The sequence below is a fragment of the Hemitrygon akajei genome, chromosome 25, assembly GCF_048418815.1.
Source record: "Hemitrygon akajei chromosome 25, sHemAka1.3, whole genome shotgun sequence".
Taxonomy (NCBI): Eukaryota; Metazoa; Chordata; class Chondrichthyes; order Myliobatiformes; family Dasyatidae; genus Hemitrygon; species Hemitrygon akajei.
The window spans coordinates 7,567,717-7,699,642 of NC_133148.1; the positions used below are offsets into that span (position 1 = coordinate 7,567,717).

Consider the following 131,926-nt stretch of genomic DNA (forward strand, 5'->3'; position numbering starts at 1 on the left):
GAAAGACCTGAAGGTACATAAGTCCCCTGGACCAGATGAACTGCACCCTAGTGTTCTGAAAGAGGTAACAATAGAGATTGTGGTGGCATTAGAAATGAACTTTCAGAAATCATTGGACTCTGGCATGGTGCCAGAGGACTGGAAAATTGCAAATGTCACTCCACTCTCTAAGAAAGGAGGAAGGCAGCAGAAAGGAAACTATAGACCAGTTAGCCTAAACTCAGTGGTTGGGAAGATGTTAGAGTCAATTGTTAAAGATGAAATGATGCAGTGCTTGGTGACACAGGACAAGATAGTACAAAGTCAGCATGGTTTCCTTCAGAGAAAATCCTGCCTGATGAACCTGCTGGAATTCTTTGAGGAGATTACAAGTAGGATAGATAAAGGCGATGCAGTGGATGTTGTATATTTGGACTTTCAGAAGGGTTTTGACAAGGAGCCACACATGAGGCTGCTTACCAAGTTAAGAGCCCATGGTATTACAGGAAAGTTACTAACATGGTTAGAGCATTGGCTGATTGGTAGGAGGCAGCAAGTGGGAATAAAAGAATCCTTTTCTCGTTGGCTGCCATTGACTTCTGCAGGGGTCGGTGTTGGGACCACTTCTTTCTATGATGTATATCAATGATTTAGATGATGGAATAGATGGTTTTGTTGCCAAGTTTGCCGATGATACAAAGATTGGTGGAGAGGCAGGTAGTGTTGAGGAAACAGGTAGGATGCAGAAGGATTTAGACAGATTAGGAGAATGGGCAAGAAAGCGGCAAATGAAATACAATGTTGGAAAATGCATGATTATGCATTTTAGTAGTAGAAATAAATGTGCAGACTATCTTGTAAACAGGGAGAAAATCCAGGAATCTGAGATGCAGAGAGACTTGGGAGTCCTTGTGCAAAACTCCCTGAAGGTTAGCTTGCAGGTTGAATCGGTGGTGAGGAAGGCAAATGCAATGTTAGCATTCATTTCAAGAGGTCTAGAATACAAGAGCAAGGATGTGATGCTGGGGCTTTATAAGGCACTGGTGAGGCTTCACCTTGAGTATTGTGAAGTTTTTACTCGGAGGTAAAGATGTGTTTCAAAACAGATGCAGAGACATTTCTTTAGCCAAAGGGTGGTGAATTTGTGGAAGCTGTTACCACATGCAGCTGTGGAGGCCAGGTCATTGGGTGTATTTAAGGCAGAGGTTGATAGATTTTCAGAATCGTAACTCTCTGTCTCAGTCCCTAAACTCTACCCTGTTTAAAGACCTTTAACTGTACCCCATTCCCAGACTCTTAACTCTATCCTGTTCTCAGACTCTAAACTCTACCACATTATGAGACCTTTAGTTCTACTGTGTTCTCAGACTCTTAACTCTCCCTGTCTCAGACTCTTAACTCTCCCTGTCTCAGACTCTTAACTCTCCCTGTCTCAGACTCTTAACTCTCCCTTTGCCCCTTCTCATGTAGAATTAGTTCCGCCAGGTTTGGTAACTACGCTACACTGAAAGTTAGGATCTGGGCTTGGTTATCAGATATTATTCAAAATGCATGCCATTGGGAACATTTGATAGGTAGTGGGAACTTATCCCCACCATCTCCATTGGCTATGATATCGTTGAGAGCTTGTCCCTTAATATAACCATATATAACCATATAACAATTACAGCACGGAAAGAGGCCATCTTGGCCCTTCTAGTCCGTGCCGAATGCTTACTCTCACCTAGTCACACTGGCCCGCACTCAGCCCATAACCTTCCATTCCTTTCCTGTTCATATACTTATCCAATTTTACTTTAAATGACAATACCGAACCTGCCTCTACCACTTCTACTGGAAGCTCGTTCCACACAGCTACCACTCTCTGAGTAAAGAAATTCCTCCTCGTGTTACCCTTAAACTTTTGCCCCCAACTCTCAACTCATGTCCTCTTGTTTGAATCTCCCCTACTCTCAATGGAAAAAGCCTATCCACGTCAACTCTATCTATCCCTCTCATAATTTTAAATACCTCTATCAAGTCCCCCCTCAACCTGCTACACTCCAAAGAATAAAGACCTAACTTGTTCAACCTTTCCTTGTAACTTAGGTGCTGAAACCCAGGTAACGTTCTGGTAAATCTTCTCTGTACTCTCTCTATTTTGTTGACATCTTTCTTATAATTCGGTGACCAGAACTGTACACAATACTCCAAATTCGGCCTTACCAATGCCTTGTACAACTTTAACATTACATCCCAACTCCTATTCTCAATGCTCTGATTTATAAAGGCCAATATACCAAAAGCTTTCTTCACCACCCTGTCCACATGAGATTTCACATGTTGGAGATTGTTTCCTTGTGTTGCTTTAGAGTTGTATTTCATTGCTGCCCCTCTGTTGACAGGCAGACATTGTGCTGGACTGCACCAGTACTGAGGTCCATTGGTGTGTGAGGGGCTACAGCAAGTGCAGTGACTGTTGTTACCCTGCATCTTCTCCGATGATCATTACCTTGTTCTGGCAAGTTCCTGAGATCCCAAGGGTGATGCTGTCTGGGCTTTTGCCATCTGGTGCTTAGCTACTGGTAGGACCACCTTTGTCGGTAAGGTCAATGGGGAGGTTCCAGACAAACAGCGATCCAACCAAGACCTCAACGGTGGAGTTGGCAGAAGATGATAACACATCACAGTGTTTCTGCAAAGAAAAGACAGCAGACTTCAGACTGCACTTCAATCCTTGTACCAGGCTATTGTTTTGAGCTTGTCACTGCAAGGAATTTCATTGCATCCTGAGGTGGTGTCTTCAGAAGGACTGAGCTTATTGTGGATATCAAGCTCACACTTTATCAGGTGCACCTGTACACCTGCTCATTAATGTAAATATCTAAATAGCCAATCATGTTGAAGCAACTAAGTGAATACAAGCATGCAGACATGGTCAAGAGGTTCATTTGTTGTTCAGATCAAACATCAGAATGGAGAAGAAATGTGATCAGAGTGACTTTGACTGTGGAACGATTGTTGGTGCCAGATGGGGTGGTTTGAGTATCTCAGAAACTGCTGATCTCCTGGGATTTTCACACACAACAGTCTCTAGAGTTTATGGAGAATGCTGGGAAAAACAGAAAACAGCAGTTCTGTAGGAAGAAAAGTTCAGGGGAGAATGGCCAGACTGGTTCAAGCTGACAGGAAGGAGACAGTAGCTCAAACAACCATGCATTACAGCAGTGGTGTGCAGAAGAGCATCTCTGAACAGACAACACATCGAACCTCGAAGTTCATGAGCAGAAGACCACAAACATGGTCTTAGACACAGGAGGTCACTGAATGTACGGCCTTGATGGCAGATAGGTTGGTGCCAGTGATCTGCATCTGAAGAGGTTTTGTACAAATACCTTTTTTGTTTTTCACTAGTGGTGCTGTGATGGACCCCAGTGTTAGTAATCGTCCATCAGATGCTCAGCAAGCACTTTCTGAAGGGATTCACATGCCAGGGAGAAATCAGTGATTCTTCAACCAGATGACAGAAAGCAAGGGTGGGTCTTGCCAAGAGGATGTTAACTGCTGCAACCTCCAGTCCTCCCAAGATGGTGCGTACAATGATACCCATTCACTGGGCAAAAATAAAACTGGAAGGAGCTGTAAGTTGTGGGCATTAGTGAAGGCAGCACAGTGTATCCATTCAAAAAGGCACTCCACACCTCAGAGAGTACAGGTACAGTGAGCAATCACCCACACATTCTTCTGCCCCCTTCTTCCCAAATTACTTCTGTTATTTCCTCAGCTTTTGTTTGGGATCACGCAGAGTGACTTGGGGCTGAGGATAGTGAGGCTATCTCTTTGCTTAGGGGTCCGGTTCCGATTCTGACCTCTGGTGCCGTGTGTGTCTGTGGGTGTGAAGGCTTCCAGGTTCTCCCAGGGTGGCGGTGGGGAATGCCCAGTTTCCTCCCTCTTCCCAAGAATGTGCGGATCGGCAGCTTAATTGCCCTTGATGTAGGTGTCTGTGGGAGTTAATTGTTAATGGGATCATATTATAGAGTAGGCCACCAAGAAGTAAGTGGGAAGTGGGATTGCTCTGAGAGCTGGTGAAGAGCTGATGGGCTGAAGGTCCTCATGCTTGTTTATTAGGGAACATGAAACACAGAGGAAGAACAAGAGCATGCTGGAAATTCTCAGCAGGTTAGACAGCTCCTTTCATTTGCTGATGGAAGAAGGCATACAGGATCGAGATAGATCAGCTTGTTGAGTGGTGCTGCAACAAAAGCCTTGCACTCAGCACCAGTCAGACTGAGGACCAGGAAGGGGAAAGTCGGGAGAGCACAACCGGTCCTCATTGAGGGATCAGAGTGAAAGGATGAGCAGATTCAATATTCCAGACACAACACACTGATGCACACGCTTCATGAGGAGTTTTAGGAGACTTGGTATGTCACCGAAGATTCTGGAAACTTTCTACAAATGTAACGTGGAGAGCACTCCAACTGGTGGCATCACCGTCTGATATGGGGGGGCCACTGCACAGGATTGGAAAAAGTTGTAAACTCCATGATGGGCTGAATTAAATCTATCCCTTCTGCCTGCACAGGGCCCTTATTCCTCCATTCCCTTTATATTGACATGTCTATTTAACAGCCTCTACAGCCAGTGGTATAACTCCTTCCACCACCATTTCCAGCCATCCATTAATACTTTAAAAAAATATGTCCTGCATATATCCTTTAAACTCTCCCCTCTCACCTTAAATACATGTCCTTTCATTGTGACAAATCTGACCTGGGAAAATATTCTGACTGTTTACGCAATGTCATAATTTATTAAAATTATCTCATAATTTTATAAACTTCTATTAAGCCTTCTTTCAATGTATTCTAAATGGACATCTCTCTATTCTGAGCCCATGCCCTCTGGTCCTAGACTCCCCTACTACAGGAAACATCCTCTCCACATCCATTCTATCCAGACCCAATATTCAATAGGGTTCAATGAGATCCTCCCTCATTCTCCTAAACTCCAGTGTGTACAGGCGTAGAGCTATCAAATGTTAACCCTTCCATTCCAAGAATCATACTCGTAAGCCTCCTCTGGACCTTCTGCAATGCCAGCACATCTTTTCCGAGATGAGGATCCCAAAACTGCTCCTTATCTCAATCCAGGAAACATCCACCAACTCATTCCACCGAGATGCAACACTGAGCATCATAGGAAGTCATTCCTACCTGTGGCCATCAAACTTTACAACACCTCCCTCGGAGGGTCAGACACCCTGAGCCAATGGGCTGGTCCTGGACTTATTTCCACTTGTCATAATTTACTTATTATTATTAAATTATTTATGGTTTTATATTGCTATATCTCTACACTATTCTTGGTTGGTACGACTGTAACGAAACCCAATTTCCCTCAGGATCAATTAAGTATGTCTGTCTGTTTGTCTGTCTGTCTGTGTCTGTGTCTGTATCCTGATGACCTTCCTCTGCATCCTTTCTAAAGCCTCTTTATCCTTCCTGTAATGGGACAACCAGAATCTTTACAAAATTCTCCAAGTGCTGCCTATAAAGGAGGTGGGAGGATGTTCCAGTAGATCATCTCCAGAATATGAACGGATGTCAAACCAGAACAAGGGCTGGTTAATGAGCGTATCCTGTCGAAGGCAGAAACACGGTGAGGTATGATAAGGAGTCGGTGACTCCGGGGTGTCAGTGGGACTCTGATGAGGTGGCCAATTTAATGGAATTATTCACATGTTGGGTCTGATGTCATGGGTTTAGGTGGGTGATTCTGAAGTGACACATTGTTTAGTGAGAATTTCAGTGATGTGACTCATTCCTAATAGGCAAAATGCCAGTATAACTCAGCTAATAATACCCTGCGTCCTGACACTGAACATAAAACAGGCTCACACAAGAGCTTCCATGTTTAAAGAAGCAACTTCTAACTCCTCCATCACCTACACAAGAAACTCTGCAGACGCCGGAAGCTCAGAGCAACACACACAAAATGCTGGAGGCATACAAGGAGGCCAAAGCTAATGGCAGGATAGAGGATTGGGAAGCTTTTATAAAAACTTGCAGAAGGAAACTAAGAAGGTCATTAGGAAGGAAAAGATGTATTATGAAAGGAAGCTGGCAACTAATATCAAAGAAGACACTAAAAGCTTTTTTAGGTATATAAAGGGTAAAAGAGTGTCACAAGGTGGGGGCAAGGGTGCTGGGAGAGAACCCACAAGCAGGACACAAACACGTCTTCCTTAGGTTCAATAAAATAGTGTTTATTACTCGCTACACAGAGAACCGGGAAGTCAAGGAGGATAAAGAGGAACATGAAACTCAGACTAGGAGACTAGGACCTTGGATCGCCGCAGCCAGAAATGTGGACACTCAAACACAGGACAGGAACATCGAGCCAGGACTCCGCCTTCAGATCAGGCACCGAGCCAGGACTCTTCGAGGGGTAGACACGGACAATGGGCATGAACATCGAGCCAGGACTCCGCCTTCAACTCAGGCACCGAGCCGGGACTCTTCGAGGGGTAGACACAGACAATGGGCATGAACATCGAGCCAGGACTCCGCCTTCAACTCAGGCACCGAGCCAGGACTCTTCGAGGGGTAGACACGGACAATGGGCATGAACATCCAGCCAGGACTCCGCCTTCAACTCAGGCACCGAGCCGGGACTCTTCGAGGGGTAGACACGGACAATGGGCATGAACGTCGAGCCAGGACTCCGCCTTCAACTCACCCCTGGCAGATTGACCTTGCCCGGACCCACTCTGGCGAAGGAAGGTGAATTGTTGGTACTCCGATGCGGGCTGGATCACTCTCGGCTTGTGGTAGTGATGACGACTTGCTAAGGCTTCTTAACGGCTAAAGCCAGGGGCTTATAAGCTGCTGGTTCGGGTCGAGAGTAGATCACCTTAATGGTCAAGCTCAAGGGACACGTGAAACGGAATTAGAAGGGAATTAAATGACAAAGAGAGTTGAGGGTAGATTTAGGATCAATAGAAAATTATGCTGGAGTTATTGTAATGAGAGACACAAAGATGGCAGAGGAACTGAATGCGTATTTTGCATCAGTTTTCACAGTGGAAGACATCTACAGTATACCAGACATTCAAGAGTGTCAGGGAAGTGAAGTATGTGCAGTGAAGATTACGACTGAGGAGGTGCTCAGGAAGCTTACTGGTCTGAGGGTGGATAAATCTCCCGGACCCGATGGAATGCACCCTTGGGTTCTGAAGGAAGTAGCTGGAGAGATTGCGGAGACATTAACAATGATCTTTCAAGAATCAATAGATTCTAGCTTTGTACCAGATGACTGGAAAGTTGCAAATGTTACTCCGCTATTTAAGAAGGGCGGGAGGCAGCAGAAAGCCTGACATCAGTGGTTGAAAAGTTGTTGGAATCGATTGTTAGGGATGAGATTACAGAGTACCTGGAGGCACGTGTCAAGATTGGTCAAAGAAAGGAAAATCCTGCCTGACTAACCAACTGCAATTTTTAGAGGAAATTACAAGCAGGATAGACAAAGGAGATGCAGTGGATGTGGTGTACTTGGATTTTCAGAAGGCTTTCGACAAGGTGCCACACATGAGGCTGCTTAGCAAGATAAGAGCCCATGGAATTACAGGGGAGTTACTAGTGTGGGTGGAGCATTGTCTGACTGGCAGAAAGCAGAGAGTGGGAACAAAGGGTTCCTATTCCGGCTGGCTGCCTGTTACCAGTGGAGTTCCACAGGGGTAGGTGTTGGGATCGCTGCTTTTTACGATGTATGTCAATGACTTGGACCATGGGATTAATGGATTTGTGGCTAGGTTTGCTGATGATACAAAGATAGGCAGCGGAGCAGGCAGTGTTGAGGAAACAGAGAGCCTGCAGGGAGACTTAGATAGTTTAGGAGAATGGGCAAAGAAGTGGCAAGTGAAATATAATGTTGTAAAGTGTATGGTCATGCACTTTGGTGGAAGAAATAAATGGGCAGACTATTATTTAGATGGGGAGAGAATTCAAAATACAGAGATGCAAAGGGACTTGGAAGTCCTTGTGCAGGATCCCCTAAAGGTTAGCCTCCAGATTGAGTCGGTGCTGAAGAAGACAAATGCAATATTGGCATTCATTTCTAGAGGTATAGACTATGAGAGCAGGGATGTGATGTTGAGGCTCTGTAAAACACTCATGAGACCACACGGAGTATTGTGTGCAGTTTTGGGCTCCTTATTTTAGAAAGGATGTACTGATATTGGAGATGGTTTAGAGAAGATTCACGAGAATGATTCTAGGAATGAAAGGGTTACCATATGAGGAATGTCTGGCAGCTCTTGGGCTGTATTCCCTGAAGTTCAGGAGAATGAGGGGGGGGGGGGTCATTCCAAATGTTAAAAGGCCTGAACAGATTAGATATGGCAAAGTTATTTCCCATGGTAGAGGAGTCTAGGACAAGAGGGCACAAATTCAGGATTGAAGGACATCCACTTAGAACAGAAATGCAGAGAAATTATTTTTGTCAGAGGGTGATAAATCTGTGGAATTTGTTGCCACGTATGGCTGTGGAGACGAAGTCATTGGGTGTATTTAAGGCAGAGATAGATAGGTTCTCGATTAGCCAGGGCATCAAAGGGTGTGGGGAGAAGGCAGGGGATTGGGGATGACTGGAAGAATTGGATCAGCCCATGATTGAATGGCAGAGCAGTCTCGATGGGCCGAATGGCCTACTTCTGCTCCTATATCTTACGGTCTTATGGTCTAGTTAATTCAGCAGGTCAGGCAGCATCTCTGAAAATATATGAACAGTTGATGTTTTGGGCCAAGATCCTTCATCAGGACTGGAAAGGAAGTGGCGGGAGGAGGGGGTGGAGTGGGGGGGGGGGGGGGGGGGGAGAACAGTAGCCAGAATAAAAGATGGTTGTTGTATTTAAAAAGGATTTTTATTCCATTTGTGTGGGAGATGGAGTTTGTATCTGTCAGAATCTGTGATCTACAGCTGCGCTGAAACTACAGTTCTTCACGGCCGTGGGTTCTTGCTCTCAGAACTTGACGAGTGACCTGGCATCTTAGATATCGCCAAGTGTGGCCTGGAAGATGTACACTGTTGGTGTGTGGCCCTGTGGACAACCCAATTCCTTGACAGTGTCACCAACTGACGTGTTGCAGGAGATTGAAACATTGCGACAGCAGAGTATGTTGCTATTGAGAGAAGGCCATGACACTAGAGCGATCTCTCTCTCTCCCTCACCAGTGGGACGTCGAAGTGTTGGAATGGGCAGTAGTTTTTGATGGACTCTCATAGTTGGTGGTTGGTGGGAGTTAATGCTTTTGCTGCTGTTTGTGCATGGGAGTGGGGAGGGAGATCTTTGGGGTTTTAGTGTTTTCTGTCATTCATTCTTCTGGGTTTTTCTTCTGATTTTGTCTAGCACAGTTTTGTAGCGGGTAGAGCCATTACTTCACTACTCCAGTGGCCCAGACCCGATCCTGACCTTAGGTAATGTCCGTGGAGTTTGCACTCTGGCCAGATCCCAAAGACTTCTGGGTTGTTGGGTTAATTGTTCACTGTAAGTAAGTAAATTGTATTATCAAAGTATGCAGTTTTAACTGCAGCCATTCAGTGAACTGGAGCATAGGGAAAAGAGGAGACTTCACACAGGTCCGCGACTGAAGATTAAAAAAGCAGCATTTCGCAGCAATTTTTGGAGCTTGAACTGCAGCCAATCAGTGAACAGGATTCATTAACAAGAGCAGATAAAAATAAGACAGGGGCAAGTGGAGTGACCTTTGTTGGAATGGGCCAGTGTTAGAGTGGGGAGGCTTTGGCTTTGGCTCATCAGGCTTGGGTGAGTAAGTATCTGGTAAGTTTCTTTTTCTTCTTTTTTATTCTTCATTTCTCATCTGTTAGGGCAAAGTTAGAGAAGTGAGAATGACTCCAGGGGCTGTGTTACGTTCTTTGCATAACCTCCAGCCTCCCGGATAACCACATCTGCACCAGGTGCACCGAGCCGCAGCTCCTCAGAGAATGTGCTAAGGAACTGGAGTGCAGATCAGCGACCTTCAGCCCATACAGGAGGCTGAGGAAATGATAGATGGGAGCTACAGGGAGGCTGCAGAAGGCCGGTAACTGGGTGACTGTCAGGAGAAGGAGGGGAAATGCACGGCCAGTACAGAGTCCCCCTCAATAATAAATATACCATTTTGGATACTGTGGTGGGAGTGGGGGGGAATGACCTACCTGGGGAGAGCCACAGCGACCAATCGCTGGCACTGGGTCCGTGGCTCAAAAGGGAAGAGAGGTGAAGAGGACTGCAGTAGTGATAGAGTCAGAAGAACAGAGGTGAGATTCTGTGGGCGTGATAGAGACACTTGGGTGGTACTTTGCTTCCCAGGTGCCAGGATCAGGGACGTTTTGGATCGGGTCCATGACACTCTAAAGGAGGGGGGTGAGCAGCCAGAAGTCTGACGTGGGGAGGAAAGGCAAGGAGGTCCTGAGGAGAGATTTTAGGGAGTAAGGTAGAAGTCTGAGAAGAAGGGTCTCCAAGGTAGGGGATCAGCTATTCTGGATTGGGTGCTGAGCAATGAACCAGAATTGATTAGAAAACTTAAGGTAAAGGAACACTGAGGTGATAATGATCTCAATATGACAGAATTCACCCTGCAGTATGAGAGGTAGAAGATGAAGTCAGGTGTATCAGTATTACAGTGGAGCAGAGGGAAATATAGAGGCATGAGAGAGGAACTGGCCAAAGTCGATTGGAAGGGGACACTAGCAGGGATAACAGCAATGTCTGGAGTTTCTGGGAGCAGTTTGGAAGCTGCAGGACAGGTACATCTCAAAGAAGTATTCTAAAGGCAGGATGATGAAGAAGGCTGACAAGAGAAGTCAAAGCCAAAGAGAGGGCATATAACGGAGCAAAAATTAGTGAGAAGTTAAAGGACTGGGAAGCTTTTAAAAGCCAACAGAAGACAAACAAAAAAATCATTAAGAAGGTAAAGATGGAATATGAAAGTAAGCTAGCTAATAATATTAAAGAAGAATACAAAAGTTTTTCAGATGCATTAAGTGTGAAAGAGAGGCAAAAGTGGATATCGGACCGCTGAAAAATGTTGCTAGAGAGGTAGTAATAGGGGAAATAGAAATGGTAGATAAAATGAATAAGTATTTTTCATCAGTCTTCACTGTGGAAGACACTAGCAGTGTGCCAGAAGTTCAAGAATGTCATGGGGTAGAAGTGAGTGAAATAGCCATTACTAGGGAGCAAGAGCTTGGGAAACTGAAAAGTCTGAGTGTAGATAAATCACCTAGACAGGACAGGATAAATCACCAGGGTTCTGAAAGATGTAGTTGAAGAGATTGTGGATACACTAGTTATGACCTTTCAAGAATCAATAGATTCTCTCATGGTTCCAGAGTTCTGGAAAATTGCAAATGTCACTCCACAATTCAAGAAAGGATAGAAGCAGAAGAAAGGAAATTATAGGGCAGTTAGTCTGACCTCGGTGGTTGGGAAGATGTTGGAATTGATTGCTAAGGATGTGGCTTAGGGGTACCAGGAGGCACATGATAAAATAGGCCAAAGTCAGCATGGTTTCCTTAAGGGAAAATCTTGCATGACAAATCTGTTGGAATTCTTTGACAAAATGCCAAGTGGGATAGTTATTTTTTTCAAAGGAGAATCAGTTCATGTGTGTACTTGAAGTTCAGAAGGCCTTCAATGAAGTGTCAAACATGAGGGTACTTAACAAGTTAAGAGTATTACAGAAAAGATGGAGCATTGGCTAATTGGTAGGAGGCAAAGAGTGGGAATAAAGAGAGCCTTTTCTGGTTGACTGCCAGTGTCTAGTATGAGTCTGTGTTGGGACCACTTCTTTTTACACTACACGTCAATGATTTTGATGATGGAACTGATGGATTTGTGGCCAAGTTTGTGGATGATACAAAGATGGGTGCAGGTAGTGTCGATGAAGCAGGGAGGATGCAGAAGGACTTAGACTAAGGAAATAGACAAAGAAGTGGCAGATGGAATTCAGTGTTGGGGAATGTATGGGTGTGCACTTCTGTAGAACAAATAGAAGTGTAGACTATTTTCCACCTTGAGAGAAAATTCAAAAATCCAAGTGCAAAGGGACTTGGGAGTCCTTGTGCAGGATTCCCTACAGATTAATTTGCAGGTTGAGTCTGTGGTGAGGCAAATTCAATATTAGCATTCAGCACTAGACGACTAGAATATAAAAGCAAGGATGTAGCTGCAGCTCCTGGAAGACCACGTTAGGGATCTGGAGTGGCAGCTGGATGACCTTTGGCTTGTGCAGGAGAGTGAGGAGATCATCGATCAGAGTTACAGGGAAGTAGTCACCCCTAAGTTGCAGGAGGGAGTAGCTGGGTGAATAGGCAGTTAGCACACAACTCCCCTGAGACTAGTCTCCTCAGTAATAAGATTGCCATTTTGGATACTGCTGTGGGGAATGACTTCCCAGGGGACTGCTGCAGAGACCAGGTTACTGGCACTGAACATAGGTCCATGGTGCAGAGGGAAAAGAGGGACAAGAGGGGAGAATTAGTGATAGGGGACCCAATAGTCAGAAGAACAGGCAGGAGGTTCTGTGGACGTGAACGAGACACCTGGGTGGTATGTTGCCTCCCAGGTGCCAGGGTAAGGGACATCCACAGCATTTTGAAGGGGGAGGGAGAGCAGCCAGATTGGTAAATATTAGTACCAATGACATAGGAAGGAAAAGCAAAAAGGTGCTGAAGAGAGAATTTTGAGAGCTAGGCAGAAAGCTAAGAAGCAAGACCTCAAGGTAGGAATTTCTGAATTGCTACCTCTGCCACATGTCATTGAGGGTAGAAACAAGATGATTTGGCAGATAAATGCATGGCTGAGAAGCTGGTATGTGGCAGGGCTTCAGGTTCTTGGATCATTGACCTGTATAAAAGGGATGGGTTGCAGCTGAACCCGAGGGGAACTAATATTTTCATGGGCAGGTTTGTTAGAGTTGTTGGGGAGGGTTTAAAATAATTTGACAGGGAGGTAGGAACTGGAGTGGAGGGACTCAGGATAGCACAGGTGGTATAGAAGCAAAGATAGTGTGCAGTCAGACTGTCAGGATAGGCAGGCAGGCAAAATTGCAGCCAGCAGGGTGAGAAGCTGTGCATTAGGGATGCAGAATCAAAAAGGGTAGCAAATACAGTACTCAGTGTTATATCTCAATGCAAGGAGTATAAGGAGTAGGTGGATGATCATATTGCACTATTATAGATTGTCAGGTATGATATTATGGCCATCACTGAATTGTGGTTGTGGTTGGGAACTTAATGTCCAAAATTACACATTGTATTGGAGGGATAGGAAGGCAGGCAGAGGGGGTTCTGCTGGTAAAGAATGACATCAAATTAGTAGAAAGATGTGACATAGGATTGGAAGATGTTCAATCCTTGTAGGTTAAGAAACTGCAAGGGTAAAAGGACCCTGATGGCAGTTAAAGGGCTCCCAACACTAGCCCACAGATTACAACAGGAAATAGAAAAGGCGTGTCAAAAGGGCAATGTTATGATAGTCATGGGATATTTTAACATGCAGATTGATTGGGAAAATTAGGTTGGGAATGCATCTCAGAAGAGTGAGTTTGTGAATGCCTACGAGATGGCTTTTTAGAGCACTTTGTCATTAAGCCTACTTGGGAATCAGCTATATTGGATTGGGTGTTATGTAATGAACTGGAGGCAATTAGGGAGTTTAAGGTAAAAGAACACTTAGAAGGCAGTGATCAAACTATGATTGAGATCAACTTGAAATTTGATAGGGAGAATGAAAAGTCTGACATAGCAGTATTTCAGTGGAGTAAGGGAAATTACAGTGGTATGAGACAGGAGTTGGCTAAAGTAAATTGGAAGGAGCTGGCAGGGATGACAGCAGAGCAGCAATGGCATAAGTTTCTGGGAAAAAGTGAGGAAGGTGCAGGATAGATGTATTCCAAATATGAAGAAATACTCCGTTGGCAAAATAGTACAATCATGGCTGACAAGGGATGTCAAAGATAATGTAAAAGCAAAAGAAAGGGCATACAACAAAGCAAAAATTAGCGGGAAGATAGAGGATTGGGAAGCTTTTAAAAGCCTACAGAGAGCAACTAAAAGAATCATTATAAGGGAAAGGATGAAATATAAAAGCAAGCTAGCAAATAATATCAGGTTGGATAGAAAAAGTTTTTTCCAAATATATAAAAAATTAAAAGAGAAATGAGAGTGGATATAGGACCTCTAGAAAATGAGACCGAAGAAATAATAACAGGAGACAAGGAGATGGGAGATGAACTAAATGAGTATTTTGCATCAGTCTTCACTGTGGAAGACACTAGCAGTGTGTCAGGTGTTGAAGAGTGTGAGGGAAGAGAAGTGAGTGCAGCTACTATTACAAGGGAGAAGGTGCTCAAAAAGCTGAAAGACCTAAAGGTACATGTCACCTGGACGAGATGAACTGCATCCTAGAATTCTGAAAGAGGTAGCAGAGAAGATTGTTGAAGCATTAGTAATGATCTTTCAAAAATTATTGGACTCTGGCATGGTGCCAGAGGTCTGGAAAATTGTAAATGTCACTCCACTATTCAGGCAAGGTGAGAGACAGAAGAAAGGAAATTATAGACTAGTTAGCCTGACCTCAGTCATTGGGAAGATGTTGGAGTCAATTGTTAAGAATGAGGTTATGGAATACTTGGTAACACAGGACAAGATAGGGCAAAGTCAACATGTTTTCTTTAAGGGAAAATCTTGCCTGATGAACCTGTTGGAATTCTTTGAGGAGATGACAAGTAGGATAGATAAAAGGGATACAGTGGATGTTGTATATTTGGACATTCAAAAGGCCTTTGACAAGAACACACACACACACACACACACACACACACACACACACACACACACACACACACACACACACACACACACACACACACACACACACACACACACACACACACACACACACACACACACACACACACACACACACACACACACACACACACACACACCTGCTTACCAAGTTAAGAGCCCATGGTATTACAAGAAAGGTACTGGCATGGTTACAGCATTGGCTGATTGGCAGGAGGCAGCGAGTGGGAATAAAGGGATCCTTGTCCGGTTGGCTGCCAGTGACTAGTGGCATTCTGCAGGGGTCGGTGTTGGGACCACTTCTTTTTATGCTGCATGTCAATGATTTAGATGATGGAATAGATGGCTTTGTTGCCAAGTTTGCAAATGATATGAAGGTTAGTGAAGGTGCAGACAGTGTTGAGGAAACAGGTAGACTGCAGAAAGACTGAGACAGTTTAGGAGAATGGGCAAGAAAGTGGCAAATGAAATACAATATTGGAAAATGCATGGTCATGCACTTTGTGGTAGAAATAAATGTGCAGACTGCTTTCTAAACAGGGAGAAAATCTAAAAATCTGAGTTGCAAAGGACTTGAGAGTCCTTGTGCAGAACATCCTAAAGTTTAACTTAGAGTTTGAGTTGGTGGTGAGGAAGGCAAATGCCATGTTATCATTCATTTGAAGAGATCTAGAAAAGAAGAGCAGGGATGTATTGCTGAGGCTTTATAAGGCACTGGTGAGGCCTCACGAGTGTTGTGAACAGTTTTGGGATCCTCATCTAAGAAAAGATGTGCTGGCGTTGGAGAGGGTTCAAAGGAGGTTTAGAAGGATGATTCTGGGAATGAAAGGGTTATCATACAAGGAATGTTTGATGGCTCTGGGTCTGTACTCGCTGGAATTTAGAAGGATGAAGGGGGATCTCATTGAAACCTTTCAAAAGCCCTAGACAGAGTAGATGTGGAAAGGATGGGGTGTCTAAGGTAAAGAGGGCACTGCCTCAGGATAGAAAGGTGTCCATTTAAAACAGAGGTGCAGCGAAATTTCTTTAGCCAGAGGGTGGTGAATTTGTGGAATTTGTTACTGCAGGCAGCTGTGGAGGCCGCGGTCATTGGGGAATTTAATGCAGTGATTGATTGATTCTTTATTGGACACAGTCAAAGGTTACGGGAAGAAGGCCAGGGAGTTGGGGCTGAGGAGGGTAAGAGGGATCTGGCATGATTGAATGGCAGAGCAGATTCGATAGGCTAAATGGCCTAATTCTGTGCCTATGTTTTATGATCTTATGGTCTTATGTAATGTTAAGGCTTTTTAAGGCACTGGCATGGCCTCACGGAGTATTGTGAGCAGTTTAGAAAGAATGTGATGACTTTGGATAGGGTTTAGAGAAGGTCAGTGAGAATGATTCTGGGAATGAAAGAGTTACCATATGAGGACCAATAGATGGTCTAAGCCTATACTCACTGGAATTCAGAAGACTGAGGGGGGTCTCATTGAAATCTATTGAATGTGGAGAGGATATTTCCTGTAGTGGGTGAGTCTAGGACCAGAGATCACAGATAGAGCGGGTGTGGAGAGGATGTTTCCTATGGCGGGGGAGTCTAGAACCAGAGGGCACAGATGGAGTGGATGTTGATAGGGTGTTTCCCACAGTGGGGGAGTCACCTGACTGACCTGTTCACCTTATTGACTCTGGCCCAGAGCTGCAACTAAAATACGGCCTTTGCCCTCAGCCTTGTAAGTTTTATTCTTTTCGGCTCTGACTGGTTCAAATCGGTCAAACCAGGTGACCCAGATGCTGATCCTAATAAGATTACAGGTTGCTCCTCCTGCATGCCTGTCACTTTTCATAATAAATAGAATGGTCTCAGGTTTAGCAGGTCATTAGCAGAAAACTCCTTGTGTCCACATTCTATTGTTCTGCTTAATTTATCCCAGAGCAAGAAATCAGTTCAAACAGTTCTCAAAATGGTGGCTGCAAGGACAGTCTCACAAAATGGCCTTCTCCATTCCTGTTCACTGATTGTTTTTTTTTCTGGCCAACAAAATAAATAATATTGAGAGCATGAGTTGTAGAGTCCTTAAAAGTTGGTGCATAGCTGATGGAATAAGTTCAGTACTGTAGGCCATTCAACCCATCATGTCTGCTCCTAAATGCCATTAAATCCTGGATGATGCTTCACCTCTGCACTACTTCCTGCATTAACTCTGCATCCTTAATGTCTAAGCACATTTCTATCAAATATGCAGAGCACCAACCTTCCACAGCCCTCTCAGGCAGTGAATTCCAAAGATTCATGAACCTTATCCTATCTCTTGATACCACAGTTGATATAGTACTTCCATCACTGACTGTCCACTATTTGTTGAGAATGGCAGCCTCTCTGCCCATACTGAAGTCTGCTATATTGTCACCATCACACCAGCGAGTCGAGCGGCTGCCTCACACCACCAGAGACCCAGGCTCAATCCCGACCTTGGCTACTGTCTGTGGAGTTTGCACACTGTCTCCATGACAACGTGGATTTCTCCCAGTTCTTCCCACATCCCCGAGAAGTGGGTTAACTTGCCGTGTAAATTGTCTCCCAGTGTAGGTGAGTGATGAAATTGGGGGCAGTTGATGGAGATGTGGGAGAATAAAATGAGATAGAGCATTTGGAGTGTCGAGGGACACCTCTGGTGAAAGAGCTTGTCGTGTCTATTCCAGGACAGCTCACTCACCTTTGAACCTCACTGGAACCCACCACTCATCTGCTGCTCCAAGCAACTATTAGTATGTGACAGCGGCCACACCCACCGCGGTACACTGCTTTGATAGGCAGGCTAATATCCCAGTGGGATAGAAACATACCTACCCTAGCATGTGAAGTCATAGAAACATTACAAATGTTAAAAGGCCTGAACAGATTAGATACGCAAAGTTATTTCCCATAGTAGGGGATTCTAGGGCAAGAGGGCACAACTTCAGTACTGAAGGACGTCCTTTTAGAACTGAGATGTGGAGAAATTACTTTAGTCAGAGGGTGGTAAATCTGTGTAATTTGTTGCCATGAGCTGATGTGGAGGGCAAGTCATTGGGTATATATAAGGCAGAGATAGATAGGTTCTTGATTAGCCAGGGCATCAAAGGGTATGGGGAGAAAGCAGGGGAGTGGGGATGACTGGAAGAATTAGATCAGCTCGTGATTGAATGGTGGAGCAGATTCGATAGGCCGAATGGCCTACTTCTACTCCTATATCCTATGGTCTTGTCAGTTTCAGCAGACTGGGTGGATGAGATCTAACAGCCAGGAAGGCTCCATGGGGAGTGAAAGGCACGGTGAAGCACTGGAGAGACCATAATTATCCACTGAAGACCCCAGTTTGTGACGACTACTCGTAGCATTGGACCCGGACTGCCGAGGTCGAGAGAGTGGGACTGCCCCAGTGCAACAGCTTTTCCCCTTTAAAAACTGCCCCACACAGGTCTCCTGTCATCATTGAAGATGGCAGACTACCACTACCACTGTATAGGATTGACATCATTGGGTGGCTGATGGCCAGCATGGATTGAATGGGTTAAAGGGCCTGTTTCTGTGCCATATAACTCAGTGACTTCAACACTGCTTAGTGTAGTTATATGGCAAAATAAAAAGCAGTGACCAGCTGGCCACATTGGCTCGATCCCAGCTGAACGAATGGGACCACTGCCCCTACTCACCAACAACGTGCTGGCCAACTTGGCTGGCGATCCTGCGGAACCCCACAGGAGCACAATGTGGGTGAAAGACAGCCTAGTACTGTGTGCAAAGCTCCTCTGAGGAACAGCTTCAAGAAAATTGATATTGTTGGAGTCTTAAACGTCTCTGGAAAATTGACCTTGTGAAAAGAACTTCCAAACTAGACTGGAACTGTACAGGACAGAGAGAGCTTCATTGTGTATCGCCTGCGCTGCACCTGCCTGGGATTATTTCTTTGGACAATATAACCTACGGTTGCCTCTCAGCTATTACTCCTCTGCTCAGGTCTGTCTGAGTAGCCACCAACCTGATGGCACGAGTAATGATTTCTCCTTCTATTAAAAAAATACTTTTCTCTCCTTTTCCCCTTTACTTCTGTCCCCTACTCTAGCCTCTTACCTCTTCCCTCCTGCCTATCACCTCCTCCTTCCTTTTCTTCTAATGTCCACTCTCCTCTCCTATCAGACTCCTTTACCTCCCCCCCCACCTGACTTCACCTTCTAACTATCTTCCTTCCCCTCCCCACATTTTTTATTCCAGCTTCTTTGCTCTTCCTTTCCAGTCCTGAAGAAGGGCCTCAGTCCAAAACAATGACTGTTTACTCATTTCCGTTGATGCTGCCTGACCTGCTGAGTTCCTCCAGCATTTTCAGTGTGTTGCTTTGGAGTTTCTTGAAGTGGATGGGCCACAACAGCAGAAGACCATGAACATACACTCAGTGGCCACTTTATTGGGTAGAGGAGATATCTAATGCCATGAATACTGAGTGTATACTTAAGAAAGTGAAGTTTGAGACAAAAGAGACATCGGGGATAGCAGAGAGAGGGTAAACATATGGTTTTGAGACTAAATATCAATACATTCTCAAAGGGCCATATGACCAACTCCTGCTGCTAGATTCCCACAACCAGCAAATTGTTTCATTTCCACTTTAGCTACAAAAACTACTTAGCACTAGAAAACGCAGCATGAGTTGAGCCAAGAACTGATCCCGGTGCTCCCAGAAAACAGCAGCATGACTATTTTTCAAAGTTCTGAGTAAATTTATTAGGGAAGTACATATGTGTCACCATATAGAGCTCTGAGATTCATTCTCCTGCAGGCATTCACAGTAAATACAAACACCATAGGATCAATGAAAAACTACACAGACGTACAAACAACCAATGCGGAAAAGACAACAAACTGTGCAAATGCAAAAGAAAAAATAATAATAAATAAATAAGCAATAAATATTGAGAACATGAGAACATGGTTCAAGAGCCTGATGGTTTAGGGGTAATAGCCATTCCTGAACCTGGTGGTGTGGGTCCTGAAGCTCCTGTACCTTCTTCCTGATGGTTGCAGCGAGAAGAGACCATGGCTTGGGTGGTGGGGAGTTTTTTTGGAATGGTGCAGGAAGAAGTGAAGTGGTCTGCTGAGGTAGGCTGTACTGAGTACCAGAGGCACATATCACAGATTCCTCAGTTCAAATCAAACTGAGTTATTTTTAAACCTGGAACTTGAAGGTGGTCAGACTCAGGATAACAAACTTTTCTGGTTAAATAAGCAGAAGTTATGAATGAGTGAAAGGAATGATTGTAGGAAGCATGTAGAGCAATCGCATTATCCTTAACCCTCCCAACGGCTGTTGTTTATCTTAAGGCATTTTCGCTACCTGAGGTTGCAGAACAGACCAGTCACATTTCACTTTGACCTACAGTATTTAATTAGAATTTCTTCCCACTTCCTACCCACAACACTTTCCAAGAGCAGCCTTTGATTAGCCCCGTTGTGGTGGACAGACAGACAGAGGCACCTGGGGGTCAAGTTGGTACTGAGGTGATCGAGGCAGCGAAGGACCACTGGGAAAGTTGCTGAGGTGTTTCGATGGAGGTCTCTCAAGCCTAGGAGGTCAACAAGGATGCAGAGACCTCTGCCTCACGAGGCTTCAAGGCTTCGTCATTGATGGGACCAGAGATAGTAAAGCAGCCATGGGATTGAGCAGTCAGTGCATTGAAATCTCATCTGTTCTCACTAGATTAAATGACACTATATAAATTCAAGATGTATAAATATTAATCTCTGAATATTAACAGCTGGAGAACCATCTCTGAGTATTACTATCAGCTGGTGATCCCATCTCTGAATATTAACATGAGCTGGTGATTCCATCTCTGAATATTATTATCAGCTGGTGATTCCATCTCTGAATATTGTCATCAGTTTGTGATCCATCTCTGGATATTATCATTAACTAATGATCCCATCTCTGAGTATTACTATCAGCTGGTGATCCCATCTCTGAATATTATTATCAGCTGATGATCCCATCTCAATATTAACATCAGCTGGTGATCCCATCTCTGAATATTAACATGAGCTGGTGATTCCATCTCTGAATATTATTATCAGCTGATGATCCCATCTTAATATTATTATCAGCTGGTGATCTTCTCTCTGAATATTAACATGAGCTGGTGATCCCATCTCTGAATATTGTCATCAGTTTGTGATCCATCTCTGGATATTATCATTAACTAATGATCCCATCTCTGAATATTATCATCAGCTGGAGAACCGTCTCTGAATATTATCCATCAGCTGGATATCCGATCTCAATAATATCATCAGCTGGTGATGCCATCTGTGAATATTATCATTAACAAGTGATTCCATCTCTGAATGTTATCATCAGCTGGTGATCCTATCTCTGAAAATTATCATCAGCTTGTTATCCCATCTCTGAATATTATCATCAGCTGGAGATCTCGTCTCTGAATTTTATCATCAGCTGTTGATCCTACCTCTGAATATTATTATCAGCTAGTGTCCCCATCTCTGAATATTTTCCATAGCTGGTGATCCCATCTTTGAATATTATCATCAGCTGGAGGCTAGATCTGTGGCATTCAAGTCTGGCAACCCAGGCCTGTACCAGAAAACAAGGTATGATTTGCGAAGGGCTATTTCAAGGGTGAAGAGACAATTTTGTACGAGGTTGGAGGCGATACCATATATAACCATATAACCATATAACAATAACAGCACAGAAACAGGCCATCTTGGCCCTTCTAGTCCGTGATGAATGCTTACTCTCACCTAGTCCCACTGACCTGCACTCAGCTCATAACCCTCCATTCCTTTCCTGTCCATATACCTATCCAATTTTGCTTTAAATGACAATATTGAACCTGCCTCTACCACTTCTACTGGAAGCTCATTCCACACAGCTACCACTCTCTGAGTAAAGAAATTCCCCCTCGTGTTACCCCTAAACTTTTGCCCCCTAACTCTCAACTCATGTCCTCTTGTTTGAATCTCCCCTACTCTCAATGGAAAAAGCCTATCAATGTCAACTCTATCTATCCCCCTCATAACTTTAAATACCTCTATCAAGTCCCCCCTCAACCCTCTACACTCCAAAGAATAAAGACCTAACTTGTTCAGCCTTTCCCTGTAACCTAGGTGCTGAAACCCAGGTAACATTCTAGTAAATCTCCTCTGTACTCTCTCTATTTTGTTGACATCTTGCCAACTTTCCTAGTAACCTTTTCAAAAAATTCAATAAGATACCAGATGCACGGAAACTCTGGCAGGGACTGCAAGACATTACTTCCTACAAACTGAAACCCAATAGTACGAATGGCAGCGATGCTTCACTACCAGATGAATTCAACGCCTTCTATGCCCGCTTTGAAAGGGAGAATATAACTACAGCTGTGAAGATCCCTGCTGCACCTGATGACTCTGTGATCTCTGTCTCAGAGGCTGAAGTTAGACTGTCTTTGAAGAGAGTGAACCCTCGTAAGGCAGAAGGTCTCAATCTGGTACGGCTCGGCAATCCTGTGCCAACCAACTAGTGGGAATATTCAAGGACATTTTCAACCTCTCACTGCTATGGGTGGAAGTTCCCACTTGCTTCAGAAAGGGAACAATTATACCAGTACCAAAGAAAAATAATGTGGACTGCCTTAATGACTATTGCCCTGTAGCACTCACATCGACAGTGATGAAATGCTTTGAGAGGTTGGTCATGACTAGACTGAACTCCAGCCTCAGCAAGGACCTGGACCCATTGTAATTTGTCACAATAGGTCAACCACAGATGCAATCTCAATGGCTCTCCACACGGCTTTAGACCACCTGGACAACACAAACACCTACATCAGGATGTTGTTCATTGACTATAGCTCAGCATTTAATACCATCATTTCCACAATCCTGATTGAGAAGTTGCAGAACCTGGGCCTCTGTACCTCTCTCTGCAATTGGATCCTTGACTTCCTAATAGGAAGACCACAATCTGTGTAGATTGGTGATAACATATCCTCCTCGCTGATGATCAACACTGGCGCACCTCAGGGGTGTGTGCTTAGCCCACTGCTCTACTCTCTGTATACACATGACTATGTGGCTAGGCACAACTCAAATACCACCTATAAATTTGCTGATGATACAACCATTGTTGGTAGAATCTCAGGTGGTGACGAGAGGGCGTACAGGAGTGAGATATGCCAACTAGTGGAGTGGTGTCGCAGCAACAACCTGGCACTCAACATCAGTAAGATGAAAGAGCTGATTGTGGACTTCAGGAAGGGTAAGACAAAGGAACACATACCAATCCTCATAGAGGGATCAGAAATGGAGAGAGTGAGCAGCTTCAAGTTCGTGGGGGTCAAGATCTCTGAGGATCTAACCTGGTCCCAACATATTGATGTAGTTATAAAGAAGGCAAGACAGTGGCTATATTTTATTAGGAGTTTGAAGAGATTTGGCATATCAGCAAATACACTCAAAAACTTCTATAGTTGTACCGTGGAGAGCATTCTGACAGGCTGCATCATTGTCTGGTATGGAGGGGCTACTGCACAGGACCAAAAGAAACTGCAGAAGGTTGTAAATCTAGTCAGCTCCATCTTGGGCACTAGCCTACAAAGTACCCAGGACCCGGTGTCTCAGAAAGACAGCATCCATTATTAAGGACCTCCAGCACCCAGGGCATACCCTTTTCTCACTGTTACCATCAGGTAGTAGATACAGAAGCCTGAAGGCACACACTCAGCGATTCAGGAACAGCTTCTTCCCCTCTGCCATCCGATTCCTAATGGACATCAAAGCTTTGGACACTACCTTACATTTTTTAATATACAGTATTTCTGTTTTTGCACATTTTAAAAAAATCTATTCAATATATGTAATTTATTTACTTGTTTATTTTTTTTCTCTCTCTGCTAGATTATGTATTGCATTGAACTGCTGCTGCTAAGTTAACAAATTTCACATCACATGCCGGTGATAATAAACCTGATTCTGATTCTGATTCTGAATATTATCATCATCTGGAGATCCCATCTCTGAATAGTATTATCAGCTGGTAATCCCATCTCTGAATAGTATTATCAGCTGGTGATCCCATCTCTGAATATTATTATCATCATCATCTGGAGATCCCATCTCTGAATAGTATTATCAGCTGGTAATCCCATCTCTGAATATTATCATCATCTGGATATCCCATCTCTGAATAGTATTATCAGCTGGTAATCCCATCTCTGAATATTATTATCATCATCATCTGGAGATCCCATCTCTGAATATTATTATCAGCTGGTAATCCCATCTCTGAATAGTATTATCAGCTGGTAATCCCATCTCTGAATATTATCATCAGCTGGTGATCCCATCTCTGAATATTATTATCATCTGGTGATCCCATCTCTGAATAGTATTATCAGCTGGTAATCCCATCTCTGAATATTATCATCATCATCATCTGGAGATCCCATCTCTGAATAGTATCATCAGCTGGTGATCCCATCTCTGAATATTATTATCAGCTGGTGATCCCATCTCTGAATATTATTATCAGCTGGTAATCCCATCTCTGAATAGTATCATCAGCTGGTGATCCCATCTCTGAATATTATTATCAGCTGGTAATCCCATCTCTGAATAGTATTATCAGCTGGTGATCCCATCTCTGAATATTATTATCAGCTGGTAATCCCATCTCTGAATAGTATCACCAGCTGGTGATCCCATCTCTGAATATTATTATCAGCTGGTGATCCCATCTCTGAATATTATTATCAGCTGGTAATCCCATCTCTGAATAGTATTATCAGCTGGTGATCCCATCTCTGAATAGTATTATCAGCTGGTGATCCCATCTCTGAATATTATCATCATCATCATCTGGAGATCCCATCTCTGAATATTATTATCAGCTGGTGATCCCATCTCTGAATAGTATTATCAGCTGGTGATCCCATCTCTGAATATTATTATCAGCTGGTAATCCCATCTCTGAATAGTATTATCAGCTGGTGATCCCATCTCTGAATATTATCATCAGCTGGTGATCCCATCTCTGAATATTATTATCATCATCATCTGGAGCTCCCATCTCTGAATATTATTATCAGCTGGTAATCCCATCTTTGAATAGTATTATCAGCTGGTAATCCCATCTCTGAATAGTATTATCAGCTGGTGATCCCATCTCTGAATATTATCATCATCTGGATATCCCATCTCTGAATAGTATTATCAGCTGGTAATCCCATCTCTGAATAGTATTATCAGCTGGTGATCCCATCACTGAATAGTATTATCAGCTGGTAATCCCATCTCTGAATAGTATTATCAGCTGGTGATCCCATCTCTGAATATTATCATCAGCTGGTGATCCCATCTCTGAATATTATTATCAGCTGGTAATCCCATCTCTGAATAGTATTATCAGCTGGTAATCCCATCTCTGAATATTATCATCAGCTGGTGATCCCATCTCTGAATATTATTATCATCTGGTGATCCCATCTCTGAATAGTATTATCAGCTGGTAATCCCATCTCTGAATATTATCATCAGCTGGTGATCCCATCTCTGAATATTATTATCATCTGGTGATCCCATCTCTGAATAGTATTATCAGCTGGTAATCCCATCTCTGAATATTATCATCATCATCATCTGGAGATCCCATCTCTGAATAGTATCATCAGCTGGTGATCCCATCTCTGAATATTATCATCATCATCATCAGCTGGTGATCCCATCTCTGAATATTATCATCATCATCATCATCTGGAGATCCCATCTCTGAATAGTATCATCAGCTGGTGATCCCATCTCTGAATATTATTATCAGCTGGTGATCCCATCTCTGAATATTATTATCAGCTGGTAATCCCATCTCTGAATAGTATCATCAGCTGGTGATCCCATCTCTGAATATTATTATCAGCTGGTGATCCCATCTCTGAATATTATTATCAGCTGGTAATCCCATCTCTGAATAGTATTATCAGCTGGTGATCCCATCTCTGAATATTATTATCAGCTGGTAATCCCATCTCTGAATAGTATCATCAGCTGGTGATCCCATCTCTGAATATTATCATCATCATCATCTGGAGATCCCATCTCTGAATATTATTATCAGCTGGTGATCCCATCTCTGAATAGTATTATCAGCTGGTGATCCCATCTCTGAATATTATTATCAGCTGGTAATCCCATCTCTGAATAGTATTATCAGCTGGTGATCCCATCTCTGAATATTATCATCAGCTGGTGATCCCATCTCTGAATATTATTATCATCATCATCTGGAGCTCCCATCTCTGAATATTATTATCAGCTGGTAATCCCATCTTTGAATAGTATTATCAGCTGGTAATCCCATCTCTGAATAGTATTATCAGCTGGTGATCCCATCTCTGAATATTATCATCATCTGGATATCCCATCTCTGAATAGTATTATCAGCTGGTAATCCCATCTCTGAATAGTATTATCAGCTGGTGATCCCATCTCTGAATAGTATTATCAGCTGGTAATCCCATCTCTGAATAGTATTATCAGCTGGTGATCCCATCTCTGAATATTATCATCAGCTGGTGATCCCATCTCTGAATATTATTATCAGCTGGTAATCCCATCTCTGAATAGTATTATCAGCTGGTAATCCCATCTCTGAATATTATCATCAACTGGTGATCCCATCTCTGAATATTATTATCATCTGGTGATCCCATCTCTGAATAGTATTATCAGCTGGTAATCCCATCTCTGAATATTATCATCAGCTGGTGATCCCATCTCTGAATATTATTATCATCTGGTGATCCCATCTCTGAATAGTATTATCAGCTGGTAATCCCATCTCTGAATATTATCATCATCATCATCTGGAGATCCCATCTCTGAATAGTATCATCAGCTGGTGATCCCATCTCTGAATATTATCATCATCATCATCAGCTGGTGATCCCATCTCTGAATATTATCATCATCATCATCATCTGGAGATCCCATCTCTGAATAGTATCATCAGCTGGTGATCCCATCTCTGAATATTATTATCAGCTGGTGATCCCATCTCTGAATATTATTATCAGCTGGTAATCCCATCTCTGAATAGTATCATCAGCTGGTGATCCCATCTCTGAATATTATTATCAGCTGGTGATCCCATCTCTGAATATTATTATCAGCTGGTAATCCCATCTCTGAATAGTATTATCAGCTGGTGATCCCATCTCTGAATATTATTATCAGCTGGTAATCCCATCTCTGAATAGTATCATCAGCTGGTGATCCCATCTCTGAATATTATTATCAGCTGGTGATCCCATCTCTGAATATTATTATCAGCTGGTAATCCCATCTCTGAATAGTATTATCAGCTGGTGATCCCATCTCTGAATAGTATTATCAGCTGGTGATCCCATCTCTGAATATTATCATCATCATCATCTGGAGATCCCATCTCTGAATATTATTATCAGCTGGTGATCCCATCTCTGAATAGTATTATCAGCTGGTGATCCCATCTCTGAATATTATTATCAGCTGGTAATCCCATCTCTGAATAGTATTATCAGCTGGTGATCCCATCTCTGAATATTATCATCAGCTGGTGATCCCATCTCTGAATATTATTATCATCATCATCTGGAGCTCCCATCTCTGAATATTATTATCAGCTGGTAATCCCATCTTTGAATAGTATTATCAGCTGGTAATCCCATCTCTGAATATTATTATCAGCTGGTAATCCCATCTCTGAATAGTATTATCAGCTGGTGATCCCATCTCGGAATATTATCATCATCATCATCTGGAGATCCCATCTCTGAATAGTATTATCATCATCATCTGGAGATCCCATCTCTGAATAGTATCATCAGCTGGTGATCCCATCTCTGAATATTATCATCATCATCATCTGGAGATCCCATCTCTGAATAGTATTATCATCATCATCTGGAGATCCCATCTCTGAATAGTATCATCAGCTGGTGATCCCATCTCTGAATATTATCATCATCATCATCTGGAGATCCCATCTCTGAATAGTATTATCATCATCATCTGGAGATCCCATCTCTGAATAGTATCATCAGCTGGTGATCCCATCTCTTAATATTATCATCATCATCATCTGGAGATCCCATCTCTGAATAGTATCATCAGCTGGTGATCCCATCTCTGAATATTATTATCAGCTGGTGATCCCATCTCTGAATAGTATCATCAGCTGGTTATCCCATCTCTGAATATTATTATCAGCTGGTAATCCCATCTCTGAATATTATCATTATCATCAGCTGGTGATCCCATCTCTGAATATTATTATCAGCTGGTAATCCCATCTCTGAATATTATCATTATCATCAGCTGGTGATCCCATCTCTGAATATTATTATCAGCTGGTAATCCCATCTCTGAATATTATTATCAGCTGGTAATCCCATCTCTGAATAGTATTATCAGCTGGTGATCCCATCTCTGAATAGTATCATCAGCTGGTAATCCCATCTCTGAATATTATTATCAGCTGGTAATCCCATCTCTGAATAGTATTATCAGCTGGTGATCCCATCTCTGAATAGTATCATCAGCTGGTAATCCCATCTCTGAATATTATTATCAGCTGGTAATCCCATCTCTGAATATTATCATTATCATCAGCTGGTGATCCCATCTCTGAATATTATTATCAGCTGGTAATCCCATCTCTGAATATTATCATCATCATCATCTGGTGATCCCATCTCTGAATATTATCATTATTATCAGCTGGTAATCCCATCTCTGAATATTATTATCAGCTGGTAATCCCATCTCTGAATAGTATTATCAGCTGGTGATCCCATCTCTGAATAGTATCATCAGCTGGTGATCCCATCTCTGAATAGTATTATCAGCTGGTGATCCCATCTCTGAATAGTATCATCAGCTGGTAATCCCATCTCTGAATATTATTATCAGCTGGTAATCCCATCTCTGAATAGTATTATCAGCTGGTGATCCCATCTCTGAATAGTATCATCAGCTGGTAATCCCATCTCTGAATATTATTATCAGCTGGTAATCCCATCTCTGAATAGTATTATCAGCTGGTGATCCCATCTCTGAATAGTATCATCAGCTGGTGATCCCATCTCTGAATAGTATCATCAGCTGGTAATCCCATCTCTGAATAGTATTATCAGCTGGTAATCCCATCTCTGAATATTATCATCAGCTGGTGATTGTCACAAGGTGGGGGCAAAGGTGCTTGGAGAGGACCCACAAGCAGGACACAAACACGTCTTCCTTAGGTTTTCACGTCTTTCTTAAAATAGCGTTTATTACTCGCTACACAGAAAATCGGGAAATCAAGGAGGACAAAGAGGAACACGAACCTTGGACCTGGAGACTGGGAACTGGGATCACAGCAGCCATGACTTGGACAGCGGGAACATGGACAGCCATGGCCATGACTGGGACCCTGGGGACTGGGACCGCTGTGGACCTTGGACTAGGAGACTAGGATGTTGATTCACCACAGCCAGAAACGTGGACACCAAAACAGAGGACAAGGAACCTTGAGCCAGGACTCCTCCTTCAGATCAGGCACCGAGCCGGGACTCTTCGAGGGGTAGACACGGACAATGGGCATAAACGTCGAGCCAGGACTCCGCCTTCAACTCACCCCTGGCAGATTGACCTTGCCCGGACCCACTCTGGCGACGGAAGGTGAATTGCTGGTACTCCGATGCGGGCTGGATCACTCTGGCGACGGAAGGTGAATTGCTGGTACTCCGATGCAGGCTGGATCACTCTGGCTTGTCGTAGCGATGGTGACTTGCTAAGGCTTCTTAACACTCTCTTAACGGCTAAAGCCAGGGGCTTATAAGCTGCCGGTTCGTGTCGAGAGTAGATCACCTTAATTGCCAAGCTCAAGGGACACGTGAAATGGAATTAGAAGGGAACAAAGAGTCAATGGTCCGGATCATAACGCAGCCTAACTAAATTTAAAGGGGAACCGATCCGGACCATGACAGTGATCCCATTGCTGAATATTGTCCACCAGCTTTTTCCCATCTTTGAATACTATCATCATCTGTTGATCCCATCTCTGAATATTATCATCAGCTGGTGATCCCATCTCTGAATATTATCATCTGAATATTGTCCATTTCACTGGGATGCACTCTGGGTGGTCTAACTTACATGCATATTAAATATTGAGGTCCTGGGCTTCTCTGAAATATCTGACAACCTACAAATATCTAACAAATTCCAAGAAATCTGTTGACATCACTGAAGATCAAAGTAAATTATTACCAAAATAAATATGTGTCACCATAACCTGTATAACCCTGAGGTTATATTTTTGTGGGCATGAAAGACCGCACCTGACAGGACGGCAGACAATTGATGTGCAAAAGACAACGAGCTGCAAATACAAAAGGTAAGAAGAAATAATAAGAATTAAAATATCAGCAATAAATATCGAGACCATGAGATAGAGAGTTCTTGAAAGTGAGTCAATAGCTTCTGAGAACTTCAGTAATGGGCAAGTAAAATTACCCTCTCTGGTTCAAGAGCTTGATGATTGAGGGATAATGTCTGTTTGTGGGCTTGGTGGTGTGGGTCCAAAGGCTCCCAAGGCTCCCATACCTTCTTCTTGATGACATCAATGGAAAGAAATCAGGGCTTGGGGGGGCAGGGTTCCTTGATGATGGATGCTGCTTTGCTGTGACAGCGCTCCATGTAAATGTTCTCAATGATGTGAAGAAATTTACCCATGATACACCAGATGGCTCAAATAACCATGCAATCTCTGAAAGGGAATCAGCCTTGGCTCAAAGGCCACACACTCATGAGTTCAAACTCCACTCCAGATACCTATGCGTATTATCTAGGCTGATGGTCCTAGTACAATATAGAGAAACAGCTCGATAGTTGGAATTGATAGCTGACTAAGATGAATCAAGGCCTTGTTTACTCCCTCATGGATTAATAAAAATACTATTATGGCATTATTCAAAGAACAAGGAGACTGACCCAGTCATCCTGGACAATAGTTGTTGTCATGCCTAACAATGACAGGAAACGTGTGGGAGAGTTTTTAAAGTGGAAAAGCCATTGCACTGGGGCAGTTCCACTCTCGGCCTCAGGTGTCCAGGTCCAGTGGTCTGAACATGCATCACTACCGGGGTCTTCCTTGGTTGCAGTGGGTGTCCCTGATTTCTTCTGTGCCTCGTTATGCCCTTCGCACCCCACAGACCATTGCAAAACGGCCTTGCTGGCCATTGGATCTCACTGTAAATCTCATCCATCCAGTCCGCCGAAACTGGCTTCACATGCTACACCAAGCATGTCACTATCTCACTGGGATATGAGGCCCACTGGCTACCCTCACCTGCTTTAGCCCCTCTATCGAGTACTATTGTTCTGGATAATATTTAATAATTAGCTGATCATTCAGTTATGTTCGTGAGACTTTACTGTATGTAGAAACCATAGAACCATACAACATTACAGCACAGAAACAGGCCTTTTGGCCCTTCTTAGCTGGGCCAAACTATTTTTCTGCCTAGTCCCACTGAGCTGCACCTGGGCCATATCCCTCCAAACCCTCTCATCCATGTACCTGTCCAAGTTTTTCTTAAATATCAAAAGTGAACCCACATTCACCACTTCATCTGGCAGCTCATTCCACACTCCCACCACTCTCTGTGTGAAGAAGCCCCCCTAATGTTCCCTTTAAACTTTTCCCCCTTCACCCTTAACCCATGTCCTCTAGTTTTTTTTCTCCCCTAGCCTCAGTGGAAAAAGCCTGCTTGCATTCACTCTATCTGTACCCATCATAATTTTATATACCTCTATCAAGTCTCCCCTCATTCTTCTACGCTCCAGGGAATAAAGTCCTAACCTATTCAACCTTTCTCTGTAACTCAGTTTCTCAAGTCCTGGAACATCCTTGTAAACTTTCTCTGCACTCTTTCAACCTTATTAATATCCTTCCTGTAATTCAGAGACCAAAACTGCACACAATACTCCAAATTCAGTCTCACCAATGCCTTATACAACCTCACCATAACATTCCAACTCTTATACTCAGTACTTTGATTTATAAAGGCCAATGTACCAAAAGCTCTCTTTACTACCCTATCTACCTATGACACCACTATTAGGGAATTTGGTATCTGTATTCCTAGATCCCTCTGTTCTACTGCACTCCTCAGTGTCCTACCATTTACCTTGTATGTTCTACCTTGGTTTTTCCTTCCAAAGTGCAATACCTCACACTTGTCTGTATTAAACTCCATCTGCCATTTTTCAGCCCATTTTCCCAGCTGGTCCAGATCCCTCTGCAAGCTTTGAAAACCTTCCTCACTGTCCACTACACCTCCAATCTTTGTATCATCAGCAAATTTGCTGATCCAATTTGCCACATTATCATCCAGATCATTGATATAGATGACAAATAACAATGGACCCAGCGCTGATCCCTGTGGCACACCACTAGTCACAGGTCTCCACTCAGAGAAGCAATCCTCCACTACCACTCTCTGACTTCTCCCAATGAGCCAATGTCTAATCCAATTTACTACCTCACCATGTATACCTAGCGACTGAATCTTCCTAACTAACCTCCCATGCAGGACCTTGTCAAAGACCTTACTGAAGTCCATGTATACAACATCCACTGCCTTACCTTCATCCACTTTCCTTGTAACCTCCTCGAAAAACTCTAATGTTAAACATGACCTACCACGCACAAAGCCATGTTGACTCTCCCTAATAAGTCCCTGTCTATCTAAATACTTGTAGATCCTATCTCTTAGTACTCATTCCAATAATTTACCTACTACCGACGTCAAATTTACCAGCCTATAATTTCCCAGATTACTTTCAGAGCCTTTTTTAAACAACGGAACAACATGAGCTATCCTCCAATCCTCCAGCACCTCACCTGTAGATACCGACATTTTAAATATATCTCCCAGGGCCCCTGCAATTTCAACACTAGTCTACTTCAAGGTCCGAGGGAATACCCTGTCAGGTCCTGGATATTTATCTACTCTGATTTGCCTCAAGATAGCAAGCACCTCCTCCTCTTCAAAATGCTTAGGTTCTGTGACCTCACTACCTGTTTGCCTTATTTCCGTTGACTCCATGCCAGTTTCCTTAGTAAATACAGATGCAAAAAACCCATTTAATATCTCTCCCATTTCTTTTGGTTCCATACATAGCTGACCACTCTGATCTTCAAGAGGACCAATTTTATCCCTTACTATCCTTTTGTTCTTAATATACCTGTAGAAGCTCTTTGGATTATCCTTTACCCTGACTACCAAAGCAACCTCATGTCTTCTCTTAGCCCTCCTGATTTCTTTCTTAAGTATTTTTTTGCACTTTTTATACTCCTCAAGTACCTTATTTGCTCTGTTGCCTATACATGTCATACATCTCTCTCTCTTCTGCTTTATCAGAGTTCCAATATCCCTCGAGAACCAAGGTTCCTTATTCTTATTCACTTTGCCTTTAATCCTGACAGGAACATACAAACTCTGCACTCTCAAAATTTCTCCTTTGAAGGCCTCCCACTTACCAACGACATCCTTGCCAGAGAACAACCTGTCCCAATCCACGCTGTACAGATCCTTACTCATTTCTTCAAATTTGGCCTTTTTCCAGTTTAGGACCTCAACCCGAGGACCAGATCTATCTTTATCCATGATCAAGTTGAAACTAATGGTGTTATGGTTGTAAATGGTTACAAGCTGAGGTCCCACAAACATAATTGAGATAGGAGTGGGGCTTTCACTTCTGCAATTGAACTTTCCCCAATTCCCTATGACCACACTTCAGAATTGTCCCATTAGCTAGGAGAACTTTTGGAATTGTTTTATTGTTTTATTATTGTCACATGTAGTGCAGAATAAAGTGTAACAGCTGCAGTGAAAGTGCAGTGTGGGTAAGCAATAAAGTGCAAGACCTTAACGATGTAGGAACAACACTTTTTATTCCGTCTGGGTAGCCTCCATTCTGATGGCATGAAGATATATTTCTCCTTCCTGTGAAAGGAATTCCCTCCCCTCTTCTTTCCCCACTCTGGCCTCAGCTGCCTACCACATCACCTCCCCTGGCTCCCCTCCGGCTTCCTTTGGTCCAATCTCCTCTCCTATCTGATTTCTTCCTCTCTTACCCCACTGGCTTCACATGTTACCTTCTGGCATCCTCCTTCTCCTCCACCCACCCTTTTTCTTTCCAGTCCTGATGAGGAATCTCAGCCCAAAACATTGACTGTGTATTCATTTCCATAGATGCTGCCTGACCTGTTGAGCATTTTGTGTGAGTTTCTTTGGATTTCCAACATTCACAGAATTTCTATGTTTCAGTGTCCATCTTATCCACCCTAAAGATTTATATAAATGATCATTTTCCACCAAACCAGAACCTGCTGGTATTTGGACCTGTCTTTGGACAGATTAATCTACTTCCCATGTTTCCTGAGCTTTATTTCCAAGATGTTTCCAAAGGAGTTTTCAATGAACAACCAGAGACCAATTTGATCACTGAATCCAAAGTGCACACTATCATCCAGGGAGCTTTGTTTGCTATTGTTGCTCATCCTCCAGATCTGGTTAGTAAACTGTCATCTGAGTCAAGAGGTTGTGGGTTCAAGTCACACTAGAAAGTTGAACCCATTTCTCAAGAGGGAGTGAGACAGCTGACCTGTCAAAGGTGATCCCACCCCCACTCTCCGTTCAAAGCTCAACATTCCCTCGAATTCTTTTGAAAAAGAGCAACGTTTTTTTTAAATTCTCACTATCTGAAAAGACTATCTTTAGTGAAGTTTGTTTATTTTTCATTTAATTGATTGAGATATAGTACAGAATAGGCCCTTCTGGCCTTTTGAACCATGTAGTCCAGCAGCCCCCGATTTAACCCTAACTTAATCACAGGACAATTTACAATAATTAATTAACCTACTAACTTTGGGCTATGGGAGGAAACTGGAACACCTGGAGAAAACCCACTCATTCCACAGGGAGGACCTACAAGATGGTTACAGATCACGTCAGAAATGAACTCCAAACTCTGATGCCCCCACCCTCCCAAGAGGGCAGAAACCACCCCACCCCAAGACGGCCGAAAGGCCCTCAATCAATTGGACTACATCTTCAAACAGTGAAATACCTCCTCATTATGAGACAGGCTGCATCTTGCACTTGAGTGCCTACTATGAGACTTGAGTGTAAAGACTTCTGTCATCAGAGGTGGCAAGTGGCACTCCCCATTATGGATGGACACACACACACACACACACACACACACACACACACACACACACACACACACACACACACACACACACACACACACACACACACACACACACACACACACACACACACACACACCCTCAAATATCCAGTCTTGCAACTCCAGTGCTGAGCTGAGCTACCAGTAGCATATGCATATTTCCAGATCAGACATTCAACTGAAGCCCCTACAGATGGCCATAGAAGATTCCGCAGTCACGATTACAAAAACAACTTTTTTGCAGTCATTATTGCACTGCTGGTATGGGATTGTGCTGTGCATAAATTTCTCCCATGGTCCACTGTCCTCTCCTATCAGACTCCTTCTTCTCCAGCCCTTTAAGTCTTCCACCTATCAACTCCCAGTTCCTCACTTCATTCCCTGTCCCCCACTCACCCACCTTCCACCTCACCCGGTCTCACCTATCACCTGCCAACTTGTCCTCCTACCCCTCCCCCCAGCTCCTAATACTGGCTTCTGCCCCCTTCCTTTCCAATCCTAATGAAGAGACTCGGCCTGAAACATTCCCCTCCATATATGCTGCCTGACCTGCTGAGTTCCTCCAGAATTTTGTATGTGTCTCTGGATCCTCAGCACCTGCAGAATCTCTTATGTTTTTTGGTTACTCCTTTCAGAGGGTGGTGAGCTCTGGAGGCCAGGTTGTTGGGTGTATGTAAGACAGAGATTGATAGGTTCTTGATTGGCCACAGCATCAAGAGTTAAAGGCAGAAGGCCGGGGAGTGGGACTGAGGAAGGAAAAAAGGATCAGCTGTCGATGAGACTCGATGGGCCAAATGGCCTAATTCTGCTCCCATGTCTTATGGCCTTAGGGTCATACATTACAAAGGCAATTGGGTAGCAGTTAGCACAATGCTTTACAATGCCAACTGTAAGATGGGCCTTCAATTCCCGTTGCTGTTCGTAACGAGTTTTTACGTTCTCACCATGAATGGTGGGTCTCCTCCAGGTGCTCTGGTTCTGTCCCACATCTGGTTAGGGTCAGTGAGTTGTGGGCATGCTGTGGAAGTGCAGTGACACTTGCCCAGCCCAAGCCTCACTGACTTTATTAGTTATTTATTGGTCTAACAGGCCCTTCCGGCTGTGCTGAACAACCTCAAACTTACCCCTGGCCATATCACGGGACGATTCATAGTGACCAATCTACCTACTAACCGGTACGTCTGGGAGGAAACCGGAGCACCCAGAGAAAACCCACGCATTCCATGGGGAGAAATCCCTCAAGGTCGCTGCACAGGTTGATAGGGTAGTTAAGAAGGCCTATGGGATGCTAGGCTTCATTAACAGGGGGATTGAGTTCAAGAGTAGAGAGGTCATGTTGCAACTCTACAAATCTCTGGTAAGACCAGTATTGTGTTCAGTTCTGGTCACCTCATTATAGGAAGGATGTGGAAGCTATGGAGAGGGTGCAGAGGAGATTTACCAGCATGTTGCCTGGTTTGGAGAGCAAGTCATATGAAGCAAGGTTAGCAGAGCTGGGACTTCTCTCTTTGGAGCATAGAAGAATGAGAGGGGACTTGATAGAGGTCTACAAGATTATGAGAGGCATAGATACGGTGGATAGTCAGTACCTGTTTCCCAGGGCACCAATAGCAAACACCAGCGGACATATATACAAAATTAAGGGAGGGAAGTTTAGGGGAGACATCAGGGGTAAGTTTTTTTACACAGAGGGTTGTGAGTGCTTGGAATGACTTGCCAGGGATGGTGGTGGAGGCTAAAACATTAGGGGTATTTAAGAGCCTCTTGGACAGGCACATGGATGAAAGAAAAATGGAGGGTTATGGGGTAGTGTGGGTTTAGTACTTTTTTTAAAGGATTATATGGGTCAGCACAACATGGAGGGCTGAATGGCCTGTACTGTGCTGTAGTGTTCTATGTTCTGTGAGGACGTACAGACCCCTGACAGGCAATGTTGGAAATCACTCTGAACTCTGACGGCTGTAACACCATCGCGCTGACCGCTACACTACCGTGGTGCCCAACTGATGCAAGTGACATATTGCACTGTAAGTTTCAACATGCATGTGACAAATAAAACAAATCTTTAAGCAGCCCCCCAATGGCTAAAAATATTTTGGGAATTGCAGAAACCGGGAGAGGCAGAATAGAATTACAAGTTTTCCAAGTTTTATTTAAAGCAACAATAGGTACAGTATCTTGAAATAGCACCAGGCCCAAGATAGAGAGGAGGCTGATGCACAGATTAACCTCTCAGGCCGTGGAGACAAGATGGGTTGGGGAGGGCATTTCAAAAGCAGCTGCATATGGCTATTTTTTCCCCTCTTGGCTTCACGAACACAGTCTGGGTTGGGCTGGGGAGGCCGTGACGAACAGTACAGCTTTCTTCATGGAGGAATGTTAGTGTGAAACAGACACAGACGGCATTCAACCTGCCTGCTGGCTACGTTCACGTCTGTCTCTTTCCTCACCGCACCAAATCTCGGGCTTGGAACAGGCTGTGGAAATACCTTGAGGCGCAGAGGGTAGGGGACCTCTCTCGATTCAGCTGGTGCCCTCCCCCCTCCCCACCTCTCCTCACACTGAATCATCACTCCGACAGCCATTCACTTCTTGCCCCCCCCTCCCCAGCACCCAACCTTATTCCACACTCAGGCCAGTGGAGGGACTCTCTCTGCTGCAGAGTCACGTGATCTGCGGACGGATGTAGTGAAAAATAAACTAAGTGATCCCTCGGGACCAGAGGAGCGGATCTGCAGGTCGGTAAATCAATGGAACTCAGATCTTTAGCAGAGTAAACAGCCAGTTTTAGCAGCTGCTTAAGAGAGGGCCATGAAAACATCGCCAGGTGATGAAAGGCTCATTGGTGCAACATTACCTCTGACAGGGCTCCGAGACCCCTCCCCAGTGCCTCTGCCTCCCACCGCTGTGTCTGGCCGCTTCTCCCTCACTCACTGTCGAGGCACTGCGTTGTAGACTCCCTCACTCATGAGGTCAGTGACTCTGAGACCAACTCACCCTCTCAGAATAGACTCTGAGTCTCCCTCACTGTCCTATCCCTGCGGTAGAAACTCCCTCACTAAATCCACAACTATGTGAAAGTCTCCCTCACTAGCATATCACTATGTCAGAGTTAAAGAATGATAACAACATCGATCAACCGTTGGTACAACTGATCTAGGCCAACCACGTTGGACGCCCAGCTTGTTCCAGTTCTCTGTGTTTGGCACAGCGCGCTCCAAGTCCTGCCCCTCCATATACCTGTCCAAGTGCTTCTCCAGTAACACTATTCTACCTGCCTCAACCACTTCCTCTGGCAGCCTGTTCTGTGCGAAAGAAATTGCCCTTCAGGTCCCGATTAAATCTTTCCTTTGTCACTCTAAACAAGTCCCTTCATTTTGAACCAATACCACCTCCATAACATTGCCCCTCATCATATTTAACAATCAATTCTCATTCTCCCACAGTCCATTCTCAAGGTCAAGGAAAGAAAACACAGCCAGGCCAACCTCTACCTATAACTTACACCTCTAATCCTGGCGACATTTTCCCAAATCTTTTCTGTTCTCTTTCCAGTTTAACCTTGTCAACTTTAACTGTCTCCATCCCCTCACTAACCAGCACTGTCTCAGTTCCCTCACTAACCAACAACGTCCCCATCCCCTCACTAACAAGCACAGTCTTGTCCCCCTCACTAACTAGCACTGTCTCCATCTCCTCACTAACCAGTACTGTCTCCAACCTCTCACTAACCAGTACTGTCCCAATTCTGCCAACCAGCACTGTCCCAATCTCACTAACCAGCACTGTCTCCATCACCTCACCAACCAGTACTGTGTCCAACTTCTCACTAACCAGTACTGTCCCAATTCTGCCAACCAGCACTGTCCCAATCTCACTAACCAGCACTGTCTCCATCACCTCACCAACCAGTACTGTGTCCAACCTCTCACTAACCAGTACTGTCCCAATCCTGCTAACCAGCACTGTCTCCATCTCCTCACTAACCAGCACTGTGTCCAACCTCTCACTAACCAGCACTGTCCCAATCCTGCTAACCAGCACTGTCTCCATCACCTCACCAACCAGTACTGTCCCAATCTCACTAACCAGTACTGTCCTAATCTCACTAACCAGCACTATCCCAATCTCACTAACCAGCACTGTGTCCAACCTCTCACTAACCAGTACTGTCCTAATCCTACTAACCAGCACTGTCCTAATCTCACTAACTAGTACTGTCCCAATCCTGCTAACCAGCACTGTCTCTGATCCACACAAGATGCTGGAGGAAGTCAGCAGGCCAGACAGCATCTATGAAATGAGTAAACAGTCTACATTTTGGGTCAAGACCCTTCATCAGGATTGGAAAGAAAGAGAAGTCCGGGTAAGAAGATGAGTTGAGGGGATGAAGAAGTCCAAGGTTGTACGTGATAGGTGAAACTGGGAGGGGAAGGGGTGAAGGAAAGACCTAGAAAGTTGATTGGTGAAAGACGTAAAGTGCTAGAGAAGGGGGAATCGGATGGAGTGGACAGAAGACCAGGGAAGAAGGGGAAAGGGGTCTAGCACCAGAGGAAGGTGATGGGCAGGTAAGGCCTGAAAGAGGGAAACAGGAGTGGGGAGTGGTGAAGGAGTGGGTTGAGGGTAATTAACAGATGTTTAAGAATTGATGTTCAGGTTGGACACTACCCAAATGCAATATAAGATGTTGCTCCTCCAAAGTAGCCTCAACGCAACAGTAGAGGAGGATTGACTGAAGAACCTTTTGGTATCCTCTTTAATATTATTGGCTAACCTACCTTCAAATTCCATCTTTTCCCTATTTTAGTTGCTTTCTATTGGATTTTAAAAGTTTCCAAATACTCTAACTTCTCACTACTTTTTGCCCTATTATATGCCCTCTCTTTGGCTTTGACTTCCTTTGTCAGCCTCAGTCGTGTCCGGCTTTAGAATAATTCTTCTTCTTTGGGATGTACTGTATGTATCCTGCGCCTTCTGGTATTGTTCCCAGAAATTTCAGCCATTGCTGCTCTGCCTTCATCCTTGCTATCAACTTTGGCCAGCCTCCTCTCACGTCTTCACTCCACTGTGGTACTGATACATCTGACTCTAGCTTCTCCCTGTCAAACTGCAGGCTGAATGCTATCATTTTATGATCACTGTCTATTAAAGGTTCCTTTATCTTAAGCTTTCTAGTCAATTTCAGCTCATTGCACGACACCTAATCAAGAGTAGCTGATCCCCTAGTGGGCTCAGCAATGAGCTGCTCTAAAACGCCATCTTGTAGGCACACTAGAAATTCCCCTTCTTGGGAACCAGACCCAACCTGACTTTCCCAATCTACCTGCATATTGCAATCCCCCATGACTGTCATAACATTGCCCTTTTGACATGCCTTTTCTACTTCCCATTGTAATTTGTATCTCATATCCTAGCTACTGTTCGGATTCCTGTATATAACTCCCATCAGGAACATTTTACCTTTGCCATTTCTTACCTTTACCCACAAGGATTCTAAACCTTCCGATCTTGTGTCATCTCCTTCTAATGATTTGATTTCATTTTTTACTGACAGAGCCACCTCACCCCTTACGCCTACCTGCCTGTGCTTTTGATACAATATGTATCCTTGGATGGTAAGTTCTCAACTAGTGTATTACCTTCTTTCAACTATGACTCAGTGATGACCACAACATTTCGCTTCATTTAGAAATTTTCTTTACTGATACAACCTTTCTCAATCTGCCCTCATAACTTCATACTTTCCTTTGTTTAGATTTTAAATCTTGGTTGAACTGCATTAATATTAAACAATTTCAATCATACTATGATTGTACTTTCCTTCAAATCCCTTTTACAAGAAGACTATAGATTAACACTTTTTCATTGCACACTATTTTAATCATTTAGGCCCTTACTACCCAATGACACCCCACCCATGTGACCAACTGATCTACCAATCCATGTGACTTTGGACCATGGGAGGAAACCTGATCACGTGGAGGAAACCCATGGGGAGAATGTAAAAACTCCTTGCAGGCATCCTCTGTAAGGTAGAACTACTGTTTCACAGCCCTGGGGGCACAGGTTTGATCCTGACCTCTGCTCCATGATGGACTCCGGAGTCTAAAGCACCTGCTTTTAGGGTGCCATGGTAGGCAGCAGGTAGCACAAGTTCAATTCCAGCATCATCTGTAAGGAGTCGGAACATCACGTGGGTTTCCTCCGGGTCCTCTGGTTTCCTCCCACAGTCCAAGGACGTGCCGGTTAGTAGGATAATTGGTCATTGTCAATTCCCCTGTGATTGGACTAGGGTTAAACTGGAGGATGCTGGGGCAGCGAGGTTCAAAGTGCCGGAAGCAAATAAAATAAATTGACAACATTTCAAGTTGAAATCTGAGATCAGGACTGATGAGTCTGAAAAACTGGGCTGAGAAGTGGCAGTTGGAGTTCAACCCAGATAAATGTGAAGTGGTTCATTTTGGTAGGTCAATATGATGGCAGAATACAGCTTTAATGGTAAGACTCTTGGCATTGTGGAGGATCAGAGGGATCTTAGGGTCTGAATCCATTGGACACTCAAAGCTGCTACGCAGGTTGACTCTATGGTTAAGAAGGCATATGGTGCATTGGCCTTCATCAATCGTGAGATTGAGTTTAAGAGCTGAGAGATAATGTTGCAGCTATATAGGACCCTGGTCAGACCCCACTTGGAGTACTGTGCTCAATTCTGGTTGCCTCACTACAGGAAGGATGTGGAAACCATAGAAAGGGTACAGAGGAGATTTACAAGGATGTTGACTGGATTGGGGAGCATGCCTTATGAGAATAGGTTGAGAGAACTCGGCCTTTTCTGCTTGGAGCGATGGAGGATGAGAGGTGACCTGATAGAGGTGTATAAGATGATGAGAGCCATTGATTGTGTGGATAGTCAGAGGCTTTTTCTCAGGGCTGAAATGGCTAGCACGAGAGGGCATAGTTTTAAGGTGCTTGGAAGTAGGTACAGGGGAGATGTCAGGGGTAAGTTTTTTACGCTGCTGGGCTTTCTTTGCTATGGAGCTGGTGTTGAGGGACCAGGTGAGATTCTCCACCAGGTGAGCACCAACAAATTTGGTGCTCTTAACGATCTCTACCGAGGAGTCGTCGATGTTCAGCGGGGAGTGGTCGCTCCGTGCCCTCCTGAAGTCAACAACCATCTCTTTTGTTTTGTTCACATTAAGAGACAGGTTGTTGGCTCTGCACCAGTCAGTTAGCCGCTGCACCTCCTCTCTGTAAGCTGACTCATTGTTCTTGCTGATGAGATCCACCACGGTCGTGTCATCAGCGAACTTGATGATGTGGTTCGAGCTGTGTGTTGCAGCACAGTCGTGGGTCAGCAGAGTGAACAGCAGTGGACTGAGCACACAGCCCTGGGGAGCCCCCATGCTCAGTGTGATGGTGTTGGAGATGCTGCTCCCGATCCGGACTGACTGAGGTCTCCCAGTCAGGAAGTCTAGGATCCAGTTGCAGAGGGATGTGTTCAGGCTCAGCAGTTCCAGCTTTCCAATCAGGTGCTAAGGAATGTTTGTGTTGAATGCTGAACTGAAGTCTATGAACAGCATTCGAATGTATGTGTCTTTTTTGTCCAGGTGGGTGAGGGCCAGGTGGAGGGTGGTGGCAATGGCGTCGTCTGTTGAGCGGTTGGGATGGTACGCAAACTGCAGGGGGTCCAGTGAGAGGGGAGCAGCCTCATGATGATGGATGTGAATTCTTCTTGTCAGATCCTTCACCTACAACCCGATCTCAGGGTCACCACTCACCACTCTCGAGGTGACTGTGTCTGGGGTGGACCATCATCCATTTTCTTCTGGGATATTCATTTTGCCAGAAGTCTAGAAATGGGATGCCACGATCTTTATGGAGGTTTGTCCCAAACTGTTGCCTAACACATGACTGTCTGCTCTATGGGCAGTTCCTAGACACACACATCACAACAAACACCAATCACTTCTGGGAGATTGTGGGGGGGGGGGGGTGGAAATAGAGATATGTCCTCTCATCTCCTTGAAACCTGCAGCCCACAAGTGAGTTTTGCAGGTGGGATGTCCCAACTCGTCCAGGCCATGTGCTGAGGGACATGCTGAGATCTCCATGGAGAAAAGCCAGGCTTAAGCTGTCCTCCTGTTATAATGTTATACCCTGTGTTGGTGAAGGTGGGAAAGAAAAGCTAAAGTCCTGCTGATATAATGTAAATAGTGTCATGTCTTGTATGTAGCTCACAGTAATGTACTGTGACACATAGTTGCACACACTAATGTACTGTGACAGATATTTGCACACACTAATGTACTGTGACAGATATTTGCACACACTAATATATCGTGTTAGATATTTGCACTCACTAATGTATCGTGACAGATATTTGCACACAGTAATATATCGTGTTAGATATTTGCACTCACTAATGTATCGTGACAGATATTTGCACACACTAATATATCGTGTTAGATATTTGCACTCACTAATGTATCGTGACAGATATTTGCACACAGTAATATATCGTGTTAGATATTTGCACTCACAAACAGCTGTGATAGCCCCGTTTGGCCTTTTTGAGTTTCTGCACATACTGTTTGGACTGAAAATTGTAGCACAGGATTTCCAAAGACTGATGGACTCTGCATTAAAAGACTTGTATTTTCTTTTTGTTTACCTGGATGATGTACTTGTCACCAGTGTGTCGGAATCTGAACACGTATCTCATCTCTGCACACATTTGAGCACTTAAACCAACATGGTTTGATTATTAACCCTGCTAAATGCCAGTTGGGTTGTCAGCCATTGACTTTCTTGCCCATCGCATCTCCACAGAAGGAGCAAAACCCCTCCCATCAAAGGTAGCCGCTATTATGGATTTCCCACCACCCCACACTACTAAAAATCTACGGGAGTTTTTAGACATGGTGAATTTCCATCACTGCTTCATTCCACAAGCTGTTGAACTTATGCTCCCCCTGTATAGTGCGCTCAAAGACAATACCCCTAATCTTATATACCTTATATCCCGGCTGGGTAGCCTCCAACCTGATGGCATGAACATTGACTTCTCTAACTTCCGTTAATGCCCCTCCTCCCCTTCTAACCCCATCCCTGACATCCCAGTTTCAGTGAATTCAGGGGGAGGGGGGCCAGCGTAGGGTAACGTAATTTGGAGAAATGTACATAATTCACAGCACTGGCATTGAGATGGGGTTTTGCTTTAAGAGGCTGGTCTGGCATGATGATGTAATTAAGTAGTTGCTATGGTTTTTGCCTCCCCCATCTTAAATTGTAAAATACCTACAATGTGGGAGGAAACTGGAGCACTCAGGAAAAGTGACATGGTGACAATGAAATCATGCAAGCTCCGCACCGACAGCACCAAATGTCAGGATCGAACCTGGCTCCAGGAACGTGAACAGAAATTTCAGAATATAGAATTAGTATAGAAAGCAATCTGACACAGCTGCAAACTGGGACATGAGATGATAAGACCATAAGATATAGGAGCAGAATTAGGCCATTCGGTCCATTGAGTCTGCTCTGCCATTCCATCATGACTGATTTATTATCCCTCTCCTCTCCATTATTCTCCTGCCTTCTCACTGTAACCTTTGATGCCCTGACTAATCAAGAACCTATCAACCTCTGGTTTAAGTATATTCAAAAACCTGGCCTCCACAGCCAACCATGGCAAAGAATTCCACAGATTCTCCACCCTCTGGCTAAAGAAATTCCTCCTCATCGCAGTTCAGAATGGACATCCCTCTATTCTGAGGCTGTGCCCACTGGTCCTAGACTCACCCACTGTAGGAAACATCTCCACATCCACTCTACTTGGGCCTTTTGATATTCGATAGTTTTCAGTGAGGTTCCCCCTCATTCTTCTCAACTCCAGCAAGTGCCCAGAGCCATCAACTGCTCCTCATATGTTAACCTTTTCATTCCCAAAATCATTTTTGTAAACCTCCTCTGGACCCTTCCCAGTGCCAGCACATATTTTCTTAGATAAGGGGCTCAAAGCAGCTCACAATACTTTGTGTGGTCTGACCAATGCCTCATCCTTGCTCTGATATTCTCGTCCTCTCAAAATGACTGCCCTGCCTAGCAGTAGCACTGCTTCGTCCCATCCCGACCTGATGCTGTGCGGGCTTTTATGGGTCTTAGTTACGGCCTGCCTGCAGAAGAAGAAGCCACTCCCAAGGATAAAAAGCACAAGCGAATTGCCTGCTCCATGAAGAACGCTCAGATGTGAAATCTCAGCTGGGAGTTGCTCTGAGATTGCTCCAGACTGCAGGTTCTGGAGTAAAGTTTAGGCAGGATGTTGGAGGTAAGTTTTTTGCACAGAGAGTGGTAGGTGTCACGGTGTACACTGGCAATGACTGAATCCAGGTATGAACATCAGTGACTCAACTGAGCAACACCGTGAGACAAATCATTGTCAGACCAGGACCCCGTGACTCCTACTTAAATAATCACAATACGTGGAAAACTGTGCAAGTCAAAATAAACTTTGACAAGATTACACAGAAAGCACAGGGGCTTAATGACTCTCATTAAGACAACAGTTAACAAATACAGGTGTTCTAGAAACATTGGAGCCCAATGCTCTACGGTGTGCTGCATAGGCCCATAGGGCTCATGACAGGTGGAATGCACTCCCAGAGATGGTGATACATTAAAGACTTCAAAGAGACTCTTGAATAGGCACATGGCTGAAAGAAAAATAGAGGGTTCTGGGAAGGAAGGGTTACATTAATTGTGGGGAAAGTTAAAAGGACAGCACAGTATCATGCACCAAAATACCTGTGTGGTCCCGTTCCATGTTCTGTGTAATATCTGCTGCAACTGAACTCACTGCCTTTATCCAATACCTGTGTGGTCCCGTTCCATGTTCTGTGTGATATCTGCTGCAACTGAACTCACTGCCTTTATCCAATACCTGTGTGGTCCCGTTCCATGTCCTGTGTAATATCTGCTGCAACTGAACTCACTGCCTTTATCCAATACCTGTGTGGTCCCGTTCCATGTCCTGTGTAATATCTGCTGCAACTGAACTCACTGCCTTTATCCAATACCTGTGTGGTCCCGTTCCATGTTCTGTGTGATATCTGCTGCAACTGAACTCACTGCCTTTATCCAATACCTGTGTGGTCCCGTTCCATGTCCTGTGTAATATCTGCTGCAACTGAACTCACTGCCTTTATCCAATACCTGTGTGGTCCCGTTCCATGTCCTGTGTAATATCTGCTGCAACTGAACTCACTGCCTTTATCCAATACCTGTGTGGTCCCGTTCCATGTTCTGTGTGATATCTGCTGCAACTGAACTCACTGCCTTTATCCAAATACCTGTGTGGTCCCGTTCCATGTCCTGTGTAATATCTGCTGCAACTGAACTCACTGCCTTTATCCAATATTCTTTGTTCTTTGTTCTGTGGAGATGTGATGCAGAGCTTTTGAAGCACATAGGATGATAATAAAGCTGAGTATTCATTCTCTTCTCTTCTCTTCCTTGTGGAGCTTCAGATCTGTGCCTTTAGAAAGATGCACTCATTTACCCCACCTTTAATTGCTTTAGTTAACAAAAACCTATTAATGTCAGATTAAAAATTAACAATTAGCCCAGCATGATTTGTTATTTGTGAAAGTGGGCTGCACACTTCTGTCAGCCTCCACCTGTGGAACTGTTGACTAATTTCACTCCCAGCCCTAATATTTATATTTCCCACTAGTCCCAGACTTGTTCACATTCCTCTCTCTCTCACTCTCTACATTTTGGTTTCCCAGAATTCTTGAAAACTTCAATCAGATCACACCTTAACTGGGTAATGTGACTGTGCAATATAACCCTGGCATTTCGGGTATCATTCCATTAAATGTACGCATAACTATCTCTAAGGCCAACATCTCCTCCCTAAGGTGTGGTGCCCAACACAGCTCGTAGTGATTTGAGTGTGAATTTCAAACTTAGTACTCCCTTTCCTGAAATGTCGGCTGTTTCTCTTCCCACATGCCACTGCACAAACTCCAGACACCCAAATATACTTTTGTTACAGCGCTGAGGGATGGCTCCCTGAATGATGGCATCGAGCGGCACACAAACAGTTGTCACTTAACCCTCCCCAGCCACCGGCCTCCCCGCCCCCCACCTTCCTCCCCTCCCCATCCACCTTCCTCCCCCTCCCCACCTTCCTCCCCTCCCCTCCCCACCACCTTCCTCCCCTCCCCACCTTCCTCCCCCTCCCCTCCCCATCCACCTTCCTCCCCTCCCACCTTCCTCCCGCCAACCTCTCCCATCCACCTTCCTCCCCCACCCCTCCCCATCCACCATTCCTCCCCTCCCCACCTTCCTCCCCCTCCCCATCCCCATCCACCTTCCTGCCCCTCCCCCACCTTCCTCCCCCCCCCTCCCCACCCCTTCCACCTTCCTCCCCCTCCCCTCCCCATCCACCTTCCTCCCCCTCCCCACCTTCCTCCCCCTCCCCTCCCCATCCACCTTCCTCCCCTCCCCACCTTCCTCCGCCCTCCCCTCCCCATCCACCTTCCTCCCCTCCCCTCCTTCCTCACCCTCTCCCCTCCCCATCCACCGTCCTCCCCCTCCCCATCCACCTTCCTCCCCCTCCCCTCCCCATCCACCTTCCTCACCTCCCCTCCCCATCCACCTTCCTCCCCTCCCCATCCACCTTCCTCACCCTCCCCTCCCATCCACCTTCCTCCCTCCCCACCTTCCTCCCCCTCCCCTCCCCATCCACCTTCCTCCCCTCCCCCCTTCCTCCCCCTCCCCATCCACCTTCCTCCCCTCCCCACCTCCTCCCACTCCCCTCCCCATCCACCTTCCTCCCCCTCCCCACCTTCCTCCCACTCCCCTCCCCATCCACCTGCCTCCCCTCCCCACCTTCCTCCCACTCCCCTCCCCCATCCACCTTCCTCCTCCTCCCCATCCACCTTCCTCCCCCTCCCCTCCCCATCCACCTTCCTCCACTCCCCTCCCCATCCACCTTCCTCACCCTCCCCTCCCCATCCACCTTCCTCCCCCTCCCCATCCACCTTCCTCCCCTCCCCTCCCCATCCACCTTCCTCCCCTCCCCACCTTCCTCCCCCTCCCCTCCCCATCCACCTTCCTCCCCTCCCCACCTTCCTCCCACTCCCCTCCCCATCCACCTTCCTCCTCCTCCCCATCCACCTTCCTCCCCCCTCCCCTCCCCATCCACCTTCCTCACTCCCCTCCCCATCCACCTTCCTCACCCTCCCCTCCCCATCCACCTTCCTCCCCCTCCCCATCCACCTTCCTCCCCCTCCCCTCCCCATCCACCTTCCTCCTCCTCCCATCCACCTTCCTCCCCCTCCCCTCCCCATCCACCTTCCTCACCCTCCCCTCCCCATCCACCTTCCTCCCCCTCCCCATCCACCTTCCTCCCCCTCCCCTCCCCATCCACCTTCCTCACCTCCCCTCCCATCCACCTTCCTCCCCCCTCCCCCATCCACCTTCCTCCCCTCCCCACCTTCCTCCCCCTCCCCTCCCCATCCACCTTCCTTCTCCTCCCCATCCACCTTCCTCCCCCTCCCCTCCCCATCCACCTTCCTCCACTCCCCTCCCCATCCACCTTCCTCACCCTCCCCTCCCCATCCACCTTCCTCCCCCTCCCCATCCACCTTCCTCCCCTCCCCTCCCCATCCACCTTCCTCCTCCTCCCCATCCACCTTCCTCCCCCTCCCCTCCCCATCCACACCCTCTCCCTCCCCATCCACCTTCCTCCCCTCCCCATCCACCCTCCCCCTCCCCCATCCACCTTCCTCACCCTCCCCTCCCCATCCACCTTCCTCCTCCTCCCCATCCACCTTCCTCCCCCTCCCCTCACCGATCCACCTTCCACCCCTCCCCATCCACCTTCCTCCCCTCCCCACCTTCCTCCCCCACCCCTCCCCATCCACCCTCCCACTCCCCCATCCACCTTCCTCTCCCTCCCCTCCCCCATCCACCTTCCTCCCCACCCCTCACCCATCCACCCTTCCCCTCCCCTCCCCATCCACCCTTCCCCTCCCCCTCCCCATCCACCTTCCTCCCCTCCCCATCCACCCTCCCACTCCCCCATCCACCTTCCTCCCCCTCCCCTCCCGATCCACCTTCCACCCTCCCTTCCCCATCCACCCTCCCCACTCCCCCATCCACCTTCCTCTCCCTCCCCCTCCCCCATTCCACCTTCCTCCCCACCCCTCCCCATCCACCCTTCCCCTCCCCTCCCCATCCACCTTCCTCCCCTCCCCTCCCCATCCACCTTCCTCCTCCTCCCCATCCACCTTCCTCCCCCTCCCCTCCCCATCCACCTTCCTCACCCTCCCCTCCCCATCCACCTTCCTCCCCCCTCCCCATCCACCTTCCTCCCCCTCCCCTCCCCATCCACCTTCCTCACCCTCCCCTCCCCATCCACCTTCCTCCCCCTCCCCATCCACCTTCCTCCCCCCCTCCCCTCCCCATCCACCTTCCTCACCCTCCCCTCCCCATCCACCTTCCTCCCCCTCCCCATCCACCTTCCTCCCCTCCCCCACCTTCCTCCCCCCTCCCCTCCCCAATCCACCTTCCTCCCCCCTCCCCATCCACCTTCCTCCCCTCACCCACCTTCCTCCCCCTCCCCTCCCCATTCACCTTCCACCCCCTCCCCATCCACCTTCCTCCCCTCCCCTCCCCATCCACCTTCCTCCTCCTCCCCATCCACCTACCTCCCCCTCCCCTCCCCCATCCACCTTCCTCACCCTCCCCCTCCCCATCCACCTTCCTCCCCCTCCCCATCCACCTTCCTCCCCCTCCCCTCCCCATCCACCTTCCTCACCCTCCCCTCCCCATCCACCTTCCTCCCCCTCCCCATCCACCTTCCTCCCCTCCCACACCTTCCTCCCCCTCCCCTCCCCATCCACCTTCCTTCTCCTCCCCATCCACACTTCCTCCTCCCTCCCCTCCCCCCCCATCCACCTTCCTCCACTCCCCTCCCCATCCACCTTCCTCACCCTCCCTCCCCATCCACCTTCCTCCCCCTCCCCATCCACCTTCCTCCCCTCCCCTCCCCATCCACCTTCCTCCTCCTCCCCATCCACCTTCCTCCCCCTCCCCTCCCCATCCACACCCTCCCCCTCCCCATCCACCTTCCTCCCCTCCCCCCATCCACCCTCCCCCTCCCCCATCCACCTTCCTCACCCTCCCCTCCCCATCCACCTTCCTCCTCCTCCCCATCCACCTTCCTCCCCCCTCCCCTCCCGATCCACCTTCCACCCCTCCCCATCCACCTTCCTCCCCTCCCCACCTTCCTCCCCCACCCCTCCCCATCCACCCTCCCACTCCCCCATCACCTTCCTCTCCCTCCCCTCCCCCATCCACCTTCCTCCCCACCCCTCCCCATCCACCCTTCCCCTCCCCTCCCCATCCACCCTTCCCCTCCACCTCCCCATCCACCTTCCTCCCCTCCCCATCCACCCTCCCACTCCCCATCCACCTTCCTCCCCCTCCCCTCCCGATCCACCTTCCACCCCCTCCCCATCCACCCTCCCACTCCTCCCCATCCACCTTCCTCTCCCTCCCCTCCCCCACCACCTTCCTCCCCACCCCTCCCCATCCACCCTTCCCCTCCCCTCCCCATCCACCCTTCCCCACCCCCTCCCCATCCACCTTCCTCCCCTCCCCCTCACCATCCACCGTCCTCACCCTCAACAATCCACCTTCCTCCCCCTCCCCTCCCCATCCCACCTTCTTCCCCCCTCCCCTCCCCATCCACCTTCTTCCCCCCTCCCACCTTCCTCCCCCCTCCCCTCCCCCCATCCACCTTCCTCCCCTCCCCATCCACCTTCTTCCCCCTCCCCATCCACCTTCCTCCCCCTCCCCATCCACCTTCTTCCCCCTCCCCATCCCACCTTCTTTCCCCCTCCCCATCCACCTTCCTCCCCCTCCCCATCCACCTTCTTCCCCCTCCCCATCCACCTTCCTCCCCCTCCCCTCCCCATCCACCTTCCTCCCCCTCCCCTCCCCCATCCACCTTCCTCCCCTCCCCATCCACCTTCTTCCCCCTCCCCATCCACCTTCCCTCCCCTCCCCTCCCCATCCACATCCTCCCCTCCCCATCCACCTTCCTCCCCCTCCCCTCTCCATCCACCTTCTTCCCCCTCCCCATCCACCTTCCTCCCCTCCCCTCCCCCATCCACCTTCCTCCCCCTCCCCTCCCCCATCCACCTTCCTCCCCTCCCCATCCACCTTCCTCCCCTCCCCACCTTCCTCCCCTCCCCCTCCCCATCCACCGTCCTCCCCTCCCCATCCACCTTCCTCCCCCTCCCCTCCCCATCCACCTTCCTCACCCTCCCCTCCCCATCCACCTTCCTCCACTCCCCTCCCCATCCACCTTCCTCCCCTCCCCACCTTCCTCCCCCTCCCCTCCCCATCCACCTTCCTCCCCCTCCCCTCCTTCCTCCCCCTCCTCCCCTCCCCATCCACCTTCCTCCCCCTCCCCTCCCCATCCACCTTCCTCACCCTCCCCTCCCCATCCACCTTCCTCCCCTCCCCACCTTCCTCCCCCTCCCCTCCCCATCCACCTTCCTCCCCCTCCCCTCCCCATCCACCTTCCTCACCCTCCCCCTCCCCATCCACCTTCCTCCCCCTCCCCTCCCCATCCACCTTCCTCACCCTCCCCCTCCCCATCCACCTTCCTCCCCCCTCCCCCTCCCCATCCACCTTCCTCACCCTCCCCTCCCCATCCACCTTCCTCCCCTCCCCACCTTCCTCCCCCTCCCCTCCCCATCCACCTTCCTCCCCCTCCCCTCCCCATCCACCTTCCTCACCCTCCCCTCCCCATCCACCTTCCTCCCCTCCCCACCTTCCTCCCCCTCCCCTCCCCAATCCACCTTCCTCCCCCTCCCCTCCCCATCCACCTTCCTCACCCTCCCCCCTCCCCATCCACCTTCCTCCCCCTCCCCATCCACCTTCTCCCCCTCCCCTCCCCATCCACCTTCCTCACCCTCCCCTCCCCCCCATCACCTTCCTCCCCTCCCCATCCACCTTCCTCCCCTCCCCACCTTCCTCCCACTCCCCTCCCCATCCACCTTCCTCCTCCTCCCCATCCACCTTCCTCCCCCTCCCCTCCCCATCCCCTTCCTCCACTCCCCTCCCCCATCCACCTTCCTCACCCTCCCCTCCCCATCCACCTTCCTCCCCCTCCCCATCCACCTTCCTCCCCTCCCCTCCCCATCCACCTTCCTCCTCCTCCCCATCCACCTTCCTCCCCCTCCCCTCCCCATCCACCTTCCTCACCCTCCCCTCCCCATCCACCTTCCTCCCCCTCCCCATCCACCTTCCTCCCCCTCCCCTCCCCATCCACCTTCCTCACCCTCCCCTCCCCATCCACCTTCCTCCCCCTCCCCATCCACCTTCCTCCCCTCCCCACCTTCCTCCCCCTCCCCTCCCCATCCACCTTCCTTCTCCTCCCCATCCACCTTCCTCCCCCTCCCCTCCCCATCCACCTTCCTCCACTCCCCTCCCCATCCACCTTCCTCACCCTCCCCTCCCCATCCACCTTCCTCCCCCTCCCCATCCACCTTCCTCCCCTCCCCTCCCCATCCACCTTCCTCCTCCTCCCCATCCACCTTCCTCCCCCTCCCCTCCCCATCCACACCCTCCCCTCCCCATCCACCTTCCTCCCCTCCCCATCCACCCTCCCCCTCCCCCATCCACCTTCCTCACCCTCCCCTCCCCATCCACCTTCCTCCTCCTCCCCATCCACCTTCCTCCCCCTCCCCCTCCCGATCCACCTTCCACCCCTCCCCATCCACCTTCCTCCCCTCCCCACCTTCCTCCCCCACCCCTCCCCATCCACCCTCCCACTCCCCCATCCACCTTCCTCTCCCTCCCCTCCCCCATCCACCTTCCTCCCCACCCCTCCCCATCCACCCTTCCCCTCCCCTCCCCATCCACCCTTCCCCTCCCCCTCCCCATCCACCTTCCTCCCCTCCCCATCCACCCTCCCACTCCCCCATCCACCTTCCTCCCCCTCCCCTCCCGATCCACCTTCCACCCCTCCCCATCCACCCTCCCACTCCCCCATCCACCTTCCTCTCCCTCCCCTCCCCCATCCACCTTCCTCCCCACCCCTCCCCATCCACCCTTCCCCTCCCCTCCCCATCCACCCTTCCCCTCCCCCTCCCCATCCACCTTCCTCCCCTCCCCCTCACCATCCACCGTCCTCCCCTCACCATCCACCTTCCTCCCCCTCCCCTCCCCATCCACCTTCTTCCCCCTCCCCTCCCCATCCACCTTCTTCCCCCTCCCCCACCTTCCTCCCCCTCCCCTCCCCCATCCACCTTCCTCCCCTCCCCATCCACCTTCTTCCCCCTCCCCATCCACCTTCCTCCCCCTCCCCATCCACCTTCTTCCCCCTCCCCATCCACCTTCTTCCCCCTCCCCATCCACCTTCCTCCCCCTCCCCATCCACCTTCTTCCCCCTCCCCATCCACCTTCCTCCCCCTCCCCTCCCCATCCACCTTCCTCCCCCTCCCCTCCCCCATCCACCTTCCTCCCCTCCCCATCCACCTTCTTCCCCCTCCCCATCCACCTTCCTCCCCTCCCCTCCCCATCCACCATCCTCCCCTCCCCATCCACCTTCCTCCCCCTCCCCTCTCCATCCACCTTCTTCCCCCTCCCCATCCACCTTCCTCCCCTCCCCTCCCCCATCCACCTTCCTCCCCCTCCCCTCCCCCATCCACCTTCCTCCCCTCCCCATCCACCTTCCTCCCCTCCCCACCTTCCTCCCCTCCCCCTCCCCATCCACCGTCCTCCCCTCCCCATCCACCTTCCTCCCCCTCCCCTCCCCATCCACCTTCCTCACCCTCCCCTCCCCATCCACCTTCCTCCACTCCCCTCCCCATCCACCTTCCTCCCCTCCCCACCTTCCTCCCCCTCCCCTCCCCCATCCACCTTCCTCCCCTCCCCATCCACCTTCCTCCCCCTCCCCATCCACCTTCCTCCCCTCCCCACCCCCTCCCCATCCACCGTCCTCCCCCTCCCCATCCTTGCTCCCCCTCCCCTCCCCATCCACCTTCCTCCCCTCCCCCTCCCCATCCACCATCCTCCCCTCCCCATCCACCTTCCTCCCCCTCCCCTCCCCATCCACCTTCCTCCCCTCCCCATCCACCTTCCTCCCCCTCCCCATCCACCTTCCTCCCCTCCCCACCCTCCCCCTCCCCATCCACCGTCCTCCCCCTCCCCATCCTTGCTCCCCCTCCCCTCCCCATCCACCTTCCTCCCCTCCATCCTTGCTCCCCTTCACCCAGTCTCACCTAGCACCTGCCAGCTTGTACTCCTCACCCTTACCCCCGCCTTCTTAATCCAGCTTCTGCCCCTTCCTTTTCAGTCCTGATGAAAGTTCTCAGCCTGAAACTTTAAGTTTATTTCCAATAGACAATAGACAGTAAACAGTAGGTGCAGGAGTAGGCCATTCGGCCCTTCTAGCCAGCACCGCCATTCACTGTGATCATGGCTGATCATACACAATCAGTACCCCGTTCCTGCCCTCTCCCCATATCCCTTGACCCCGCTATCTATAAGAGCTCTATCTAACTCTCTCTTGAGTGCATCCAGAGACTTGGCCTCCACTGCCTTCTGGGGCAGAGCATTCCACATATCCACCACTCTCTGGGTGAAAAAGTTTTTCCGCATCTCTGTTCTAAATGGCCTACCCCTTATTCTTAAACTGTGGCCTCTAGTTCTGGACTCACCCATCAGCGGGAACATGCTTCCTGCCTCCAGCGTGTCCAATCCCTCAATAATCTTATATGTTTCAATCAGATCCCCTCTCATCCTTCTAAATTCCAGTGTATACAAGCCCAGTCGCTCCAATCTTTCAACATATGACAGTCCCCGCCATTCCGGGAATTAACCTTGTGAACCTACGCTGCACTCCCTCAATAGCAAGAATGTCCTTCCTCAAATTTGGAGACCAAAACTGCACACAATACTCCAGGTGGGGTCTCACCAGGACCCTGTACAGCTGCAGAAGGACCTCTTTACTCCTATACTCAATTCCTCTTGTTATAAAGGCCAGCATGCCATTAGCTTTCTTCACTGCCTGCTGTACCTGCATGCTTGCTTTCATAGACTGATGTACAAGAACACCTAGATCTCGTTGTACTTCCCCTTTTCCTAACTTGACTCCATTTAGATAGTAATCTACCTTCCTGTTCTTGCCACCAAAGTGGATGACCTCACATTTATCCACATTAAACTGCATCTGCCATACATTTGCCCACTCACCCAACCTGTCCAAGTCACCCTGCATTCTCATAACATCCTCCTGACATTTCACACTGCCACCCAGCTTTGTGTCATCAGCAAATTTGCTAATGTTACTTTTAATCCCTTTATCTAAATCATTAATGTATATTGTAAACAGCTGTGGTCCCAGCACCGAAACTTGCGGTACCCCACAGGTCACAGCCTGCCATTCCGAAAGGGACCCGTTAATCGCTACTCTTTGTTTCCTGTCAGCCAGCCAATTTTCAATCCATGTCAGTACTCTGCCCCCCTTACCATGTGCCCTAATTTTGCCCCCTAATCTCCTATGTGGGACTTTATCAAAAGCTTTCTGGAAGTCCAGGTACACTACATCCACTGGCTCTCCCTTGTCTATTTTCATAGTTACATCCTCAAAAAACTCCAGAAGATTAGCCAAACATGATTTTCCCTTCATAAATCCATGCTGACTCGGACTGATCCTTCTACTGCTATCCAAATGTGTCGTAATTTCCTCTTTTATAATTGACTCCAACACCTTTCCCACCACTGACGTCAGGCTAACCGGTCTATAATTCCCTGTTTTCTCTCTCCCTCCTTTCTTGAAAAGTGGGACAACATTAGCCACCCTCCAATCAGCAGGAACTGCTCCTGAATCTATAGAACATTGGAAAATGATTACCAATGCGTCCACGATTTCTAGAGCCACCTCTTTAAGTACCCTGGGATGCAGACCATCAGGTCCCGGGGACTCAACAGTCTATCCAACACCGTTTCTTGCCTAATATAAATTTCCTTCAGTTCATCCTTTACCCTAGTTCCTTTGGCCACTATTACATCTGGGAGATTGTTTGTGTCTTCCCTAGTGAAGACAGATCCAAAGTACCTGTTCAACTCGTTCTGCCATTTCCTTGTCCCCATAATAAATTCACCCGTTTCTGTCTTCAATGGCCCAATTTTGGTCTTAACTATTTTTTTGCTATTCACATACCTAAAGAAGCTTTTACTATCTTCTTTTATATTCTTGGCTAGTTTACCTTCATACCTCATTTTTTCTTGGCGTATTGCCTTTTTTGTTATCTTCTCTTGCTCTTTAAAAGCTTCCCTGTCCTCCAGTTTCTCGCTCATCTTTGCTATGTTATACTTCTTCTCTTTTATTTTTATACTGCCCTTTACTTTCCTTGTCAGCCACGGCCGCCCCTTACTCCCCTTAGGATCTTTCTTCCTCTTTGGAATGAACTGATCCTGCACCTTCTGCATTATTCCCAGAAATACCTGCCATTGTTGTTCCACTGTCTTCCCTGCTAGGATATTGTTCCATTGAATTTTGACCAGCTCCTCCCTCATAGCTCCATAGTTCCCTTTGTTCAACTGTAATACTGACACATCCGATTTTCCCTTCTCCTTCTCAAATTGTAGGTTAAAACATATCATATTATGGTCACTACCTCCTAATGGTTCCTTTACCTCGAGGTCCCTGATCAAATCCGGTTCATTGCACAACACTAAATCTAGAATTGCCTTCTCCCTGGTAGGCTCCAGTACAAACTGTTCTAAGAATCCAACTTGGAGACACTCCACAAACTCCCTTTCTTGGGGTCCAGTACCATTCTGATTATCCCAGTCTACCTGCATGTTGAAATCCCCCATGACAACTGATGACAACTTCCCTCCATAGATGCTGCCAGACTTTCATAATTCCTCCAGATTTTTGTGCATGTTGATCATTTTAATTAATATCTGCTATCCATTATTTCAAATCCCTGACACTACATCCCTAATCTCTTTCATTTCCTTATCCTACATACATAATCACCGCACATGAGTCCAAATATACAAATATTCCCTCAAGAGACACAACCCACCTCCTTCCCATTCCATATTCTACATACAAATCCTCCCTCACGAGGGACAACCTACCTCCTTCAATTCCTTATCCTACATACATAATCACCGCACATGAGTCCAAACAGACAAATTCTCCCTCACGAGACACAACCCACCTCCTTCCCATTCCATATCCTACATACAAATCCTCCCTCATGAGACACAACCCACCTCCTTCCCATTCCTTATCCTACATACAATCCCTCCCTCATGAGGGACAACCCACCTCCTTCAATTCCATATCCTACATACAAATCCTCCCTCACGAGGGACAACCTACCTCCTTCAATTCCACATCCTACATACAAGTCCTCCCTCACGAGGAACAACCCATCACCTTCAATTCCATAACCTACATACAAATCCTCCCTCACGAAGAACAACCCATCACCTTCAATTCCATAACCTACATACAAATCCTCCCTCACGAGGGACAACTCACCTCCTTCAATTCCATAACCTACATGTAAATCCTCCCTCATGAGGAACAACCCATCACCTTCAATTCCATATCCTACATACAAATCCTCCCTCACGTGGGACAACCCACCTCCTTCAATTCCATATCCTACATGTAAATCCTCCCTCATGAGGAACAAGCCATCACCTTCAATTCCATATCCTACATACAAATCCTCCCTCACGAGGGACAACCCACCTCCTTCAATTCCATAACCTACATACAAATCCTCCCTCACGAGGGACAACTCACCTCCTTCAATTCCATATCCTACATGTAAATTCTCCCTCACGAGACACAACCCACCTCCTTCCCATTCCATATCCTACATACAAATCCTCCCTCATGAGACACAACCCACCTCCTTCCCATTCCTTATCCTACATACAATCCCTCCCTCATGAGGGACAACCCACCTCCTTCAATTCCATATCCTACATACAAATCCTCCCTCACGAGGGACAACCTACCTCCTTCAATTCCACATCCTACATTCAAATCCTCCCTCACGAGGAACAACCCATCACCTTCAATTCCATATCCTACATACAAATCCTCCCTCACGAGGAACAACCCATCACCTTCAATTCCATATCCTACATACAAATCCTCCCTCACGTGGGACAACCCACCTCCTTCAATTCCATATCCTACATGCAAATCCTCCGCCACGAGGAACAACCCATCACCTTCAATTCCATATCCTACATACAAATCCTCCCTCACGTGGGACAACCCACCTCCTTCAATTCCATATCCTACATACAAATCCTCCCTCACGAGGGACAACCCACCTCCTTCAATTCCATATCCTACATACAAACCTCCCTCACGAGGAACAACCCATCACCTTCAATTCCATATCCTACATACAAATCCTCCCTCACGAGGGACAACTCACCTCCTTCAATTCCATAACCTACATACAAATCCTCCGCCACGAAGAACAACCCATCACCTTCAATTCCATATCCTACATACAAATCCTCCCTCACGAGGGACAACCCATCACCTTCAATTCCATAACCTACATACAAATCCTCCCTCACGAGGGACAACTCACCTCCTTCAATTCCATAACCTACATGTAAATCCTCCCTCATGAGGAACAACCCATCACCTTCAATTCCATATCCTACATACAAATCCTCCCTCATGTGGGACAACCCACCTCCTTCAATTCCATATCCTACATGTAAATCCTCCCTCATGAGGAACAACCCATCACCTTCAATTCCATATCCTACATACAAATCCTCCCTCATGAGGGACAACCCACCTCCTTCAATTCCATATCCTACATGTAAATCCTCCCTCACGAGGAACAACCCATCACCTTCAATTCCATATCCTACATGTAAATCCTCCCTCACGAGGAACAACCCATCACCTTCAATTCCATATCCTACATACAAATCCTCCCTCACGAGGGACAACTCACCTCCTTCAATTCCATAACCTACATACAAATCCTCCGCCACGAGGGACAACCCACCTCCTTCAATTCCATATCCTACATGTAAATCCTCCTTCACGAGGCCTGTTCTGGCTCTTTACCATCGACAACGGTGGGGATGGGTGGGGGGAGGGCAGCCCAGTCATGTAGAGAGGATTATGTATGTAGGACAAGGAATGGGAAGGAGGTGGTTATGGTACCACTATCCCACCGCTGTCTGTAAGGAGTCTATACATTCTCTCCATGACAATGTGAGTTTCCTCCAGGTGCTCCAATATTCCAAAGATGTATGTGTTAACAAGTTAATTGGTCTCATGTGTGTATTAAAATGGTGTGGTCTCATTACTGTGCTGTATCTTTAAATAAAATTTTAAAAGCTTATCACACAGGCCTGGAGCTTAATTTGATGATAACTGTCTACATTAAGCCACTTCACCTCATCCTATCAGAGAGATTCCCTTTGACCTACACATCCTTCCTTACCTTCTCTTCTACTGAAGATCTGTTTGCTTCTCTCTCCTTCCCAGTTCTGACAAGTGATGTATGTCCTGCAACGTTAACAGCTTTTCTCTCCACAGATGCAGCTAGGCCTGCAGAATTCTTCCAGAAGTTCTATTATTGCATTGATTGTAGACTTCCAAACCTCTGCAGACCTCCTCTTTGCCCCATTTAGAAAGTACTCTGACTTTAGGTGTACTCTCACATCTGTCTGGGTTGCAATAAATTTATCTCTTGGCTGTTGGAACATATACTTTATGAGGCACAGGAGGGAACAAATAAAGGGGCCACTCAGTGTATGTTCATGATCTTCTGGTGCTGTAGATCATCCACTTCAAAGTTCAATTCAGAGATACTCTTCTGCAAATCACTGTTGGAACGTGGTTATTTGAGTTAGGCTACGTCCACACTAGACCGGATAAATCCGTAACTGAAGCTTTTTCTCTTCGTTTTGACCCTCCGTTCACACTGAAACGACATTTTTCTTCCACTGAAAACAGCTTTTCTAAAACTCCCTCCAGGGTGTGTAAATTTGAAAACGCCAGTTGGGCAGAGTAATGTGGACGGGGTAACTGGAGATTTTAAAAAACGCTGTAATGATATGCTGGAACAACCTAACAATTTCAGAACAGACGGCAACGAAACTGAAGCCAGAAGAGTTGGAAATGTACTCACCAAATACTTTGACCCATAACTTACTGAATAAATAAGTATACTCACTTTGCCCTGTTTTCTGTCCTTGCTTGTATGAAGGTGGTTTACCTATTTATGCAAGTATTTCTCTGACAATAGATGTGTTACAGCCTGATGTAACATTGTATGGAAATACAAGATAATACTGATGCAGACATGTTTTACACATTTAACAAAGTGCTTTATTAATGCAACAGAGTTAATCAGTTTTTCAATGTTTGTCGTCAGCCAGGTCATACTGTTTGTGAACTCCCTGTTGGTTGCCTCCATACGCTCCAGTATTTGTTTTTTTTTAGTTTTAAGTACTCCTGTGCGAGAGCTAACAGCTGTCTGTCATTTGGCAATTTCCTTTTAAGTTTTTCTAGTCTGTAGCTGCACAAACGCGGACTCTCACAGCGAGATTCGACACTGAACATGTCGCTTGTTTTCTGTAGATGTGTCCTGCACATGCCCAGTGGGAGGAGATTCGTCCAACTACCTGTTTTAATGTGGACGGAGGTAGTTTCAAAAGTGCTTGGTGTGGACGCCTATCGTTTTTACACGAAACCAGAGATTTCAAAATTATCCGGTCTAGTGTGGACGTAGCCTTACTTTTGCCTTCCTGTCAGTTTGAACCAGTCTGGCCATTCTCCTCTGACCCCTCTCATTAACGGGGCATTTTCACCCACAGAACTGCTGCTCACTGGATGTATTTTGTTTTTCATGCCATTCTCTGTAAACTCTTAGAAACTGTTGTGCTTGAAAACCCTGGAGTTTCTGAGATACTCAAACCAATAATCAATATCAAGGCTGGCACCAATAATCATTCCACAGTCAAAGTCACTTAGATCACATTTCTTCGCCATTACTAATCCCGGACTAATCCTGGAAATGAAAGGATTAATGAACGATGGCTCTGGTGTTCAGAAGAATGAAGGAGAGGGGATCTCATTGAAACCTACTGAATATTGAAAAGTCTGACTGGAGAGGATGCTTCGTGTATTGGAGGAGTCTAGGACCAGAGAGCACAGCCTCCGAATAGAAAGACGTCCCTTTAGAACTGAGATGAGGTGGAATCTCTTTAGCCAGAAGGTGGTGAATCTGTGGAATTCTTTGCTGCAGACGGCTTTTGAGGCCAAGTCACTGGGTATATTTAAAGTGGAGGTCGATAGCTTCTTGATTAGTCAGGGTGGCAAAGGTTACAGGAAGAAGGCAGGTTGAGAGGATTAATGAGTCAGCCATGATGGAATGGTGGACCAGAATCAATAGGCCAAATGGCCTAATTCTGCTTCAATGTTTTATTAACCCTGAGTCTAGCCTTCAGGTTCGATCTTCCAAAGTACTTGTGTTTTAGTGTTTGCATCCACTCTGCTAACATTACTTGAATACGTGGCTTTCTGTGGACATAATTACTGGCTTTGCTTCACTTTCCCTCCCATCCCCTTATCTTTGCCTACACACCTATTTCCTTCTTATGCAATAGATTTTCGGCTTCAGGCCAGTGCTAGGTTGAAGTGTTTATATTTGAATGTAGGATTTAGATACAACCAGCACAGGAAGTCGTAACAACCAATTAAAGTACTCCGAGGGTGGGTGGGAGGCTCAGACCAAACTGCCTCAATGGTCCTCTTGATTTATTGCAAATGAAACAATTTAAAAGGTCTCTGGATATCTGAAGTTGTGGTTTTTTCTCTGCAGGAGAGTCTGAAGGGAGTGTCAGCATTGTAGCATTAGTGATCTTATCTGCTTTGTTACCTTTTCCCGAGGGGCAGCAAAAGGTCAGCACACCCACGTTAACCAGATTCACATTTCCCTGAGGTTGAGACCAAAGAATCAGAATCAGGTTTAGTATCGCTGACACGTCGTGAAATTTGTTAACTTAGCGGCAGCAGTATAATGCAATATCTGACCAATATAGAAAGAATAACTAAATCAATTACAGTAAATATGTATGTATGTTAAATAGGTCAATGAAAAAGAGTACTGCAAAAACTAATAGAGAAAAGTGAAGGTTCAATGTTCATTCAGAAATCGGATGGCAGAGGGGAAGAAGCTGTTCCTGAATCGCTGGGTGTGTGCCTTCAGGCTTCTGTACCTCCTACCTCCTTCCTGATGGTAACAGGGAGAAAAGGGCATGCCCTGGGTGATGGAGTCCTTAATAATGGACACCACCTTTCTGAGTCACAGCTCCTTGAAGATGTCTTGGATATTACAGAGGCTGGTACCCTACTTTCTGTAGCTTCTATTGATCCTATGCGGTAGCTTCCCACCCACCCCCACTCGTCCATATCAGACAGTTTTGCAGCCTGTCAGAATGCTCTTCATGGTACATCTGTGAAGTTTTCAAGTGTTTTAGGTGACAAACCAAATCTCTTCAAACTCTGATGAAATATAGGTTCATTCATATGTTACATCCAGGTTTGATCCTCAGAGACATTGACACCCAGGAGCCTGAAATTGCTCACTCTCTCCACTTCTGAACAGAGATGAGGGGTGTCGGTTGTGGAGAGGTTAAGATCATAAGTACAAGAGATTCTGAAAATGCTGTAAATCCAAAGCAACACACACAAAATGCTGGAGGAACTCAACAAGTCAGACAGCATCTATGAAGGGGAATAAACAGTTGACTTTTCAGGACTGGAAAGGAAAAGGGAAAAGGACAGAATTAGAAGGTGGTGGTGCCAGAGTGGGGGAGAGGGGGTGAAGCAAGAAGCTGACAGGGGATAGGTTGAAGAGGTAAAGAGATGAAGAAGAAGGAATCTGATAGGAGAGGACAGTGGACCATGGGAGAAATTGAAGGAGGAAGGACAACAGATGGAGGTGTTGCAAAAGTGAGGAGAAGAGAAAGGGTGACAGGGGAGCCAGAACGTGGAATGGAAAAGAGAGAAGGGGAAATTGAGGAGAAAGTACCAGAAGTTAGAGAAATCAATGTTCATGTCATTAGGTTGGAGGCTACCCAGATGGAATATGAGCTGTTGCCCCTCCAACCTCAGAGTGACCACATTGTGATGATGGAGGAGGCAGTGGACTGACACATCAGAATGGAATTGAAATGAGAGGACACTGGGAAATCTGTCTTTTGTGACATTCAGAGTGAAAATGCTCTGTGTTCTCTTCAAAGCAAAGGAGGTTTAAGGAGAGACATTGACACAGTGGAAGCCCTCTGCTCTTTTAACCTACCATAAGATCAATCTAGTGCTTCCTTTCACATAACCCTCCATTTTCCTTCCATGTAGGTGCTTGTATGTGTCTCTATTGTATCTGCCTCCTCCTCCACTCCAGGCAGCACGTTCCATGGACCCACCACTCCCTGTCCCTCTGACATCCCCATATACTTTCCTCCAGTCACATTAAAATTATGCTCCTTCATATTAGCCATTTTGTCATGGGAAAAAGATGCAGGCTGTTCACTCTATCATATCACACACATTTTCAGACCTTTAAACATTGGCCATTAAAACTATAAGGCCATAAGAAACAGGAGCAGAATTAGGCCACTTGGCCCATCAAGTCTGCTCCACCATTTCATCATGGCTGATCCAATTTTCCTCAGCCCCAATCTCCTGCCTTCTCTCTGTATCCCTTCATACCCTGGCCATTCAAGAATCTATTAGTTTCTGCCTTAAATATACATAAAGGCTTGGTTCCACAGCTGCCTGTGGCAAAGAGTTCCATAGATTCACCACTGTCTGGCTATAGAAATTCCTCCTCATCTCCATTTAAAAAGGATGCTTTCTAAGAATAGAGGTGTCCTCTGGCCTTAGACTCTCCCATCATAGGAAACATTCTCCCCACATCTACCCTTTCAAGGCCTTTCACCATTCAATAGGTTTCAATGAGGTTACCCCTCGTTGTTCTGAATTCTAGTGAATACAGGCCCAGAGCCATCAGACGCCCATCAGCTTTTTACAATTGGTATTTACCAGGAATTGTTTCCAATGACAGCAGGACTGAGATTTTAAGATAATGTGACAAAAGAATTAGAGGAAGAAGGAAGGATTTGTTTTCTTGTGCAGAGTTGTGATTGACTGAGAGCACATTCAATGCTAACTTCCGAAGAGATTTGGATAAATACCCATCTGGAGAGCTAAAGAGTGAAATCAGTGGAATGGGCCAACGGGTCAGAATTGCAGTCAGGAGTTCTGGGAATGTACAGGTTGAGGAGAAATGGTGAGATAGACACCAGTTATCAAGGGTGACCAGACCTACCTACTCATTAAAATCTGGGAATACGTGCATGTTAAACTAAGGCGCATTGGTCAGGGCATTGACACGCCCCGGGGACTATGCAGACGTGGATTTCACAAGGGCCCCAGCCAGTGAGGCAATGGACAGTTGTGTGACTCACCGAGACCAGTCCTGATATTTAACCAGCATTTTCACTGTGACGTGGGTCTGATATCCTGGAAACAGTTTAACTATTAACTTGCAGATTTGATCAACAAACAGATCATATTTCAATCAATGAAGTAAAAGTTAACAGTGTGCCTGACACACTGGGGTAATGAGGGACAATTAATCTTCCTGTCCAGTTCTCTAGCAACCATCTCTTTGTTATGACATTTGTCCACTGTGTCCTATTGGTCTTGTCTTTAGCTGTCTCATTGTCACGGCCTCATTCACTGACTGTTTGTTGAGCTATATGTAGACTGTATACGTCTTCTCTATCAGACCATATGCATCCCTGTTTTTCCTGTTTTACTTCATCTTATTCCAACTGTCAAGCACCTCCGCTCCATCTGCCAAAAGTGGCATTTCCCAGTGGCCATCCATTTTAATTCCTATCTCCATTCCCCTTCCAACGAGTTCGTCCATGGCCACTCTCAGGGTGGAGGAGAAATACCTCATATTCCATCCAGATAGCTTCCAATGTTCATTGGTATGAATATTGATTTCTCATTCCAGTAACCATTTGGTTTTTTTTCCCCTCCACCTTCCCTCTTCTTCTATTTCCACTCTGGCCTCTTACCTCTTCTCCTCACCTACGTATCACTTTCCCCTAGTCTCCCACCTTTTTCTCCCATAGAACACTCTTCACTCCTATCAGATGCCTTCTCCTCCAGCCACCTACCCTCACCTAGCTTCCCCCGCACGTCGTTTATTCTGGCATCTTCCTCCTTCCTTTCCAGTCCAAATGAAGGATCTTGATTCATTTTCATAGATGCTGCCCCATCTGCTGAGTTCCTCCAGCATTTTGTATGTGTTGCTCTGGTTTTCCAGCATCTGCAGAATCTCCAGTGAAAATGTCTTTTGCCTCTCTCCTGATTGCCTTTCTATCTGGCTCTCTCACTTGCCGTGTGATGCTCTGCCTTTCTGACTGGACACACAAGAGAATGCAAGTGCTGGGATCCGAAGCAACGAACGATCTGCTGGTGGAACTCAGCAGGACAGGAACTGTTGACAATTTGGATCCAGAACTTGTGTTAGGATGAGCACAGAGAGGGGAGATGTAAAGGGGAGGGGTGTGAAACAGGGGTGAAAGATGATGGGAAGGGGTGAGACAGTGATTGGTGGACTGAGAAGGGGTGAAAGTTGATTGGAAGGGATGAGACAGTGATTGGTGGACTGAGGAGGGGTGAAAGTTGATTGGAAGGGGCGAGACAGTGATTGGTGGACTGAGGAGGGGTGAAAGTTGAGTGGAAGAGGTGAGACAGTAATTGGTGGATTGAGGAGGGGTGAAAGATGATGGGAAGGGGTGAGACAGCAGATCTACACAAAGCACTGTCACAAAAAGCAGTATCTATCATCAGGGACCCCAATCATCCAGGCCACGCTCTCTTCTCGCTGCTGCCATCAGGAAGGAGGTACAGGAGCATCAGGACCCACATCACCAGGTTCAGGAACAACCATCAGGCTATTGAAGCAAAGTGGATAACTTCACTGCCCCATCACAGAACTGTTCCCACAACCTATTTCAAGGACTTGTCACCTCGTGTTCACGATATTTATTGCTTATTTATTTGTTGTCATTTCCACATTGGTTGTTTGTCCACTTGTGTGCAGTTTTTCATTGATTCCATGGTATTTCTTTGTATGTACTGTGAATGCCTGCAAGAAAGCGAATCTCAGGGTTGTATATGGTGATGTGTACATACTTCGATAATAAACTTACTTTGAACTTTGATATGGGTGGAGGGTGGGTGAAGTTGGAGACAGATGCTCAAGGGAGAAAGAGAGAAAACAAAGGCGACTAGTGTTTGGACTGACAGGTAAAGGAGGTGATAATGGGAGCGGTGAATGGCAGGTGGAGTCACAATCAGATAGGAGAGGCAATTAGCTGTGGATTTATAGTCATTATCAGTGGATAGCTTGGCTGCTCTGATGGAGGCAGAAGAATCTAGAAGTATCAGAAATGGTCCACATGAATTTGAGAGCGGGGTGGAACTCATAGCAAAAGTGATAGATTTGATGAGATCTTAGAACCAATGCAGCTGTCAATGTAATGGAGACATTTCCCTTCTCACTCCACCTCCCCATCACCTTCACTCCATCCTCTTTGTTACATTCTCACCAACTGTGTCTTCCCACCTCCTTCTCTGTCTTCCTGTCTGCTTCTTTCAATTGTGTCTTTGTTTATGTATTTTTTCATAAATTCTATTGTATTTTTACTGTAAATGCAGGAAATTGGATCTCATGGTAGTACAGGATATATGGTACTGTACACAGTACGTACTTCAGTAATAAATTTTACTTTGACTGTCTGCTTGTCTCTTCTGCCTAGTCATTCTATCTGAGTATTTCACCATCTCAGTGCATCTCCCAGTCTCCCTCTCTCTCCCTCTTCCTCTTGATGTATCTCAGTTCCTCATTCCCTGTATAATACTTGTGGGTATTGTGGGTATCAGCTCATGACAATGAGTGAAATTTTGCAAAGTAAAAACAAGTGAATGAGACTGCGGTACAGAAAATATTTTTTTAATATAGTTGTCACCATAAATTTAACATGGAATCGGAAATGTCACATGATCTGGCAGAGACTAGGCCCTCCACTACTGTTCTTCATCCTCAGTTTCTTCAAACAGGAAGGACACAAAACCCACTGGGCAGATAAAGCTTGGTTGTAGAGCGCAGCACGGCTCAGGGCTTGGAATGGCTGTGGCTCTCTGTGGGGGCAATTCATCAAATTGTTATGAATTCATCAATTCATCACAAGGGCCACTGGGATACGGTGTTGGTACTACACCAGTACTGGCCTGAGGGCCAGGTCTGTAACTAGCTTGTTTGTGGTGCCTGGGACACTGGATCCAGTTACAGTATCTGCATCTCCATTACCAGACCTGGTTACAGTTCCTGTAGTCCGAGGCCTGGTCACAGTACAACAACTATAAAACTTCCCTTAGGTACTAGGCCTGATACAGTACCTGTGTTGTTAGGACCCTGTGGTTCTCCGACTGGTTACAGTACCATGTGGTTCCAGGACTGTTAACAGTCCCTATTGCTCTAGGACTGGTTACAGTCCCTTTGGTGTTAGGGCTGATTACAGTCCCTATTGCTCTAGGACTGGTTACAGTCCCTTTGGTGTTAGGGCTGATTTTTGCCCCTGTGGCTCTAGGACTGAATACAGTCCCTGGGGCTCTAGGCTCAGTTAAAATGGCCACAGTGCCCGGCCTGATCAAACTTGCTCATGTATCATTGTCCTCACTGAAGTGTGAGTGGTGTCGGGAGGCTGTTCTGAGAAAGCGTGGATTTCCATTATGGCTTCCCTCCCCCTTTCTCAATGAGTATTTAAATAAAGAGTTTAACCAACTACTCTACAATGCATTAAAGATACAAGGAAAGAAAAACATTGCTAACACAGTCATTTTAAATATAGCAACTAATCTCAAGGACCAGATCCATTATGTAAAGATTTACAATAAGCTTAATAAAATTAAATTCAATCTGTTTTATACATTTCGGCCAAAGAACAATATCTACATTCACTTCACAAACCAATTGCTAAAAGATACAAAATCCTGTCTATTCTACATTCAAACTGCAGAGATGATGGTGACCCTGCAACTTCTAGTTCTCTTACAGCTTAAATTAATTGGAAACTTTACATGATTGGCTTGCCCCCATCCACCCATTATTCCTTTTCCAATCTTCTCCCAGGGTCCCTTTCTGCCAATCCTGACGTTCACTCCTGACTTTGCTGACAGTTCCAGAGATGCTGACTGTTGCCAGGATACAGTTACTGAGATGCTGACTGTTGCCGGGATACAGTTACTGAGATGTTGCCTGGAAACAGATTTAGAGATACTGACAGATGCTGGGACACAGTTCCTGAGGTCATGACTATTGCTCGATTCCAGTTCCAAAAATGCCAGTTCCTGAGGTGCTGCCTGTTACCAGGATACAGTTACTGAGATGCTGACTATTGCTCAGATGCAGTAACTATGATGCCGACCATTGCCGGGATACAGTTACTGAGATGCTGACTGTTGCCGGGATACAGTTACTGAGATGCTGACTGTTGCTAGGATACAATTTCTGAGATGCCGACTGTTGCCAGTATACAGTTTCTGAGGTGTTGCCTGTTACCAGGATATAGCTCCTGGGATCCTGACTATTGCCAGGATATATAGTTCCAATGCTACTTCCTATTATTAGGATATAGTTTCATCGTTGTTGACTGTTCCTTGAGTACATTTCCAGAGGTACCTTCCAGTGGCTGAGAAGTCATTTGACGATTTCTGGGATACAATTCCAGAGAGGCAGCCAGTTACTGAGGTACGGTCGCAAAACGTAAGCGAGACACTTTTCCAGGAAGGTTGATTACTGCCACGATATGGCCCCAGAGGTGCTGACTGATGCTTGGGATATTAAGTGTTACTAGGACACACTTCCAAGAATGCTGCTGGGATATATTTCTGGGGGTTACTGGTTCCGGAGAGCTGCTTGGAGCTGGGGTGCAGTTCCAGAGACTCGGGGATTTTTTTTGCTATTTTATTTGGTGAGTTATTGTGTTATATTTAAGAATGAGGACTAGTACAGAACCCGAAGGGAGACACGTACAGATTATTAGTAACTCAGGTGTGTCACAGGGTGACTTTCACCTCCTGATCCAAGTTCAACAGGGGAAATGGACCAGTAAAATGTATCTGAGATTCAGATATCAATAAATCCTGTGATTCATTGGCAAGAAACCCCTCATGGGTCTTCCAGGTGAGCCCTCTCCCACACTACTGCTGGGAAATGATTGCCGATTCTATAAACCTTTGGATGGATTGGAGAATGATCCCAGAGTGAAAGGGTTAACACATGAGAAGAGCTTGATGGCTCTGGGCCTGTACACGCTAGAGTTTAGAAGAATGAGGAGGGATCGCATTGAAATCTATCAAATATTGAAAGGTCTGGATAGAATGGATGTGGAGAGGATGCTTCCTGTAGCGAGGCAGTCTAAGACTAGAGGACACAGCCTCAGAATGGAGGGACGTCCAGTTAGAACAGGGATGAGGAGGAATTTTTTTAACCAGAGCATAGTGAATCTGTGGAATTCATTGCCATGGATGGCTAGGGAGGCCAAGTCATTGCCTATATTTAAAGCAGAAGTTGATAGGTTCTTGATTAATCAGGGTGTCAATGGTTACAGGGAAAAGGCAGGAGGATGGGATTGAGAGTGATAATAAATCAGCTATGATGGAATGGAGGAACAGACTCAGTGGGCTGAATGGCCTAATTCTGCTCCTATGTTTTATGGCCTTAGGATCTTATGCTTCAGCTGTGAGGAAAGCACATTTCTGACCTCTCACCACCAATTCACTTCCTTGTAATCGACCCACTCCAAGCAAAGCCACCCCCCACCCCCAATGCACAGAGATTGCTCGATGAACCCAGTCTGATCAATATTCCCAATCCATTGCCAATGGGGCATCACTTCAGAATAAAGAATTTTGCATTTTGGTTTGGCATCAGAATGGTTAAGAACTTCTAGAGTTTTCCATTCCAGAGAACCATGGATTTTGAGGGGTCACAGGTCATGCAGCAGAAAAACCGACCCTTCGGCCCATTGAGTTCATGTTTACCCCTCATGAATTTATTTATTTAGGTATACAGCATAGAGTGTCCCATCAGGCCCTTTGAGCTGCACCTCCAAGTAACCCCCAACCCCAGCCTAACAACAACCAATTAACCGGCGTGTCTTTGGAAACCGGAGCACCCAGAGAATACCCACACATTCCACAGGCCCCTTACAAATGGTGCTGGCATTGCACTCTGAACTCCAGCTGTAATAGTGCAGTGCTAACTGCTACACCACCGTGGTAAGGCTGAGAAATCTGAGAGGGTTCTGGGGGAACTGATATGGAAGTGGGCCTCAGATGAGCTTCAATCTTAGTGAGCAGGCTCCAGGGCTGGTATGGTCAACTCCCACCCTTATTTCCAAGTCCGTGTTTGAGCTGCAAGAGGGGCAGATCTCATTCCATGGCACCTCCCAATCTATTCCCAACTTACTTCTCTTGTCAGAAAGACAAGACCAAGAACTTTGCAGCTGCAAGCCAGCCAACATTATAGGTGTGTACATTGGGCACTACACCACGGTAGTGTAGCAGTTAGCGCAATGCTATTATAGCTTGGGGTCTAGGAGCTTGGAGTTCAATTCCGATGTTGTTTATCCTCTCTGTGGAATGCACGGTTTCTTCCCTCAGTCCAAAGACATGCTGGTCACTAGGTTAATTGTGCTGTGATTAGGCTAGGGTTAAATCAGCTGGGCAGTGTGGCCTATTCCCTGCTTAAAGAAATAAGAATGAGGATAACCTTATTCAAACAGATAAGATTTTAAGGGGGCTGGACAGGTTAGATGTTGGGATGTTTCTACGGCTGGGAGAATCACAGAAAAGGGGATGTGGACACAAGGGCTGGATATTTAAGACTGAGGTGTGTGGAACCATTTTCTCTCTGCCGCTGGTGAATCTCTGGCACTTTCTGTCCATGATGGAGGCAGATCATTAGATAGGTTTAAGGTGGAGATAGATAAACATTAGAAACATTGAGGGTGATGGGGAACCAGAACACAGGAGAGGAGATGTCATTTTGTACTTATCTAGAGATACATCGGGGAACAGGCCCTTCTGGCTCAACAAGCCATGCCACCCAGCACCCACAAATTTATCCCATAATCACAGGACAATTTACAATGACCAATTAACCTACTAACCGGTACGTCTTTGGTCCGTGGGAGGCAACCAGAGCACCCGGAGGAAACCCACACAGATCATGGGGAGAACATACAAACTTCTTAGAGATGGTGCCAGATTTGAACTCTGAACCCAGGAACACCCCTAGCCGTAATAACGTCACTCTAACCGTTACACTACCGCGGCACCCTTGAATGATGGGGCAGGCTTGAGAGGCCGAGTGCCTACTCCTCCTCCAATCCTCATGAGTTTTTGATATAGTCGGATGAGAATGGTGGGTTGGTAGGGGATGGTGGCGTTAGTGAGTCCCTGGAGGACATAAAGAGGGATAAGAAGTTCTGGAGGGTTAGTACAGGGAGAGGATGGCACCTCCAGTCACTGGCTCTGCGGCACGGGGAAGCCGCTGTTACGATGTGTTCAGTACGGACCTGTTGTACATCACCTGATAGTAGGGACAGGAATCATTAATTGGGCTGGGAGTTTCAAAGCCGGCCTTGCTCAGCAGTGAGTTGTACGTGTTGCCGTAGTGAAGAGGCTGCTCGTAGAGCTTCAGGTCAATCTTGTGTGACTGCTCGGAGGACATCAGGTTGGTGATTGAGAAGGGGTGGTTGAAGCTGTAGTGAGGGTCCATCTTTAGCTCACTCTGCAGGTCAGGCAGGTGCTGCATGGGGGGCGTCAGCAGGGGGTGGGTCATGGCCTGTGGCAGTGGGGCAGGCGAAGCAGCAGCCGCCGGGTTGGAACCCTCTACCCTCTGGCACCGCAGCTCGGTCAGAGTCGTCTGCTCTTCCGATCCTGGCGAGGTGTCTGACTGGCTGGACTCCGAGCTGGGGCTGGGGGTCTTGCCGTCCTGTCCGGCCTCCAGTCCCTTGGAAGCCTGCTCCAGGCCAGAGCGCGAGGCCAGCTTCTCCTTCTGACACTTGAAGCGCTTCTGGCGGCGCAGGTAGCAGCCGTTCTCGAACATGTTGCCCGAGTCTGGGTGCAGAGCCCAGTAGGAGCCTTTGCCCGGTTTATCTGGAGAGCGGGGCACTTTGACAAAGCAGTCATTGAAGGAGAGCGAGTGGCGGATGGAGTTTTGCCAGCGCTGCTGGTTATCCCTGTAGTACGGGAAGAGGTCCATGATCCACTGGTAGATCTCATTTAGGGTCAGCATCTTGCTGGGGGCTTGTTGGATCGCCATGGTGATCAGGGAGATGTAGGAATACGGAGGCTTGGCGTGACTGAAGTTCCTGCGGTAAGATTTGACTTCCTTCCCTCTGCCCAGCCCCGGTGAGTAAGCCAGTGAGCCCAGAGGCTGGTTGACCGTCTGGTAAGGGGACATGGAGTTGATGGGGGCAGTCTGACCTCCCGGAGGTCCAATGCCCGGGCTGATGGAGCTCTGCACGGACGAGAGGCCGTTGGTGATGGGGCTGACGGTGGAGGGTAGCACAGAGAGCGGGGGGCTCAGGTTGGTGTAGGACACGTTGAGCGAGGCGGGCGACAGGTTCCCGACGGAGCCCATGGAGTTCACGCTCATGTAGCTGTTCATTGACCCCAGGCTGGGGTTCATGTTGCTCACTGCAGGGTAGATCTGTGGGAAGAAACAGAGATTCCAGTTAAACAGGTGTAACGGGCAGTAAACTCTCTACTCCGCCGTGACGTTTGCGCTATCCCTGGAGCTGCAAACTTGACGGGAATCACTTGAAAATCTACTCCCAGCCAATCTGCACTCATGAAGCTCCCACTTGGCCCTCAAGCCTGTCCCGCTATACCACGGAAAGTGGTTAAGAAGGCGTATGGTGTGCTGGCCTTCATTATTTGGTGGGATTGTGTTCAAAAGCCACGAGGTAATATTGCAGTTCCAGAGAACTCCGTAAACCGCATTTGGAGCATTGTATTCATTTCTCATTACAGGAAGCTTCAGAGAAGGTGCAGCGATTTGCCAGGATGCTGCCTGCATTCGAGAGCGCACGTCAAGCTAGATCTCTTCTCTTTGGAGCAAAGAGGATGAGAGGTGTGTCAGATGATCTTTGTGCTTGGAAGTAGGTACAAGGGGGATGTCAGAGGTAAGTTTTCACACAGAGTGGTAGAATGCACTGCCAGTGACAGTGGTAGAGGCGGATACAATCTGGTCTTTCAAGAGACTCTTAGACAGGTACATGGAGCCTAGAAAAATAGAGGGCTATGCAGTAGGGAAATTCTAGGTGGTTTCTAGAGTAGGTAACATGGTCAGCACAACATTGTGGGCCGAAGGGCTGTAATGTGATGCAGATTTCTATGTTCTGTGTCAAAAGGCATAGATTGCGGGGGCAGCCACCACCTTTGTCCCAGGTGGAAATGGCTAATAGGAGAGGGCATCATTTTAAAGTGAATGGGGGGGGGGGGGGTGATTGTTTTTTACACAGAGTGACAGTGTGTGGATCGCCCTGCCAGGGATGGTGTTAGTGGGAGATGTTTTAGGGACATTTAGACAGGCACATGGATGATAGAAAAGTGGAAGGCAATGTGGAGAGAAGGGTTAGATTGATCTTGGAGAAGGTTAAAGGGTCAGCACAAGATTTGTGTGTGTGTGAGTGTGTCTGTGTGTGTGACTATGTGTGAGAGTGTGTGTGTGTGTGTGTGTGTGTGTGTGTGTCTGTGTGTGAGTGTGTGTGTGTGTGTGTGTGTGTGTGTGTCTGTGTGTGAGTGTGTGTGTGTGTGTGTGTGTGTGTGTGTGTGACTGTGTGAGTGTGAGTGTGTGTGTGTGTGTGGCTGTGTGTGTGACTATATGTGAGTGTGTGTGTGAGTGTGTGTCTGTGAATGTGTCTGTGTGTGTGAGTGTGTGTCTGTGTGAGTGTGTGTGCGTGCAAACTTCTTTTGCTGCTAGACAAAGGAATTTAAACTGCACAAAAGGTTGTTTTCCTCTACCTCGTTGGCAGTTTAAATATATTTTACGATCATATACAATCAAATTGCACAGCACAAGATTTTTGCACACACTGCTCATTACATATTAGAGGGAACAATGGCTGGGAGACAAGGTAGAATTCTCTTGCTTTTCTTCTAAATAGTGCCCTGGGATTATCTACCAAATGGCTGAATGGCTCACCCGAATAGTGGCGTGTCTCACCCTGTAGCACCTCTTCAGTCCCACACTGGTGTCAGCCGTGATAACGCGCTCAAGCTTGCAGAAAGCCACTGCCTGCTTGCTAGGAGTCTCACTGGAGCTGGGCAAATATGTACTACTGTCTTACAGCGAAATAAGTGGATGGGATGGGTCTTCAGAGAAAAGGTTGGATAGGCTGTATTTATGCACAGATGTTTTTCCCACCACCCCTCTTCTATTCCCCACATTGACCTCTTACCTCTTTTCCTCACCTGCCTATCACCTCCCCTGGTGCCCCTCCTCCTTCCCTTTCTCCATGGTCCTCCCTCTCCTGTCAGATCCCTTCTTCTCCAGCCCTTTACCTTCCCACACACCTGGCTTCACCTATCGCCTTCTAACTTCCCCTCCCGCTCCCCACCCTTTTATTCTGGTGTCTCGCCCCTTCCTTTCCAGTGCTGAAGGATCTCAGCCTGAAATATCAACTGTTACTCATTTCCAGGTGCTGCTGAGTTCCTCCTGTGTGTTACTCTGGATTTTCAGTGTGTGTTTACGATTAGCTGTGTCCCTGCTGTTTCGAAGACTGACAGGATGGATATGGAGACCATCTTCCCTATTGTGACAGATCTTGCTGTTTCTTGTGCTAGAGCTGAGATACTTTTTTAATAAGAATTATAGAAAGACACAGCACAGTTCAATTTAAACTCGGGCCTTGTCCCACCAACACTGAATCAAATTCATGACCCTCACGGGTGGATGCCACGTGTTCTTTTTGTGTGTGTTAAAGATTGGGGTCAAGTTACTATTGATATCACTCCAACCATCTCATCCTTGATGTCTGGTTATGCCAATCCCTCTGCCCAGACCAGGTCCATATCCCTCTACTCCCTTCCTGTTCAAGTTGGAGGAACTCAGCAGGTCAGGCAGCAGTTATGAAATTGAATAAACAGTCGATGTTTTAGGCTGAGACTCTTCATCAGGACTGGAAAGGGGGAAGAGGCCAGAATAAAAAGGTGGGGAAGGGGGGGAGGAGGACAAGCCAGAAGGTGCCAGGTGGGTGGGAAGGGTAAAGGGCTGGAGAAGGAGGAATCTGACAGGAGAAGAGAGTGTACCATAGGATAAAGCGAAGGAAGAGGGGCACCAGGGGGAGGTGGTAAGCAGATGAGGAGAAAAGGTAAAGGGCCAAAGAGAGGAATAGAAGAAGAGGGAAAGAAGAGGGAAGGGAGAGGGAGGAGAAATAGATACTCATGCCATCAGGCTGTCCAAATGTCTCTTTGATGTTGTAATCGTATCTGCGTCAGCTACCTCTTCTGCGTGTTCACTGCAGATATTCACCACTGTGTGGAAAACCTACACCTTAGATCTCCATTAAATTTCTCCCCTCAACTTAAAGCTCTGCCTTCTGGTTTAAGAATCCTCTGCCCCAGGAATAAGATCTATTTGGCATATCTATGCCCCTCATGATTTCGTGAACCTCTGTAAGGTCACGCCTCAGCTCCTACTGTCCAGTGAGAATAAAACCAGACTCTCCTTATCTTCTGCTTGTGCTATCTTGAGTTTACAGTCATTCCTAACACCTGTTGGTGCTATAGATGCACAGGGCACGTTGCAATGATCCGTCAGTACATGTAATAAAAATTGCAATAATGCTTCAGTAATTATGACTGAATCATCTACGTATGCTTCAGAGATTACTGCAGAAAAGTTCTGCACATTTTGAAGAATGAAGACAAAACGACTGTCTAACTCACCAGTGCCAAATAAATAAGAGCATGCTAAAGCAAACCAAACTCTGCTTCAAGCCAGGCAACGAGCTGTTTGCTTCAACTGATATCATTCAATTAATACATCAAAGGCACAGACAGTTGAGATTTCTTAATCCCTATTGATATTAACATCTCCGTTCCCATGGAGATAATAAAATCAGTTTAACCCATCTGGATATTCCTTTGTTCCCATCCGCCAATGGTACAGATCTGCAGCCTGCCTCTTGGTCTGGGCGGTGTGGAGGTGCTGACAGAAGTGAACAGGTAAATAATGATAGAAATGAACGCAAACCCAGGGACTTCCCAATGTCATATAAACCAATAGTGACTCATGAGATCCAACTCCATGGGTTGGGTTGGTGTACACGCTGATGGAATGCTCAGCTTCGGATAACTTTGGGCTGTGGTGGAATGACCCAGTGCCTCATCCAGGCTGGGATGCTTCACGCAGTATTCCCGCACGTGTCCTCCGCTCTTGATGAATGTCCGTGCAGCAGAGTACGGGTATCCTGTGAATGCCCCCACTTCCAGTGAGGTGTGGAAAAGCTCATCTCCTGAGGTGCAATATCTGGGCATATCTCTAATTATACACACGCCAGCTGGTACATTTGTAAATAAACATATCCCCAAGCACTGACTGACAGAAGCCTACACTGGTAAACACTATCTCAGCATGCTATGGAGTTTTATTTTAATTTATTTAGAGATATAACTTGGTAACTGACCCTCTGGCCTGTCGAGGAGGCCACACCCCCAATTATCCACGTGACCAATTAACCTGCTAACTTTAGAATTTCTTCCGGAACACCCGGAGGAAACTCACAGGCTCAAGGGGAGAAAGTACAAAATTCCTTACGGACAGTGGCAGAACTGTCTCAGTAATAGTGTTACACAAATCGCTGTGCTATCATGCTGCCTGTCAGATCTTCTCATAGAATCGTACAGCACAGACACAGGCCCTTCAGCCCACCCTCTTCATGCTGCCTATCAGAACTAGATAGATAGATAGATAGATACTTTATTCATCCCCATGGGGAAATTCAACATTTTTTCCAATGTCCCATACACTTGTTGTAGCAAAACTAATTACATACATACATACTAATCCCATTTACCAACACTTCACCTGTAACTTTCCTAGTCTAGGCACTTGACTGTTGTGAGCGTCTGCCTCCAACACTCATTTGACATCCACGCCTGCTTGGCCAAAGATGGAAGCCCAATAGAAGCTGAAGGTCAGACGCACTAACCTCTCCCTCTGACGGTAAACACCAGTGAGCCCAACAGTGGTGCAGAGGCTCAGGACCCACAATGAGCTTGCTAGCTCATTTTGTTTGGTTTCAATAGTTTTAATTATCTATAATAACATTTATTACATTTTTAGTTATCTGTTACAATTTTTAAAATTAAATCCATTTCAACAATATCTTAAAAAATCTAAATGAGAAACATTATTTTAAAATGTTAAACATTATTTTGAAACATACCACAGCAGTGTAGTGGTTACTGTGACACTATTACAGATCGGGCCGCTGGAGTTCAGAGTTCCATTCCAACGTCATCTGCAAGGAGTCTGTACGTCCTCCCCATGGAATGGGTGAGTTTTCTCCCACAGTCCAAAATGTTATGGTTCGTAGGACATACTAACATCGTAAATAGGAGAGTAGAGAGCACCATGGGAGAGGAGGAAGGAGAGGGACACCAGGAAGAGGTGGTGGGCAGCAGAAGAAGAGTAGAGGTAAGAGGGGAGCCAGAATGGGGAATGGGAGAAGATGGAAAGGAGCAGAAACATTACTGAAATTGAGAGAAATTGATGTTCATTCCATCGGGTTGGAGGCTACCCGGACAGAATATGAGGTGTTGTCCCTCCAACCTGACAGTGGCACTCCAACCACTGTGGCAGTAGAGGAGGCCGTGGACCACCATGCTGGAAGGGGAGTGGCGAGGGGAACGAGAATGGCTGGCCGCCAGGAAATTCTGTTTTTTGTGGATGGAGCGAAGGCCAAGCTGTCCCAAAATGCATGTACTCCAGTTGGGTTGATGGTGAGCATAACTAGAGTAGGCTCAGATAAAAAATGTCATTACTGAAGGGAACCAGGGACATTTGCGGAATACACTGATGGGAAAGCAAGTTTACAGCAATGTTCATGACAAAAGCTTTGAAGGTGTGTGCTCTGACACCTCATAAACACATTGACTGCACTCATTTAGCAACACAATACTGGTAATTTATACAGGACAGTGATCGTTAAAATGCAGATCCATGGCTTCCTCTACCACCACGATGAGCCTCACCATTGCCTCTATCACCACAATGAGGCTCACCATTGCCTCTATCACCACAATGAGCCTCACCATTGCCTCTACTACCACGATGAGCGTGACTCACCATTGCCTCTACTACCACGATGAGCGTGACTCACCATTGCCTCTACTACCACGATGTGCGTGACTCACCATTGCCTCTACCACCACGATGAGCCTCACCATTGCCTCTACTACCACGATGAGCGTGACTCACCATTGCCTCTACTACCACGATGTGCGTGACTCACCATTGCCTCTATCACCACGATGAGCCTCACCATTGCCTCTACTACCACAATGAGCCTCACCATTGCCTCTATCACCACAATGAGCCTCACCATTGCCTCTACTACCACAATGAGCCTCACCATTGCCTCTACTACCACAATGAGCCTCACCATTGCCTCTACTACCACGATGTGCCTCACCATTGCCTCTATCACCACGATGTGCCTCACCATTGCCTCTACTACCACAATGTGCGTGACTCACCATTGCCTCTACTACCACGATGAGCCTCACCATTGCCTCTACTACCACAATGAGCCTCACCATTGCCTCTACTACCACGATGTGCCTCACCATTGCCTCTACTACCACAATGTGCGTGACTCACCATTGCCTCTACCACCACGATGTGCGTGACTCACCATTGCCTCTACTACCGCGATGTGCCTCACCATTGCCTCTATCACCACGATGTGCCTCACCATTGCCTCTACTACCACGATGAGCCTCACCATTGCCTCTACTACCGCGATGAGGCCACTCTCAGGTTGGAAGAGCAACACTTCATATTCTGTCTGGGTAGCCTCCAGCCTGATGGCATGAACAGTGGTTTCTCAAATTTCTGGTAATGGCCGCCCTCAGCCCTCTTCACCATTTCCGATTTCCATTTCCCTCTCTCCTTACCCGCCCATCATTTCCCTCTGGTTCTCTCCCCCTTCCCAGCATTCTGTGTGTATTGCTGAGCTCCTCCAGCATTCTGTGTGTGTAATACGATGCTTCTCCATACTTGCTCTGTGCCATTGACAGGAATCGTGTTGCAAAGGCCCAGAGTTTGTGGGGAACCAATTAAAACCTGCCGAATATTGATAGAGTGGACGCGGAGAGGATGTTTCCTATAGTGGGGGAGTCTCGGACCATGTCAGCACAACCTCAGAATAGAAGCGATGAGGAGGAACTTCTTTAGCCAGAGGGTGGTGAGTCTGTGGAACTTGTTGCCAGAGACATCTGTGGAAGACAAGTCATTGAATATCTTTAAAGTAGAGGCTCTTAATTAGTAAGGGTGTCAAAGGCTATGGGAGAAAGCAGGAGAATGGGTTTCAGAGGGATAATAAATCACCCATGATGGAATGATGAAGCAGATTCGATGGGCCAAATGGCCTAATTCTGTTCCTTTGTCTTATGATCAGTTGTGTGTGTAATCAGCTGACAGCAATACCTTGCAGGAGCTGTTAGCTGGTACACTTCATGAATGAACTCCAACAGTGGATTCAGGCGGGACAGAGTCAGAATCAGAATAAGGCTTAATATCACCGGTATAGGTCATGAAATCTGTTGTTTTGTGGCAGTACCGTGTAATACATAATAATGAAAAACTATAAATTTCAAAATTACTATATATACACACGTGTGTGTGTGTGTGTGTGTGTGTGTGTGTGTGAGTGTGTGTGTGAGAGTGTGTGTGTGTGTGAGTGTGTGTGTGTGAGTGAGTGTGTGTGTGTGAGTGTGTGTGAGTATGTGTGTATGTGTGAGAGTGTGTGAGTGTGTGTGTGTGTGTGAGTGTGTAGTGCATAAAGAGAGGAAACAAGTATTGAGGGAGTGTTCATGGGTTCATTGGCCTTTCAGAACTCTGATTGATGGTGGAAAGCAAGAAGCTGTTTCTGAAAATTTGAGTCTTCAGGCTCCTGTATGTCCTCCTTGATGGCAGCAAAGCGAAGGGGCATGACCTGGCTGACCGGAGTCCTTAAAGGTGGATGCTGCCTTGTTGAGACATTGCAATTTCCCAGTATCTGGGCAAGGAGACTTGCCAAACAAACTGGGCCAGGTGCAGATCAAGCATAGCCGGGGATAACAAGAAGTTTCACATCTCTTACATTTATTTCACTTGTTTTACTTTGTATATTTTTATTCTGATTGTATTTTAAAATTCCTGGTATGGTCTGTTGTTTCAAATAATTTTCGAAGAAAGTCAAATTTTAACTTTGTTAGTAGGATATTTTGATAATCTTTGAATGGCATTGGACATCAGAGAAATTCTTCAATACATTTTGACAGGTTTAAGTATCAGTGAGGAGTTTGTTTGACAGATTGACGGCTCTTTACTGAATCTTTTTCTGCATCCTACCCAACCCTAAAATGGAAAAGTTTTTAAATGGTGGCAAATTTCATAGAAGGGACGGGGTCGAAACACTGACTCCAATGCAAGGGTCACAGTTTAAGGATAAAGGGGAAGCCTTTTAGGACCGAGATGAGGAAAAACTTCTTCACACAGAGAGTGGTGAATCTGTGGAATTCTCTGCCACAGGAAACAGTTGAGGCCGGTTCATTGGCTATATTTAAGAGGAAGTTAGATATAGCCCTTGTGGCTAAAGGGATCGGGGGTATGGAGAGAAAGCAGGTACAGGGTTCTGAGTTGGATGATCAGCCATGATCATACTGAATGGCGGTGCAGGCTCGAAAGGCTGAATGGTCTACTCCTGCACCTATTTTCTATGTTTCTATGTTTCTACTTTATTGGGTCTTAAATTCCTTTATCGGTTTTAGATGTTTTATTGCAGAAAGAGGGTATCAAAATAAAAAAGGACAAAATAAATTAAAATCAGTTCCCACTATTACAATCTTAGTTTAACTTCAGACCACACCCTTGTTACATATATGGAATGAAAATAACTAAAACAAAATTTCCAAAACCAATACAGTAGTGGCAATTCTAAAAAAAAACCCAATACAAACGACGTTAGAATCCCACCAACCCTGTACCTTACACACAACATCAAAAATATGGATGAATACATCTCATCTTAACTAAGAGACAGACTCACTTTTGGCACACACGTGCTTAACTTCCCAATACATATACGCTAGACCTCTTTGCTCATGCTAGTTGGCCGATTAAAGAACTTCACAATCACGCTATTCCAGCATCAATCAATTTTACTCGTGAAAATCTTTCCTCACCAAACCTGGGGAAAGTATTTGAATGTCATCCTTTCTAGATCATGGCAACTCTTTGTTCTGCTCCACCCGTGCAAACTGACATCACCATTTTCTTTTAAAGGCACAGGCAGCTATTTTAGCATCACCAAGGTGAATACATAAGTATGCTTTAACAATAAAAACTGATATTCAATGGTCACCTGTCACATTGATATTAACAATACCAGCACACACAGATGAACACTCTAATGGTAGAATCAGCTTCTGATTTATTTCTCACAGTACATTGAGACACACAGTGAAATGTGTCATTTGTGTTAAAAACCAACACACCCAAGGGTGCGCTGGGGGCAGCCTGCAAGAGTCACCACACTCTTCAGCACAAACAGCCTGCTCACAACGTGCAGCAAACACAGGACACACAGCAACACAGGCAGCAACAGCGTAAGACGGAATAAATTCAAATACTCTGATGAATACAGGACTGAAGGTAGTATATCTGAATGCACCTGGTATACAGATCTTGTAGCGAAGACAGAGATTGGCGGGGATGACTTTGTGGGGATCACTGAGTCGTGGATGAAAGAAGATTATGGTTGGGAGCTTAACATCCACAAATACACATTTTATTGAAAGGACAGGCAGGTAGGCAGAGGGGTGGGGTGACTCTGTTGGTAAAAAATTAAATCAAATCCTGAGAAAGAGGTGACATAGGATCGAAAGACGTAGAATCTTGTGAGTAGAGTTAAGGAACTGCAAGGGTAAAAATGACCCTGATATATTATACACAGGCCTCCGAACAATAGCCAGAACATGGACTACTAATTAGAATGGGACATAGAAAATGCATGTCAAAAAGGCAATGTTACGATAGACACAGGGGATTCAATATGCAGGTAGATTGGGAAAATCAATTTGGTGCTGATGTGGGATCCCAAGAGAGAGAGTTTGTTGAGTGCCTATGAGATGGCTTTTTAAAGCAGCTTGTGGTTGAGCCCACTAGGGTATCAACTATTCTGGATTGGGTGTTGTGTAATGAAGTGGATTTGATTAGGGAGATGAAGGTAAGGGAACCTTTAGGAGGCAGTGATCATAATGTTAGAAATCACCCTGCAACTTGAGAGGGAGAAGCTAAAATCAGATGTATCATTATTACAGAGGAGTAAAAAAAAATACAGTGGCATGAGAGAGGAGCTGATTGAAAGGAAACACTAGCAGGGATAATGGCAGAGCAGCAATGGCTGAAATTTATGGGAGCATTTAAGAAATCACAGGAAAGATGCATCCCAAAGAAAAAGAAGTATTCTAAAGGCAGGATGACACAATCTAGCCGACAAGGGAAGTCAAAGCCAAAATGAAAGCAAAAGAGGGGGCATATAATAGAGCAAAAATTAGTGGGGAGTTGGAGGATTGGGAAGCTTTTAAAAACCAACAGAAGGCAACTAAAAAAGTCATAAGGAGGGAAAAGATGAAATATGAAGGTAAGCTAACCAATAATATCAAAGAGGATACCAAACACTTTTTCAGATCTATAATGTGTAAAAGAGAGGTGAGAGTAGATATTGGGCCACTGGAAAATGGAGGGGTAGTAATGGGGGACAAGGAAATGGCAGACAAATTGAACAAGTATTTTGCATCACTCTTCACTGTGAAAGACACTAGCAACAAGCTGGAAGTTCAAGAGTGTCTGGAACATAATTGAGTGCAGATGATTTTAGTGGCAGAATACTAATAATGATATTAAAAAACAGATCACCAAACTAAGAGTACTGGGATAACTGGGAGGAGAACATAAATTGTCAGATTAATGACTGTATAGCGAGAGAGAGAGACACACACACTCAACACAAATACTAGTGATACAATAATGGTAGTGACATCAGACATGGTGACTTTTGAACTGTAGTTATCAGTACATGCAGTGACACCTGAATAGTAATGGTATTACCACTAACATTGTGAAAGGTTACGGTAATGATATTTGCAAACACAATGACATAGCAATAATTTTACTGGCATAGCCTGCAATGCCAGTACACACCGGCATTAATAGTAATGATATAATCACATGCACTAATGACATAGATGTAATCACACACAAAGTGACACAGTACTATTAATATAATTTAAGTTCTGATACTAATGGTGTTAGAATACTATAACGTGCAACACATACACTGGTATTACCATCACATAAAGTGACATGTTACAACGAATAATATTAGCTCCCACATTACAGCACAAGGACACATTGATATCAATGATAAAGATGTTCAGTCAAAGGGAACATCCTGATATAAATGCACAATGTACAGTAGGTCAAGAAGATGAGAAATGTATGGAACTGAACCCTCGCTCTGACATGCTAATATAAATGAACCACTTTCTTATTAACACTAAGATCACCACACAAAGCACTACAGTGAAATAATTAGAAACAATGACCTGGATATTATAGTTCACGATGGCCGACCATACAACCATATGACCAGAAGACATAGAAGCAGAATCAGGCCACTCAGCCCATCCAGTCTACTCCATGTCCCTCTCAACCCCATTCTCCTGCCTTTTCCCCTTAACCTAACACGCCCTGACTAATCAAGAACCTTTTAATCTCCATCTTAGGTGCATCCACTGACATAGTCTCCACAGCTTCCTGTGGCAACGAATTCCACAGATTCACCACCCTCTGGCTAAAGAAATTTCTCCTCATCTCCATCTATTTTGAGGCTGTGCCCTCTGGACCTAGACTCCCCCACTAAAGGAAACATCCTCTCCTCATCCACTCTATCTAGGCCTTTGAACATACGATAGGTTTCAATGCGATCTCAACTCATTCTTCTAAATTCCAGTCAGTACAGGCCCAGAACCTTCAATTGCTGTTTATATGGTAAACCTTTCCTTCCTGGAATCATTCTTCTGAACCTCCTCTGAACCCTCTCCAATGTCAGCATATCCTTTCTTAGATAAGAGGCCCAAAACTGTTCACAACACTCCAATTGAGGCCTCACCAGTGCCTTATAAAGCCTTGACATTACATCCTTGCTTTTATATTCTAGCCCTCTCGAAATGAATGTTAACATTGCATTTACCTTCCTCATCACAGATTCAACCTGCAATTTAACCTTCAGGGAATTTTGCACGACTACTCCCAAATCTCTTTGCACCTCTCCATTTAGAACATAGTCTATGTTTTTATTCCTTCTACCAAAATTTCCCCTCAAACAAGCCTTGCTGACTTTACAACACACATAAAATGCTGGAGGAGCTCAGCAGGCCAGGCAACATCTATGGAAAAGGGTACAGTTGATGTTTTGGGTTGAGACCCTTCATCAGGATTGGACATCGGCCATTTTGTCATGTGCTTCCAAGCACCCTGAAACCTCAACCTTAACAATCACTCCAACATCTTCCCAACCACGGAAGTCAGACTGACTGGCCTATAATTTCCTTTATTCTGCCTCCCTCTCTTCTTGAAGAGTTGAGTGACATTTGCAATTTTCTGGTCCTCCGGAACCATGCCAGAACCTAGTGATTCTTTAAAGATCATTACTAATGTCTCCATAATCTCTTCAGCTACCTCTTTTAGAACCCTAGGAGTGCAGACCATCTGATTCAGGTAACTTATCTACAGACCATTCAGTTTCCCAAGCACCATCTCCCTAGGAATAGCAACTTCACTCACATCTACCCCTTGACACTCGCAGATTTCCACCATACAATGTGTGCCTTTCACAGTGATGACTGATGCAAAATACTTATTCAGCTCAACTGCCATTTCCTTTCCCCCCATTAATATCGCTCCAAAGGTACAACATCTACTCTTGCCTCTCTTTTACTCCTTAAATATCTGAAAAAAACTTTTGGTATCAACGTTGATATTATTGGCTAGCTTACTTCATATTTAATCATTTCCCTCATGTTGTTTTTTCAGCTAACTTCTGTTGGTTTTTAAAAATTTCCCAGTCTTCTGACTTTCCATGAATATTTGTTCTATTGTATGTCCTCTTTTGCTTTATGTTGGCTTTGACTTCCCTTGTCAGCCACAGTTGCGTTATCCTGCCTTTAGAATACTTCCTGTTGTTTGGGATGCATCTATCCTGTGCCTTCCAAATTGCTCCCAGAAACTCCAGCCATTACTGCTCTGTCGTCATCCCTTCTAGTGTCCCCTTTACATCAACTTTGGCCAGCTCCTCTCTCATACCTCTGCAATTCCCTTTACATTTGACTAAACACATCAATGAAGGTAGAGCCATAGATGTAGTGTATATGGATTTCAGCAAGGCATTTGATAAAGTACCCCATGCAAGGCTTATTGAGAAAGTAAGGAGGCATGGGATCCAAGGGGACATTGCTTTGTGGATCCAGAACTGGTTTGCCCACAGAAGTGATTGTAGACGGGTCATATTCTGCATGGAGGTCCCAGTGGTGTACCTCAGGGATCTGTTCTGGGACCCTCACTCATTGTGATTTTTATAAATGACCTGGATGAGGAAGTGGAGGGATGGGTTAGTAAATTTGCTGATGACCCAAAGGTTGGGGGTGTTGTGGATAGTGCGGAGGGCTGTCAGAGGTTACAGTGGGACATTGATAGGATGCAAATCTGGGCTGAGAAGTGGCAGATGGAGTTCAACCCAGATGAGTGTGAGGTGGTTCATTTTGGTAGATCAAATATGATGGCAGAATATAGCATTAATGGTAAGATTCTTGGCAGTGTGGAGGATCGGAGGGATCTTGGGGTCTGAGTCCATAGGATACTCAAAGCTGCTGTACAGATTGACTCTGAGGTTAAGAAGGCATACTGTGCATTGGCCTTCATAATTCGTGGGATTGAGTTTAAGAACCGAGAGGTAATGTTGAAGCTATATAGGACCCTGGTCAGACCCCACTTGGAGTACTGTGCTCAGTTCCGGTCGCCTCACTACAGGAAGAACGTGGAAACCATAGAAAGGGTGCATAGAAGATTTACAAGGATGTTGCCTGGATTGGGGAGCATGCCTTATGAGAACAGATTGAGTGAACCTGGCCTTTTCTCCTTGGAGCGACAAAGGATGAGAGGTGACCTGATAGAGGTGTACAAGATAATGAGAGGCATTGATCGTGTGGATAGTCAGAGGCTTTTCCCCAGGGCTGAAATGGCTAGCATGAGACGGCAGAGTTTTAAGGTGCTTGGAAGTAGGTACAGAGGAGATGTCAGGGATAAGTATTTTTATGCAGAGAGCAATGAGTGTGTGGAATGGGCTGCCAGTGGCAGTGGTGGAGGCGGAAATGATAGGGTCTTATAAGAGACTCCTGGATGGGTACATGGAGCTTAGAAAAATAGAGGGCTATGGATAAAGCCTAGGTAGTTCTAAGGTAGGAACATGTGCGGCACAGCTTTGTGGGCCGAAGGGCCTGTATTGTGCTGTATGTCCTCTATGTTTCTTTGTTTCTCCCTCTCAAACTGCAGGGTGAATTCTATGATATTATGATCACTGCCTCCTAAGGGTTCCTTTACCTTAAGCTCCCCAATCAAATCCAGTTCATTATACATCACCCAATACAGAACAGTAAATACTAAGTACACTGCAGATCCAGTGGTCAAATCAAGACCTGCTGAGTTCATCCCGCTTGTTTGTACTACCCAATACAGAATTACTGATTCCCCTAATGGGCTCAACCACAAGCTGATCCAAAAAGCTATTTCTGAGACATTTCATAAATTCTTTCTCGGGATCCAGCATCAACTTAATGTTCCCAATCTACCTGCATATCACATCACTATACATTAGCTTGCCAGAATGGTTCATTTCATTTTATTTAATTTAGATATACAATGCAGAACAGATCTTCCCAGCTCAAGAGGCACGCTGCCCAGCAAACCACCTATTTAACACGAACCTAATCACAGGACAATTTACAATGACCAATCAACCTACTAACCCGTACATCTTTAGACTGTGGGAAGAAATCCACATGATCATGGGGAGAACATGCAAACTGCGTAAAGGCAAAGGCAGAAAAGAACTCGAAGCCCCAATGCCTCAAGCTGTAATAGCATTGCACTAACAGCTAAGCTACTGTTACAATGGGACAGTAATAAGATCCAGAGCTGGGCTGAGAAGTAGCAGATGGAGTTCAATCCAGAAAAGTGTGAAGTGATTCACCTTGAACTTGAAGGCAAATGACAGGGGTCTTAGCAACACATCCACAGATCCCTCAGAGTTGCCGTTCAAGCTGATGGGATGGGTACGAAGGCATACGGTGTGTTGGCCTTCATTAGTAGAAGGATTGAGTTCAACAGCCCTGAGGAAATGTTGCAGATCTATAAACCTCTGGTTAGACCACACTTGAAGTATTGTGTTTAGTTGCCTCATTATAGGAAGGATGTGGAAGCTTTAAATACGATGCAGAGGAGATTTACCAGGATGCTGCTTGGATCAGAGAGCATGTCTTATGAGGATAGGGTGACTGAATTAGGACTTTTCCCTTTGGAGGGAAGGGTGAAAGGTGACTCGATAGAAGTGTACAAGATGATAAAATGCATAGGCAGAGTGGACAGAGACTTTTTACAAGGAGAGAAATAGCTAACACAAAGGAGCATAACTGTAACATGATTGGAAGAAAGTATAGGTGGGACGTCTCAGGTAGGCCTTTTTACACAGAGTGGTAGATGCGTGGATTGTGCTGCCAAAGATGTTGGTAGAGGCAGATACACCGGGGGCATTTAAGAGATTCTTAGATAGGTATTTGGATGAAAAGAATAGGGAGGGTTATGTGTGAGGGAAGTGTTAGATTGATCTTTGAGCAGGATAAAGGGTTAGCACAATATTGTGGGTTGATGCACCTGTACTGTGCTCTGGTGTTCTATACTCTATCCTCTCCAGTTATGGACCACCGTGTGAGATTCAGTGGCAGCCGTGGTGGGCACAGCAGTGTTGACAGGTTTGGTTGGGGAGTGGTGCTGGGCAGAGGAAGGACTGGTGGTCATGGGCCAAACTGAAGCCTGGGGTTGGGCCAGAGGTCAGGTAAATGGCAGGAATTTAGGAAGGTGGACTGACAATCAGGGTGAGTGGGAGAGTAGAAGCAGAGTATGAGGTTAGCTTCTGGCATGAGAGTTGTGGGGAGGCTGTCTGGGAGATGTCTGAGGCTTTGAGGGCTTTAGATGATTGTAGTAAGTGTGTGAGGGTGTGGTTCAGACATGGGTTGGATTTTTAGTATGTCGGCTGATTGAGGAGGTGGGGGTTGGTGTCAGGAGTTTCGAACCTGGGCTGGACTGTTGTTGAAGGGGGGTTTGCATTTGCAGGCGAGGTGGGACATGGGATTAGAAGGTTAATTATAACTTTCCTCCATACTCTCCAGTGGCCTTCAGTTGTGCATAGTATATATGAATCAAAGATGATCACTCCCAGGATAACCTGATCTATCTAAAACCATCTCAAGGTAGCATATAAAATCAGAACCAGGTTTATTATCACCGGCATGTGTCATGAAATTTGTTAACTTAGTAGAAGCAGTTCAATGCAATACATAATATAGAAGAAAAAAACTGGTCGGTGAGATATATGTTAAAATGTGAGGTAGTGTTTATGGGATCAATGTCCATTTAGGAATCGGATAGCAGGGGGAAGAGGCTGTTCCTGAATTGCTGATTATCTGTCTTCAGGCTTCTGCACCTCCTACCAGCTAGTAACTGGGTGCTGGGTTTCCTTGGATGCTGCCTTATGCATCATTTGATAATTAACTTAGATTGACTTTTCTCCGAAAGGAGCGTTCCCTGGGAAGTGATGAAACTTGATGAATACCTGGCACAGATATCACACCAGTTGCACACGTGTATCCCATATTAGGAACTGGGCTCTGTAATTTCTGCAGTGAGGATGAACAAACCAAAAATGGTTGAGAGCGCATTTCACTCTGAAAACCTAAAATAAGTAGAACTACATAATTCCTCAGCTGCAACATGAACTCACCAACGTACACCGATCAGCGCAAAATGTTATATAATAAAAGCACACAGAGAGTTTCATCAAATAATTCACATGCAGAGACAGGTCAACTAACTGAAATACAGAGGGTCTCATCAACTAACTCAAACACAGAATCTCATCAACTGACTCAAACACAGAATCTCATCGACTCTCAAACACAGACTCTCATCGACTGACTCAAACACAGAATCTCATCAACTGACTCAAACACAGACTCTCATCGACTGACTCAAACACAGAATCTCATCAACTGACTCAAACACAGACTCTCATCGACTGACTCAAACACAGAATCTCATCGACTGACTCAAACAGAGACCCATCGACTAACTCAAACACAGAATCTCATCGACTGACTCAAACACAGAGAATCTCATCGACTGACTCAAACACAGACTCTCATCGACTGACTCAAACACAGAGACTGATCGACTGACTCAAACACAGGATCTCATTGACTGACTCAAACACAGGATCTCATCGACTGACTCAAACAGAGCATCTCATCGACTGACTCAAACACAGACCCATCGACTGACTCAAACACAGAGACTCATCGACTGACTCAAACACAGAATCTCATCGACTGACTCAAACACAGAGAATCTCATCGACTGACTCAAACACAGAGAATCTCATCGACTGACTCAAACACAGAGACTCATCGACTGACTCAAACACAGAGACTGATCGACTGACTCAAACACAGAGACTGATCGACTGACTCATACACAGAATCTCATCGACTGACTCAAACACAGAGAATCTCATCGACTGACTCAAACACAGAGACTCATCGACTGACTCAAACACAGAGACTCATCGACTGACTCAAACACAGAGAATTTCATCGACTGACTCAATCACAGAGAATCTCATCGACTGACTCAAACACAAAGACTCATCGATTGACTCAATCCCAGAGAATCTCATCGACTGACTCAAACACAGACTCTCATCGACTGACTCAAACACAGAGACTGATCGACTGACTCAAACACAGGATCTCATTGACTGACTCAAACACAGGATCTCATCGACTGACTCAAACAGAGCATCTCATCGACTGACTCAAACACAGACTCTCATCGACTGACTCAAATACAGAGACTCATTGACTGACTCAAACACAGAGACTCACCGACTGACTCAAACACAGAATCGCATCGACTGACTCAAACACAGAGACTGACTGACTGACTCAAATACAGAGACCCATTGATTGACTCAAACACAGAGACCCATCGACTGACTCAAACACAGACTCTCATCGACTGACTCAAACACAGAATCTCATCGACTGACTCAAACACAGAATCTCATCGACTGACTCAAACACAGACTCTCATCGACTGACTCAAACACAGAATCTCATCGACTGACTCAAACACAGAATCTCATCGACTGACTCAAACACAGAATCTCATCGACTGACTCAAACACAGAGAATCTCATCGACTGACTCAATCACAGAGAATCTCATCGACTGACTCAAACACAGAGACTCATCGACTGACTCAAACACAGAATCTCATCGACTGACTCAAACACAGACTCTCATCGACTGACTCAAACACAGAGAATCTCATCGACTGACTCAAACACAGAATCTCATCGACTGATTCAAACACAGAGAATCTCATCGACTGATTCAAACTCAGAGAATCTCATCGACTGACTCAAACACAGAGACTCATCGACTGACTCAAACACAGAGACTCATCGACTGACTCAAACACAGAGACTCATCGACTGACTCAAACACAGAATCTCATCGACTGACTCAAACACAGAATCTCATCGACTGACTCGAACACAGAATCTCATCGACTGACTCAAACACAGAGACTCATCGACTGACTCAAACACAGACCCATCGACTGACTCAAACACAGAATCTCATCGACTGACTCAAACACAGAGACTCATCGACTGACTCAAACACAGAGAATCTCATCGACTGACTCAAACACAGAGAATCTCATCGACTGACTCAAACACAGAGACTCATCGACTGACTCAAACACAGAGAATCTCATCGACTGACTCAAACACAGACTCTCATCGACTGACTCAATCACAAAGAATCTCATCGACTGACTCAAACACAGAGACTCATCGACTGACTCAAACACAGAATCTCATCGACTGACTCAAACACAGAGAAACTCATCGACTGACTCAAACAAAGAGACTCATCGACTGACTCAAACACAGAATCTCATCGACTGACTCAAACACAGACTCTCATGGACTGACTCAAACACAGAGACTGATCGACTGACTCAAACACAGGATCTCATCGACTGACTCAAACAGAGAATCTCATCGACTGACTCAAACACAGAGACTCATCGACTGACTCAAATACAGAGACTCATTGACTGACTCAAACACAGAATCGCATTGACTGACTCAAACACAGAGACTGACTGACTGACTCAAATACAGAGACCCATTGATTGACTCAAACACAGAATCTCATCGACTGACTCAAACACAGAATCTCATCGACTGACTCAAACACAGACTCTCATCGACTGACTCAAACACAGAATCTCATCGACTGACTCAAACACAGAATCTCATCGACTGACTCAAACACAAAGAATCTCATCGACTGATTCAAACACAGAATCTCATCGACTGATTCAAACACAGAGAATCTCATCGACTGACTCAAACACAGAGACTCATCGACTGACTCAAACACAGAGACTCATCGACTGACTCAAACACAGAGACTCATCGACTGACTCAAACACAGAGACTCATCGACTGACTCAAACACAGAATCTCATCGACTGATTCAAACACAGAATCTCATCGACTGACTCGAACACAGAATCTCATCGACTGACTCAAACACAGAGACGCATCGACTGACTCAAACACAGACCCATCGACTGACTCAAACACAGAATCTCATCGACTGACTCAAACACAGAGACTCATCGACTGACTCAAACACAGAGAATCTCATCGACTGACTCAAACACAGAGAATCTCATCGACTGACTCAAACACAGAGACTCATCGACTGACTCAAACACAGAGAATCTCATCGACTGACTCAAACACAGACTCTCATCGACTGACTCAATCACAAAGAATCTCATCGACTGACTCAAACACAGAGACTCATCGACTGACTCAAACACAGAATCTCATCGACTGACTCAAACACAGAGAAACTCATCGACTGACTCAAACACAGAGACTCATCGACTGACTCAAACACAGAATCTCATCGACTGACTCAAACACAGACTCTCATCGACTGACTCAAACACAGAGACTGATCAACTGACTCAAACACAGGATCTCATCGACTGACTCAAACACAGAGACTCATCGACTGACTCAAATACAGAGACTCATTGACTGACTCAAACACAGAGACTCACCGACTGACTCAAACACAGAATCGCATCGACTGACTCAAACACAGAGACTGACTGACTGACTCAAATACAGAGACCCATTGATTGACTCAAACACAGAATCTCATCGACTGACTCAAACACAGAATCTCATCGACTGACTCAAACACAGACTCTCATCGACTGACTCAAACACAGAATCTCATCGACTGACTCAAACACAGAATCTCATCGACTGACTCAATCACAAAGAATCTCATCGACTGACTCAAACACAGAGACTCATCGACTGACTCAAACACAGAATCTCATCGACTGACTCAAACACAGAGAAACTCATCGACTGACTCAAACACAGAGACTCATCGACTGACTCAAACACAGAGACTGATCGACTGACTCAAACACAGGATCTCATCGACTGACTCAGAGAATCTCATCGACTGACTCAAACACAGAGACTCATCGACTGACTCAAATACAGAGACTCATTGACTGACTCAAACACAGAGACTCACCGACTGACTCAAACACAGAATCGCATCGACTGACTCAAACACAGAGACTGACTGACTGACTCAAACACAGAGAATTTCATCGACTGACTCAATCACAGAGAATCTCATCGACTGACTCAAACACAGACTCTCATCGACTGACTCAATCACAAAGAATCTCATCGACTGACTCAAACACAGAGACTCATCGACTGACTCAAACACAGAATCTCATCGACTGACTCAAACACAGAGAAACTCATCGACTGACTCAAACACAGAGACTCATCGACTGACTCAAACACAGAATCTCATCGACTGACTCAAACACAGACTCTCATCGACTGACTCAAACACAGAGACTGATCGACTGACTCAAACACAGGATCTCATCGACTGACTCAAACACAGAGACTCATCGACTGACTCAAATAGAGACTCATTGACTGACTCAAACACAGAGACTCACCGACTGACTCAAACACAGAATCGCATCGACTGACTCAAACACAGAGACTGACTGACTCAAATACAGAGACCCATTGATTGACTCAAACACAGAGACCCATCGACTGACTCAAACACAGAATCTCATCGACTGACTCAAACACAGAATCTCATCGACTGACTCAAACACACTCTCATCGACTGACTCAAACACAGAATCTCATCGACTGACTCAAACACAGAATCTCATCGACTGACTCAAACACAAAGAATCTCATCGACTGACTCAATCACAGAGAATCTCATCGACTGACTCAAACACAGAGACTCATCGACTGACTCAAACACAGAATCTCATCAACTGATTCAAACACAGAGAATCTCATCGACTGACTCAAACAGAGAATCTCATCGACTGACTCAAACACAGAGACTCATCGACTGACTCAAACACAGACCCATCGACTGACTCAAACACAGAGACTGATCGACTGACTCAAGCACAGAATCTCATTGACTGACGCAAACACAGAATCGCATCGACTGACTCAAACACAGAATCTCATCGACTGACTCAAACACAGAATTTCATCGACTGACTCAAACACAGAGAATCTCATCGACTGACTCAAACACAGAGACTCATCGACTGACTCAAACACAGAGACTCATCGACTGACTCAAACACAGAGACTCATCGACTGACTCAAACACAGAATCTCATCGACGACTCAAACACAGACTCTCATCAATTGACTCAAACACAGAGACTCTCATCGACTGACTCAAATACAGAATCTCATTGACTGACTCAAGCACAGAGACTGATCGACTGACTCAAACACAGAGACTCATCGACTGACTCAAACACAGAATCTCATCGACTGACTCAAACACAGACTCTCATCGACTGACTCAAACACAGAATCTCATCGACTGACTCAAACACAGAGAATCTCATCGACTGACTCAAACACAGAATCTCATCGACTGACTCAAACACAGAGAGACTCCTCACAGGTCACCCCGAGGGTCACAGCACACACTCCACATTGAAACATAGAAATATAGAAAATCTACAGCATAATACAGGCCCTTCGACCCACAAATCTGGGGTATCCACAGGTCCCCCAAGGGTCACAGCATACCCTGTGCATCTAGTGTGTCTACAGGTCACTTTGTGTTCCAGATGTTCATGACTGCCTGCTAGTTACTGTAAGTGAGGCAGTCACTGTCTCCTGGTTGGGTCTGTTCAATATATTTGTCCTGACTGGTCCTGTTGGACAGAGGTGGGGGTGTGGCACTGTTGATCAGAGATAGTGTCACGGCTGCAGAAAAGGTGGGTGCCATGGAAGGATCGTCTCCGGAGTCTCTGTGGGTGGAGATTAGGCACAGTAAGGGGTCAATAACTTCACTGGGTGTTGTTTTTATATGCCGCCCAATAGTAACAGTGATATCGAGGGGCAGATAGGGAAACAGTTCCTGGAAATGTGTAATAATAGCAGAGTTGTCATGATGGGAGATTTTAATTTCCCAAATATCGATTGGCATCTCCCTAGAGCAAGGGGTTTAGATGGGGTGGAGTTTGTTAGGTGTGTTCAGGAAAGTTTCTTGACACAATATGTAGATGAGCCTACAAGAGGAAAGTCTGTACTTGATTTGGTATTGAGAAATTAACCTGGTCAGGTGTCAGATCGCTCAGTGGGAGAGCATTTGGGAGATAGTGATCACAATTCTATGTCCTTTACAATAGCATTGGAGAGAGATAGGAACAGACAAGTTAGAAAAGCATTTAATTGGAGTAAGGGGAATTATGAGACTATCAGGCAGGAAATTGGTAGCTTAAATTGGGAACAGATGTTCTCAGGGAAAAGTACGAAAGAAATGTGGCAAATATTCAGGGGATATTTGTGTAGAGTTCTATGGTAGGGTACAGGAACCGTGGTGTACAAAGGCTATAATAAATCAAGTCAAGAAGAAAAGAAAAACTTACAAAAGTTTCAGAGAGCTAGGTAATGTTAGGTATCCAGAAGATTATAAGGCTAATAGAAAGGAGCTTAAGAAGGAAATTAGGAGACCCAGAAGGGGCCATGAGAAGGCCTTGGCAAGCAGGATTAAGGAAAATCCCAAGGCATTCTACAAGTATGTAAAGAGCAAGAGGTTAAGACGTGAAAGAATAGGACCTACCAAGTGTGACAGTGGGAAATTGTGTATGGAACCAGAGGAAATAGCAGAGGTACTTAATGAATATTTTGCTTCGGTATTCACTATGGGAAAGGATCTTGGTGATTGTAGTGATGACTTGCAGCAGACTGATAAGCTTGAGCATGTAGATATTAAGGAAGAGGATGTGCTGGAGCTCTTGGAAAGCATCAAGTTGGATAAGTCGCCAGGAACGGATGAGATGTACCCCAGGCTACTGTGAGAGGCAAGGGAGGAGATTGCTGAGCCTCTGGCAATGATCTTTGCATCATCAATGGGGATGGGAGAGGTGCCGGAGGATTGGAGGGTTGCAAATGTTGTTCCTTTATTCAAAAGAGTAGAGATAGACCAGTGAGTCTTACTTCAGTGGTTGGTAAGTTGATGGAGAAGATCCTGAGAGGCAGGATTTATGAACATTTGGAGAGGTATAATATGATTACAAATAGTCAGCATGGCTTTGTCAAGGACAGGTCATGCCTTACGAGCCTGATTGAATTTTTTGAGGATGTGACTAAACACATTGATGAAGGAGGAGCAGTAAATGTTATGTATATGGATTTCAGCAAGGCATTTGATAAGGTGCCCCATGCAAGGCTTATTGAGAAAGTAAGGAGGCATGGGATCCAAAGAGACATTGCTTTGTGGATCCAGAACTAGCTTGCCCACCGAAGGCAAAGAGTGGTTGTAGACGGGTCATATTCTGCATGGAGGTCAGTGACCAATGGTGTGCCTCAGGGATCTGTTCTGGGACCCTTACCCTTCGTGATTTTTATAAATGACCTGGATGAGGAAGTGGAGGGATGGGTTAGTAAGTTTGCTGATGACACAAAGGTTGGAGGTGTTGTGGATATTGTGGAGGGCTGTCAGAGGTTACAACGGGAAACTGATAGGATACAAAACTGGGCTGAGAAGTGGCAGATGGAGTTCAACCCAGTTAAGTGTGAAGTAGTTCATTTTGGTAGATCAAATATGATGGCAGAATATATTATTAATGGTAAGACTCTTGGCAGTGTGGAGGATCAGAGGGATCTTGGGATCTGAGTCCATAGGACACTCAAAGCTGCTGCGCAGGTTGACTCTGTGGTTAAGAAGGCAGACAGTGTATTAGCCTTCATCAATCGTGGAATTGAATTTAGGAGCCGAGAGGTAATGTTGCAACTATATAGGACCTTGGTCAGACCCCACTTGGAGTACTGTGCTCAGTTCTGGTCGCCTCACTACAGGAAGGATGTGGAAGCCATAGAAAGGGTGCAGAGGAGATTTACAAGGATGCAGTGACATCAGTGCTGGACTCCAGAATGAAGGTTCCTGGGTTTGAATCCAGTTGGGCTGTTCCCGAGTATGCTTTCCATCCATGCCGGGTTGTCTGTTGAGTTTACAACTCGACCTCGTAAAATAAAGAAAAATACTGCGAAATGTCTGTGTGAGTAGTGGCACGCCACACAGTCTTTCGTTCCGCGCCTTGTAAGGCATGAAAATGCCTGATGCTGGCCTCTCAGCCTGAGTCGACGCCATCATCATGCCTAGATTGGGGAGCATGCCTTATGAGAATAGGTTGAGTGAACTCAGCCTTTTCTCCTTGCAGCGACGGAGGATGAGAGGTGACCTGATAGAGGTGTATAAGATGATGAGAGGTATTGATGTATGGATAGTCAGAGGCTTTTTCCCAGGGCTGAAATGGTTGCCACAAGAGGACACAGGTTTAAGGAGCTGGGGAGTAGGTACAGAGGAGATGTCAGGGGTAAGTTTTTTACTCAGAGAGTGGTGAGTGTGTGGAATGGGCTGCCGGCAACAGTGATGGAGGTGGATACGATAGGGTCTTTTAAAAGACTTTTGGATGGGTACATGGAGCTTAGAAAAATAGAGGGTTATGGGTAAGCCTAGTAATTTCTAAGGTAGGGACATGTTCAGCTCAATTCTGTGGGCCGAAGGGCCTGTATTGTGCTGTAGGTTTTCTATGTTTCTTTGTTTCTATATATCCTCTGCCCATGCAAGAAACGCAGATAGCTGCTGGTGTCAGGGAGCCCATGTACCCCATGTACACAAAGTGTCATTCACTGTCTGCTGGAACTTGACCATCACCATAAATGGTTACCAGGAGGGAATCGCCACACAGCTGAGCGAGCATTCTGTCAACATCTGGACACTGCTGTCTGTGACAGCAGACCCCCTACGGGGGTAGGTGATCCTTGATTTACAGATATTTCAGAAGCACAATTAGGTTTAATATCGCCGGCATATATAGAACATAGAATAGTACAGCACATTACAGGCCCTTCGGCCCACAATGTTGTCCCTCAAACCCTGCCTCCCATATAACCCCCCACCTTAAATTCCTCCATATACCTGTCTAGTAGTCTCATATGTTGTGAAATTTGTTGTTTCACTGCAGCAGTACATTGCAATACAGAATAATGCAAATTATAAATTACAACATGTCAACCTGGAGTGGAATGCAAGTTTGTTAATTTGGCAAGAGCAAAGGATGTTGAGGGTGGAGCATTGCAAGAGAGGTGTGGGACAGGTAGCAGAGGAGTGCCAAGGGCAGGGGGTGGCATGGGTGCATTCACACCCAGCCCTGACACTCCAGGCAAGGTCATTTGGTTCCAAACAATTGGTTTATTGATCATTACAGTATGTCTCTCTGGTGCTCCCTCCCCTCTCCCTTCCTCTTTTCCCATCTATGATTCCACTTTCCTTGTCCCCTTCCCACTCTCAGACTACAGTAGAGACCCATATCAAAATCAGGTTTATCATTACTCATATATGTCATGAAAAGTGTTTATTCTGTGGCAGCAGTGCAGTGCAATACATAAAATTACTACAATACAAATACAAAAGTCTTAGGCACCCTAGCCCCACACACACACACACACACACACACACACACACACACACACACACACACACACACACACACACACACACACACACACACACACACACACCCTAGCCCCACACACACACACACACACACACACACACACACACACACACCCTAGCCCACACACACACACACACACACACACACACACACACACACACACACACACACACACACACACACACACACCTAGCCCCACACACACACACACACACACACACACACACACACACACACACACACCCTAGCCCCACACACACACACACACACACACCACACACACACACACACCCTAGCCCCACACACACACACACACACACACACACACACACACACACACACACACCCTAGCCCCACACACACACACACACACACACACACACACACACACACACACACACACACACACACACCCTAGCCCCACACACACACACACACACACACACACACACACACACACACACACACACACCCTAGCCCCACACACACACACACACACACACACACACACACACACACACACACACACCCTAGCCCCACACACACACACACACACACACACACACACACACACCCTAGCCCCACACACACACACACACACACACACACACACACACACCCTAGCCCCACACACACACACACACACACACACACACACACACACACCCTAGCCCCACACACACACACACACACACACACACACACACACACCCTAGCCCCACACACACACACACACACACACACACACACACACACACACCCTAGCCCCACACACACACACACACACACACACACACACACACACACACACACCCTAGCCCCACACACACACACACACACACACACACACACACACACACACACACACACACACACACACACACACCCTAGCCCCACACACACACACACACACACACACACACACACACACACACACCCTAGCCCCACACACACACACACACACACACACACACACACACACACACACACACACACACACACACACACACACCCTAGCCCCACACACACACACACACACACACACACACACACACACACACACACACACACACACACACACACACACACTCACTCCTATGAGTTTTGCACAGATTATATATATTCTGTGCCTCCTCCTTGATGATAGCAATGAGAAGAAAGCATTTCTGGATGATGGGGTCCTTACTGATGGATGCCCCCTTTTTGACCCATCACCTTTTGATGGTGTACTCTATGCTTCTGAGGCTACTGCCCATGATGGAGCTGGCTGAGTCTACAACCCTCTGCAGCTTCTTTCAATCCTGCACAGTGGCCCCTCCACACCAGACAGTGATGCAGCCAGCCAGAGTGCTCTCCATGGTACATCTGTAGAAATTTGCCACTTTCTTTGGTGACACACCAAATCTTCTCGAACTCCTAATGAAATACAGTCGCTGTCTTTGACATCCCTCCTATACTTTCCTCAAATCAGCTTAATATTATGTCCCCTCATAATTTTACAGTCATTTCCATCCTAGGGATAAGGTGCTGGCTGTCCACTTTATCTCCACCTCTTATCTTGCACACCTCGATCAAGTTACTTCTCATTCTCCTTCTCTCCAAAGAAAAAAACCCTAGCTTGCTCAACCTATCCTCATAAGGCATGCTCCCTAATCCAGGCAGCATCCTGATAAATTTCCCTAAAAAGTTTCTCTAAAACTTCCACATCCTTCCTATAATGAGGCAACTAAAGACAATACGCTAAGTGTGATCTAGCCAGAGTTTTATAGATCTGCAATATTACCTCTCTCAGACTCAATGCCCTGACTACTGAAAACCAACACTTTATACACTTTCAAATTCATGTAAAATACATTTCATCCGATGTTGCAGATTTACAAAATCTTGCTTTGTAAAGTTCTTTCTAGGAACAAACTCTGAGAGATGCTTCTTACTAGTGAGTAGGATGGAGTTTCCTCAAGGGAATTTGACTGCACTGAAGTCCAAGGCACTGTGTGAGGCTCAGCCATATGGAGCATGATTCAATGGGTGCACACACAGGTTTGATTCCAGGGCTGTATGTTGCCACCCTGGTGCGAAGGGTATAGACAGAGCATTCTGTCGCCTGTCTTCACTGAACTTAGAAGGATGAAGGTAGGGTCTAATTGAAACCCACTGAATATTGGAAGGCCTAGATATAGTGAGGATGTTTCCAATAGTGGGAGAGTCTAGGACCAAAGAGCACCCTTCTCAGAATAGGACGTCCATTTAGAACAGAGATAAGGAAGAGCTTCTTTATCCAGAGGGTGGTGAATCTGTGGAATTCTTTGCCAAAGATAGCTGTGGAGGTCATCATGGGGCAAATTTAAAGCAGAGGTTGATTGGTTCTTGAATAGTAAAGGCATGAAAGATTATAGGAAGAACGCAGGAGAACGGGGTTGAGATCAAATTAGCTTTGATTGAATGGCAGAGCAGACTCAATGGACTGAATGGCCTAATTATGCTCCTCTCTTTTATCGTCTTAAGGGTGTTAGTGAGGAGCATGAGAGAGGGCAAAGAGTTGGAGATCATGGACCATGTTGCTACCAATGTTATAGCAGAAAGTAGGATGGCATTCTGAAGAAACATTAGAGGACATCAAACAACACAATCTTAAATAAGTTCCATCATGTCTACAGCTCTCCCCACCGTTAAGGACATCTGCAAGAGGTTATTTCTCAGGAAGGCAACATTCATCAGCAGGGAACTCCACTGTCTGTGGAAAGCCACTTCTTAATGCTGTCTCCCCTCAGAGTTCAACAACAGTTTCCTCCCCACTGCTGTCAGATTTTTGAACTGACCCAAAAAGCCCTAACCCTACTTTGGTCTATATCTCTCTTTCTCTCTAAGAGGGAACTTCTTCATTCAGAGGGTAGAGTGCGGGTGGAACGAGCTGCCAGTAGAAGTGGTGGATGTGGGTTCATTTGCAAAATTTATGAGAAATTTGGACGTATATGGATGAGAGGTTATGGTGCTGGTGCAGGTTGTTGGGACTATCAGTGCTGTAGCACTCTATATCTCTCTCAATTTGCACTAATGACAATTAATTATGTTTATTCTGCCATGTAGTTTATATTAATTTAAATTTATATCAACTTATAAACACAAGAGATTTTGCAGATGCTTGAAATCCAGAGCAACACACACAACATGCTGGAGGAACTCAACAGGCCTGGAAACATCTGTGGAAAAGAAATAAACAGTTGACTTTTCGGGCCAAGACCCTTCTACAGAACTGGAAAAGAAGGGGGAAGACACCAGAACAAAAAAAGGTAGCGAGAGGGGAAGAGGACAATATAGAAGGTGATTAGTGAAGGCAGGTGGGTGAGAAAGGTAAAGACCTGGAGAAGAAGGAATCTGATACGAGAATGGACCATGGAGAGGGCACTTGGGGGAGGTGACAGGCAGGTGAGGGGAAAAGTAGGGTATAGAAGAAAAGGGAAGCAGGAGGGGAAAAGCAAAAATAAGAAAAAAAAAATTAACATTAGGAGAAATCTACAATTTATGTTTGTAATCTACTAGACTAATGTGGCAAAAAGTTAATTTGTTTGGCATTTACACCCTGTGTATGATAATGAAGCTGAACTATAAATTATGAGATTACATGCCAGTGATTACTGAAACAGAAGAAAAACGCAGATGAATTTGTGAATCAAGAATGAAAGGGGTTTAAATTTCTAGAGTACTGTACTGGATCCCGTTCTGGAAAGGGTAAGACTTGTAGAAACCAGACTCAACAGAGCCATGCGAGGGAAACGGTTCAAAACAGAGGGGCAGTGAGATTGAAACTTATTGCCACAGCTAATGATTTGAGAAACAAGAAAGGGAAAGGAGGGGGTTAGTCAGTGCTGCCGGAATGCTGTGAAATGAGTTTAAAAAGAAAATGGAGCTAAAGTTCTTGGCTATGCTTGAGTGCAAGGAATCTGGGGTGATAAATTGAGGACACGGGAAGTGAGAACGCAGTATTGTGGTTGCTGCAGTCATGCATCTTGACGAAGGGCAGGGCTGGCAGCTTAACATTCTTGGTTGCAAAGGTTTCAGATAAGCTGGTCTGAGGAGTACAGGCTAAAGAAGCAAGTAAATACGAGAAGAGGTGGTACACAGAAAGCTCAGCCAATAAGAAGCATAACTAGGCAACTCAAATTGCTGGAAATATATTACAGTACGCAAAGTGTAAGTGAGAGATGCAGTAGAATTTAGACAAGCCATTGAGAAATATAGAGGTAATTAATAGAGTTGTAGTGAAGAGTGACCTCACATTCACTGTGAATATGGCAAAGGACTCAGGGGACTCTGAATTCTTAATATTTATTGTTAGGTCTGATTCCTGAACCATCAATGAATCAGAATCAGAATAAGGTTTATTATCACCGGCATGTGTCATGAAATTTGTTAACTTAGCAACCACAGTTCAATGCAATACATAATATAGAAGAAAAAAATAATAAAATAATAATAACAATAAATAAGTAAATTAATTACAGTATATGTACAATAAATAGATTAAAAATTGTGCAAAAACAGAAATAATATATATTTAAAAAGTAAGGTAGTGTTCATGGGTTCAGTCCATTTAGGAATCGGATGGCAGAGGGGAAGAAACTGCTCCTGAATCACTGAGTGTGTGCCTTCAGGCTTCCGTACCCCCTACCTGATGGTAACAGTGAGAAAAGGGCATGCCCTGGGTGCTGGAGGTCCTTAATAATGGATGCTGCCTTTCTGAGACACCGCTCCCTGAAGATGTCCTGGGTACTATGTAGGCTAGTGCCCAAGATGGAGCCGACTAGATTTACAACCTTCTGCAGCTTCTTTTGGTCCTGTGCAGCAGCCCCCCCCCCCCCCCCATATGAGACGGTGATGCAGCCTGTCAGAATGTTCTCCACCGTACATCTAGAGAAGTTTCTGAGTGTATTTGTTGAGATACCAAATCTCTTCAAACTCCTAATGAAGTATAGTCGCTGTCTTGCCTTCTTTATAACTGCATCGATATGGTGGGACCAGGTCTTGACACCCAGGAACTTGAAACTGCTCACTCTCTCCACTTCTGATCCCTCTATGAGGATTGGTGTGTGTTCCTCCGTCTTACCCTTCCTGAAGTTCACAATCAGCTCTTTCATCTCACTGATGTTGAGTGCCAGGTTGTTGCTGCTGCACCACTCCACTAGTTGGCACATATCTCACTCCTGTACGCCCTCTTGTCACCATCTGATATTCTACCAACAATGGTTGTATCATCAGCAAATTTATATATAGTATTTGAGCTATGCCTAGCCACACAGTCATGGGTATAGAGAGAGTAGAGCAGTGGGCTAAGCACACATCCGTGAGGTGCACCAGTGTTGATCGTCAGTGAGGAGCAGATATTATCACCAATCCGCACAGACTGTGATCTTCCAGTTAGGAAGTTAAGGATCCAATTCCAGAGGGAGGTACAGAGGTCCAGGTTCTGTAACTTCTCAGTCAAGACTGTGGGAATGATGGTATTAAATGCTGAGCTATAGTCTAAAGCCGGGTGAAGAGCCATTGAGATTGCGTCTGCTGTTGACCTATTGTGGTGACAGGCAAATTGCAATGGGTCCAGGTCGTTGCTGAGACAGGAGTTCACTCTAGTCATGACCAACCTCTCAAGGCATTTCATCACCGTCGATGTGAGTGCTACTGGGCAATAGTCATTAAGGCAGCTCACATTATTCTTCTTAGGCACTGGCATAATTGTTGCCTTTTTGAAGCAAGTGGGGATTTTCACCTGTAGCAGTGAGAGGGTGAAAATGTCCTTGATTACTCCAGTCAGTTTGTTGGCACAGGTTTTCAGAGCCTTACCAGGTACTCCATCAGGACATTCCGCCTTGCGAGGGTTCACGCTCTTTAAAGACAGCCTAACATTGTCCTTTGAGACAGAGATCACAGAGTCATCAGGTGCAGCAGGGATCTTCACAGCTGTAGTTATATTCTCCCTTTCAAAGCAGGCAAAGAAGGCATTGAATTCATCTGGTAGTGAAGCATCACTGCCATTCATATTATTCGGTTTCGCTTTGTAGGAAGAAATGTCTTGCAAAGCCTGCCAGAGTTGTCGCACATCGATGTCGCCTCCAACATCGTTTGAAATTGCCTTTTTGCCCTTGAAATAGCCCTCCACATACCATACCTGATTTTCTGGTACAGATCTAGGTCGCCAGACTTGAATGCCACAGATCTAACCTTCAGCCAGATGACGTACCTCCTGGTTCACCCGTGGTTTGTGAACCAGTCCACAAACACTACCTCAGTATGTTTTTTGCTCTCTTTTTGCACTATATAATTTAATTTTTTATTTTGATTATTTTTTATTGCAATTTATAGCTTTTTTAATATATTGCTCTGTGCTACTAATTCCACCATGGACGGCCCCAGGTCTGGTTGCTGAAGAAGAAGAAGAAGAGAAGGGCATGGACTAGCAACCCCATCCTGTAAAAACTCAGCGCTACAAAAACACCCGAAGCTCCGAAGAGCTCACCCCTGGGAGAGGAAGGAGTAGATGGGCTCCACCTGGGATAATGTGGAAGACTGGCCCAGGACAGGGACTCTGGTGAGTTGCGGTCGGCATCCTCTGCCAGGGAGGGATGATCGGCTTAAGGTACTGCTGCTGCAGAACAACAGATTTCATGACATATACCGGTGATATTGGACCTGATTCTGATTCTGATCTCTCCTCAGGATGTAGCAATCACTGAGAGGACACAGCACTACACTGAGGTTCAACAATGAACTGGGAGTTGGAAACCGGGGGCATTTTGGCAATCATAATTCAGTTGGATTTATCCCAGAAAGGAACAAAGGTAGAGCAGGAGAAAAAAAAATCCTTTCCAATTTAGGATAGGGCCGGGTTTACAAGGCTGACATAGGCTGCGAAAGAATGTTTGATTGTAAATCAGTGACAGAGACACGGTGGGAGGCAGTGGGGTGGAGATCGTCAAAGTTCAAATCAAATATGCTCCAAAAAAGGGCAAATTTATATTTGTGGTAAGACATTGCAAAAAAAGGCTTTATGAGAAAGACCACGAGATCAAAATAGCACAAAGGCTGGAGAATGTGCAGGGATGAACTTTAAAAAGAAACCTAAAGTCAAAGAGAGGTCAGGGAGTTTTTTTGCAGAGAAAAACACAGAAAACCCATAGACATTTTATAGACAAGAAAGGGAGTGGGTGAGACAGGTACATTAACAACATTTAAAGGCAAGTAAACAGCTGCATGGATGGGAAAGGTTTAGAGGGATTTGGGTCAAACACAGGCAAAGGAGACTAGCTTGGATGAGAATCTTGGCTGGAATGGACCAGTTGGGCCAAAGACCTGTTTCCCTGCTCTAAGACTCTGTAAAAGAAGAATTTAAATTAAAATTCAAAAGAAGGAAGGCATGTAAAATTTAAAATGAACATTTTCTGCCTGACCTCACAGAGCAGGGAGGAGATATGAACATTGACATTAAAGAAGAATGATGTATGTAGTAGAAACAGAGAGTATAATTAAGGACTGGGCACCTTTAAATGTTGACAGGTTGAAATGCATTCCAGACTGTTAGTAAATGCATAGGGAGGAACTAGCAGAAGCTCTGACTGTAGGTTTCCCCGTCATTTGCGCTGTTAGGGGGTTTGGAAGACTGTGGATGTAAGTGCAATTGCGTAAAGATCAGTGCAGACCAAGAAAATGATCTGTCAACACAACAGTTGAGATGGTTATAGAAATACCAAGGTACAATGTAAAACTGAAGTCAGAGCAGTTGCAGTGCGGTCACTTGAGTTGAGTATGATGTTTTCTGAAGGGGTTGTCTATTGATGGGACCTCCATTGGTGGGTTCTCAGCTGGCTGTAAAGACCGATTCAAGATCCACATATTTACTGTTACTTAGAAGGTAAAGAGGGGAATAAGGGTTGTTAAAACCATAGGACATAGGAGCAGAATTACTTCATTGTGGTCTGCACCACCATTCAATCATTTCTCTCAACCCCATTCTCCAAGTTTATCCCTGTAACCTTTGACTCATTGTCAGCAATAAGCTACAGGTAATTGTTGCTCTTTTCACATTCCTGTTGGTATCTTTTAGGATATATTTAAAACAGAGGTGGATAGGTTCTTGATTAGAACCTACCGTATCTAATAAATACAATCTTCAAAGATTACCTGGAACTCATTGCCAGAAGGGGTTTGAAGAGGGAACTGAGTGAAAGTAATTTGCAAAGTTTCAAGAAAGCAGTAGGGGGGTGGGGCAGAAGGGGGTCCTCTCACAGGAGCCAAAGAAAGCAGTAGGGGGGTGGGGCAGAAGGGGGTCCTCTCACAGGAGCCAAAGAAAGCAGTAGGGGGGTGGGGCAGAAGGGGGTCCTCTCACAGGAGCCAAAGAAAGCAGTAGGGGGGTGGGGCAGAAGGGGGTCCTCTCACAGGAGCCAAAGAAAGCAGTAGGGGGGTGGGGCAGAAGGGGGTCCTCTCACAGGAGCCAAAGAAAGCAGTAGGGGGGTGGGGCAAAAGGGGGTCCTCTCACAGGAGCCAAAGAAAGCAGTAGGGGGGTGGGGCAGAAGGGGGTCCTCTCACAGGAGCCAAAGAAAGCAGTAGGGGGGTAGGGCAGAAGGGGGTCCTCTCACAGGAGCCAAAGAAAGCAGTAGGGGGGTGGGTCAGAAGGGGGTCCTCTCATAGGAGCCAAAGAAAGCTCAAAGGTCTCCTAGTCTGAGATTCAATAAAGGCTGAAAATAAATAAGAAATACCTTGCAGTTCAATTTAATCAGCTTCCATTGTTGGTCCCTGACTAACCTTTAAGGAATGACCATCTTTACAACACAATCCATTTTTGAGGACGTCAGGAGGGAGTCAATGAAGGTAAATGCACTCTGGCCACTTCATTTGGCACACCTACACACCTCTAATCAGCCAATCACGTGGTAGCAACTCAATGAATAAAGCACACAGACGTGGTCAAGAGGTTCAGTTCTTGTTCAGACCGAGCATCAGAATGGGGAAGGAGTGGCTTTGACTGGTGAATGATTGTTGGTGCCTAACAGGATGGTTTGAGTATCTCAGAAACTGATGATTCCCTGGGATTTTCATACACGCCAGTCTTCAGCGTTTACAGAGAATGGCGCCAAAATAAACATCCAGTTAGCAGCAGTTCTGTGGATGAAAACACCTTGTTAATGAGAGAGGTCAGAGGAGAGTGGTTCAAGCTGACAGGAAAGTGACGAAACTCAAATAGCCACACGTTACAGCAGTGATGTGCAGAAGAGCATCTCTGAATGCACAACACATTGAACCCTGGTGCGGACGGGTTACATCAAAAGAAGACCATGAACATACACCGAGATACCTAATAAAGTGGCCGCTGAGTGCATTTCTTGTGCTGTAATTGGATTTAGCAAAGAGTTTGACAAATAGTGCACTTAGATCAGGAAACTGAAAGAACGGCATGGTAGTATAATGCTTTACAGCTTCAATGACCCGAGTTCAATTCACAAACGATCTCTGAGAAGTCAGTATGTTCTCTCCGTGACCATGTAGGTTCCCTCAGGGAGCTCTGGTCTCCTCCCATATTTCAAAGACGTACCGGTTAGTATAGATTAATAAGTTGTGGGCACGTCATGTCGGGCTGCCCCCAGCACATTATTGAAATGTGTTAGCTGTTGATGCAAAACAATGCAGATCACTGTATGTTTTGTGTGACAAATAACTCCAATCTTTTAAAGCCCATTGCGAGAAAGTGGCAATTTGAATGAAAAGATGGAAGAAAGCAAAGGGCATACAAATGCCGTAAGATCATGACAGGAATCGAACCGCGATCGCTGGCGCTATACAGTGTTTGTCCAGCCACTACACTGCCAATCTATTTATGTTACATGGGAACTTGACAGGACAAGCCAAGCTCCTCTATAAAGATGTAGGCAAGCAACAAATGAAGGAATTGAGAACTGACCCAGACCAATGAAAACCTTAACAAGTGATTTAACATAGAAACATAGAAAATAGGTGCAGGAGTAGGCCATTCGGCCCTTCGAGCCTGCACCGCCATTCAGTATGATCATGGCTGATCATCCAACTCAGAACTCTGTACCTGCTTTCTCTCCATACCCCCGATCCCTTTAGCCACAATGGCCATATCTAACTTAAATCTAACTTAAATCAAGGGCCATATCTAATTTAAATAAAGGATGCCAGTAGCTTCAGCAAGTCCATGACAGGAACTAGTTTTAACCTCTTGGAAGAGAGACGATCCATTAGAGTTTCCAAACTTCCCAGCTACAACACCTCACTACAACCACTGTCAGATCATGCACATCCTGCACACGACACACTGGCAGCTACCCAAGGTAAAATTAGCTGTATTTTGTCATACGTACATCAAAGCATTGAAACAGACAATGAAATACGCTCTTTTGTGTCAAACACCAACACAGACAAAGGATATTCTGGGAACAGCCTGCAGTGTTGCCACAATTCCAACGCCAACATAGCATGCCCACATATTACTGACCCTTCGGATGTGACACTGAGGCTCTACCAGGCTTGGAATATTGTAAGCAGCTTTGGGCCCCTTATCCAAGAAAAGATGTGCTGGCATTGGAGAGGGTGCAGAGGAGTTAAAGGGTTAACACACGAGGAGTGTTTGATGGCTCTGGGCCTGTACTTGCTGGAGATTAGAAGAATGGGGGGGAATCTCAATGAAAACTATTTAATATTGAAAGGCCTTGATGGATGGACCAGGGAGGATGTCCCTTTGGAACAGAGATGAGGGGAAATTTCTTTAGCCAAACGGTGGTGAGTCTGTGGAATTTATTGCCACAGATGGTTGTGGAGGCCAAGTCATTGGGTATATTTATAGAGGAGCTCGATAGATTCTTGATTAGTAAGGGTGTCAAAGATTATGGGGAGAAGGCAGGTAATGGGGTTGAGAGGGATATTAAATCAGCCATTGTGGAATGACGGAGCAGACTCGATGGGCTGAATGGCCTAATTCTGTTCCTATGTCAATATTCTTATATGAAACTATATTTACAAAGCACACCATTATAAATGCGCTGGCAATGGTAATTGCATATATAATTATTTAAAAAGAGTTTCAATAATAAAGAGATGTGGATAAGATGACTGTGCATACACCTGTCCTTGCACCATGATAAATACTTGGACACTCAGAGAGTCGATACTGATATAAACCTGCCACACAACCCGTTGACATGAACATTCTCAACAACAGATTATAATTTACACAATAAGACAATTTATGCATACTCAGATATTAATTCACAGTGTAAGTCACATCAACGTACATAAACCAACCATTTCAATTCAATGCCCTATTTTTCTGCCTTATCCAATATGTCTGAGACACTTTGTGACACACTGGCCAACTTTAGCATGTGAGTTATCTCCACTGGAGTGGTGCAAGATCTGACGTCACTCCTTTCCTGGGAATTGCTGGGAAACTTTGATCACATTTTCCAATGGATGTGTGTCATCAGGCACACCCAGCACACTGTGGACTTACCGAGTGACTTACTTACAGTAAATTGTCCTGCAGAACTAATGCCACACTGAACTTCCCAGCGACTGCTGCCCCCACCCCTGAGTCCTGTGCTAGCCACTAATTCGGGGATCCTAATCTGACGGTGCCCCAGTTCTTCCAATGAACCTGCCCAGGCCTAATCCATCTAATTCCCGCTTTTCCCAAACTACCAATCCCAACCCGTTCTCTGTTCTATCTCTCAACATCCGAACTGGGGGCTCTGCTCCCAGCTCTGAAGCCACCCTCTGAAAAGGTGACTGTTTCTTCCGGTGCATAGATGCTGCCCGAGTTGAGTTGAGTTGAGTTAAGTTGAGTTGAGTTCCTCCAGCATTTTGTGTGTGTTACTCTGAGAAGAGTATCAGGTAGTCCACTATATCTTAGTCATAGAGTGGTACAGCATAGAAACAGGCCCTTTGGCCCATCTAGTCCATACTATTATTCTGTCTACTCCCATCGACCTGCACCTAGACCATCGTCCTCCATAGCCTTACTATCCATGTACCTATTCAAACTTTTCAAACCTGCATCCACCACTTCCACTGGCAGCTCGTTCCTCACTCTCACCACCCTCCGAGTGAAGTTGTTCCCCCTCAGATTCTCCTTTCATCTTTCACCTTTCACCCTTAACCCATGACCTCTAGCTCTACTCTCACCCGACCTCATTTACTGTATCTCTACCCCTCACAATTTTGTATACCACTATCCAATCTTCTTCGTTCTGGGGAATGAAGTCCTAACCTATTCAACCTTTCCCTATGACTCAGGTCCTCCAGACCCAGAAACATTCTTGTAAATTAATCCACACTCTCAGTTTTATTTACATCTTTCCTGTAGGTAGGTGACCAGAACTGTACACAATACTCCAAATTCAGCCATCGAGAGCATCCTGACTGCTGGAGTGACCAGCGGTATGGGAACCACTGCAGGGAATGGTGCGGACAACCCAGCGCATCTCCGGATGTGAACTTTCCTCTATTTGGGACATTTACAGCAGCAGCTGTGTAAAAAAGGCCTGAAGGATCACCAGAAACTCCAGCCACCCCAAGCACAAAGCGCTTCAGCTGCTTCTATCTGACAAATGGTATCACAGCATTAAGGCCAGGACAAACAGGCTTCAGGACAGCTTCTTTCACCAGGCCATCAGATTGATCAATACACATTGATCTGACTGTGGATCTGACTGTACACTGATCCGACTGTACATTGATCTGGTAATGTATCTGACTGTACATACATGTATACGAAACAATTATGCACACAATGTTTAGTGTCGGACAATATCCCCTCACCCCTCCCTCCCTTACTGCTTGTACATAGTGATGGAGATGCAACATAAGTTTTTTATTCCCTCACGTTGTGAGACGGATGTAAGAAATAAAATTCTAATTCTAATTCACCCTCACCAATGTCTTATACAACTTCAACATAAAATCCCAACTCATTTACTCAATGCTCTTGTTTATGAAAACCTGTGTGCCAAAAACTCTCTTTACAACCCCAACTCCCTATGATAGGGTTGTCTACCTGAGAAAATACAGCATATAGGCAGGGTGCCTCAGACTTCTGCACAGCACTGTGTTTGTTAATGTGGAGCAGACAACAAGTTTGCAAATCTGGCGGGAGCAAAGGATGTTGGGAATGGCACAGGGGGAGCGCTGTGGGAGGGGTGTGGGACAGGTGGCAGAGAAGGAGTGCTGGGGCGGAGAGCAGCACAGGTGCCCAGACAAACAAATGGTTTATTGATCATTACAGAATCTCTGTCTGGTGCTTCCCTCTCTCTCCCCTCTCCCTTCCTCTTTTCCCAAACGTGATTCGTGTGTGTGTGTGTGTGTGTGTGTGTGTGTGTGTGTGTGTGATTGTGTGTGTGTGTGTGTGTGTGTGTGTGTGTATCTGTGTGAGTGTAAGGTGTGTGTGTCTGCATCTGTGCATTAGTGTGTGTCTGTGTGTGTGAGTGTGTGTCTGTGTGTCTGCATCTGTGCGTTAGTGTGTGTCTGTGTGTGTGAGTGTGTGTGTGTGTCTGCATCTGTGCGTTAGTACGTGTGTGTGTGTGTGTGTATGTCTGGGTCTGTGTGTGTGAGTGTATGTGACTGTATGAGTGTACGTGTGTGAGCGTGTGTGCCTGTGTGTGTTTGAGTGAGAGAGAGAAAAAGTAAATTGTAGGTTTACAGGGAAATAAGGAAAAGAGGAATTACGCTAATTGGACACCTTATTAACTACAATAGACTGGATGGACCAAATGATCTTTGTCTGTGCTGTTAAAGATTGACACAGTGACAGTCAAACAACCTAATGACCACTGAAGCAAAGACCCATACTGACTCTAATATAAACTGAGGACTGACTTTAATATGTGAGCACAACTCCCTAATTTAAATACAAACTCAAACACACTTGTGCACACACACAACTGCAAAAGGACAAGCTGACACTGAGATTGATCGGTGGAACTGACACTGATATAATGTTGTAACATTGCACAATGATTTAAATGCAGTGTCTAAAACATGCATGATGCATGCACACATGTCCTCACACAAACACACATGTGCTGTAAACTAACACACTACCACAGAAGTCTGCAGCAAAGAAGAACGGATGATACAATTATGCACGAAGGGTGACCCAGGATACAGACATGCACAGTGACACACACCACTCACCTGATCACACTGAAATGTCTACACAGAGGAACCTCCTTTTACGTATTCCTGAACATCTACGTACAAACATACACAATGATATTCCTCTGATAATCTCCTTTACACAACAACACACTACTTTAAACAGATAAGCAATAACTTACATTTTTATAGCATCTCTTATGTGACAAAATATCACCAGGTTCTTGGCAAGATTGACAATGAGCAGCAGGAGGGAGAATGAATTAACAAAAGGGCCTCATAGCTGGGGGGGGGGTGATAACAGGGGTGAGCTTCCACTATGTATTAAATGCTCCCAATGATCTGCACCTCAAACAGCCTCTGACAACCAAGTCCAGCTCCTGCCTTCACATGTGGCTTCGCTACTAAGCCTGGCAGAACCGTTTGCATTGACAAGACAAAGGCGGGTCATTGGCGCCTTAAAACCAATTGTTTTGAGCAAATGGGGCTCATCAGGTGTGGTTGGCAACTCAGTTACTCGTTTTCCTATGTCTCATCTCTCACTGAAAGGGGATGCTTCTTTTCTCCTTTATTAGGGAGAGAGAGTGTACGGTATGTCAAATTGTCTTGTCAACAATTAGTTTTTGTTGTACTGCAGATCATGGTCTTTCTTGGGGGTTTTGCTATTACACCTTGGTGGGTGGAGGGTGCTGATGCTTTTCTTGCATAAGCAGGTGTGGCTGGGGGAGGGTTGTGCATGGGAGGGGAGTGGGTGGGGTTGGGGATCTAATGTCTCTACTGTCAGTCATTCTTTGGGACACTGTTCTGTTCATAGAAAGAAAAAGAATTTCAGGATGAATATTACATACATTTCTGTGATATTAAACGGAATGATTGAGCTATTTATCTAGGAGAAGGATAACTCTGATCTTAAACTTCTGCTACCTTGCAGTAAGATCCACAAGAGCAAACCCTGGAGGGAAGTCAAGAGCTGGAGTCCCTAAGGCATCCGATGTTGAGTGCAATGCTGACTGGCAAATCCTGCAACACCTTTGGTGTCAAGCTGTATCGTTCTCTGCTGTTCCTTTGGATTCATCGGCCGTGTGGCGGGGGGGGCCTGCTGTGTTGGCAGCAGCTTACTCTCCCTATCGTACTGTCCTGGGATGCCATATCCATTGTCAACCCAAACCTACCTCTTGTTAAGCAGAACAGAAGATATAGAGGGGTACAGAGGCCTACAGGTTTAGGCATGACGGCCAGCGGCACAGATATGGGGCAATACGGTAGCATAGTGGTTAGTACAGACGAAGCGGGTTCAGTTCCCACCAGTGCCTGTAAAGAGTCGGTGCCTTCTCCCTGTGACCGCGTGCGTTCCCTCTGGGAGCTCAAGTTTCCTACCACAGTGCACACATGTACTGGTTAGCAGGTTAATTGGTCATTAGGCTAGGGCTAAATCGGGAGATTGCCGGGCAGCGAGGTGCAACAGGCTGCGCGGAGTATTCCACACTGTGTCCCAATAAAGAAACTATTAATTTCTGGATTCAGTGGGCACTGGTACCTCTCAGGGTAGAGGGCAGAGGTTCAAAGGGAGGGAAAAGATGAGGGGCACTCCCTCTCACCTGGAGTGTGGTGTGTATATGGACTGTGTTTTGGTGAAGTCAAGTGCAATCACAATGTTTGAAAGACATACGGATAGTTACATGGATAGGGAAGGCTTAGAGGTATAGTGCCTATAGAAAGTGATGGATACAGCCCAGTCCATCACAGACAAATCCCTCCCCACCATTGAACTGCCACAAGAAAACAGCGTCCATCATCAACAAACCCCACCACCCAGGCCAGGCTCTCTTCTCACAGGAGCCTTAGTTTTCACAGCACCAACTTCAGGAACAGGCTCCTGATCCAGTGTGGATAAGCTCATTCTTTTCAACACTGAACTGAATTCACAACCTGTGGACTCACTTTCGAGCACTCTACAACTCACGTTCACCACGTCATTTATTTATTTCTGTGTTTGATTTGTGCACGTTGGTTGCTTGTCAGTCTCTGTTTACGTTTAGTTTTTTTTCATAAATTCTATTGCATTTATTTTCCTGTACATGCCTGCAAGAAAATGAATCTCAGGGTAGTATATGGTGACATATATGTACTTTGATAATAAATTTTACTTTGACTTAAGATTTTTAAATGCAGAGAGATGGGTTACCTCAGAAAGCCACAGAGCCGGGAAGAGGGCTTGTTTCTGTCTACCTCTACAAGTCAAGGAGAGGTTTCAGGAAAAGTATGAACATTTTAGAATCAAGACTGCTAAGCTGGGAGTCAATGTGGGTAGAAAGACTCAGGCTGGGACCACAGTGGACGAGTGATGAAGGTGATTGTCAGGAAGGATGGGTGAGTGTCAGTGGGTAGGCAGATGCAGGTACAGAGGGTAAGTGGCCTAAAGTGGGCTCGGGGTCAATGCGATGGTACGTGAAAGCAGTCCGGTTCAGGCTCTGATGACTGCTGGACTGAACATTGGCTCAGACAAACACAAATGGAAAGCAGGGAGAGGGTTGGCATGGCGACACACAAATAGTACAGTGATGTGAAGATACAAACACACGGTAAAATGGACCTGTACAGAAACGTATCGTAATAAACACACTGACACAGTGTGATGATGAGACACAGGAACACACTGTTGATACATACAGTGGAAAAAAACATCATCAAACAGGATAACATTAATATAAACACAAAAACTCTCACACACACCTGGCACACTCACATATATACACACATTGGGATAAACACAAATACTTGCACACGAACACATAACACTTCAGTCGAAAGACACTTACAATGAGATAGTGATGAAAACATAAAAGAGGGTTCTGATTAATCGGGGCAACCGCTTATTTAGGACAGCTCTTAAGGAACAAAAACTAACTGAGAAAATAGCCAGGATTCCCTTTATTTAATTGGGGCACTATGCCATTTAATTGCCAAACAGTTTCTAACTAGCATTAGCTGTGTCACTTGTGTGGCTGTTATACCCTACATCATGCTCAGAGTGAACAGGTCTTCTTCCACTGGTCTCTTAAATTTAAACAACTTCCTCAAAAGATCAGATTTTTTGAACGACACTCCTGAACTGTGAAATTCAATACCTAAAACTATAAGAGATTCAGACTCAGTTGGCACTTTTAAATGCCAGCTCAAAACTGATTTATTTAACCTTGCTTTTAACTAACATATTTTTGCCTCTTAGTTTCAGATTTATTTTTATTTTTTAATATATTTTAGTGTTTGTACTTTTATCCCATTGTAATGCACTTTGAATGAGATTGTCTGTATGAAAAGTGCTCTGTAAATAAAGTTATTATTCTTGTTATTATTAAGGCAGGTGTAGAACTGGCCAGTGTTACAAGGCTGGAGGTTGACAATCTTGTGATTTGAAGCATAATCCTGTGTCAAATTTAATTATAAGTTTGTAAAAAGTCCAATTTATCTCAGATACTAGGCAGGGGGATGGCAAAAAGGCACACACTGCACACAAATATTGAGTGAGGTATTGATATGAAAATGTAATATGCACACTAATGTATTGAAGGCAACACCTTGTCCATTAATGGGCAGCAAACACAGTGTAACTGGCAATGGTGACAAGACTGGCCTCAATACACACAGAAACTGGCATGAACACAGACGACAGCAGCTTGACATTAGCAGTGACACCTTGGTGATAATCTGATAGATGCAGACTGACTGATTGCAATACACACTACACTCCATAATATATACACACATACGGTACGGTTCACACCACACTCTTAAACCCCCGTGGGGCACTGGAGTTCAGAATTCAATTCCAATTCACACTGGTATAGGCATGCTCCCATAGATATGAATATCAATACTATTGTACAATGGACAAAGACTGAAACTACTACTATAGTCACAGACACACTGGTAAGTGCACTGCCCCACAGATATAGAACAGGCTTACAAACTGCTGTAGACCCCAGACAGTGCAATATGGACAGATAGTTTGCTGATGACTGTATGCTGACTGACACAGTGATTCAATGCACAGTCACATAATCACACACACATGGTTACAGGCAGACTGGCACTTACACACACTGACACATTAGTTCATGTGTAGGTCGTATTAACACTTCATTACAGATCACACTTATAGACTATACACTCAGTGGCCACTTTATTAGGTACCCCTGCTAATCAATGCAAACATCTAATCAGCCAATCACGTGGCAACAACCTAATGCATAAAAGCATGCAGACATGGTCATGAGGTTCAATTCAAACATAAGAATGGGGGAGAAATGTGATCTAAGTAATTTTGACAGTGGAATGATTGTTGGTGCCAGACAGGGAGGTTTGAGTATCTGAGAAACTGCTGATCTCCTGGGATTTTCACACAAACTAGTCTCTAGTGTTTACAGAGAATGGTGTGAAAAACGTATACAGTAAAGTGGAGTGAGAGGTGGTCAGAACACCTTGTTATAATGAGAGAGGTCAAAGAAGAATTGCCGGACTGGTCGGAGGGTGACAGTAACTCAGATAATCACGCGTTGTAACAGTGGTGAGAGCATCTCTGAACGCACAACACGTTGAGCCTTGACGTGGACCAACGTGGTCACAACGGCAGAGGACCACGAACTTACACTCAGGCACCATTATGGTCAAAGGCGTACCCACGTTGACACTATAACGCAGACACTCGTACACCTTGTGGCGGACACAATGATGTAAATTATGGGGCTTTAAAAGAGGCACAGGCGCTGACATGGTCAAACAGTAGCACGCAGATACAGTTACACACACAAACACAAAATGCTGGAAGAATTCAGTAATTCAGGCAGCATCTGTGGAGTCGACATTCGGGACGAGACCCTTCACGAGGACTCATCTGTAGTAGTCAACTGCCCGCGCGCGTACACACACTCCAGTGTAAGAACAACGCCACACGGAGCAGATCCGACCATCAATGAACCAATCAGCACCCAAATGACCAGCGCCAATCCCTGAAAATGAAACAATCGAGTTCAGTGGGTGAGGCGACTGCAGTACGCGGCTGAAATCGCTGTGAACCTGGAACACGAGGACTTTACTTGCGCGCTCGTTGCTTTGGTCCCATTTTCTATCCCAAATTCGGTCTTCACTGGACCGGCTACAGCCCAGAGTGCGCACAGACTAGAGCCGATTGAGGCCTTAACCTGAGAGCCCACACTGACAACAATCTCTTTTTGGAACAGAGATCTAACAACCCAGTTCGTTTCAGATTCCGTGTCCTAGACAGACTTTACATGGAGATAGAACATTTAGCAAAAGTAGTCGGATGTCTGTAAGGGGTGTTGTGCGTTATACTGACCTCACCAGGGTCTGAATATAAACTGGTCCACTCGGGAATTTCGTGTGATTCCATTTTCACAGATCCCAACATATCGCTTCCTTAACAAAAATACGACCAAAGCAGGAAGAGGGAACGTTGCGAATGATCTTCAGGCTCCAAATTGTATTCCAGTGCCTAAGTCTTGGGAATGTGGGAGACACCTTGAGATCCAGGTCCCTTCGGCAGCAATGAAGCGGGGTTTCAGGGACTGGGTGGGGTATATACTGCGGGGTAGTCCGCTTCCAGATTCCAACACCTCACCCGGTGGATGCACCCGTCCAAAAGTTTCAGAGTTGTCCAGAAGTGCGGGTGCAGACCAGAGAACTTCCTCACCTTCGCACGGCAGCAATACCTGTCTGCAGATCCCTCTCTCTCAGGGACCGGGAGCTCTGAGCTACAAGTGTGCGACTGTGGGGGGGGGGGGGGGGGGGGGGGAGTTACTGATTAACTGGAGCCTTTGAGGTGTGTGGCCAGTGTGGATGAACTGGGTTGGGGAGTAGACAACCGGGCGCTCGCTGCGCCCTCAGGCGCCGGACGCCCGAATTGCAGCCTCCGCTCATCCAGTGACAACAAACCCAGAGAATATTTTCCAGTCCTGCATGGTCAATGTGCTACCTGGAAGCTTTATAGAAAACCGTGCAGTGCATTTAACCGTTTAAAACATGCACTGAATTTCCTCCTGTTATCCTTTACCCTCCTTCCAAACTTTCCCATCATTTCTCTCCGTAAATGCTTACATGTGCTTCGCGGAATACCTCCTTGCCCCTACACAGCCGCGGGGGCTTTCAATATCCTTTCTACTGGTTGCATTACGGTCAGTATTTTCCCCGCCCATCTCGCTTCCGACCCTACAGCCCCCGTGAGTGTGCAAGGGGCTAGTGAGTAGATAGTGAATGTATACTATACATTGCAAGTGTGTACATTGTGAATGTGCGAAGTGCAGGCTTATAGTAAGGAATGATTTATGTGTAAACTGCGAGTGTGTGCAACAGAGCCATATAAACTGTGTGAGTGATTATAGTGAGTGTGACTATAGGACTGAGGCAGACCGGGTGAATGCACAAAGAGGCAGATGGAATATAGTGTTGACGCTTGGTAGAAGGAATCAAAAAACGGGGAGAAAATTCAAAACCTCAGAGGTGCAAACGTGCAAGGCAAATGTAACGTTAGCATTCATTTCGAGAGGACTGGAATGGATGTCCAGCTGAAGCTTTATAAGTCATTGGTCAGACTGCACCTGGAGTATTGTGAGCAGTTTGGGTCCTCTTATCTAAAAAAAAATGGCTGTGCTGGCATTGGAGAGGGTCCAGAGGAAGTTACCAGAATGATTCTGGGAATGAAAGGGTTAACATTTGAGGAGCTTTTGATTGCTATGGGCCTGGACTCAGTGGAGTTTAGGAGAATAAGGGGGATCTCATTGAAACATACCAATTACTGAAAGGCCAAAATAGAGTAGATGTGGAGAGGATGTTTCTTTTAGTGGCTGAATCTAGCCTCAGGTGGAATTTCAGGTGGAATCTCTGCTTTAAAGCAGAGATGAGGTGGAATTTCCTTAGTCAGAGAGTGGTGAACCTGGGAACTTTATGGCCACAGAGAGCTGTGGAGGTCAAGTCATTGGGATATTTAAAGTGGAGATTGAAGGTTCTTGTTTCATCAGAACATGAAAGGTTACTACAGGGAGAAGGCAGGAGAATGGGGTCATGAAGGATAATAATCAGCCATGATAGAATGATAAAACAGACTCAATGGGCTGAATGGCCTAATTCTGCTCCTATGTCTATGGTGTGAGAACTCTAATGGTAGAATGTGTGGACAAGCTCCTCAGCCCACCGTGTCAGTGGCTATTCCCATCTGCCTGTATGTGTCTATTTAAATGATTTTTAAACACCGCTGCATTTGCTTCACCACTCAGCATGTTCCAGGCACCTAACACGGTCTGTTAAAACTGCCCCACCCAAATCCTATAACCCCACCCCCACCACCTCAAAGATTTGCCCTTTAGTATTTGACTAAATTAGTTTAGTACCCTGGGGAAAAGGCTAACTATCTGTGCCTCTCATAATTGTATAAGCTTCCATCAGGTCTCCCCTCAGCCTCTGACACCCCAGAGAAAGCAATTCTAGTCAGTCCAACCTCTCCTCTCCCTAGTCTCTAATCCAGATAAACCTCTTCTGCACCTTCTCCAAAGCCTCCACTTCCTTCCCAAAATGCGCCACCCAGAACTGCACACAATATTCCAAGTGCAACCTAGTCAAAGTTCTATAAAGGTGCAGTTTAAGCTTTTAATTCTTATACTCAGTGTCCCAACCATATGCCTCTTTACCACCTACTTGTCATGCCACTTTCAGGGAGCTTTGGACTTAGACCTCAAGATCCCTCGATGTAGAATCAGAATCAGGTTTAATATCACTAGCATATATTGTGAAATTTGTTGTTTTGCAGCAACAGTACAGAGCAATACATAACTTTTTAAAATCAAAAAATTACAATAAGATATTTATACTCTGTAGATATATATAAAATTAAACAAGCACTGCAAAAAACCGGTAAGATAGTGTTCATGGATTCATTGTCTGTTCAGAAATCTGATGGTAGAGGGGAAGGAACTATTCCTGAAACATTGAGTGTGTGTCTTCCAGCTCCTGTACCTCCTCCTTGATGGTAGAGAGAAGGGAGCGTGTCCCTAATGATGGACACTGCCTTCCTCAGGCATGTGCCCTTTGAAGGTGTCCTGGATGCTAGGGAGTCTAGTGCCCATGATGGAGCTGGCTGAGTTTACAACTTTCTGCAGATTTTTCTGATCCTGTGCAGTGGCCCCTCCATACCAGACAGTGATGCAACCAGATGATACCAGTACATTCATCAAATGCACCAGACCACTAGACTCAGGAACAGTTACTGATCAACTCCTGAGGGCAAGTACAGTTGAGTGAAGTTTGCTCCTCTGGTTCAAGAGCCAGATGGTTGAGGGGTAATAACTGTTCCTGAACCTGGTGTTGTGGGTCCTGAAGGTCCTGTAGCTTCTTCCTGATGGCAGCAGCGAAAGATGTTGGAGGTTCTTGATGACGGATGCTGCTTTCCTGTGACTGCGCACTGTGTAGATGTGCTCAATGGTTGGGAGGGCTTTACCCATGATGGACTGGGCTATACTCACTATGTTTTGTGGGCTTTTCCATACAAAGGCATTGGTGCTTCCATACCAGGCTGTGATGTAACCAGTCAATATGCTCTCCATTACACAGTTTGTCAAAATCTTAGATGACAGCCGAATCTTTGCAAACTTTTAGGGAGCTTTTACTGCGCTGCCATGCTTTCTTCATAATGGCAGATCCTCTGAAATGATAACACTGAGGAATTTGAAGTTGCTGACCTTCTCCACCTCTGATCTGCTGAAGAGGATTGGCTCATGAACCTCCAGTTTCTCCCTCTTGAAGTCAATAATCATGTCCTTGGTCTTGCTAACATTGAGTAAGAGGTTGGTGTTGTGGCACCACTCAGCCAGATTTTCAATCTCCCTCCTCTATGCTGGTTCATCACCACCTTTGATTCGGCCAAGTACAGTGGTGTCATCAGCAAACTTCGATACGGCATTGCAGATGCTTGTAGCCACAGAGAGATAAGTGTAAAGTGAGTAGAGCAGGGGACTAAGCACACATCTTTATGGTGAATCTCTGCTGATAGAGATTGTGGAGGAGATGTTGCCAATCTGAACTGACTGGGGTCTGCGAGTGAGAAAATCAAGGATCCAGTTGCACAAGGAGGTGTTGAGGCCAAGGTCTTGAAGCTTATTGATTGAAGATTAATATCATTATTGAAGCTTGGGTTCTTACACCAGGATCAGGAGGAATTTCCTAAAGTTACATTTACCCATTTGGTACTAAGATTAAGCATTTGAGCTGTTGAGACAGAGTTTGGACTTCCACGTACCTCCAGCTTTAATGGCTTCTCTGTCCCTATCCCATGTGAAAGGATCCTTGAGGCAGAATAGTATTTGAGTATTTCTGGAGTCACTGGAATGTCTGGTCACAGTATTGTCAGCTATGGAAGTGTGCATATCCATAGAGGAGACCAATTTACTTTTCTTTTCACAAATTAATGAGATAGAAATGTTTTAGAATATTCATCCTTAGCCCCCAGTGGGTTCACCTGTTAGATTTTACAAAAAGAACTTTTTGCATAGCTCTTTAGTTCTCTTCTAACCATCACTCACAAAGAGATACACAAAACAGAAACAGCTCACTAAATCCATGCAAACTGACAACATTAATTCCATGCTCATCCCAGTTTTTTTAAAAATTTGATGCTTCTGTCTCTACTTCTAATATCCCACAGAACTTTTCCTATCTTGTCCTTTTAATTTTTACCCAAGATTTAAATTAACCTAACATCTCTAAACATTCCTCTGGTTCAAGAGCCTGCTCTGAATTTCCAGTATCTGCAGAGTCCCTTGTGTTTATGAGACTGAAAAGTTGCCAACTTGAGTGAGTTCTGAGAACTAAAAGTGGAAAAAGTCCCTGATAAGTGATTGGAAATATCATTGAAAGATTAGCTTTATTTATCTATAAACAGTATTGATTTGCAATGTGCCATCATAACATGCCTACAACTCATTAACCCCATGTCTTTGGAAAGTGGGAGGAAACTGGAGCACCAGAAGGAGATCCACATAATCATGAGGAGAACATACAGGTATACCCCCTTATAGGTAACAGCAGGAATCGAAACACGCTCAGTGATTGCTGACGCTGTAAAGCTCTTGTGTTAACTGTTATGCACTGTGAGGACCCTAATCTCTCCCCAGCATGGCTTAAACCACCCACATCTCCCAGTACCCCTAACAGAATTCCCCAGTAGCTTCATGTAGTCCCAGCAGTCATTTTGAGAATTAATTTAAAAGATGAGGTAGGTACATGGATAAAAAATGTTGAGGGGCATGTGGGCCAAATACAGGCAAAATGGGACTAGCTTAGATGTGACTCGTGGTTAAGTAGGGATTTGTTGGGCTGAAGAGACTCTGTGGAGCAGGTAGGCTTTATTTCATAACAAGCTGTCGACAGAAGTTTGGCTCACACCTGCTAACAAGATGGGAAGTGGAGTTGGCAGTGGTGGTAAGCCAGGAACCTCAGCTTTTATTTGAGCCTCTATTTAATTATTTGTGGAGCAATTCATTGCTGATGTTGTGGACTCCGCCCTTGCCCAGGGTACTCAGAGCTCCTAATGGGCACTGTTCCCCATTCAGAGCCGGCGACGATGGTGCAGAATGTGCCAGTGGGGTTCGCTGCCTTCAGACGATAATTCTCCCTGTAATAGAACACAGCCATGGAACATAGAACAGCACAGGAACAGGCTCATCGACCCACAATGTTGTGCAGAACCAATTAAATTAGTGATCAAATGGCCGACTAAACTAATCTCTTCTGCTACACAATGTCCATATTCTTCCATTCTCCTCACACGTGCCTATTTAAACGTCTCAACCACCACCCGAGGCAGCGCATTCCAGGCATCCACAACTTTCTGTGTAAAGACTGGTGGTGTTGTGGATGCCATAAATGTCTGGTGAAGAATACAGCAGGATAGTGATCAGTGTAAAAAACTTTCTGTGTAAAAAAACTTTCCCCTGTCATCTTAAATGCATGCCCTCTGGTATTAGACATTTCAACCTTTGGAAAAAGATATTGTCTGCCTACTCTATCTACGCCTCTCATAACCTTATAAACCTCTATCAGATCTCCCCGCGGCCTCCGCTGCTCCAGAAGAAACAACCCAAGTTTGTCCACCCTGTCTTTATAGCACATGCCCTGTAATCCAGGCAGCATCCTCTCTGGCAGCCTCTCTAAGGCCTTGTCATCCTTCCTGTAATAGGATGACCATCACTCCAGATGTGGCCTAACTTGAGTTTTATAAAACCACAACATAATTTCCTGACTTTTGAACTCAGTGCCACATCTAATTAGAGCCTTCTTAACAACCCTATCAACCTTTGTAACCACTTCCAGTGAGCTATGAACTTGAACCCCATGATTCCTTGCACATCAACACTATTAAGGGTCTTGCCCTATCAAACTGCAACACTTCGCATTTGGCCGGGTTAAACTCCATCTGCTATTTCTCTGTCATATCTGTAACTTATCTATATCCTGCTGTATTCTTTGTCAGTCATCCACAACACCACCAATCTTCGTATCATCTGCAAATCCATATACATTTTCATCTAGGTCATTTATATACATCACAAACAGAAAAGTCCCAGTTCAGATCCCTGTAGAACACTACTAATCACAGACCTCAATCTAGAAGAAATCCCTTCGACCACTATCTTCTGTCTTCTATCCACAAACCATTTCTGAATCCACACAGCCAATTCACCGTGGATCCCATGCATCTTCATCTTCTGGATGAGCCTCCCATAAGGGACCTTGTCAGATGCTTTACTAAAATTCATGTAGACAACATCCACAACTCCATTTTCATCAATCACCCTTGTCACTTTTCAAAAAACAAGTTGGTAAGGCATGACCTTCCATGCACAAAGCCTCCCTTAGGGAGCTGGCTCTCCCTACGTGGGTTTCCAAATGCTCATAAATCCTGTCCCTAACAATTCTCTCCAGTAACTAATGATTCAAGAGATTCAAGATTGTTTAATGCCATTCCCCGTACACAAGTTTAAGGAGAACAAATTAATTGTTATTCTGGATCCAATGCAACACAAAAAGAGCACGAAAGATAAAGAACACAATACTAACAGAACACACAATAAATATAAATATTTAAGATATATGCACAGATTGGTTGTAGGGACATAATGTGGTTGATGAGAACCAATAAAGTAGTTAGTGGGTGAAGGCATTGATCAGCCTTACTGCTGGAGGAAGTAACTGATTTTGAGTCTGTATGTAGCCTCCTCCCTGATGGGAGTGGGACAAATGGTCCACGAGGTGGGTGGGTGGGATCCTTCGTGATGTTACTGGCCCCTTCTGTATGTATGACCTTGATGGTGGGTAGGCTGGTGCCGGTGATACGTTACCCATTGTAGAGACTTCCTGTCCACTGCAGTGCAGTATCCATACCAAACAGTGATGCAGCTGATTAGGATGCTCTCTACTGTGTATCTGTAGAATGACGTGGGTATGGGTGTGCAAAGTCCAGCTCACTTCAGCCTCCTCAGAAAGTGGAGGCGATGGTGAGCTTTCCTGACTGTGTAGGATGTGTCCTGGCGCTATGAGAGGTTGTATGTGATGTGCGCTCCCAGGAGTCTGAAACTCCTTGGTGCAGGGGTTCTTGCATGCCTGAGCAGACTTGGAGCTGAGCCAGTTTTTGTAGCAGAGAAGGAAAGTTCAGCTGGAGGATTCGCTCATCTCTCCACACTACACATCTTCTCCAAATCCCAACAACATTTCCTCTGTGTCCAGCAACAGCTTATAATCCCCTCTCAAGGGGGGAAAGATGCCTGTGTGAACACCTTCCCTGGGGTAAAGTTATTCCACCTACACCAGTAGAACAAAGGTCACTGATCTTTCTATGGAGGGGGATAAACAATCAACGTTTGGGCCAAATCCTTCTTCAAGACCTAATGAATGTCAACTGTTTATTCCCCTCCATAGATGGTGCCTGACTTGCTCCAGCATTTTGAGTACATTGCTCAAGATTTACAGCAACTGCAGAATTTCTTCTGTTACAGATGTTCTAACCCTGCTAATAGTGAGAAGAATGTTTAGTACAGATAGGTTAGCATGGATTTGATGGACTGAAGGGCCTGTTTCTGTGAAGTACACCTTGATTCTATCAGAATCAAAATCAAGTTTATTATCACTGACATATGCTGTGAAATTTTTATTGTTCTGTGGCTTAAGTACACAGCAAGATGTTTAAAAATTATTGAAAGTTACAATAAAAAATAAATAAATCGTGCAAAAGAGGAATAGTGCAGTAGTGCTTATGAGTTGACGGACCATTCATAAATCTGATAGTGGAGGGGAAGAAGTTATATGACTGTTCAGTCTCCTTTGCCTCTTCTCTGATGGTAGTAATGAGAAAGGGCATGGCCTGGATGCTGATACTGAAAACTGAAAAGATTGCACGGTTGTCAGGTGAAGTTGATGTTTTACTGAATCTGAGAGAAGGGTTGCCTATCTCCTAACCACTCCTAAGGCAAAATACATTGGTCTTCTTACTTTCTTTGGGGCAAAATGTACCAAACTTTTAACTCCTGGGGCAAAGGTTACTAATCTCCTAGCTCCTGAGGCAAATGTTATTGACCATGGGGCAGCAGTAAATAGTACTCTAACTCTTTCAAAGATTACTAATTCCAGGACAAAGATTATTAATCTCCTAGCTTCTGGGGCAAAGGTCATTAGACCCTGAGTTACTGACCTTTCTAACTCCTGACAATGTCAACTGTTCATTTCTCTCCATGGCTGCTGCCTGACCTGTTGAGTTCCTCCAGAATTTTGTGTGTGTTGCTCAAGATTTCCAGCAGAATCCTTGCGTCTGTGGGAGAGAACTGAGGTGGCCAGGAAGGGATTGGAATGGGCTTGCCTGGGTGAAGGTTTCACTATCAGATGGGTGGAAGCGGGAAGTGTGTCATGGGTAGAAGCTGTCTTAGAGTCATACAGTGTGTAAGCAGGTGCTTCAACACAACTGACCAAGGTTTCCAAAGATTGTCTCATTTGTGTGGTGGGATGCGAAGTGGTCCTTTTGAAGGGGCTGGTCGCTCAGCCTGGGGTATGGAGGTTGCTAGCAATCAGGTACAGCCTTGGTTGTGTTACTCACATCCCCAGCACTATTTACTCACCACAGCCCCTCAATCCATTTCCACTCTGACCACCACTGTCATCGGCAGATTGCATCACTGTCCATCAGAGGCCATTGCTCCCAATGTTCTGTGGCCAGTAAGGGCCAGTGCTCCTCACTGGACATTTATATTCCCATGTCAATAATTGCACAGTGATTTAGAGCCAACTACTCCTTAGGGACTCGAGAGACAACAGATGGAGTGAAAAATAAACTCAGCAGGTCAGGCAGCATTTGTGGAGGGAAACGGACAGTCAATGTTTTGGGTTGAGACCGTTCACCTGAGCTGATACCTGATTGCACCAACACTGATTTCCCTAAACTCTGCTAATTTCTGCTCCTCATTCTTCTCTCGTTTTCCATTTCCCATTCTGGTTCCCTCCCACCCCTTCTCTTCTCCTCACCTGCCCAACAGCTCCCTCTGGTGATTTTCTTCCTTCCCTCTCTCCCATTGTCCACTGTCCTCTCCTGTCAGATTCCTTCTCCTTCAGCCCTTTACCTCTTCCACCTGTCACCACTTCATCTCCCTCTCCCACACATCCACCCAGTCTACCAGCTTCCCCTCCTTCCCCTCCTCCCACCTCCTTATTCTGGCTTCTTCCCTTCCAGTCCTGATGAGGGTGGCAGCCTGAACACAGACTGTTTCTTCCTCTCCACAGATGCTGCATTACTTGCTGAAGTCCTCCAGCATTTTGGGTGTGTTGCTCCAGAGTCGAGGGCAGATGGTCAGTGTAAAGAGGATAGGGGAGGGATGGGGCGGGTGTTACCAGGTAGTGGGTAGGCCCAGTTGAGAGGATTCAGAAACAGCGTCTTCCCCTCTGCCATCCTATTTCTAAATGGATAGTAAAGGTATCAAAGGTTACGGGGATAAGGCAGGAGAATGGAGATGAGAAGATGGGCGAAACGCACTCGATGGGCCGAATGACCTGTGTCTGCTCCTATGTCTTATAGTCTTAAGGTCTTAAAACAGACGGAGTTGTTAGTACCGCGGGCGGAGGTAGGAAGCGCTTGTTGTGCCAGTTGTGTCTGAGTTTAAGGAGTTGGGCTGTGGGGTTTGTTGATATTTTCAGTAGGAAAACGAGCACAGGGCTAATTTGTCTAAAGCGGGATTTCTGGAGGCGCTGAGTGCGACTGCCCCTTGAAAGGGGTTCCTTCTCTCGGTGCCAGACCAGACGACAAACACTAGAGTTCGCTCCACCAGATCCCGGCCGCAAAAATGCAGGTCACATCTGCAGTGTCCGCTGCTTCCGCTCACAGACGGGTCCGCCGTAGCAATTCAACGATGCAGAGGGCCGGGTGGGCTAGTATGGACCCGTTGTGACCGAATGGTCCAGACTCTGAATGTAAGGTTCACAGCTTTAGGTAAAAGACCTGAGGCGTCTTGGAATTGTTTTGAAGATCAAATCAGTTTCGTTACTTGAACTTTTCAGAGTGAGAAATGCGACGGCCAGTGTGACCCAGGGCAATGTCAGCTGAGTTTGAGCGAGTCGATACGTGGAAGGTAGCTGGGGTGACCGCGGTCGGGATACAAAGACAGCCCTTCACACAGACTGTCTGCGAGTCGGCGTGCGGTACCTGCACCGGGTCAACAAGGTGGAAAACTGGGGGAAGTGGCCGGGACAACCGGCCACGATTCAACAGCTCCCAGAGCGAAGTCTGGAACTCTGGCAGACCACCCTGCATCAGGCTTGAGTTTATTATGAATTAGGGGGCGTGGGCGTGTCGGCCAAGCCTGTGTCTACACAATGTCAATGCTTGGTGAATTCGCTTATGGAGGGGGCGCACCCTTGACGGTACCAGGGTCAGAATCAGGTTTAATATCACGGCATATGTCGTGAAATTTGTTGTTTTGCGGCAGCAGTACATTGTCATTCAGACTATAAATTACAATAATAAACACAAGAGATCCCGCGGATGCTGGAAATCCAGAACAACACACACAAAATGCTGGAGGAACTTTGCAGGTCAGGCAGCATCTATGAAAATGAATCAGCTGTCGACGTTTTGGGCCGAGACCCTTCATCAGGACTTCTGCCTGTCTCGGTGTCTGTCTGTCTACACCTGCTCCGATGTTAAAGTTTGCTCCTTTATTTATTTTTTTCTAGATTAACTAAAACCCTCCTGTCATTGTGACTGGTGTGAACGGGCACGGTGGTGGAGCTGGTTAAACCAGTTCGATCCTGACCTCGGGTACTGTCTGTGTGGAGTTTGCACGTTATCCTTGTGTTGGCTTGCGTTAAACTAGGGGGCTCCTGTCTCTTGACACAAATGTGTGGATCGGTAAAGTAATCGTGCACTGTAAGTTGTAAGTGTGTGGGTAAACGAGAATGGGATTAGTGTAGGGTCAGTGTAAACGGGAGGTTGATAGTCAGCAATGGGCCGAAGGGCGTGCTTCCGTGTTGTTTGATCTCTGTTTTATTATTGGACCATTGGAGCAAACCTTTGGATTCGGTAACACCACAGTCCTGCCATCCCCAACTGCGCAGCAGAGCCCAGAGGGAAAGGCGCGAACAGCTAAGGTCAGAGCAATAATCCAGCACAGAAAGTGTTAAATCCTGCCATGCTTTCTTCTCTGGAAACAAGCTGAGGGAGATCCCTTCAGCCACTGTTTGCTTGTGATTAATTGAGGATTTGGTGGGGGGGGGGGGCGGGGGCTTGTGTTTGCGAAAGTGTGCAGTGGTGGAGGAACATGCAAAGTTTACAGAGGAATGTGTGGGAAATCCTAATGGGACCGTCTGGTTTAATCGTGGTTTCTGTCTGACTCTGCACATGAGCACAAAATTCCTCCTTCTCAGGCGTTCCCTCGAGCTGGGGATGTCTCGCTTCCACTCCGGTTTCGCTCCAGCTGACTGGTGACAGCCGCAGACTCCTCTGTGGAAAAGGTGGGTGGCGTCTGACCGGACGGGCGGCTGGCGGATCAGTCGGGAGATGACGCGCTCCAGGTTCCCAGCGTTACGGACGATCTCATCTGGTCTTTACCACCGCCTATTTGGTTAAAGAAGCACAGCAGCATCTCCACCTCATGAGGAGAATGAGGCGAGCGAGACCCCCACCCCCATTCTAACCGATGTTTACAGGAGACCACGAGAGAGTCCTCGCCGGCTCTTACGGGAATTGCAAGGTATCTGACCGCAGTTCCCTACAAAGGATTGCGAGAACTGCTGAGAAGATCATCAGGATCTGCCCCCACCCAGATATTTATCCGGAGCGCTGCGTGCTCGGTGCCTGCCTGTAGCATTATCAATGATCCCTCCTCTCTGTGAACCCCTACCATCAGGCTGGAGCGTTAGGACAAGAACTGGCAGGATGAGAAACAGTTTCTTCCCCCAGGCTGTGAGACTACTGAACTCCCCGCCACCACCCAGGTCTCATCCAGCGTAAATACGCCTTATTATTTGTAACTTTACATCTAAGTCACACACATAACTATGTGAGTTATATGTACTGTGTTGTACCTTGGTCCGGTAGAAGGTTGTCTCCTTTGGCAGTGTACAGGTGTGTTGTCAAACGTGAACATGACACTCCGGGCCAGGGGTTCCCTGGAACCAGTGGGGATGGGGCACTTGGTCAAAGAAACTTTGAGTGCATCCCCTGCCTGCCTGGGATCTATCCCCTCCGGTAACAGCCCATTTCGGGACACCATGCAATCACCTGGCCTGCTGAACTTCAGAGTACGGAGGGTGTGAGGGGGCAAGAGGAGGATGGGCGAGGAGAAAGAGAGACACTCATGATCAGATACATCATTCAATGATGCTGCATATCTTTACAAAAATTACTCTGCTTCCTCTAATCGTGTTATTAATTCACCAAAATTTACAAATTTATAAGCTTACTAATTCAATGGGTTTTGAATTCATAGAGCATAGAACAGCACATTGCAGGCCCTTTGGCCCGCAATATTGTGCTGATCTGTAAAGCCTTTCTAAGATCAATCTTTTTCCCTTTTTTCTATAGCCCTCCATTACTGGTTCCTTCGTAAGAGTCTCTGAAATGCCAATAACGTATCTGCCTCAAACCAGCCCTGGCAGGGCGATACACACACCCACCACTCTCTGTGTAAGAAACCTACCCCTGACATCCTAGGGGGATAACTTTCCTCCAATCACTTTAAAATTATGCCCCTCATATTAACCATAATTTATTTCAATCTTTGCAGCCACCCTGATGTTCATTTTGTTAATAGAGGTAGCCTCCTACAATGTCTCCCCCAATATACTGTGGCTTCTCCCCACCCCCGGAAGTTTTTCAAGTTTTATTGTTTTACAACATTGACTCACAGTGGATTTGATTTGGCTTTTTTTGACACTGATCACCAGAAAAAGACTCTTTCGTGTCATAGTGAAAACCGATCTCTACAAAGTGATCTAATTTAATGACAAATATCAAACCATAAGACATTGGAGCAGAATTAGGCCATTCAGCCCATCGAGTCCACTCCACCATTTC

General features: G+C 45.9%; 1 protein-coding gene across 2 annotated transcripts; it reads right to left on the minus strand.

Moving 5' to 3' along the window:
- Positions 1–67,259: 67,259 nt before the first annotated feature.
- On the minus strand, positions 67,260–119,091 carry LOC140716355 (hepatocyte nuclear factor 3-alpha-like). 2 transcript variants are annotated; one of them, XM_073029006.1, is made up of 2 exons: positions 118,667–119,091; positions 67,260–73,044 (listed from the first exon to the last, which is right to left on the minus strand). In XM_073029006.1, exons 1-2 carry the CDS (start codon positions 118,736–118,738, stop codon positions 71,884–71,886), a joined length of 1,233 nt encoding a protein of 410 aa, XP_072885107.1. In that variant the 5' UTR covers positions 118,739–119,091; the 3' UTR covers positions 67,260–71,883. The 2 variants fall into 2 exon arrangements, with proteins under 2 accessions (XP_072885107.1, XP_072885108.1); XM_073029007.1 differs by lacking the exon at positions 118,667–119,091 and adding an exon at positions 77,789–78,142.
- Positions 119,092–131,926: the final 12,835 nt, after the last annotated feature.

Excerpts from the sequence above, each read along its gene's own strand:
- LOC140716355 (XM_073029006.1), bottom strand. The coding sequence starts at position 118,738 with ATGTTGGGATCTGTGAAAATGGAATCACACGAAATTCCCGAGTGGACC. Across the intron at positions 73,045-118,666 it reads TATATTCAGACCCTGGTGAG|ATCTACCCTGCAGTGAGCAA; the intron begins GTCAGTATAACG and ends TTCTTCCCACAG.